At 39.3% G+C, this 110,691-nt stretch overlaps 3 protein-coding genes and 2 pseudogenes across 5 annotated transcripts in view; 4 read left to right on the forward strand and 1 right to left on the reverse strand.

Moving 5' to 3' along the window:
* Positions 1–7,123: 7,123 nt before the first annotated feature.
* On the reverse strand, positions 7,124–10,973 carry SOCS4 (suppressor of cytokine signaling 4). The gene has a single exon (XM_081104865.1). It carries the CDS (start codon positions 9,967–9,969, stop codon positions 8,644–8,646), a length of 1,326 nt encoding a protein of 441 aa, XP_080960991.1. The 5' UTR covers positions 9,970–10,973; the 3' UTR covers positions 7,124–8,643.
* Positions 10,974–14,268: 3,295 nt separating this feature from the next.
* Positions 14,269–14,733, forward strand: LOC308525259 (ubiquitin-conjugating enzyme E2 L3-like; the record flags this gene model as incomplete). Its single annotated transcript, XM_081100046.1, has 1 exon — positions 14,269–14,733. The coding sequence occupies one exon, from the start codon at positions 14,269–14,271 to the stop codon at positions 14,731–14,733; it is 465 nt and encodes a 154-aa protein (XP_080956172.1).
* A 20,810-nt stretch (positions 14,734–35,543) lies between these two features.
* Positions 35,544–93,076, forward strand: WDHD1 (WD repeat and HMG-box DNA binding protein 1). Its single transcript, XM_081104868.1, has 26 exons — positions 35,544–35,620; positions 35,837–35,929; positions 45,444–45,555; positions 47,862–48,013; positions 48,658–48,769; positions 48,942–48,992; positions 50,081–50,176; positions 53,686–53,778; positions 56,897–57,003; positions 58,210–58,351; positions 61,315–61,522; positions 63,887–64,074; positions 66,453–66,637; positions 67,270–67,511; positions 69,919–70,056; positions 71,800–71,956; positions 77,148–77,262; positions 77,913–78,044; positions 81,083–81,312; positions 81,425–81,543; positions 82,673–82,729; positions 83,498–83,541; positions 83,939–84,109; positions 87,314–87,444; positions 89,966–90,104; positions 92,332–93,076. The coding sequence occupies exons 2-26, from the start codon at positions 35,853–35,855 to the stop codon at positions 92,530–92,532; spliced, it is 3,399 nt and encodes a 1,132-aa protein (XP_080960994.1). The 5' UTR covers positions 35,544–35,620; positions 35,837–35,852; the 3' UTR covers positions 92,533–93,076.
* LOC308527214 (large ribosomal subunit protein eL20-like) lies at positions 72,765–74,645 on the forward strand (annotated as a pseudogene). The gene is made up of 2 exons: positions 72,765–72,769; positions 74,007–74,645. The product of its transcript is annotated as a large ribosomal subunit protein eL20-like (transcript).
* Positions 93,077–110,247: 17,171 nt separating the features above from the next.
* Positions 110,248–110,691, forward strand: part of LOC308516286 (keratin, type I cytoskeletal 18-like) — a 1,324-nt pseudogene continuing 880 nt past the window's right edge. The window contains exon 1 of the transcript in view: positions 110,248–110,691. This exon is cut by the window's right edge and continues 880 nt beyond it. The product of the transcript in view is annotated as a keratin, type I cytoskeletal 18-like (transcript).

Here is a 110,691-nt window from a genome sequence, read left to right on the forward strand (position 1 = left end):
CTCACACCTGTGGCTGCTGCACAAACATTAGCGTTGGATTCGATTAGGGGCTGCTGCCTCCACACCACTGGGGGTGTTATGTCCATGCACTTCATCGTGTTTCCAAAACCTACAGATCAAGTTAAACTATTTCTCGGCTTCAGAACACACTGGGCCCAGGCTGTCGGCTGAGGGATGGGTCTCTTCCTCCAGGAGAGAGGAGAACGCGCCGACATTCGCAGCTCCAATCGGGCTTCCGAGGCAAACTCCCTCTGAGCAGGAGGGTCGCAGACGCCAGCGGCCAGAAAAAAAAAGATTGTTTTTCCTGCGCAACGACCACGACTGGACAAAGAACTTCTGAAAGATTTCTGAAGACAATTTCGCCCAAAATAAGGGTTCCTTTTCCAAACAGGCCTTTAAGGTCACCCGGTGTGCGAGTATTTCTTTAGCGGTCATGCCGTACCATTTTTTTCCCCGGTCTGGTGAGTATGGTTTGATGCTTCGACATTAGAATTCTTATTTATGAGAAGCACTACTGTTGGTTCTCAAAAAGGAAAATGGTGCCGCTATTGATAAGCTACCATGCCTAATAAGCGCTCTTAAATCCTAAAAAGCAAAACTAATGATACAACTAATGGGCATGAAATAGCATGTACTTGCTGGCCACTCCTCTAGTGAGGAAGGCCGGGACGCGGTCGCACGGCGGGTACGCCTAAGCAAGGGTCAGAGACTCCTCCAAGAACCGATGCCGGCCCAGGTCTCCCCTTTATTATTAGGAATTAAATGAATGGGGGTGGGGGGCAGGGGCGCGCGGCCGGCGGCCCCGTAGGGCCACAGGAACAAAGGGCGCCCGGATAACCGGAGCGAACCGGCCTGGGAGCGGGTCGCGCCGCCCGGCGCGGCGTGGGGGAAGGGCCGCCCGCTCCCGCCCCGCCCCCACAGGCCAGGCCTGACGTCAAGCGCGGAGACACCCGTCGGGCGCGACCTCCCGTCTCCGACGCCTCCGCCGGGGCCCCAAGGAAGACGCCAGGAAAAATACGCTTAGCCCCGGAAGAGCGACTCCGGCACCTCCGGCACCTCCGGCACCGCGCCCGCCTCCCGCCTCCCGCTGGGGCGCGTTCCCTCGCCCCCTCCCCGACCCCTGTTAGCGCCGAAGCAGCCTCACCCGGCAGATCCGAGCCCGCAGCAAGGTCGAGGCGCAGCGGGGGGCCCGAGGACACCGAGAGCTGAGGAACCAGGCGCAGCCTTGACTCACAGCAGCGGCGACCACGACACCAGCGGCGGCGGCAGCACCAACAGCGCGCGGCTCCTCCTGACGCCGGAACAGGAAGCACCAGCGCCGCGCGCCCCGCCCCTGCGGGCGCCCCGCCCTCCCCTCGGGCGGGCCCGCGCGCGCCCCCCGCAGGCCCTCGGCGGCACTGCGGCCCGGCCGGGCCCTCTGGCGCGGCGGCTCCCCGCGCTCGCTCCCGGGCGGTCGGCTCTTTTCTCCCGGGAGCGGCTGGAAAGCTCCTCAGTTTCCGGAGTTCCGAGCACTCAGAGGAACGTGGCTAGTGACGTCCGGGCGGCCCGGCGGAAATTGCTCAATTGCTCCAGGAATGGCTCACGGGCAGGTTCTAGATTCCATCTACGCTGGGCGGTTTTTACAGCCCAGGAAGCGCGCTATGCGGCCCAACTGGGGGGCGCGAACCTTCTGGCCAAAACGCGAGCGCTAAAGGGACAATACCGGAATCTGCTGGCTAGTCATGATGCCGTAATTCCATGTGCAAACTAGGTACATATATTTTACATGGAAAAGGATGCTATATTCGTATAACGTTTTGCGTCCTTGTGTAAGCTGTTAAGTTGGGTCAATGGATGGACATTTTACTATAAACCTTAATTGATTGGTTTTAGAGAAGCATCAATTTGTTGTTCCACTTATTTATGCATTCATGGCTTGATTTTTGTATGTGCCCTGACCAGGGATCCAACCTATAACCTTGGCATAGCTGGAGGATGCTCCAGTCAGTAGAACTACCTGCCCAGGGCTACTATAAACTTCTTAAATGAAGATTTATCTCCAGATATGTGGCACTGCACGCATAATTCTCATACCAATAAATGAACTATAGAGGAACTTCAAATACCTAAGCCTGGGAAGGCAGATTTTTGGATAAGGGCAGTGGTCTATGAAGAATGATACCATTTGCCCTAACCGGTTTGGCTCAGTGGATAGAGCCTCGGCCTGCGGACTGAAGGGTCCCAGGTTCGATTCCCGTCAAGAGCATGTACCTTGGTGTGGGCACATCCCCAGTAGGGGGTGTCCAAGAGGCAGCTGATCGATGTTTCTATCCCTGTCCCTTCCTCTCTGTAAAAAAATATATTAAAAAAAAAAAAATGACACCATTAGTGTGAACGACCTAACCTGCCCTCATTGAAGGAGTGAAACAGCAGTCTTGTGGAGCCTAAGGAAGCCTGAAGCAATAACATAAAGTCTGTGGAAAGTGTTATCTTTAAAATTTTGTTTTATTCATGGTAGGCTCTTACAACCTTTGCTTGGAAACTAAATCGCCATCTAGTTATTTTAGAACTGTCCTAACTCTGCTCACCCAATCCAATCCTTCCATTTCTTTCATAGATGCCAGACCTATAATTTGCTATGAAGATTTCATCTCCCTTCAGTTTTATCCTTCATAGGTATTGCCCCACCCCGATAAATCTCTTGCACATTTAATCACATCGTGACATCCGACTTTGGAAGACCCAAACTGACACACCACAGACTGAAAGGAATGTATTATAAATTAGAAAATATGTAAGAATATAGATTTTAAAATTTCTTTTTCAGATTCTTAGTTTAATGTACGATGTAAGGACAATGTTTTAAAAGCAAAATACAAAGCCTTTGGATTTTATATATGAAGTTTTAATTAAGAAGAAACAAAAATTTATTCAAATCAATTTATTTGAAATCACATCCAAGAAGAAATCAACTTCAGGATTTGAAATAAAAATGGCAACAGTCTCCTTTTTGGATAAGGGGTGAATCATACAACCCTGATTGACAAGGGCACTAATAGCTTTGTGAAGTTACTAAAACTCTGTATATTCAAGTATATATCAAGTTCATACTTGGTTTATACAGAATTTGTCCAATTCTAGCAAAGTTAGCATACTATAAATAACCTTCCTTGAGTTTTACACTCTCTCAAGTCTGAAAGCTCAGATTTTATTATAACCACTGCAAAATGATTACAGGCATACCTTGGAGATATTGCAGGTTCAATTCCAGACTACTGCAATAAAATGAATATCGAAATGAAACAAAGGGGTTCCCAGTCATATAAAAGTTATGTTTACACTATATTGTATTAAGTGTACAATAGCATTAGGTCTAAAAAGTATATACCTTAATTAAAATATATTCTATTACTAGAAATGCTAACCATCAGCTGAGATTTGACAAAGATCACTGATCACAGATCACAACAAATACAATAATGAAAGTTTGAAATATTGAATTACCAAGATGTGATACACGAAATAAGCAAATACTGCTAGAAAAAAGATGCCAATAGACTTGCTTGACACAAGACTGTCACAAACCTTCAATTAAAAACCCCCCAAATCTGCAAAATGTAATGAAGCGAAGCACAATAAAATAAGGTATGCCTGTATCTTTACTTCCTGCAAATGTAATCAACTTTTAAAATAACTTGGGCAAACATCAATTTTACATAAACCTTAATTGCAAGTCTTCATCTAATTGCAGAATCTACACCATCAATTCAAAATGTATTATCTCTATTGTTATATCAAGCCAAGAAAATCTATTACAGACCAAGAGTGAATGTGAATCTGCAGGGTCCACTAAGGGGATACTTTGAAAATCTATTAACACATTAGCACTTAACAGCTGTACAGAAATTATTTTCAAGTATGCTCCAACGGTCACCTCTTTAACTGAACAATTCAGAAGTCAAGTGACAAGTATTATCTACATTTTATATGCCAGGAAATGAAGGCAAAGAAAGATTTAGGATTGAGTAATCTATTGAAAATTAAAAAAAAAAATTGTCTTTATTTGAAATCAGATTAATGTGCACCAAATCCCTTTCCATTGGGTTTTACCCATTAGAAACCAATGCATATCAAAAAAGTTACCTCCATTTTGTGCCCAATATCTTAATTTGTTAGAATAGTATAGACAGATTCTTGTAGTGTTGCTCATTTCTAGCAGGTCATTAAAAAAGTAAACCCTTTGCCCTAGCTAGTTTGGCTCAGTGGATAGAGCATTAGCCTGAGGACTGAAGGGTCCCTGGTTCAATTCCAGTCAAGAACATATGTCCAGGTTGCAGGCTGGGTCCCCAGTAGGGGGCGTGCAGGAGGAAGCTGATCAATGATTCTCATCATTGATGTTTCTCTCTCTCCCTCTCCCTCTCCCTTCATCTCTGAAGTCAATAAAAAAATATATTTTAAAAAAGTAAACCCTTTGTGCTTTCCGTTCATTCTTTAGAAATAAAAATGATTGTAAAACTGGTTATAAAACCAAAATTATAAAGATGTTTTTCCAAAGTAGAAATAATTTGCTTAAAACCTTTTATTCATTTGGGCACTATTTTAACACAGGCTATTTTAAATTTCAGCATTGTTTTCTTTGTGTTGTCTCCAGGAATCTTATAAGTCTACTTTCCTATAAAATTTGGTCTACCAAAATCAATACATAACTGATTTGACTAATTATAGCTTAAAATGACAATATATTTTAAATGAAAACTAAGCATATTATTCATGAGTTAGGTCTCAAGGTTTTGGTTTCAAAGGAAGGAAGCTCTCTACTATGTGGATCTGTAAAATGATCCAAACTTCAGAGACAGGAAGCTGATAACTTGATTTATCTTAATGGCTTTGGCTCTTGAATAAATGATAACAGTTTGTTCTTCTTATAAAAAGAAATGGAGCCCGGCCGGCATGGCTCAGTACTTGAGTGTAGACCTATGAACCAGGAGGTCACAGTTTGATTCCTAGTAGGGGCGCATGCCCGGGTTGCGTGCTTGATCCCATGTGGGGTGTGCAGGAGGCAACTGATCAATGACTCTCTCACCATTGATGTTTCTCTCTCTCCCTTCCACTCTGAAATCAATAAAAATATATTTTTAAAAAAGACTTAAAAAATGGAATTTATATAATGAGTCCTAATTGCCACATTTGTTCTACTTCTTAAAGGATTTCTAATTTCTAAGACATTCTTTTATTATTATTTATAAGAAGTCAAAACTAACTGAAAGCCATTCTTTGACCACAATTTGCCATCAGCTGAAATTCAGGAAAGAATACAGGACTGATTACCAAATCAATAAATCTAGCCACAGGCTAAAAGCTTCCTTTAATCTTCTTCCTGTTAAGTCTTCCTTTAAATTAAACCATTCCCATTGTGAATTATTTAAGTGAATGGTATGGTTATAAAAAGATCACACATGATTCTTCATACAAAAATACTCAAGAAACCTAAAAAAATCCATCACCATATTTTTGGAATTATAGTATGAACCAAGATGCTACAGCTTAAAGGGGAGTGGGTTAATGTCCTGAAAAGCTTCAGAGAGAAATAGAAAAGTCAAGTTTATTTCCTGATTTGTGCAGGATGATTCCCAAAGTGCAGTTAAGTGTGTGGTCCAGGCTAGCTATTAGCGATTAAGTAGTTCCCTTTCACCGTCAAGGCTTTCCCCTGAGGTAATGCCTAAATTCTTAAGTTTAATATTTTATCTTGTTTCTTTTAACCTCATCTTCTTTTAACAATAAGCGCTACACATTTCCACCATGATGGTTTCTCAACTCTAGAATTTACTTTTCAAATTGTCACAATGTCTTAGAGTTACAAAATTTGTATTTATTGGTATCTTCCCACATTGTTCCTCTCAAAACGTAACTCATTTTACTTATATATTCCATAATTGCATTTTAACATGAGTTTGTTTCTGAATATTGGATGCTCTTCCAAATATGTCCTCACAAAGAAACTGAGAAAGGGGTTTCCCTTTCTGAATTCAGGCCTCTTAAATTCATTTAAAAATTAAATTTATTATTACTCTTTTCATTTTCCTTTATGGTAAACAGTTTCCTTCCCAAGTATTTATATTTCTACTAGAGGCCTGGTGCATGAATTCATGCACAGGCGGGGTCCCTCAGCCTGGCCAGCCACCAGGGCCGATGGGGGGGCCAGCTGGGGGAGGGACCACGGGAGGTTGGCTGGGGGTGGGGAGGGAATGCGGGAGGTTGGCTGTAGGAGCGCACTGACCACCAAGGGGCAGCTCCTGTGTTGAGCATCTGCCCCTGGTGGTCAATGCGTGTCATAGCAACTAGTCAACCAGTCGTTCAGTTGCTTAGGCTTTTATATGTATAGATTTTCCAGGTTTCTTTTAACTGTAGCAAATATCAAAGAAAAATACAAACCATTTCAGAGTAAATGAGTCTGTTTCCTGCTCTCATTTATTAGATCATCTACTTCAAGGATATATATATATGGCAGTATAACAGCTATTAATACCTTGAAATTGAGAAAGCCAAAGAAAATATATCACAGTTTGACTATATGAAAAGCTACTTAGATTTTTGATTTTATATAAACACCAATTTTTGCCATTATAAAAGACAACATAATTATGCTTCATTTTTCTTTATAAAATTACCTTTTAACAGAATATTTGTTTTTGTCATCCCTTAGGTTTTTCTGTACTGATAAAAATTATTTTTAAAGAAAAATATTTAAAATAATTGTTTCATAGAAACAGAAAGTCTCATTATCAAGTTCTGATAAAAAATTATAATCATGGGTAGAGTCTTACCATACTATTAATTTTCTTTCACCAAAGATGAGTATTTAGGAATAGTAATATTGGTAAATAAGATAAGCTTCTCAGTGAACTACAAAAGTGCCACAATAAAGATGAGGTAGTATGAGACTTTTCTTTTGTAAAAGGAAAACAGCATCTTTATAAGAGATATTTATCCTGACATTGGTGTTGAAATCCTGAGCCTCATCTGCTAAGAGAGGTGCTATTCTAATAGCTACCCTTCACTGGAACCAAGACAATCTTGAGATCACCGAGAAAAAAGAATGGTAGAAGATAATGGGAACAGATTTTCTTGGTTTAATTTTGTGGTAATTGCTAAAAATTTATTTTAACACTATTATTGAAAAATGCTATATTTATATTAGCAGCAGAGCTGCAGGAAATAGAAATGATACTTCAACATAAAAGCAATGGTATTTAAGGAACATTTATTATAACTAAATTTTAGTAAAAATTTTTTCAACCCAGGTAGTTTCCTATTAGAGCTAAACCAGCATCAAGAAATTAATTACTATATGTCAACAGGTCATCAGAAGAAACAGTTGTCTAGAAGATTTATTATTCACTGATTCTTTTAAAAAGAGTGGATAGATAGGATATCACTTCATTTATCTTACATAGGAATAATGGTGTTTCTAAAAATGCTTTCCTGTTCTTGGGAAAGTAAATTTAAAATATTACACCTATTGCCTAGTACTGTTCAGTATGGCCTAAGCCATGTAGCTCTCAAAATGTTTTCCTTTTTTTGAAGTTACAATAAAGACATGTTAATTCTGAAGATAGGAATAATTTTTGAAACTTGAAGATTAAAAACAATATTAAGCTTTCTGAATACTAAGCTCTATGTTCACTTCTTGAATCTTTATTCAAGTTCAATTTAAAATAATGAAAACTTATTTAGGGACCAATGAAAATGCATGGCTGTTTACAAACTGTAGCATCTCCCCAAGTAACAGGCTGAGTTTCTATAAAAGAGCTAAGTAGAAGCAACAGTTCATAAGTAAATACAGAAAAAAAAAAACCCACAATTGTTTTTAGAACTTTAGTAACTACTAGCTACTAACAGTGTTATCATTATTTTTAAAGCTCCCAGTGAGAAAGGAACAATATTTATGTTCCAGGTTTTAAGAGAGACCTATTCAAGGATTAACAAATGACCATGCCACATTGTAGAATACATTCATCTCCAAAAATGTTATGTTCTCATTTGATTCTTACTGATGAGATTAATCAAATTTAGTAATCCTGCTTTAGTTAATATTTAAAATACTGTAAAAACACATCAAGTTGGATTTTAAGCTATGTTGTTACCTTTAACATCCCTATTAGTAAATTACAAGTCAATTACATTAGTATAGATTGTAAATTACAACACTCAGCTTTACTGAAGAATTTGAAAACAACTCTGGAAAGGGAGATGGGGAAACCGTATTTTATGTATAGGAATGCCAATGGCATAAGTTAACAAAGCATTTTACATCTAAGAAAGGACATAGGATTAAAGAAAATAATGAAATACAAATTATTAACTGTGTTTACAATGTTTACCAATTTTCAAATATCCCTGGATCATATGCAAATTACAATTAAGAAAAGAAAAAAAGTTAAGTATATACTCTATAGAATAAAAACAAAAACCACTTGGTCAAAAATACCCATTAACCCTTAGTGTGTAACTTTAAACAATTAGTGTATTGTAAGAAAAATAAACAGATCTGGAAGCAAAATTTAGGGCAGAGGTTTATTTCAGACTCTTAACTGCCCTTGTAGAAAAACTCAAAGTAGCATTAAGAAAAATAAGGTATTAAATTCCCATGTTCCTACCCTCTACCTAGCATTGTTGTTTTGGTGCATCAATCCTGAGTACTCTAACTTTTGATTTATAGTGATATTCCTTCAGATATAATTTCATAGAAGAAGGAATTGGAAGGGCATCAATGCCATCGTAAGTTGTACAGTTACAAATAACTGTTCTGCATATATGCTGTAGGGGAAAGGGGAAAGTCCGAATTAAGGGAGTGGATAAAAGTGGTTCAAAGAACATACAGGCACTTGGGTCCTTATAATGTTCTAGGAGCCCAGTAATATCAGGAGAATGGAAGACACAAGGATCATGTGCATCAAAGCTAAAGTTGTGATTCCACTGTTCAATCCTAGCATGAAGAGAACGACTATAGCGTCTGAAACTAACAGAGAATAAATAGTCTTCCTGTGCTGAGTCTCGAAGTAAAAAGGTACCCTCTGGTTTTCCTTCTAGGAGAGCTTCAGCTGCATACTTATCCATAACTCCCCAGTAACATGGATTGTTATTGATCTGAAGGAGGTCTGGTACAAGACAGTGGACATAATCAATCTGGGTGTGGTACTTAGGAGTTGTTCCCGACTGAAGGATTTCTTCATCCATTTCCCATTTGGGTTTGTTTCTTTTCCTGGAACTTGTGCAAAGTGTTATAATTTCATCATCTGAATCCATATCACTATCTTCTATACAATTATTTGAAACCAGGTTCATCAAAGAGCCAGCCATAGGACCACCTCTACATGAAGCATTGTTGGTGGTTATAACACAGGGCTGAACATTGGCATGTGAGAAACAGTTCACCTCTTCTTCCATGTTTCTTCTTTGTTTTAGTTGACCATCTCTCAATTCACTCTGAGACAAATCTGTGCTTATCAATTCATCTGGTTTGGGGTTTATAGGAGCAGTGTGTCGTTTAATAAAATGCCACCTAAAGGCTAAATCTGATCGAGGTGGGAAAGGACACTTATCTAACATGAGTTCACTGATATGAATTTTTCTTTTAGATGGAAGCCCCGAAGAGTGCCGACTACTACAATTCTTTATTGGGAAGCACTGCCCCACAGCATCTTGCAGTTTCTGTTTAAGAGATCGGCCTAAAAATCTATGCCCACAAGAATGATCTAAATCCAACTCGATGGATGAACAGCTGTGCTTTCTTTCTTGGCTCTGTAAAGGAACTTCAGTTTTCTCTATAACATTTACTGTTTCAGCATCTGAAAAACTTTCACTCTTTTTTGACCAAGATAACTTCTTTCCACTCCACACATAACCATCCTTTCTGTCAGCACTTCTACTCCGACTAGTTTTGGGTCTGACATCTACATCTTTACTATTACTTTCACTATTTTCTGCCATTTTAATAAGTTACCCAAAAATTCCAGTGTTATAAATACTGCTTTTTTAGTTTTTCTGGCAGGAAGTTTCTTCTGAGCACTTTCTGGATGTACCTAAGGGGAGAAAAAAAATCATTAATCATTTGTCATTCACATTAAATAGTTTACATCTTAAGACCCAATTAGACCCAAGATGAAAAAGCATAATTAGTACATGAAAAAGATGTCAAGCCTCCTGTTAGCCAAAACATATGCTCAAAATGCAAATAATTTCTAGTCTTGAGGTACATCTTATGCCAATCTCTTTTCCCCTTATTGTTTTTATTTCACAGCAGACCAGTGAATAAGTTGTAAGAGACACTGAGAAATCTGTGAGCTGGTGTTTGAAGTCCACTACCCTATATAGTTTCTTCACTTCCCTCACCTTGTTTTTATTCCTATTTATTGAAAATATGAAGTTTTAAGTTACAAAGAACTTACGAAATAATCACCACTGAACAGTACAAATGCCACATAGCATTCCCAATGCAGTAGTTTGTTGTTGTTTTTGGGGGAGTTTCCAATTTTTATTTGCAAAAGACACAAATAATAGCCATCATGTTTCAGATCACTCTGAGATACCAGTGTTATCAAATTCCAGCACCCCCCAAAATATTTTTTTAGCTATTTTTCTCACGGGAAATGTAGAATATCCACTGAAGTTTTAAAATGCAAAAAAAAAAAAAGAAAAAAAAAAAAACCAAAAGAAAAAAAAAAAGGAAGGGAGTTAGGAAGAAAAAGAGGGAGGGAAGAAAAGAAAAAGTAGAAAAGAGAAAAAGGAAGAAACAAGGGAGGGAGAGAGGAAGAGAAGGAGGAAGTCTGACACCTATTATGACTTCCTTGTTTCCTTGGGTTTCAGAGGCCCTGGTTTTAAGAAACACCTATTTAAGTCAGAGGAGTCTAAGTATCTTCTTAGAGTAAGATAGTTATTTTCCTTTTCAAAGAAGGACAGGCATATGCCCTTCTACAGAGCTTCTTAATCTATCCTTCTGATGGAAAAGGATTAAATATGTGCTGAAGAAATCTTCTAGCTCAGGCAAGCTCCTAACCACAGTCTTGGCCAAAGATGAATTTCTTTGGAGTTGGAGTGGTGGTATTTGGCATCAGTTGAATTTCAGCGTCTATCCACATTTTGGTGCCACAAGCTTTCAGGGAGGAGGTATCAGGCCAACTTGAGGCAAAATGAAGTTAATCACTATTCACCTTGACAAGGCTGTAATCTGCTTGAAGCCAGGGACTCTATATTCTATGTCATTTTTTTCTCGGATATCACTACAGAAGCTGGCACACAGTATAAATGGATTGATGATAATGTATTAAAAACCATGAAGTACTATAAACCACCTAATGAAAAAAACACATCAAATCAAGGTACCTATGGAAATGGGCAATGTACCATACACCCATTTACTAGTAGATGATTCATGTTTAATGTTCAAGTAAAGACTTTCACAACTGACAAAACTCTTGATAATCTCAATGCAGTTTTGTCAACTGATTTCAATAATTGGTCAACTTCACTATCAATCTAGGCAGTTTTTGGAAAATACAGAATCGGACAAAAATTTGGTATTTCACACACACACACACACACACGTATTCTTCTTGATAATTTTTTTTTAAATATATTTTATTGATTTTTTACAGAGAGGAAGGGAGAGAGATAGAGAGTTAGAAACATCGATGAGAGAGAAACATCGACCAGCTGCCTCCTGCACATCCCCCACCGGGGATATGCCCGCAACCCAGGTACATGCCCTTGACCGGAATCGAACCTGGGACCTTTCAGTCCGCAGGCTGACGCTCTATCCACTGAGCCAAACCGGTTTCAGCTCTTCTTGATAATTTTGACAAACAAGCAGATAAATTTCTATGGGGCAATGCCTTTACTAAGAAATTGGCTAGATATACTAAAATTTACAATGTAAAATATTGAATTTTATTAAGACTAATGCTAATGATTGGCCATAGATGAAATTTACTTAGTTATTCTTAGGTGGAATAAGATTTAAGTCCAGAATTGGAGGGAAGGGTTCTATAATTTCAAATGTTTTGAAATTAAAGTTGAATTTTGTGACTAAGAAAATCACATTCAACATTCTCATTATGATTAAGTTTCTGATTATGTCAGAGGAACATCAATAATCCCAGCAGTTAAGTAAATGTTTAGAGCCACTTGAATCCTTTTAAAGCAGTAGGGTTTGAACCAAGCATCTGCAGTGGCAAATGATTGTCACACGCTTAAAGTGTGAACTGATGACACAGATTTGGTATATAAAGTACTGCATTTCTAAACACTGAATAGCATCTAGTATTATACTTACTGTTTTGATTTAGTAAACTCATGGATATATAATCATTTAAAGTCCATAGGGGAAAATATTTAAAATCTAATTTTGAAAGAAACATCATCACTTACATCACAATCACCAAAATTACACTCAACAGTATGCTTTGGCTGTTCACAGACTAAATTCCACTAAACAAAAATAAACACGCAGAAGCAACAAAGAAAACTGAAGAAAATGAAGTCACTGATTAGAAGAGACACTTCTGTTACTGCCTAAGAGCTTACACTTTAATATATTTTTTAAGATAAAAAATAATAAAAAGAGTGCCATATAGATTTTTTTGTTAATATTACATAATTTCAAATTTTTAACTCAGCACAAGAATGTGGAAAACTTATCATTTAAGGTTTGAAATGCTTTTCTTTTTTTTTTTTTTTTTACTTACTAAAAAAGTACTAAAATAGCAGTTTATTAAGTAGATGACTATCTCTATTCCATTGGGTGTGAGTTCTATCTTGCCCCCTTGCTACCTCAAAATTGTGTCAGTTCTACATCACAGCTAAGCTTTCTAACCTCTATTCTTTATTTTATTTTTATTTTAGAGGAAGGGAGAGAGGCGGGGAAACAGTCAGTTGCCTCCCACATGGGCTCTATCAGGAATAGGACTTGCCACTTTTTGGTGTATGGGACCACCCTCTAACCAACTGAGTCACACCAGCCAGGGCTAACCTCTATTCGTGATAACATTTCCCACCTTTACCAACTTCAATTTTTCTCTGCCTTCAAACACAACCAAGTTTTCTATAAAATCTTTTACTGATTATAATGCTTCCTTTAGTTATAACTGCTGCTTTCCATTACTATATTTCTTTTTTTAAAAAAATATATTTTATTGATTTTTTTACAGAGAGGGAGGGAGAGGGATAGAGAGTTAGAAACATCGATGAGAGAGAAACATCGATCAGCCGCCTCCTGCACACTCCCCACTGGGGATGTACCTGCAACCAAGGTACATGCCCTTGACTGGAATCGAACCTGGGACCCTTGAGTTCGCAGGCCAATGCTCTATCCACTGAGCCAAACCGGCCAGGGCTATATTTCTTAATGAGTAGTGTAACTTGATTTCCCCTTGAAATGAAAGTAGCTGCCCCCCCCCATTATAAATGAGAAATAAAAACACAAATCTCATCTTCAATGAAATTGGAAGATATCTGCTACAGAACGTGTGCGTAGAGAACAGGGTGGAAAATGGGGAACTAGGTTGAAAATTTGCATGACAGCAATTAAATCTCTATGGTTCTTACTCCGCCACTTAGAGTAGATGAGACATTATTTGGAGAAACTGAACCAGAGAGGTGTGGGACTTTGGATATCAGACATAGCAAGGACAGAGGGGAGGCTTCGGACTAAAATCAGAATGAAAGTTCCCCGTTCCCTTAGCAGAAAGAAACAGAATGGCCAAAGCGAAAAGACCTACAGTGCTGCTATCTGGGAATACTCTAATAAAAAGCTGGAAGTCCAGCCAGACCTGCAGTGGACCTCCCCAGTCCACAAGCCCCGCCGACTCACACGCAGCTTTTCAGGCATTGTTGTGCTTCATTCACTCTAGAACATGAATGTTCACAGGTTATCAGTTTTGAAGAAAGCCTGTAACATAAACAACGGAGACTAAAGCATAAGGAACTTGGAGAAGACAGTAACCATAAAAGGAACAGAAAATAAAGTTGGTTTCTTCCAAATTAAGAGAAGATATTACACCTAAGAATGACTAAGAGAAGGTGCAGGACAATCAGAGAATAAGGGCTTGCAAATTAAAATCACGAATGCAGAAATAAAATACTCAATAGGAAAGTTAGAGGATGAGTTGAGAAAATATCAGAAAATCAGAAAATAGTGGTTAAGACAAGAAAGCTAAAATTAGACGATGAGAAAGCGCAGGGGCCTCAGCCGCCCGCAGTGCACCCTGGGAAAGCAACAGCATCAGACCCAAGATGGCAGCCAGCAGGAGGCTGATGAAGGAGCTTGAAGAAATCCGCAAATGTGGAATGAAAAACTTCTGTAACATCCAGGTTGACGAAGCTAATTTACTGACTTGGCAAGGGCTTATTGTTCCTGACAACCCTCCATATGATAAGGGGGCCTTCAGAATTGAAATCAGCTTTCCAGCGGAGTACCCATTCAAACCACCGACGATCACATTTAAAACAAAGATCTATCACCCCAACATCGATGAAAAGGGGCAGGTCTGCCTGCCAGTAATTAGTGCTGAAAACTGGAAGCCAGCAACCAAAACCGACCAAGTAATCCAGTCCCTCATTGCACTGGTGAACGACCCCCAGACCGAACACCCGCTTCGGGCTGACCTAGCTGAAGAATACTCTAAGGACCGTAAAAAATTCTGTAAGAATGCCGAAGAGTTTACAAAGAAATATGGAGAAAAGCGACCTGTGGACTAAAATCTGCCGCGACTGATTCCGGGGAGTGTGAGCAGAGGCCCTGAGCAGCGCATTCAGACACTCCGCCCAGCAGGACTCTGTGGGAAATGGACACGGGCCCCCACCTGGCGTTCGCTTGTGGCAGTTACTAACTTCCTACAGTTTTCTCAATCCAAAGTGGTCTAGGTAACCTGTAAAGAAAGGATTAAAATTTATTTAAGATGTTCTAGTTCTGCTTTCTTTGTTTAAAAATCACTGTTTTAATCTAAAAAAAAAATTAGAGGATCAATACAGACTTTTCATAGAAAATAACAAAACGTATGGGGAAAATTATCAAAGAAAATGTATTAGAAGAACATAAGCCTCTATAATGAAAGAGCCCACTGAGCACCCAGCAATGCTGGGGGGGTTGGGGGGGGGGGGGAAATACATGTAAAGTTACATTATTCTAAAATGTTAGAATCCTTAAAATAAGGAGATACTAAAGTCTTTCTATCTTATAGGTAACAATACTGTACTGTATACTTAAAAATTTGTTAAAGAGGATAAACCTCATGCTAAGTGTTTTTAACACAATAAAATAAAATAATAAGTAAATAACTAAATAAAAGTAGCCTCCTGCCCCAGTAAAGTCTTCATGAGGGAGAAAAGTCATAGTCAAAGGACTAAATAAAATGGCCTTTGGTTTCAGTACCCCAGAAGCTAGAGATTAGTTTCCAACCTTGAAGAGATAACCAGCCAAACAATCAAATATGAGGAGAAAATAAAAACATTTTCAGATGTGCAAAGTGTCAACAATTTTACCTCATATTGGATAATGTGCTCTTCTAAAATTACGGTGTAAATTCAAAACAAAGAAAGCAACACAGGACATAAGGTATTTAACATAGGAGAGAGGAAGGTATTCAGAGCTGCTAGAGAGCAAGTCATTCATATACACACACAAGGACAATAGGCTCCAAGGTGGAAAATCTTAAGTGAAAAAGTAGAATTGACTTGGAAAATTCAACTGAGAAGAAAGCAATAGAAAAAGAATTGGGTAATTACTGATTACAGAAAAATTAAAACATACAAGAAATAAAATAGAATTATCAAACATGGCTCAACAGTGAGCGATATTTATAGTCACCAACAATGTGATGTAACTGTAATAAAAGAATGGTAAGAGGAGACTAAAATAGAGGTAAATCCTCATGTATCATAAGAAGAACTCATCATAAGCTAATGTCTAATAATTGATGAATCAAGAAAGCAAAGTATAGCCCTGATCGGTTTGGCTCAGCGGATATAGCGTTGGCCTGCGGACTCAAGGGTCCCAGGTTTGATTCTGGCCAAGGGCATGTACCTTGGTTGCAGGCACATCCCCAGTGGGGAGTGTGCAGGAGGCAGCTGATCGATGTTCCTCTCTCATCGATGTTTCTAACTCTCTATCCCTCTCCCTTCCTCTCTGTAAAAAATCAATAAAATTTAAAAAAAGCAAAGTATAAACATATTTAGAAACACAAAGGTAATAATCAGAAAAACAGTTAAATAATTTGAAAGTAGATGCCTTTGGGATGGGCAGGAGAGAAGTGCAGTGTTCCTAACCTTATCTAAGCTTTTTAGCTTAATTTAATTTTTAAGCTAGGTGCATATGTCATTTTGATGAAATAAATTTAAAGTAATTCATACTCACTGTGAAAAACCCAAGGTAGACAAAATTGTAAAGAAAAATGTAGAAACTATCCATAATCTTACCATTCAGTAACAATTTTTAACATTTTCATTATCTCTATCCATGTATATGATAAGGATGCAGTTCTATAACACAGTGACAGCAGGCATTAAAAATATGGTTTGAGTCCAGTTTATTTTATATTAGCCATATGACCCTGACACCTTAGTTTCTTTGTAAAGAAGAGGTACTGATACTATTTACTTCACTGGGCTGCTGGGGATTAAATGAAATAATGTATATAAAGTACTCACCTCAGATTCTAAATGTGTTATGTATTCAATAAATGTTAACATATTTAAAGCATCTAAACCAGTTTTAGACTGATAATGAAGAAATAACAGAATATCTGTCTCTAGCCCAATGCAAACCATAGTTTATGATCAAATATAATTTTTGGAAGGATAACTAATTCTTCAAAGTAAAAAACAATCAATATACCAAATATTGAAACTCAATAGGCCATAAAGGTACAAAGCAATCTGACATTTTCTCCCAGATAACTATACATATTTACATGCTAACATTACAGGTTTACTTTGGCAAGGCTTACCAACTTGTATATAGTAGGTACCAATCAATCAATCATCTCTGGATTTCAGGTTAACCATTCTTACATGTGCTAGTGCTGCAGGTGTCCATAAAATAAAGTGAAAAATAACATTACCTTAAATTTTCCACACATTTACCTGTACTTAAAGAGTTAATGCACAGAAAATCTTTTATCTTTTTGCATCTAAGAATTATAGCCTTATATAAATTTTACAGGGCTATTATTTTGCTAGAAAACTGAGTTCATGCTTCAGAAGTCCTACCTTTTAAAATTGTTATGGCAAAAAGTGATTTGACAAGACATAGCATATCAATATATGGGCCAAAATATCACTTAATGTTGTAGTTTTCAAAATATGAATAACGTTTGTTTTCCATTTATATTTCTCTAAAAGTTAGAAAAATTAAAATTTATAAATATTGGATATATGATTTACAATGTTCCAATAACTCATTGTCAGATGGTGTGCTGTTTCTGAGGTAAGAGTTGGAGTTCCAAAAAGCTGAGGACTTGATTTCGCCCTCTCCATTTCTTTATTCAGTTTTCAGTGTACCACAACTGCTTGCATGTTGCTGAATAGATTTGTGGAATATATAATCTTAAATAAGATAATTTTTATAATACTTTGTAAATAAACATGATCATGGAAATTTTATAACACACAAGGTTTGCTAATTATCTCAGGGCAAAATATTTACATAAGTTTTGAATTTTTAAGACGAGTTATACAATTTTCTTTTACAAAATGACAAGTTCTAAATTTGATGAATTTTACTGGGATAACAGGTAGCTTTTAGAAGCTACTTAGCAGATCTATTAAGAAAGAAAGGCTAGCACAAGACTTTGAAGAGGACTCCCTCTAGTGACTGAGGAAGACCCAGAAACTTCCTGGCACCTGAGCCACATGGCTGTATTAGAAGCACCTGAGAGGCTGAGGTAATGCTGGTGGATAAACTTTGACAAGTATCAGCCAGGTTACTTTGGGAAAGTTGGTATGCAGCATTACCACTTAAAGAGGAACCAGAGCTTCGGCCCAACTGTCAACCGTGATAAACTGTGGAGCTTGGTCAGTGAACAGGCACAGGTAAATGCTGGCAAACCAAGACTGTAGCTGCTCCTATCATCGATGTGGTGAGATCAGACCACTACAGGTTCTGGGGAAGAGAAAGTTCTCAAAGCAGCCTGTTATCCTGAAGGCCAAATTCTTCAGTAGAAGAGCTGAGGAAAAGATTAAAGGTGTTGGGGGTGAGGAGGTGGGGAAGTGTGTCCTAGTAGCTTGAAGCCACACTAAAGGAAATTCATTAAGTGCTCACAAGTGCTTTTCAAAAAAGAAAAAAGAAAAAAAGGCAGAACAAAACAAAACTGATCACTTTATGGTACAGGAAACATTTTAACAATTACTGAGACAGTAACTGTTTTAAAAAACGTATGCTACAGAGATCATTTTAGAAAAACCTTTGTGTGAAGTATATATACAAAATGATAAAAGATGGCTTTACTACCATTTTTTATAGTACAGAAATAAAAAATACTTTGAAAGGTGCAGATAAATCAAAGATCTTTGTTGGTATCTGCAAAAAGCTTTTTTTTCTCTTTCTTTTGGTTTGGCTCAGTGGATAGAGCATTGGCCTGTGGGTCCTGGGTTTGATTCCAGTCAAGAGCACATATCTTGGTTGCAGGCTTGATCCCTAGCTCTGGTCAGGGTGTGCAGAAGGCAACCAATCGATGTGTCTCTCGCACATCAATATTTCTCTTTCTCTCTCTCTCTCTCTCTCTCTCTCTCTCTCTCTCTCTCTCTCTCACCCTTCCACTCTCTCTAAAAAGAATCACTTGGGAGAAAATTGCTTTGGCTCCTGATTCAGTAATTAATTCTTTATGAAGGCAGCTAAGTGACATTTCTCTGCAGAGTACACAGTGACATCTTTTAAAGACATTATTTCTTAATGAGCCAGAGGCAAATGTCTAAAGAGCAAGTTTACAGAAAAGCCTTTTTTGAAAAAGCAAGTTCCCAGATTTAGTAGCCATTTGATCTGTGGTACTAGCACCAACTGCAATGACAGTGATAATAAAATGAATACCCGACATGACCACTGTACTCTAATAAAAGATTTAAATAACATCTAATTAGTTATATTGAGGCCTGGAAGGTGATTTAAATTTAAGATTTCCATAGAAACTATTAAAAGTCCCATAATTAAAGGTTAAACTTTATTTAGAAAATTCACTTATATTCTCTATGATGTTGGGTAAGGGATTATTATTGTATATATTAGTTACTTATTGAACTAATAGATCTACAACGATAATGTACATCTAAGACCAAAATTCATGTTAATACTAAGTTAAAATAAATTCAATCCTATAAAGAATACTATATTACATAAAGAATTAATGAATAAATTCTGATTCTAATAGTAATGCAGTCTGGGAACTTTCTTACCAAATCTATGATTGCAAAGTTTACCTGCCATTATGTGCCTCAAACCTCCTTGAAAGCGCCTGGTCAGTCTGTGATATTTGAATTAGATTCTGTGGGTCACAATCCTATATAATAAAAGGGTAATATGCAAATTGACCCTAACAGCAGAATGACTGGGAATGACTGGTCACTGACACACACTGACCACCACAGGGCAGACGCTCAATGCAGGAGCTGCCCCCTGGTGGTCAGTGCGCTCCCACAGGGGGAACTCTGCTCAGCCACAAGCCAGGCTGATGGCTGCCAGTACAGCAGTGGTGGTGGGAGCCTCTCCTGCCTCCTCAGCAGCGCTAAGGATGTTAGACTGCAGCTTAGGCCTGCTCCTTGCTGGCAAGTGGACATCCCCTGAGGGCTCCCTGGCTGCCAGAGGGATATCTGACTGCCAGCTTAGGCCCGATCCCCCCTGGGAACGGGCCTAAGCCAGCAGGTGGACATCCCCCAAGGGGTCCGAGACTGTGAGAGTGCACAGGCTGGGCTGAGGGACCCCCTCGAATGCACAAATTTTTTGTGCACCAGGCCTCTAGTTGTTGATAATTGATTATAGTCTGACTAGAGGCCCAGTGCATGAAATTCATGTACTGGGGGTGGGGAGTCCCTCAGCCTGGCCTGCACCCTTGCAGTCTGGGAGTCCTTGGAGGATGTCTGACTGAGCCATCAGTTGGACACCCTTAGCACTGCCGCGGAGGTGGGAGAGGCCCCCGCCACTGCCACTGTGCTTGCTAGCCATGAGCGTGGCTTCCAATGGAGTGGCACTCCCCCTATGAGAGCGCTCTGACCACCAGGGGGCAGCTCCTGCGTTGATCGTCTGTTCCCTGGTGGTCAGTGCATGTCATAGCGACCCATTGTTCTGACGTTTGATTGATTTGCATATTAGGCTTTTATATATTTATACAGATATTTATGTTGGATTCTATGGAAACATTTAGGTTCCACAAATAGAATATACTGGATAGTAGGGAAAAAAATGAATTTCTTGGAATGATAGCGAAAAACTATGAAAAATGGGAATGGGTTTGTTCATGTGAGAAAAATGTCTTAACTAAAAATTATTTTCTGATTACAAAAACAATATAGGTTCATTTTCCAGTATTATTTTAAAGTATAGTTTACCCTTGAACAATGTGGGGATTACGGGAATTGACCCCCACAGAGCTAAAAATTTGTGTGTAACTTTTGGTTCCCCAAGAACTTAACTCCTAATAACCTACTGTTGACCAGCAGCCTTATAGATAACATAAACAGTCAATTAACACATTTTGTATATTATATGTACTATTCTATATAATAAAAGCCTAGGTGGTGTCACACAACATTGTCACAAGATGGCCGCCACGATGTCATCACAAGATGGCCGTCAGGGGAGGGCCGTTGGGGGAGGTTTGAGGCACATAATGGCAGGTAAACTTTGCAATCATAGATTTGGTAAGAAAGTTCCCAGAAGGCTGTTGGGGGGGGGGGGGCAGGCCTGCAAAGGAGGGCAGTAGGGGTGACCAGTCCGGCAGGGGAGGGCAGTTGACGGTGACCAGGCCTGCAGGGGAGGGCAGTTGGGAGCAATCAAGCCAGCAGGGGAGGGCAGTTAGGGGGATCAGGCCGGCAGGGGAGCGGTTAGGGGATGATCAAGATGGCAGGCAAAAGTGGTTAGGGGCAATCAGGCAGGCAGGTGAGTGGTTAGGAGCCAGCAGTCCTGGGCTGTGAGAGGGATGTCTGACTGCCGATTTAGGCTCGATTCCCGTGGGATTGGGCCTAAACCGGCAGTTGGACATCCCCCAAGGGGTCCCAAATTGGAGAGGGTGCAGGCCAGGCTGAGGGACAACCCCATCCCATGCATGAATTTCGTGTACTGGGCCTCTAGTCTATATATATAAAAGCCTAAGTGACTGTTACAACAAATGACTGGAATGACTGGTTGCTATGATGCACACTGACCACCAGGGGGCAGATACTCAATGCAGGAGCTGCCCCCAGCCCGCAGGCCCCGATCGCTGATAGGACCTGCCAGCCAATCTCCTGATCCCTACCCCCAGCCAGTAGGCCCTGATTTGCCTGATTGGGTCTGGGCCTCTGGACTGGGACTGGGAACTGGGGTGGGTGGCAGTGGACATGGCCCCTTTCCCCAGGGGGAACAAGGGCTGGCTCCCTCCTCGGAGCCAGTAGCCAACCTCCCAGGTCCCTCATCCCATCCCTCCCCAAGACCGGCAGGTTCTGATTGCCCGATCAGGGCTGGGCCCCAGGCTGGGACAGGGAACTGGGGGTGGGTGGTAGCAGATGCGGCCAGCAAGGGAAGGAGGAGGTGGAGAAGTGGGGAGTTGGGGAACCTGATTGGCCCTGATCACTGGCCAGGCCTAGGGACCTCACCCATACACGAATTTCGTGCACTGAGCCTCTAGTATAATATATAATATACTAGAGGCCCGGTGCACAAAAATTTGTGCACTTGGGGGTAGGGGGTCCCTCAGCCCGGCCTGTGCCCTCTCACAGTCTGGCACCCATCAGGGGTGACCACTTGCTGGCTTAGGCCTGCTCCCCAGGAGATTGGGCCTAAGATGGCAATCAGACATCCCTCTGGCAGCCCGGCAGCCCTCGGGGGATGTCCACTTGCCAGCAGGGAGCAGACCTAAGCTGCAGTCGGACATCCTTAGCACTGCTGAGGAGTCAGGAGAGGCTCCCACCACCACTGCTGTACTGGCAGCCATCAGCCTGGCTTGTGGCTGAGCAGAGCTCCTCCCATGTGAGAGCACCCTGACCACCAGAAGGCAGCTCCTGCATTGAGCGTCTGCCCCGTGGTGGTCAGTGTGTGTCATAGTGACCAGTCATTCCAAGTCGTTCTGCTCTTAGGGTCAATTTGCATATTACCCTTTTATTATATAGGATAGAGGCCTGGTGCACGGGTGGGGGCTGGCTCTTTTGCCCTGAAAGGTGTCCCGTATCAGGGTGGGGGTTCCGCTTGGGTGCCTCGCCAGCCTGGATGAGGGGATGATGGCTGTTTGCAGCTGGTCACACCCCGTTCAGGGTGGGGGTCCCCACTGGGGTGCCTGGCCAGTCTGGGTGAGGGGCTGAGGGCCGTTTTCAGGCTGGCGGGTGACTGAAGCTCCCAACCTCTCCTTTTTTTCTTTTTATTCTGGGATTTATTTACCTTCTATGGCTGTCACTGGAACTGAGAGTTAACTTTAGCTCTGAGGCTCGGCTCCAGCTCTGAGACCTCGGCTACTGAAAGCAGGTATCTGGGTTTGTTTGGGTTCTATAATTGAAACACTGTTACAGCTCCAGCTCTGAGGCCCGGCTGGCTGAAAGCAGGTTTCTGGGGTTTGTTTAGCTTCTATAATTGCAACATAGTTGCTTAGAGTACAACTCAGAGGCCGGCAGTGGCAGGCGGGGAACATTGGCTTCCTCCATCACTGGAGCAAGCAAGCCTCCTGTTCACTTCAGCTGCCAGGCTGCCGGCCGCCATCTTGGTTGGCAGTTAATTTGCATATCACCCTGATTAGCCAATAGGAAGCGTGTTGGAGGTATGGTTAATTACCATGTTTGTCTATTATTAGATAGGATGTGCCGGAAGCCAATTCTAGCATGTCATAACTTCAAGAGTTTCATCAAAAGGTTGATAGAACTTGTGAACTCAACAAGGGCTGAGTCACATATGTTGTCACCTGTTGGGAATGGCTAAAGGCATTTCTCCAAACCTGAAAAGGGATGATTGTTTGCTGCCAGACAGCTCAGGGCATCTTAATCTACATGTTATTGCCTCCAACTGGCCAAACACTGGAACAGCGGTAGGCTAATTCCCCCAATCTGACAATGGACTCTGTATATGAAACCCTGACCCTTTGAAGTGTATATCTCTACCTCGCCTCAGGACAATTTGTGTTAATAAAAAGCATGGGGTCCTGAGATGAGGAGATCTTAGTTCCTTTTAGCTAAGCTCCTCTGACCACCAAATGCCTTTCAAAATTATGCTTCGTCTCTGGACTCTTTATGGTTACACACACAGCCTTTCTCCAGATTGCTGAACCCTTCTTAATGCCGGAACAAGAACCCCAGTAGTATGTTATGGTGTTATGTATTAGTATACCATATATGTATTATCTATACTAATAAAAGCTTATGTGGTCATCACGCCCTTATGCCTTAACAATCCATCACCAGGAGGCTGTGTGTGCAGAGGGTGCACGTGGGTGGGTGGGGACCTGACGCTGTGTGCGAGGCAGGGAGACGATGCCAGGGGTCCCAAGGCTCCGTGTGGTGACGCCAGAGGCGGGTGCCGGCGGCTCCGTGCGGCGACTCTGGGGGCGGGACACCCGGCTCCTGCCTACCTCTTTGGGGCAATCCATCAAGGAGCCCTGGATAGGTGGGTGGGGCCTACCTCTTTGGGGAGATCGATTGTGGAGGTTCCACACTGTGAGAGGACACAGGCCAGGCTGGGGAACCCCCTCCCCACAAGTGCACGATTTTCGTGCACCGGGCCTCTAGTATACTATATTCTTGTAATAAAAATAAAGTAAGCTAGAGGAAGGAAAATGTTATTAAGAAAGTCATAAAGAACTCTGGCCAGGTATCTCAGTTGGTTAGAAAGTCATCCCAATATGCCAAGGTTGCAGATTTGATCTTGGGTCAGGGCACATACAAGAAGCAACTGCCCTAGCTAGTTTGACTCAGTGGATAGAGTGTTGACCTGTGGACCAATGGTCCTAGGTTTGATTCTAGTTAAGGGCACATACCTTGGTTGCAGGCTCCTCCCTGCCCTGGGCCCTGATTGGGGCTTGTGCAGGAGGCAACTGGTTGATGTGTTTCTCTCACATTGATGTTTCTCTCTGTCTTTCCCTCTCCCTAAAAATCAATGGAAAAATATCCCTGGGTGAGGAATAACAAACAAACAAAAAAGAAGCAACCAATGGATGCATCAGTAAGTAGAACAACAAATCAATGTTTCTCTTTCTCTCTCTCTCTCTCTCTCTCAAAGCAGTAAGTAAAATTTTTTTAAAAAGTCATAAGGAAGAGAAAATACATTTATAATACAGTGCTGTATTTATGGATACTGTTAAGTTTATGTCATCCACTTACAAAATGAATTGTCTGTCAGTACCGACGTCAATATGATCTTATATAATACAAAAAAACCCATAGATATTATATAAGTATTACTAATACCAGACATAAAAAAATGAAAAGATGTTAAAAGAAATTCATATTTATTTACAGATATAATGATTCATGCACTGACAATGAAGAAGCAGCAATATGATCGCTTTATGGTAGTCTTGTGTTAATTGATACCATTACTTCATGGTACCCTAGCCTATACACTAATGAATGAACTGTTATAAAATTTTTATGGCATATAATATTACAGTCATATTTATAATACAGTATTGGAAACATTGTTATGTATATTTTAAAACCACTTACTTGTGATGATAGGCTGATAAACAGTTTCTCCAATTGTAAGAGAGGCATGCTGTACAGTAATGTAATTATTGGAAGGCAAGTTATAAAGCAGTTAGAAAACTAACATATTATTAATTTCATGTTAAATATCATTCACCTATGTCTATGTAAGGACAGGCTACCCCCTTCACAATACAAGTTTTGCACATGATGTTCTACACAATGAATATTTAGGCAATGATGATGCATAAAAAACCCCTCAAACAATTCTAGCCACACAGTAGAGTTTCACATGCACACACAACAGATAAGTTTATTAACTGTACAACATGATGATTATTAATTATTAAGTGGAAGTGGAACATCTTAAAGATCTTCATCCTTGTCTTTAGGTTGAGTAGGAGGAAGAAGAGGAGGGGTTGGTCTTGCTGTCTCAGGGGTGGCTGAGGCAGAAATGGAGAAAGTGGAAGGGGAGACAAGAGAGGCAGGCACATTGAGTGTAAGTTTATGAAAATACATTGTAATTTCTGTCAGATATTACTACTTTTTCATTTCTCTAAAAATATTTCTATAAGGGACCAAACCTTCTTCCACCATTTGCTTTAGTTTCAGTGTCTGTATAATAGAAGGGTCCATGTCATAAAAAGAAGTCAAAAGCCACTTTGAATAATCAAAACCCTTCTTCCAGACTGTCTAATGTCATTTTGTTTTCTGGTGCTGTTTCTTCTACATCTTCTTCCTCATCATCTGGTTCTGGTTTGGAAACACTCACCTCCATCAAGTCATTTTCTATTAATTTCTCTGGTGTGGTGTCTATTAGCTCTGCATTAAAAATATGTTCAGGCAGATATTCTTTCTCCTCAATTACATTCTTAATGGCCTCTGGGAACTTGTCTGTCTCTTGGTTGGCAGAAGCTGCTTTTACTGTTGATATTTATTAAGCCAAATCTCTTTCTAAAATCATCAAACTATTCTTTGCAGGCATGAAGTTATCTAGCTTTAGATCCTTCACCTTCCTTTTGCTTTAAGTTGTTATATAATGACTTCTCTTTTTCTCCAATCATATTAGAGTCTATAAGTATGTCTTTCTTATTGCAATACTACATAAAAGCTGCATTTTCAATATAAGATAAAAAAGTATCTCACAAAAAGTGCAAGATTTTCATGCTTACTGGTGTAAGCAGCAGCTACAGCTTCAAAATTTTATTTTCTTTTTTTTACAATAGTCCTTACACTGGATTCATTTCTTTTGAAATGATAGGCAACCACAACTGCAGACCTCAACCTATGATACATATCAAGCAATTCAACTTTTTCTTTTAATGTCATGACTTTTCTCTGCTTCTTTGGAGCACTTCTAAGATCACTAGTGGCACTTCATATAGGTACCAAGTTGTGAAGGTTTATGGTATTGCACTAAATATGGTGAAAAATATCAAGAACCATGAGAGATCACTTTTTACTATGATACAGAATTTACTGGAGAGACAAACTTATCACAGTGGGATGATTAGCATCACACAGCCTTTTAAGCAATTATTCACAATTGAGCTCACCACAATAGCAACAGAATGTGGCTATGAAATTATATCAGTATGTACTGCAGTTAGTTTTATGCAGTTATGACTTAATACTGCATCTGTTTGCTTATATTTCTCCATTGTGAAGGGCATCATGTATAATCTGTAAATGTTTGTGAGTGAAAGTTTTAAATAATTTTAACTTTCTATAATAGATGTGTGTATATTTTATGGTAGTATAAGTTAAAATAGACTAGTATCTATATATATTTTATGCACTTATGACATCCTTAACTTTTTCTTAATTTTTCAATTCTTCTAGGGTATGTGGTTCATCTGTGAGTTCTTCCAAATTGTTACAAATCTCCAAAAAATTATCCAATATATTTATTGAAAAAAAATCCACATATAAGTAGACCTGTGCAGTTCAAACCTGTGTTGTTCAAGGGTCAACTGTGTCTCCTTTTTTCATGCTATCAGGGCCCATGGACATTAACTGGAGTTATTTTTGTTCATTTTTTATTTTATAGAGGAAGGGATAAGGGGGAGAGAGAGAGAGAAATATTTATTTGTTGTTCCATGGATTCACTAGTTGCTTCTTGTATGTGCCCTGACTAGGAATCAAATCCACAACCTTGATGTATTGAGATGATGCTCTAACCAACTGAACTATGCAGCCAAGGCAGGACTTAACTGGATTACAAAAATAAAAGGACTCGATTAGTATTACTGTGCCCTCCTTCTCTTCTCCCATTTTCTCACTTACTTTTCTAAAAGCAGTTTGCTTTTATGTAAGGTTCCAAGAGGTTCTTCAGTTAAGAAACCTGCTTAAGAGGACACTCAAAATGGTGGCGGAGTAAGTCGATGCTACACTAACACGTTTCCAGGACCAAACTGGAATTACAACTAAAATACAGAAAAACTATGCTGAATGCTAGCTGGAGAGAACCCTGATAACCAAGGACGGAAAGTGGAAATCACACAGAGACTGGTGGAAGGTGTGAAGGCACAAATGGGCTGAAGTTCTGGAGGTATATCTCAGTTGTGGGGACTTCCACCGAGAACTCTGAGGTCTAAACCCCAAGGTGGGCTCCCCAGCCCAGAGCACCAGAATTGAAAAAGGTACCCACATAACATCTGGCTGTGAAAAGCAGCAGGGTTGCTGTTTGCCAGTCAAAGACAGTCTCTTAAAGGTCCAACACACAAAATTTCATGTGCAGCCACTCACCTTGGACTCCAGCAGAGGGAGGAAAGAATGGACTGGAGCTGTGTGAACAGAAGCCAAGGATGGGGGTTCTGGGGTTAGACATCAGAAGGCAGATACCCTGATTTCCTGTGCTGAGTCATTCCCTCATGCTACAGAGGACATCTTTCTCCAGTGGACCTTTGTTATCCAGGTGGTTTTTGATTGGGAGTAAGGCAGTTGCCCCACCCTATTGGAAAACTCCTTGCCCCATCTGTGGAGTTTCTGAGGCCCATTATGAAACTGAGAATAACAATCAGCCTGCAGAAGGAAGCAATTACCCTATGCTGTTGGAAAACCTCTCACCCCACCCAGTGGCCGATAGCCTAAGGCTAATCAAAACTGAATACAATCAGACTGTAGGCAGAGGAGGATCTCTGGAGGCGTTGAGTCTTTGCCTGATCTCCTTCTGGGCCCAGGGCTAGGAAAAGCAGACCATGGTGTACATCTTGGTCCTTTCCAAAGGCACCCAGCCCCAGCAGAGGGAGCCACAAGCTGTGGATTGCTGATAGCTCCAAATAGGATACCCAGTGCCAGTCAGAAACAGCATACGACATTGACCTGTACTGCAGATTGGGAGGTGTAGCAGATCTACCCAATACAGAGTCACAAACCCAAATAGGCAGCCAAAATGGGGAGACAAAAAAACAAGCCCCAAACAAAAGAACAAGATAATTTTCCAGAAGAGCTAAATGAAATGGAGATAAAAAATTTATCAGACATAGTTCAAAATAATGATGCTCAACAGCATAAGAAAAGGTATAATAACTGTGAAAAATGACACAGCAGTAATAAAGGACACAGTGGAAGGAATACACAGCAGATTAGGGTAAGCCGAGGATAGGATCAGTGAATTAGAAGACAGGATAGAAAAAAAATCACTTAATCATATAACCAAAAAGGAAAAACAATAAAAAATCCAGACAGTTTAAGGGAGCTGTGGGACAACATAAACTGTAACAATATTTGCATTATAGGTGTGCCAGAAGGGGAAGAAAGTGAGCAAGGGATAGAGAATGTGTTTGAAGAAACAATGGCAGAAAACTTCCCTAACATAGTGAAGGAAATAGTCACACGAGTTCAGAAGGCACAGAGTCCCAAGCAAGAAGAACCTAAACAGGCCCAAGCCTAGACACATCATAATTAAAATGCCAAAAATTAAAGACAAAGAGAGATTCTTAAAGGCAGCAAGAGGAAGGCAATTTGTTACCTACAAAGGAGCTCCCATAAGGCTGTCAGTTGATTTTTCATCAGAAACCCTACAGGCCAGAAGGGAATGGCAACAAATATTCAAAGTAATGAAAAGCAAGGATCTGAAAACCAAAATTAGTATATCCAGCAAGGTTATCATTCAAAACAGATAGTGAATAAAGAGCTTCCCAGACAAAAAAAGGCTAAAGGAGTTTGTCACCATGAAGCACTGCAAGAAATGCTAAAGGGACTGCTGTAATGAGAAGAAATATATATAGAGAGAGAAACAAATGGGACTACATCAAATTAAAAAGCTTCTGCACAGCAAAAGAAACCATTAACACAATGAAAAGGGAGCACACTGTATAGAAGAACATACTTGGCAATGATACATCTGATAAAGGGTTAATATCTAAAATATATAAGGAACTCATTTAACTTAAAAAAAATGAAGACAAACAATCCAATTAAAAAATAGGCAAAGGACCTAAATCAGCAGTTCTCAACCTGTGGGTCACGACCCCTTTGGGGGTTGAACGACCCTTTCACAGGGGTCACCTAAGACCATCGGAAAACACATATATAATTACATATTGTTTTTGTGATTAATAACTATGCTTTAATTATGTTCAATTTGTAACAATGAAAATATATCCTGCATATCAGATATTTACATTATGATTCATAATAATAGCAAAATTACAATTATGAATAGCAATGAAAATAATTTTATGGTTGGGGGTCACCACAACATGAGGAACTGTATTAAAGGGTCGCGGCAATAGGAAGGTTGAGGACCACTGACCTAAATATAGACACTTCTCCAAAGGGGACATACAGATGGCCAAGAGACATATGAAAAATGCTCAAAGTCATTAGAGATGCAAATTAAAATGACAGTGAGGTATCACCTCACACCTGACAGAATGGCTAGCATCAACAAATAAACAAATGACAAGTGCTGGCAAGGATGTGGAGAAAAGGGAACCGTAGTACACTGCTGGTGGGGTGCAGCCATTATAGAAAATAGTATGGAGTTTCTTCAAAAAATCAAATATGGAACTCCCATTTGACCCAGTGATCCCACTTCTAGGAATATATCCTAAGAAACCCAAAACACCAATCAGAAGGAATGTATACACCCCTATGTTCATAGCAGCGCAATTTACAATAGCTAAGATCTAGAAACAGCCCAGTAGATGAGTGGATAAAACAGCTGTGGTACTTTACACCATGGAATACTACGCAGCAATAAAAAGCAGGATCTCTTACTCTTTGAGACAGCATGGAGGGACCTGGCAAGTATTATGCTAAACGAAATAAACCAGTCAGAGAAAGACAAGTATCACATGATGTCACTCATATGTGGACTCTAATGAACAAAATAGATCCAGAAACACAGAAGCATGGATCAGACTATAGAATCTCAGCAGGAAGGTGGAAGTGGGTGGGTGAGTAGAAATCAACCAAAGAACTTGTAGGCATGCATAACCCACGGACACAGATAATAGGGTGATGAAGGCCTAGGGCGGGGGGACCAGAGGTCAGGCTTATAAGGGGTAAATGGGAGAAAAAAGGGGTCATATGTAATATTTTCAGCAATAAAGATTTTAAAAAACATGAACATTAAAAAAATAAATAAAAGGAAACCTGCATAAGCAATGATTTTGGATATTTGGCTTACCATAATTTTTTTGGGGGGGGAATAAATTTTAAGGAAATATTTAACTTGGGCTATTAACATTATTGTACATTTCCTGAACATGGTAGCTAAAGATAAAGAGAAAAGTCTAGTAACCTGTAACTGAAAGAAGTTAATCTAGAGCAGCAATTTTCAACCAGTGTGCCATAAGAATATTTAAAACATGTAAAACCTGACTACTTAGTCAGGGGCACTGACTTTTTTACTAGTAACTTAAGATTGTTAAATTAAAAAAAATGACAACAGCCAACACAACAACAGCCATCCAGTGTGAATGAATCAAAATTATACCTGCCCTGGCCAGGTAGCTCAGTTGGTTAGAGCATCGTCCCGATAAGCCAAGGTTTCAGGTTTGATCCCTGGTCAGGGCACATACAAATATCAATTAATGAATGCATAGATGGGTAGAACAACAAATCAATGTCTCTTTTTCTCTCTCTAAGAAACAATCAATCAATCAATGCATCTATAAAAAAGGAAAAACACTATACAGTTGACACTTTAGTAACACATGTTTGAACTACATGGGTATACTTATATGTGGAATTTTTCCCCAATAAATACATACACTACTGTAAATGTATTTCTCTTCCTCATGATTTTAATATTATTTTCTTTATTGTAAGAATATATACATACATATAAAATACAAAATATATGTTAATAGGCAGCTTATGGGCAACAGTAGGTTAAGTTTTGGGAGAGTCAAAGTCATATTCAGAGTTTTGACCGACCATGAGGGCAGGGGGGATTGTGGCCTCTAAATCCTGAGTTGTTCAAGGGTCAACTGTAACTCAATTAGGCGGTCAAGGTAGACATTTTGGCGTGTTTTCTTGCAGTCTATTAAGAGCAATTTAGTTTAAAGACAAAATTTTAAAGTTTTTAAGCTCCATAAAAAATAATAACCTATAGTTTTTCACTATACTCTATTTAAAATGAAGCATGGTACAGGTGAAATAGCATGAGCTACTAAATCATCAAACACAAACTAAAATTAAAATTTTGTCACTTACTAGTCAACTGATTTTAAAAATCTCATTTAGCTTCAGTATCCCCTTGTAAAATCTGGATAATGTCAGCTGCTTCATGTTTTTACTGCCAGGATTAAAATGTACAAAAGCAGCACACATTGAGCTTAATGAAAATACGTATTAGCTGCTTTCTATTATTACTCATAACTTTTCATGTAGAAGCTAATTTCTAAAAATGAAAGGTGGAAAAGTAGCAAAATTAAGATTAAAAAAGGAAAGAGATTAAACAAAGGTTATTTATATATAAGGCTAGAAAATCTGCACAAAAACATACTTCAAAAAACTGAGGCTGAAGAGACTTCAGCATTTCTGAAATATCATAAAGCACTTTACTGGTATATTACTTCTGATAATAAACAAGCTATTTTTAAAAGTCTTAATATTTAAAAAATTTTAAAAATATTATGGATGTATATAAGTTTTGTAGTTTTTGCAAGCTAACTTAGTAACAGATGTCAACAGAAATAGAAGGCAAACTGCTTTTAAGTTATTATAGATTACTAGAGGCCTGGTGCATGAATTTGTGCATGGGTGGGGTCTGGCCGGCTGATCAGGCTGGGATGGCCAGGGGGAGAAGTGGGAGGTTGGCCGGGCTGCCCCACCTCTGATGGCGTGGGAGGGGCAATCAGGGGCAGGGCCAGGTGGGGGGAGGGGCCACGGACCCCCTGGTCTAACTCCCGGTAGAAGGGACAATTTGCATATTAGCCTTTTATTATATAAGGATTCTTTTCATTGCTTTATAATAATTACATATGCTTATATTTAAGCTTGGGAACAAGTTTTATGTATAACCTAGTGAAAGGTATCTCTAGACTTAAATAAAATTGCTTTAATGTCTTGGTATGCGTCACTAAATTCTAAGTTTTATGGCAATAGTTATGATATGGAGAGCAGTGTAGTAAGACTACCTTAGATCAGAAGGTAAAAGACCTGGTTTCTATTTGTAGCTCTGACATCTGGTAGGAGTGTGATCTTGAACAAATTATAAACTTTCTGAGTCTCAGTTTTTTTTCATCACTAAAACAGGGATTATATCTGTCTTGCTGTCATAAGGATCCAGTGTCAATATAACACAAGACTCAAATACTGGCTGCTTTTAGACAGCAGAGCTAAGTAGCTAGGAGCAGGACTTCTACTGTATTCCCTTTTATATCCTAGAAGGTTTGTACACATACAAGTATTATTTACCCCCAAAATAAATTTAAAAGGCTGGTGAGCCTGGCTGGTCTGGCTCGGTGGTTGAGTGTCGAGCTATGACTGATCAGGGCTCATGCCCAGGTTTCGGGTTCAATTCCCAGTGGGGGGCATGCAGGAGGCAGCCCATGGATCGATGATTCTTTCTTATCATTGATGTTTCTCTCTCTTCCTCCTCTCTCTGAAATCAATAAAAAACATATTAAAAAATAAATAAAAAAGACTGGTGAGTTTTAGGATACATTCAGATATATACAAATTTCTAAACTCCCTTCAATGTTTTTTCAATTATCGTTACACTCTCTTTCACAGGATCAATGACTTTTATATAAAGTACATATTTTGTTGAAAAGGTATATTTAAAACCCCTTCCATAAGGCAATACTAATATGCCTCTTGGATAAACTGACTCTAACACTGTGATATTATTATTTATGTAGGTAATACCACCATCAGTCAAATGGTAATATATTCATGTTTTCTCCTTCTATTGCCCTTGAGACCAATAATATTTGTGAGCCTAAGGGTACTATGAATGGTCACAACAGAACAGAGCTAACTAACTTCACTGCAATTGGATCTGACCTTGGCATCATTTTCAGTGAGTTCATTCAGCTACTCACTTCTGTGAGACATGCACTGTTAATGATAAACACATCCATTTGGAAAATTTTGATAGCTACATCAGTGACAGACAACTACATTGATTTCTTTTTAAAAAGCCATGTAATCTTAAATAACCAGAAATCTTGCTAACATTTAAGTTACACACATTTCATTACTGCACTATCATCTCATACGTATTTGAATGTCTGTTTTCCTCAGGAAGACCATGAACTCACTGAAGACATTAAAATTTGCAGGCATTTGACTGAAACAGAAACAGAATTGTAAAAACACACTAGCAAAAACAAGATTACATCTTTTAATATTTGAAAATTTTTACAGGATAATGACTTAAACCGACTCCATTTTAAACGAAACCATCAAATGCCCACTCAATACACATTAATAATAATTAGTTTTATACATCCATGAATATCTCCTATATATTTTAGCAGTTTGGTGGAGATAGGTATCATTTTCGTTTTGGGGATGAGAAACCTGACAATCTGGAGAAGTAAAGGAGCGTGTTCAGGGTTTAATCAAAATTAAAACCTAGGGCTGTTTGACTGTAAGGCACAAGCTCTTTTCATACATGTGAAATTTGTAAAGGAAAATTTGCCTTAGCCTATGAATCAAATGGCTTGATTGCTAAGCAAAGCGAAATGACAGAAGTGTGGACCGCATTCATATTTTTAAAGTCAAATGGTATCACAGACATTATAGTTAGGGCATTTCATAGCTATAATTCTTGTTCCAATTTCCAAATTCTTCTTATGCTGAGCTCTGAATAGTGCCCACACTGAAATCTCATCATGATTTATTCAGTATTGAGATGAACAATGTCGGAGTTCGGCTTGACCCCTACTGTCTATCCAATGATATTTACTTTGATAAAAAATAAAATTTTGTAAGTCAGTCTATCTAAAAAACTCAGATGGATTGTCTCAGGTACCTTTCACTGGGGAATTCGACACTAGGTTGGTTAATTTCCCACACATCCCAAGTTCTTTTTTCAGCTAATCACTCTTCCTCTTCATTCACACAGCAAACCCCAGTATCTAGCGAGCCTGTTTGGAGCCCCGGCTCTCAAAACAGCCCTTCACACACACAATGCCACCGCCGGCGGAACAATACCCCGGTTTGTCTTCACTCTGTGTGTGCCACCTTACCAAATGGAACGAGACAGAACAACAACAGGGAAATCTCTACAACAGAAAAACGTCTCACTTATGTCCTAAACCATGTATAACTGAGGCTGTGTGGGGGACCACACACACACACACACACACACACACACACACACACACTCTCTGTGAAGGTTTCATCAGAGACCGGTCTACTAATATGGAGAACGTGAAGACACAAGCAAAGCATCAACTCAATGACCAAGACCTTAGCAACGACTACAAGGACCGAAGTATTCAACAATATACTTTCGTTCTAGCTCTTCTTTTAGATCCAAATGCGCACTTCTGTGAACTTAAGTGGGGTCTGAACAGGGAAACCCAACTTTCTTCTTCAGGGATATATGTGGAGTCCCCCAGACTACGCGTTAATGTACTCGCCATACCTTCAGGGACCGAACACTGTGATTAAATGTTCCCTCCTTCTGATCTCTGTAAAAACGACCAGGTGAGGGTGCGAAGGATGCCAAGATCAAAGGCTCGAGAAAGGTCTTGCCTCCCTCTCTTCTAGAGAAGATGCCCAAAGATGCCATTCTCCAGCCGGGAGCCCGGGAAGGGCTGGACCCGTTCAGGGTCGCGGACGTGGTCGCACGCGAGAAGAGCCGGAAAGGTAGGCGCGGACCCCCATCCCCAAGGCCCGGCAGCAACCACCCTTCCCCCACTCACCGCTCCGAGCGCAGTTTCATTGGGGCTGTCCGAGTAGCAGCCGCCATCACCATCGCCATCAGTCTGGGTGCTCGCGGAGGTGGAGAAGGGAAGCCCAGCCACTCCTGCACCTCATGTAGGTCTCCCGAAGCGGTGGCCTTCCTGCGAGCTCCCACCTCTCGGCGCCCGGTTCCCGTCTCTTACGTCGCGGTCACCGCCTCCGTCTGCTCCCCAGACGCTGCCCCCACTTCCGTGTCGGGCTCCCTCCCCTTTCTTCCTCACTCCCCCGGCAGCCGGCTTTTTCCTCGCAGCTGACGTCACCAGCCCGCGACCTGGGGCCGGGATTAGCGCCGGGCGTGGGCGGGGCGGCGCAGGCGCAGTGGGGCGAGCGCGCCGAGCGCGGGAAGCGTCCGCGCGCCGGGGGTTGCCTGTCCTCTCTCCTGCCGCGGGGCTCAGGCGGCTTGGTGAGTCCTTCTCTCGCTACTCGCGCCGGAGAGAAGAGTGTCCTCTTCCAGGATTACTGTCTGACAGACCCTCCATTTGCTTTTTCTGTTTGTGCCACTCGGGTGGGGGAAGAGGGGCTGCCGGGAGCATGCCCGTGGGGAGGCTCACCCCCTTGTCCCCCAGCCCCCGGCTTTTTCGTCTTTAAAATAATACTATATGTGATAAAACATTTCCAGGGAGGCGAAGGAAAAGATGCCTGCCACACAGAAGCCGATGAGATACGGACATACAGAGGGACACACGGATGTCTGTTTTGACGATTCGGGGAGGTAAAGTACTTTGAGAAGCAAAAAAACAAAAAACAAAAACGTTTCAGGTGTAAATATTAGAACATTTATTCTTATGTGTTAGATAAGCAGTCAGCCTAACATGACTCGTACCAATATAGAGAAATAAGGTTGAAATATAAAGTGGCACACATATTTTCCTTAGAGTTATTCTATACGGACTGTCTTGGTAGTTGAAGGATATATAAAAAAAAAAGTTGATTAGTGTAAAATCTTGCTTCCAGGGGAGTTGGAAAGACGCGCGCTTTCCTCTGTGTTTCACCTCTGTTCAGTTCCTCACAGCATCCCACGGGCTATCCTGTCGGATTGGTAGGTGCCCACTTGTCAGATTCAGTGGCCCCTTCTATCTCTTTTGTATGTTATCCTCCCTTGGCTTTCGTAAGGCTGTTTCCTTTTTTGTTATTTTTAACTTTCTGATGGTTTTACCCCCACCCCCCCTAATTTATTTCCTCTGCTTAGTCCCTATGGTGATATTTTCCCAGGGTCATTCTGGTCCTACCCCCCACCTTCTTGTTTTAAATCTTCACCCAAGGATATGTTTTCATTGATTTTTAAAGCGAGAGGAAGGGAGGGAGGAAGAGAGTTGCGGAAAAGGGGGGTGGGGTGGGGATCAAACCCTCAACCTAGGTATGTGCCCTGACTGGAAATCTGACCTGCCACCTGCCACCATTTGGTGTAGGGAGGACCCCTCAACAGACTGAGCCGCCTGCCCAGGGCTGTCGTGGTCCCTTTTATCTTTCTAAATCCCGCTCCTATGCAGCCCTGTCTAATTCTGTGGCTTCCTCTGTCACGTCTGTGTTGATTTTTTTTCATTAAAAAAATGTGTTCATGGCTGTTCCACTGAGAGCTAGAGATACAGTCATGTTAACGAAGCACTGACTTCATTGACTTTAAGGTCCTTTCAGATAGACACCGAGCACAAATTAATCACATAAAATAAATGTACATTTAGAATTACACTCAGAAGTATGAAATAATATGTGCAATGATAAGCCTAACTGAAGGGGAGTTGATGTAGTTTGAAGAGGCAGGGAAGGCTTCTCTGAGGAAGTATTTCTTTTTATTTATTTAAATTGATATTTGAGAGCGAGAGAGAAACATTGATTTGTTGTTAGACTTATTTATGAATTCATTGGTTGATAATTATATGTGCCCTGACCGGGGATTGAAACTGCAACCTTGGTCTATCAGGGTGATGCTCTAACCCAGTGGTCGGCAACCTGCGGCTCGCGAGCCACATGCGGCTCTTTGGCCCCTTGAGTGTGACTCTTCCACAAAATACCAGTGCGCTTGAAACTTCGTGGCCCATGCGCAGAAGTCGGTTTTTGGCCTGGGCGAGTCTATTTCGAAGAAGTACTGTTGATATTTGGCTCTGCTGACTAATGAGTTTGCCGACCACTGCTCTAACCAACTGAACTACCTGGCCAGGGCATGAGGAAGTGTTTTTTGAGGCGAGATCTGAAGACTGAGTAGTAATTAAGAAGTATAAAGAGATAGGTGGTGGCAGTGGGTGGTGGTGTTGGCGTTCAAGGAAGAGGGAACACCATGTGTAAAGGCCCCGTGGGACTAGGGACTGTGGTATGCTCAAAGAACTGAGGGAAAGCTAGTGATGCTAAAATGTGGATAGTGATGCAGAGATTGACATGAGATGAATCCGTGAAGGTAGGCATCCTATCCAACGCCTTTTGGGCTTTATTAAGGAATCTTGACTTCATATGGTAGGAAGGTACTAAAGATTTGAAGCAGAGAGGAGATATGATCAGACTCTTTTGTTGTTGTTGTTATTGTTAATCCTCATTAGAGGATATTTTTCCATTGATTTTTAGAGAGAGTGGACAGAGAGAAACATCAATGTCAGAGGGACACATCGATTGGTTGGCTCCCTCATGAGTCCTGACCAGGGCCAGGGATCAAGCCTGCAACCAAGGTACAGGCTTTTGACCAGACTTGAATTTGGGACTCTTTAGTCTGTGTGCTGACGCTTTATCCACTGAGACAAACCGGCTAGGGCCAGACTCTTGTTTTTGAGAGGATGCATGGAAGAAAAGGAGTAGGAATGGATGCAGAGAGGCTATTAGAAGGTATCTGTCTTAGTCTGGTTCATGTAATGGAAGCTCAGACTAGAGTAAACATGGGTATGTAGAAAACAGGATACATTCAGAAAATCCTTAAAAAGTGAAATGAGCCCTAGCTGGTTTGGCTCCGTGGATAGAGCCTTGGCCTAGGGACTGAAGAGTACTGGGTTCGATTCCGGCCAAGGGCACATGCCTGGGTTGTGGACTCAATCTCCAGTAAGAGGCGTGCAGAAGGCATCTGATTGATGATTCTCTCTCATCATTGATGTTTCTATCTCTCCCTACCTCTCCCTTCCTCTCCGGAATCAATATATTTTAAAAGGTGAAATCAGCAGGATGGATGGATATTAAGGACAAAGAAGAGGGAAGTGTCTAGGATAACATCTGTGATTCTAGATGGGGAAGTAATGGTGCCATTCACAGATGTTTAAAAAGCTTGGAGAAAAGCATATTTCAGTGGTAGAATGGGGGTGGAGATTGAGTTTGCTTTTGGACATGATTTAGTGTAGGAAGGATGTCTTTGAGATACTCAGCGAGAGAAGTAGACAGCTGAGTAAATGGGTCTAAAGCTCAGAGAAGAAATGTGAACTGGAGATAGAAATCTACATCTTTAGCTGATGCCTTCTGGAATTCAGGACCGAGGTCTTGGCTGGAAATCTAAATGTGGGAGTTGCCAATATAGAGATGGTATGTAATGCTTTGAACTTGGATGGCATCACCTAGGGAAGGAATGAATGCAATTAAGAAAAAAGAATTAAGGGCTAAGCCCTGGAACAATTAAAAATATTTAGAGATCAAGAAGGGCTGGCAAGGAAAATAGAAAACCAAGATAGAAGAATGATTTCTAGAAGCCAAATGAAGTAAGCATATTGAGGAGGAAATACTAAACTATGTTAAATATTGCTGATGGGTCAAATTCAGGACTGAGAATTCACCATTAGCTTTAGTGAGGTGGAGGACATGGATGATCTTGAGCTTTTTTATGGAATGGTAAGAATGAAAACCTTGCCCTGGTCAGGTTGCTCAGTTGGTTAGAGTGCCATCCTGATACTCCAAGGTTGTAGGTTTGATCTCCCGTTAGGGCACATACAGGAAGCAACTAATGAATGCATAAATAAGTGAAACAACAAAATTGGTGTCTCTTTCTCTTTCCCTCTCTCCTTACCTCCTTTCTTCTTTCTCTCAAATCAATAAAAAAAAAAAAAGGAAGAAAAGAAAACCTTGTTGCAGTAGAATCAAGAGAATGGAAAGGGAAGACTTGGAGTTAGTGAGCCTGGCACTCAAAGAATGAGGATAATTGGGTAGGAATGTGGGGTCAGGAAAGATTTTTGTTTTGTTATAAAGTGAGAAAGATTACAGCATATATATGCGTGGAGATGATCCAATAGAGAGGGATAACTTGATTTCATAGCAGAAAGGGGGAAGATTGCTGGAGTGATGTCCTGATTAGGTGTGGGGCTAGTATATTGGGTACTAGAGGGAGAGATTGGCCAAATGTAGGAGGAGCATGATCAAATTCATGTGGAGGGAAGGGGCTTCTATAAAGGATGGGGAGAACATGTGGACAATTTCTATAGATTGCTTCTGTTTTCTCAGTGAATAGGACATGAAGTCATCATTTGAAAGTAGGGAGGAGGTGTAGGTTTGAAACAAGAGAAATAGATATGAGAGAGATAGTTAGAAGAGATGGAAAATTGAATGAACCAGGGAATATAGTGGGATTGCTGTGTAGCACTAAAGGCCTACTTCAGGTTAGTGATCATAAATTTAATTGAATGAACCAGGGAATATAGCGGGACATATAACTCGGTTATTTGTGTGGTTTTTTTTCAGCCTTACTTAGTTCTGCAAGTGCAAATTTTTTTAATAGGCAGAGAGTTGGATATAACCAAGGTTGGGATTTTGCCTGGTAAATATGACAAAGTCAAAGAGGGCCGAGTGCTTTGAGGGTGATGCAGAGGAGTGATTTTAGTAACAGACTATGGAATCTAAGCCAGTTTAGGAGGGATATGAGAACTTGAAAGGAGAGACAGTGACAAGGTAGTTTCATTAGATTGTAGGTCCTAATAGAATTAAAAAATTGTTGGAGTTAGGATATTAAGGGTGCCAGGTATAAAGATAAGTGATTAGGATGATTGAAGTTGAGATTGTGGAGCAGTTGCTATATTATATTGGTAAAGACAAAATCTAGTCTATCACTATGAGAGTGAGATGGGGCAGAGGGCAAGATCGAGTATCAGAAGGTTTCACCTATATGGATGTTGAAAACACTAAAAATAATGATAGTGATAGTGATAGGATGTTGAAAGCACTAAGAATAATGATAGGAATAGTGATAGGATAGAAAATAACAATGTGATAGGATGTTGAAAACACTAAGAATAATGATAGTGATAGTGATAGGATGTTGAAAGCACTAAGAATAATGATAGGAATAATGATAGGATAGAAAATAACAATGAATCTTGTGCTAAAAATTCTTAGGGAACTAGGGGGATTTCTCTTTAAGAATCTATAGGTGGCCCTAACCGGTTTGGCTCAGTGGATAGAGTGTCGGCCTGCAGACTGAAAGGTCCCAGGTTCGATTCCGGTCAAGGGCATGTACCTTGGTTGCGGGTGCATCCCCAGTAGGAGGTGTGCAGGGGGCAGCTAATCGATGTTTCTCTCTCATTGATGTTTCTAACTCTCTATCCCTCTCCCTTCCTCTCTGTAAAAAATCAATAAAATATATTTTAAAAAAAAAGAATCTATAGGTGGTCTGATGGCAGTTTCAAACTTTTAAAAAATTTCATTTTTAAAAAGAGGGTGTGGCAATACAATTCAAGTGGAAATGAATGAAATGCATGGAAGGCCTACCTCTAGGCCCCAGAGGGATGTAGAAAAGAAATCGGCCATCACTTAAGAGGGCTTAAAAGGAAGCAGTGTCCTTAGAGGAATGTTCAGAAAAAGAGCTAATAATATAGAAATTTTGCTGGTGCCTGACCATGAATCTCATGAGGCCCAATGGAAAGGTTAGGGAGGGGTGGTCTGATAGGGAACAATGTTGCTAGGTGAGGATAGAGAATCCAGATGGTGAGAAATGCCTTTGAAATCATTGCCTTTTCGTAGTTAAATGTGTGCTAAGGAAGATAAAGACATTAATAGAATTTGTCCTGGTTCTCAGAACCTTATAGGGGATTTCTTAATTTATCATCTAAATTAGGACACCTTTGAGAATGAGGATAAGGATTTCAAGAGAATTGCAATTAAAATGATAATATTTTGAATTGTTTATTGATTAGCAAATTATTATGTTTTGGTCTATAATATTTCTTTTCAAAAACTATTTCAAAACAATTTTTCTAAAAAACATTTGTGATATTTAACATTAAAAAAGTCTTTTATATTGATAATTTAACATTAAATATATAATCTAGCCCAGCAGGCATGGCTCAGTGGTTGAGCATTGACCTATGAACCAGGAGGTCCTGGTTCAGTTCCCTGTCAGGGCACATGCCCAGGTTGTGGGCTCAATCTGGAGTGTGGGGCATGCAAGAGGCAGCTGCTCAATGATTCTCTCTCATCATTGATGTTTCTCTCTCTCTCTTCCTCTCCATTCCTTTCTGAAATCAATAAAAAAATATTTTTAAAAATTTGACAAGTATGGCTTCTGTTTTGATTGGTATATTATCACAGCTTAATTGGGCGTAATTATGAATTATAATTCAAGTTCCAAGTACATTTCAGTTTTATAGATTAGTAAGAACATTGTTCTTACAGTATTGTGCTCTGTGAGAACGTATAGTCTTATTATAAAAAGTAAGAATTTTATCTTTAGCATTGAACTTTTCAAATGAAGTTTGATAGAATTCCTAATAATGTCAGGTGTTTCACTTTCAACATAATGAAGCTGTATTTTGTTTCCATAAACTGAAGGGAAAACTAAACCATTATTGGAATTAATCTAACTCATTTTCTGTTTCAAAACTTTGATGACATTGATGTAAAACCAATATCATTTAACTGTTTGAAAAGCTCTTTTACTAATGGAAACAGCACATTAACAGCTATCATTTCACTTTTCATACTTGCACTAGAAAACTTAGAATGAAAAATGAAAAAAATTGATTTAGAACAACGTGTTTTTTGTATGTGTGTTCTTAAAAAAATCCTCACTGGCAGATATTTTTTCACTGAAATTCAGACTGATTTTTTTCACTGATTTAAGTGGAAGGGGGGCGGGGGACAGAAATATCAAGGTAAGAGAGAGACATCGATTAGTTGCCTCCCGCACTTGTTCCTATTGGGCTAGGGATTGGACCTGCAACTGAGGTATGTGCCCTTGACCAGGAATAGAACCTGCCACCCTTCAGTCCATGGGCCGACACTAACCAAACCAGCTGGCTCTGGTCATTTGTCTTAATGCTGCATTGTCCAGTACAGTAGTTACTAGCTACTTGTAGCTATTTAGATTTATTTATTTATTGTTATTATTATTTAAATATATTTTATTGATTTTTTACAGAGAGGAAGGGAGAGAGATAGAGAGTTAGAAACATCAATGAGCGAGAAACATCGATCAGCCGCCTCCTGCACATCTCCCACTGGGGATGTGCCGGCAAGCCAGGCACATGCCCTTGACCGGAATCGAACCTGGGACCCTTCAGTCTGCAGGCCGACGCTCTATTCACTGAGCCAAACCAGTTTCGGCAAGATTTAAATTAATTAAAATTAACTAAATTAAAAATTCAGTTCCTCAGTTTCATTTCAATTGCTCAGTAGCCAGATGTAGACCATTTCCATCATCAGAAAGTTCTATTGGACAGCATAGTCATGATTGAAAAGATCATGACTTGTCCATCGTGATCATACTCACTGGGCAGCTACAGAACATGGTTTTCAGGCAGCCTGTGGACTTATGAAGTAAATGCTGGATGCTTCTTCAGGAGTTGTTTATCTTGTCATTCTAGGCCCCATGGTAAATGTCAACTAAGATTTTGTTCAAGTTACACTTTTTAAAAAAAAAAATATTTTATTGGTTTTTTACAGCGAGGAATGGAGAGGGATAGAGAGTTAGAAACATTAATGAGAGAGAAACATCGATCAGCTGCCTCTTGCACACTCCCTACTGGGGATATGCCCACAACCAAGGTACATACCCTTGACTGGAATCGAACCTGGGACCCTTGAGTCCGCAGGCTGATGCTCTATCCACTGAGCCAAACCGGTTAGGGCTCAAGTTACACTTTTATTGTCAAGTACTTGAGGAGCAGACAAATTAATATTTAATTTTTTATTAAACATGTACTTGAAGTATTTTTCTCCAGTTTATTGCTACTGAAAGTTCTTTGTTTTTGCAAAAATTAAAAAGTATAGCCAATAATAGAATTAGTATTTTTATTTCTACAGTAAATGACAAAAATACTGTAGGAAGAATGTTCAAACTACTGTAAAAGCTCTCCAAAAGACTACGTAACTGTTTGCTGCATGTATTTCTCTCTCTTTTTAAAATATATATATATATATATATATATATATATATGTTATTGATTTCAGAGAGGAAGGAAGAGGAAGAGAGATTTAGAAACATCAATGATGAGGGAGAATCATTGATCAACTGCCTCCTGCATGCCCCCTACTGGAGATTGAGCCTGCATCCCTGGCATGTGCCCTTGACTGGAATCGAACCCAGGACTCTTCAGTCCACAGGCTGATGCTCTATCCACTGTGCCAAACCAGCTAGGACCTTCATATATTTCTTGTTAATTCTCCTGTACTTTACTGTTATTTCCCACTGGTCCCACCAACTGGCATTTGCAACTTTGTATTATCTCTTGTGGCTGATAGACCAAATAGTTGGTAGAGACAGCAATAGGAAATGTTTCTCCCGTCACCACTGGGTACGGAAAAAAATCACTTTCCCTAAGGACTCATATTTGGCCTTACTTTGGTTTTTATCAGTTAACACCTGTTGTCCTTGAAAGGAGGTGTTAATTTGCATCAAGAAAGGAATGGAAAGGGGGAGATGAGTTATCCGTTATCTTTCAGATTTACCTATGTGTTAAATGGAGAACTCTATTCATTGCATTTGTTACATTACAAAACAGGATCATGACAAAAGCTGGAAGTGCAAAGAAGAGATCTGTCAAACTCACCCCAACCAATTTTGATGCAACTAATACTAATTAAGGATAAATGCTAAACCAGCTGGATGCATAACCAGGAATATTCTGGGGAAACATACTTATGGTCCTCTTATTTATTTCCTATAGAAGGGAGTCCAAGCTCCTCACTCTGGCATTAAGGTTATCCTAAATAGAATGATCCCAATCTACATTTTCTTTCTGTTTCTTGGACTGTCTGCTCTAGCGAAATTCCCACAAGCTTTACTAACTTCATACTTTGGTTCATGTGTTTTGTCTGTTTGAAACTGCTCTTTTCACCAATGTCAGCGTATCCTACTTGTCCTTTGACTTCCCAGTGTAAATACCACCCTTCTGATTTTCTAAGTGGAAATTAATCTTTTTCTTCTGAACATCCACAGTTCTTTTTATGGCTCTTCTTTGCCATTGTTCATATTATTTTTATATTTCATTGGCTTTTGTATGTGTAGATAGGACACATACTGGATGAATAAAAGCACTTGCAAGACAATATGTAAAATAAGATTTGAGAGCTATAGGTAGCCATTTGCATAATCAGTTTTGGATAATTGAACTCTTGCATCCATTTATTTATTCCACAAACATCAAAGTTCCTATATATCAGACTGCTTTGTGCTAAAGACACAATGGTTAGCACAGGAGACCTGGTCCCTGGTGTTACAGAGATTTACATACTCATCCTTCTTACATTATTACAAACTAGAGGCCCAGTGCACGAATTCATGCACTGGTGGGGTCCAGCCGGCCTGGCCCCAATTGGAGCAGATTGGGCGGGCCTGTTGGGAGGAGGAGATGGTGGGAGATTGGCCAGCCAGCCTGCCCCAACTGGGGCCTGATCAGAGCCGGGCTGGCTGTGGGGACGGGCCATGGGTGGTTGGCCAGCCAGCCCTGCCCATGATCAGGGTGGTGGGGGCTCATAGGGGGTGGGGCCTGCTGGGGGGAGGGGCTGTAGGAGGTTGGCCAGCTGGCCCCGCCCCCTGATCGGTGGGTTCACTGGCCACAGTGGGTGTCATAGCGACCAGTCATCCTGGCTTTTTATATATATAGATAAAGACTTACTAGTATGCCAAAGAAGAACTAAAGAGAACATTAAACTCACCTTTTACTTTACAGCATAGGAGGTTAGCAGTCTTTGTTATTGAGGCTTATGAATGTAAAATGAGAAAACATATTATCTAATATCTTGATATTATTTAAAGAAAACCACCTAAGTAGCATTCTAAAAAAATCGGACTGAAAACAGGGTGACTTTTTTTAATGAGTGTGTTTCCTTCACAGTTGTATTGTGACTTGTGGAAGTGATGGTGATGTGAGGATTTGGGAAGACTTGGATGATGATGATCCTAAGTCCATTAATGTTGGAGAAAAGGCATATTCATGTGCTTTGAAGGTATTAAAAACAATTACAGCAACTGATGTAAAATTGTACTGCCATGTGCCTTGACCAGGAATTTTTTTTCAAACTTTTACTAATTGACAGAGTACTGATAGTGATTTGGTTTCCCAGTAGATTTGTTAGAAAATGACTTCAGTTCTATATTCAGATCTTTCAGGTAAATGAGTACAGTTATATACTTTAATATTAATAGAGGGCTAGTTATCATGTTGTTAAAGAGTTGCCAATATTCTTCATTAGAGCTAAGGGTACTTAATCAGTACTCTACTTAGAAATCTGTCTGCAAGAAACACACAGCCAGGTTGCAAAATTCTTGTAGATGTGCACACGTGAATAGTTGGTGTATCTAGTTTTGCCAAAGAACACTTAGCATCATCAGAGTTGTCTTGAATTGGTTATAGTTTTTTTTTGATTCTCTTGTTTTCACATTTAGATTATTGTCAGCTTTGCTTCAACCTTATGAATTTATTGTGGATTGTTTAATTACTTACAGTAGTTATAATGTAGACATAAATAGTACTTTTCACTAGTTTTCCAGTAATTGAACTTGATAAATGTATAATTACAGTTCAAATTTGAAACATTTGTACTGCCATTTAAGCAGATGTATGCATTCTCCCAAATTTTGCTGTTTGGTAACATGTCATTGTTATCATCAAGTTCTCTTTCCATTGGAGTGGAAGCAGGTGCTATAGGTAGGCCAAGGGTCCTAAATGTGCAAATGTGGCTGAGACGTATTGCTATATGATAGAGGATATTTATTAACAAACTTGAATAGTTTGTTTCTCTTAGTGGTTATCATTTAATCACAATTAATAAATTGACCATATGGTTAATCAAAAATTCTATTGGGTTGGTAGGCTATGATTTAGTATGTTGGGACTTAATCTCTTTTTTTGAAAAGTAATCAAACTATAGTACTGGGGCAGATCCTTAACCTTTTATGACTTTTAGCTAAAAATTCTGCAAAACAGTGGTATCTGCTGATCATTTAGAAGCCTGAGATTTTTTGTGTACTTAGTTGTCTTCTTTTTTGTTAATCCTCACCTGGGGTATTTTTCCACTGATTTTTAGAGAGATTGGAAGGGAACGGGAGAGACAGAGAGAGAGAAACATCAATGTGAGAGAGACACATCGATTAGTTGCCTCCCACACATGCCCAGCAGGGATCGAGCCTGCAACTGAGGTACATTCCCTTGACTGGAATCGACCCACGACCCTTCAGTGCATAGACTGACACCATTGGGCACACCGACCAGGGCTAAAATATATTTTTATTGCTTTTAGAGAGGGTGAGGGAGAGAGAGGGAGAGGAAGAGAAACATCTAGAGCAGCAGTTCTCAACCTGTGGGTCGCGACCCCTTTGGGGGTCGAACGACCCTTTCACAGGGGTCACCTAAGACCACCGGAAAACACATATATAATTACATATTGTTTTTGTGATTAATCACTATGCTTTAATTATGTTCAATTTGTAACAATGAGAATACATCCTGCATCTCAGATATTTACATTACGATTCATAACAGTAGCAAAATTACAGTTATGAAGTAGCAACGGAAATATTTTTATGGTTGGGGGTCACCACAACATGAGGAACTGTATTAAAGGGTTGCGGCATTAGGAAGGTTGAGAACCACTGATTTAGAGAAACATCAGTATGAGAGAGAAATATTGATTGGCTGCCTCCCGCGCTAGCTACAACCTGGGATTGAACCCACAACCTGGGTATGTGCCCTGACCAAGAATTGCACTGGTGAACTTTCAGTACACAGGATGATTATCAACCAACTGAGCCACATTAGCTAGGGCTATTTAGTGTTTTTAAGAAGGTGCTGTGGATTCTGCATTTAGATTTTATCCTATTCCAGAAAGACATGTAATTATTTTAGTGTGGAAACTATAGTGTGACCCTTGTGGCTATATCTTCTAATGTGCTCATCCCTCACTCAGACTAGCTATGTTTTCTCTGAAAAGCTCTCCTATTTCCTTTTTTTTTCTTTAATGACACTTGGAAATCCATAAAAATACTAACTAAATATTTTTCTTAACCAGAAGTAAAAGAAAAATCAGAGGCTAAATGTTTGACTGGTGAAGTTTTCTAAAGGCAGCAAATAAATTTTTCTTGCTAATATACATTTCAGGAAAATTGTACACTGATAATTTTTTTTGACATGTGCTATATTTATAAGGTTTTTTGGTTTTGGTTGGTTTTATTTATTTTTTTAATATTTAAGTATGGAGAGATTCCCAATCAATTTGGATTTGTCTTGCCAATATTTCTTATATTTTTCTTTTAGAGTGGAAAATTGGTCACTGCAGTATCTAACAATACTATTCAAGTCCATACATTTCCCGAAGGAGTTCCAGATGGTATATTGACTCGCTTCACCACAAATGCAAATCATGTGGTCTTTAATAGTGATGGTACACAAATCGCTGCTGGATCTGGGTAAGACTTTGATATCAGAAAAGGAAATAATTCTGTTAAAACAGAATTGCCTCCTTCATTGCTTTCAGGGTAACATTTTCATGACTCTTTGTTCACTTAATTTTTGTATTAAAGTCTTTAGTAAAGGTTTTTGAGGGCAAACTTGTGCTTATGAATTGAAATATGTATATTGCTTTGCAGACAGTCTATTTGGTAAATGATGAAAAAGATTGGTAAAAGATGATAATTTGATAGAAGATTTTAAAAATTATTTCAGGTAGAACTGGGCCTGTACAGTCAGGATTTTTGTGGTTTCCCTTGAGGTTTATTTGTCATAGTAAAAATATGTAATTGGTGAGTTGCCAAGGTGGAGTAAAAGGTACAGCTCTTTTAAAAATGGTTGTGACTGTAATTAATTAGCAAATAATAGAAATCTAAAATGTAATTATGGAAGCCACTTATGAAGTATTTTAACATAATGGGAAATCTGGACTTGTGTTTTTAGCATCTTTATAGAGCAAAACTAAAAGGTCAGTCATTAAATCTGACAAGTTGCTTTAAAGAATTATGAAATTTCTTGTGATTTTGAAATATTTGGGTCATAGCTTTTAGGAGAGTCTTTTGTATTAGCATTTATTCATGTACTTTACTTTTATTGTTCATAGTGACTTTCTAGTCAAAGTTGTAGATGTGATGGATTGCAGCCAGCAGAAAACATTTCGAGGACATGAAGCCCCTGTTTTAAGTCTTTCCTTTGATCCTAAGGATGTCTTTCTGGTAATAATTTTCCTTCTCTCTTTTTGCATTTTTCTTTATTATGTTTAAAGTTGTAAGAGAATTAGAAATTTTCACCCAGTTGATAAAAGCCACTTTGATATATTAATTGAACCAGTTTCCATATACTATTATGGCTGTAACTACAGAAAAATCCATTGTTTTTTTCCTGCAGGCATCAGCTAGTTGTGATGGATCTGTCAGAGTGTGGCAGATTTCAGATCAGGTAAACTCATCAATTTGAATTTAAAACTTTTGCCCATTTCTGTAATATATTGAGTGTTATATATTGTATTATTTGGTCAAATTAATAATACTTTTTCTTTATAGTTTGTTTCTTTTGAGTAGCATTAGTAACTGTTATTGTGATCAAATTCCATAATCTAATGCAGAAGATCTAATGTCGAAGACTAATTGCTTTTTTACTCAATTACAGGAAAATTTCATTTTTAGGTTTTATAAATAAGGGAAATTCAGTCATTATTAATTAATTACAAACTAACTGCCATCTGTTGGAATCTAGATATTGGGATACAAAAATAAAATAAAGCATGGGCCACACTTAGTTGGATTCACATAACAACTATTCTAACCCAACCTGATAAAATATTTTTTGTTGTTGTTGTTTTTTTTTTTTTTTTGCTTGTGTTTTTGTTTGTTTGTTTGTTCTTGACAAAAGTTCTAAAGGAGGTGTGAAGAAAGTGCTCTCCAGATTGGCAAAGGAGACAGTTTATTCTTCCTGATCTATGAAGTTTATTTTTGTAGACACTTTAAGATTTTAATGTAATAGGTGTGTGTTTTTTTTGCGTGTGTATATGTATGTTTGTTCAATGAGTATAGTTTACTTATTTTACATAGGAAATGTTTCTTTAATTTAATTACTTAAAACTTGAGCGCCGAAACCGGTTTGGCTCAGTGGATAGAGCGTCGGCCTGCGGACTGAAGAGTCCCAGGTTCGATTCCAGTCAGGGGCATGTACCTTGGTTGCAGGCACATCCCCAGCAGGGAGTGTGCAGGAGGCGGCTGATCGATGTTTCTCTCTCATCGATGTTTCTAACTATCTCTCTCCCTTCCTCTCTGTAAAAAGTTAATAAAATATATTTTAAAAAAAAAACTTGAGCACTTTACACCTCTGAAAGACTTAAAGTAATGTAGATAAATCAAACATTGTCATAATTAGATGAAAGTGAACTAACTTGCCTTTTTTTCTGAGCTACATATCAATTTGAAGAATCCACCTATTAAATATATTCAGTTCTGCATATCTTTTGGGGAGAATTTTTATAAAGGGAAGTATTTTTTTTTTTTAATTAGACATGTGCTATTAGTTGGCCACTGCTACAAAAGGTCAGTGATGTGATAAATGCAAAATCAATCTGCAGACTTGCTTGGCAGCCAAAAAGTGGGAAGGTAAGTGACTCTAATTTTCAACCTTTTAAAAAAGTATTTGTTTCAGTTCTTATCAAGTTTGAATGTGAAAATAGTTTTTAAATCGTAACTATTTTATTTGAATTATAAATTTTTGAGCCCCAGGCCATCTAATTAATATTGAAATGCTATGAGAAACATTTCAGCCTTTTAAAGAATCTTTTTAGAGACTACATTTTGCATGAATGAATTACTTCTGTATTCTTTCATCCATGTTTAATGGAAACAGTCTTGTTACGTCCACTCTTACCATCAGTATTTAACATTTTGAAGATGTACTAGCAGATAGTTAGACACTAGAAAGCTATGGGAGGGTTTGGGTGGAGGAAGGAGAGTGCTCATCTGCAAATGAAATGCTTGCATATAAGGAAATTCCAAGAAAATGAACTGGGAAAATTAAGGGAGCTGTGAGCAAAATTAATATTCAAAAACAGTAACAGCCTGGCCAGTGTGGCTCAGTGGTTGAGCATTGACCTATGAACCAAGAGGTCACTAGTTCAATACCTGGTCAGGGCACATGCCCGGGTTGAGGACTTGATCCCTAGTCGGGGGCGTGCAGAAGACAGCGATTGATGTCTCTCATCAATTTTTCTAGCTTTCTATCCCTCTCCCTTCCTCTCTCTCTAAAATCAATAAAAACATTTTTTAAAAAACACAAACCAATAACAATCCTATATATAAATAATAGCCATTTAGAAAATACAGTGGGCAAAAATAAAACACTTATTTTCAAAAAACTTTTGTATCAAAAAAGATAAAATAACTAGGTATAATTTTATAAGAAATATGATGAGCTATATAAAGAGAACTTTAACATACTAGCAAGAGGACTCAAAGAAGACTTGTTAAATAGAAAAATATATCCTACTCTTAGAAAGGAAATTTTTTATATAAATAAAGATTTAATTCTTCTCTAATTTATTCTATAGTTTGGACAACATTAAAATATAAAATATCAGTAAGATTTTTGGGGAAATCAGATAATGCTAATTCTAAAATTCAAATGGAAAACTAAAGTCTTGAAAAATGATGGAGTCTAACCCAGTCCTATATAACATATTATGATGCTATAGGAGTTAAAAGTTTGCTACTGGGACTCTCATAGCCAGTTAGCCTGGAGGTCAAATCACCCCCACTATTGCCGACAACAATCAAGGCTTAACCACAACAAGACTTCGCACAAAGACCACTAGGGGGTGCACCAAGAAAAGATAAAAAAAATGCGGAGACAAAGAAACAGGACACAAATGTCAGAAATGGAAGATATAGAGCTCAAAACCACACTTTTAAGGTCTCTCAAGAACTGTCTAGAAGCTGCCGATAAACTTAGTAAGGCCCTCGAAAAGACTGGTGAGACCGCCGATAAATGTAGTGAGATCCTCAAGAAATCTAATGAGACCCTCGATGTTATGATAAAGAACCAACTAGAAATTAAGCATACACTGACTGAAATAAAGAATATTGTACAGACACCCAACAGCAGACCAGAGGAGCGCAAGAATCAAGTCAAAGATTCGAAATGCAATGAAGCAAAAAACACCCAAATGGTAAAGCAAAATGAAAAAAGAATCCGAAAATACGAAGATAGTGTAAGGAGCCTCTGGGACAGCTTCAAGTGTACCAACATCAGAATTATAGGGGTGCCAGAAGATGAGAGAGAGCAAGATATTGAAAACCTATTTGAAGAAATAATGACAGAAAACTTCCCCCACCTGGTGAAAGAAATAGACTTACAGGTCCAGGAAGCGCAGAGAACCCCAAACAAAAGGAATCCAAAGAGGACCACACCAAGACACATCATAATTAAAATGCCAAGAGCAAAAGACAAAGAGAGAATCTTAAAAGCAGCAAGAGAAAAACAGTTACGTACAAGGGAGTACCCATACGACTGTCAGCTAATTTCTCAACAGAAACTTTGCAGGCCAGAAGGGAATTGCAAGAAATATTCAAAGTGATGAATACCAAGAACCTACAACCAAGATTACTTTATCCAGCAAAGCTATCATTCAGAATTGAAGATCAGATAAAGAGCTTCACAGATAAGGAAAAGCTAAAGGAGTTCATCACCACCAAACCAGTATTATATGAAATGCTGAAAGGTATCCTTTAAGAAGAGGAAGAAGAAGAAAAAGGTAAAGATACAAATTATGAACAACAAACATGCATCTATCAACAAGTGAATCTAAGAATCAAGTGAACAAATAATCTGGTGATCATAATAGAATCAGGGACATAGAAAGGGAATGGACTGACTATTCTTGGGGGGGAAAGGGGTGTGGGAGATGCAGGAAGAGACTGGACAAAAATCGTGCACCTATGGATGAGGACAGTGGGTGGGGAGTGAGGGCAGAGGGTGGGGCGGGAACTGGGAGGAGAGGAGTTATGGGGGGAAAAAGAGGAACAAATGTAATAATCTGAAGAATAAAGATTTAATTAAAAAAAAAAAAAGTTTGCTACTGAATGACTAGATAGATACCTGTAAACAGAGAAATGGATCCAATATGTATGGAAATTTAGTGTATGGTAAAGGTGGAGAAAATGAGATTTAGTAACTGTATTGGCAAAGGGCATAAATATCAGGAGGTGAGAACCATTGAGGATGACCGACCATCTTGGTGAATCTGCTTTATTCTGTCAACTTTCCTGTATGTGTGAAATATTTCAGAAAAGACGATTAATAAATTTAATAATATAAAAAGTAAATCTTTTTGTATGATAAAAAATATTTCAGAGCCAAAGGACAAATGACAAACTGGGAAGTTTGAAACAGTATGACAGAGAGCTAACTTCATTAATATATAAAGAGTTCTTATAAATCAATAGGATCCAAATAGAAGGATGTGGGAATACCTTCCTAGTTGCTAGATGGGATGCTGCCCAATTCATGAGATTTATGAATCACTTAATAAAGTTAATTAGGTCTTCAAAAAAAAGACAAGGACATGAGCGGATAGAGTATAGAAAAGGTATACAGATGGCTTTTAAAATGTGATAATATATGCAACCTTTCATACTAAAGAGTACAAAATGAAGCTATAGTGATAGTCTATTTTTCACGTATGATATAATCAAAGATCAAAAGTAACATGAAAAGAGTATACCATTTTAAATTTCTTCTACTAGTCTATTTCTTTGGAAGAATAAATAGGAAGATACATTTCCTTTTCTTAAGATTTTCAAGTATTCTGGCTCTATTTCTTTTCTTCTAATAAATGAGATGAATTTTTAGATCCAAAGGCCTTAGATACCTTAAAAAGTAGTATTAAAAACTTAGTAACAAGCATTCTGTTTTTCAGTGCAAGCAGTGGAGTGACTATCACCCATTCTTTGCTTATCAAAATTTTAAGTAATTTTCTGAGTTTTGTTAGTTGCCAGTTAAAATACAGATTTGCTCTTATGTTGTGTAAGCTTGGGATGAATTTTCTGCCTTTTTTCTCTTTCAGTTTAATTTAATGTAAACTTTTGTTTAATCAGTTTATCTTTTCTAATAGTTACTAGCAGTTCCTGTGGAAAAATCTGTTAAGCTGTATAGAAGAGAAACTTGGAATAATCAGTTTGATCTTTCAGATAATTTCATCTCTCAGGTAGGTTTTGTAAGTGACACTTTCAATAGGCTAAAGGGAATATTTAATGCATACTTTGCCTAAATACAGTTGCAGTTAAATATTGTTAGAAATGGAGAATTCCAGTCTGTTGTGTATGTGTCCATCTTCTTCCCCTTAGCCTTTCTTCATTTAGCCAATAACTAGACAGTTTTTCCTTGAGAAATTTGATAAGAAAATCTTTTAATTTTTAAGAAGTCAAATTTAACCCGAACATAGTATTAGAAGACGTTATTCTCATATTAGCAGTATTTGACCTTTATTTTTAAATGAGTTGTACTGAGACTTGTGATCATAGACTCTACAATTTTATTTTTTATTTATTTTTTTTAAATTAAATCTTTATTGTTCAGATTACTACAGTTGTCCCTCTTTCCCCCCCATAGCACCCCTCCACTCAGTTTCCACCTCACCCTCTTCCCTTACCACCCCCCCCCCACTTTCCTCATCCATAGGTGTACGATTTTTTTTCCAGTCTCTTCCTGCACCCCCCACACCCCTTTCCCCCTGAGAATTGTCAGTCCACTCCCTTTCTATGCTCCTGATTCTATTATATTCCCCAGTTTATTCCGTTCATCAGATTATTCACTTGTTGATAGATATGTATTTCTTGTTCATAATTTTTATCTTTACTTTTTTCTTCTTCTTCCTCTTCTTAAAGAGTACCCTTCAGCATTTCATATAATACTGGTTTAATGGTGATGAACTCCTTTAGCTTTTCCTTATCTGTGAAGCTCTTTATCTGACCTTCAATTCTGAATGATAGCTTTGCTGGGTAAAGTAATCTTAGTTGTAGGTTCTTGCTATTCATCACTTTGAATATTTCTTGCCACTCCCTTCTGGCCTACATAGTTTCTGTTGAGAAATCAGCTGACAGTCATATGGGTACTCCCTTGTAGGTAACTGTTTTTCTCTTGCTGCTTTTAAGATTCTCTCTTTGTCTTTTGCTCTTGGCATTTTAATTATGATGTGTCTTGGTGTGGTCCTCTTTGGATTCCTTTTGTTTGGGGTTCTCTGTGCTTCCTGGACTTGTAAGTCTATTTCTTTGACCAGGTGGGGGAAGTTTTCTGTCATTATTTCTTCAAATAGGTTTTCAATATCTTTCTCTCTTCTGACACCCCTATAATTTGGATGTTGGTACGCTTGAAGTTGTCCCAGAGGCTCCTTACACTATCTTCATATTTTTGGAATCTTTATTCTTTTTGCTTTTCTGGTTGGGTGTTTTTTGCTTCTTCGTATTTCAAATCTTTGACTTGATTCTTGGGATCCTCTAGTCTGCTGTTGGATCTCTGTATAATAGTCTTTATTTTACTCAGTGTATGCTTAATTTCTAGTTGGTCCTTTTTCATATCCTTGAGGGTCTCACTAGATTTATTGAGGGTCTCACTAAATTTATCAGCGGTTTCTAGAAAATTCTTGAAAAACCTTATAACCGTGGTTTTGAACTCTATATCCAGTAGTTTGCTTTCCTCCATTTCTGTCATTTTTGACCTGTTTCTTTGTATCTGCATTTTGGCTGCTTCCCTGTGTTGATTGAGTGGCTTTCTGTGCTAGGTGACCTATAGGGCCTAGTGGCTCAGCCTCCCCAATTACTTGAGGTAGACACTCTTGGTGCACCCCTTTGTGGGCTTTGTGCACAGTGTTGTTGTAGTTAAGCCTTGATTGTTGTAGGTATCACATGGAGGAATTGACCTCCAGGCCAATTGGCTGTGAGAATCAGCTGTGTCTGCAGTGGGAGAACTTCTGTGCTGGAGACACCCTTCTGGGACAAGACTTGCTTCAGTGGGGCTTTGGTGCTCTGAGTCTGCCCTTTGAGTGTGTCCCTTATGGATCTGAGGAGTTGTAATCTGGATGGTCCCACTCTGACCACTGGGTACACTGGCTCTTGCATCTCTAAGGAGGTGCTAATTTAGCCTCTGCCTGAGGCTACCCAGCAGGAGCTATGGAGAGATCTGCAGATTCCTCTTCTTTGTTTGGGGTTTGGAGGTGCCCAGATGAGGCCCAGCTGTGAAGCAGTGCAAGCTGCTTTGGGACCTTGGGCCTTCTTTTGCATGTTCTGGGTTCTCTGACCCAGCTGCAGTTTGTTAGTTAATTTTAGATTGCAAAGGGTCAGGCCACTCATATGCAAAATCCTCTGTGCACAGCTTGGGTGGGGCAGGGTCTCAGGGAATCAACAGGGTGGAGCAAACAGATATGGCTGATCCTCAGCCCTGCCCTAAGAGGCCCTGGGACTCAGTGTCCTGCGTTAATCGCTGCAAGCACCTCTGAGAGAAAGCTGCCCTTGAGTTCCGCCTGATGCCAGACAGTCCAGTTTCTCCCCGTATGAGTCTGGGTCCCCAGAGACTCGCCCGGAACTGGAGTTCAGTGCAGTTGGGAGCCTGTGTCTCCCTCTTGATTGAAAAAGACAGCCGCGTCCTCAGTTGCCAGCCCTTTCCACGTGCGGCCCTCTGTACCTCTGCACTTTACTTCTGTACCTCCTCTGAGTCTCAGTGTGCTTTTCTGTTTCCTTCTAGTTGTAGAATTTCCACTCAGCCAGCCTTCCTGTAATTCTGGATGATGTCCGTTTTGTCTTTTAGTTGTATTTTTGAAGTGGTTGTGCGAGGCAGCAATTCAGATGTTTACCTATGCTGCCATCTTGGTTTCTCCTGACTCTACAATTTTAGAGCAGGAAAAGTTTTTGGTCTGTATTCTCTCTCTCTCTCTCACTCTCTCACACACCCATTTTGCAGTTAAGGGAACAGAGGCCCAGCAGTTGAGCAATGGCTTACTAAGGTTCACTTCACTTACTACTTCTCTTTATCTTGATAGTGACTGCTAACAGGAAACCTTGTGTTATCTCTCTTTCCAGAATAATAACATTTTTCTAGATTTTGTTTTTAAAATTGTGCCAGTATAATTTTCTCATGATAAATTAATAGCTGCTTATAATAGTTGAAATTGAAACTTACTGAAAAAGAAAGAAGTAAGCAAGCTTTGTCTTCAGACGTAATTAGAAGTTACCTGGAATATATTGAATAAGGTTTATAAAAATTAGAATTTTGTAAGGTAAGTATTTAGTTTCAAATTATACAAAATTGTCATTTATTGTTTTTCTTTATAGACCCTCAATGTAGTAACCTGGTCTCCTTGTGGGCAATATTTAGCTGCAGGGAGTATTAATGGTTCAATTATAGTTTGGAATGTGGAAACCAAAGATTGCATGGAAAGGTATGATTCAATGTATCTTTTTTCTCTTTCTTGCTTATTTTAATTAGACTTTTGTTTGTCTTATGAAACGTTTCAAATTTGTAATTATTAGATTGTCAAAATGCAAACAAAAACCTACTAGTACGTCAAAGGTCATTTAACCTTTTTATTTATTGACTAGAGGCCCGGTGCACGAAATTCGTGCACTCGGTGGGGGAGGAGTGGTTCCCTCAGCTCAGCCTGCGCCCTCTCATAGTCCGGGAGCCCCGCGATCGGTTGCTCCACAGAGGCAGGTCCCACCCACCTGCTGCAGTGCCACCGGCCAGGTAGCCTGGGTCTCCCTCTGCAGGGTGATCCATCGCGGGACTCCATGATGGATCACCCCAAAAAGGTAGGCCCTGCCCACCCGGCTGGGGCTCCACGATGGATTGCCCCAAAGAGGTAGGCCCCGTCCACCTGGCTGGGGCGCCACGATGGATTGCCCCCGCAGAGGGAGGCCCAGGCTACCTGCTGGAGCGTTGCCGTGGGGTAGCCTGATCCTCCCTCTGCGGGGGCAATCCATCGTGGATTGGGCCTCCCTCTTTGAGGCGATCATGGAGTCCGCCAATTGATTGCCCTGCTGGCCGGAGGCCTGGGCCTCCTCTACGGGGCCATCATGGGGCGATGGCCGGGCTCCCGACCAATCGCATCACACCTGCCTTGGCTGGCCTGGGGCCAGTGGGTGTCATAGCATGGTTGTCCGGCGGTCGTTCCGTTGTTCGGCTGTCTGGTCGATTTTCATATTACACTTTTTTTATTATTTATTGATTGTTTTGGCCCTGGCTGAGTATCTCAGTTGGTTAGTATCATCATGATACCCCAAGATTGTGGTTGTGTTCTCTAATCAGAATACATACAAGAATCAACCAGTGAATGCAAAAATAAGTGGAACAACAAATTGATGTTTCTCTCTAAAGTCAAAAAATATTTATTGATTGTTTTATTTGACCATTTTATTTTTTAAATATCATTTTTAAATTACAGTTGTCATTCAATATTATTTTATATTAGCTTTAGGTTTATAGCATAGTTTTAAGACAATTGTAATTTACAAACTGATTCCCCCGATAATTCAGCATCATATATAATTACTACCATTTAACCTTTTCTAACTAAAATTTACCTGTAGAAATGTATAGTTTATATTTTTCTTGACAGTGCCTTAAGAATTTACTTTTTAATTTTTAGGGTGAAACATGATAAAGGTTATGCAATTTGTGGCCTGGCCTGGCATCCTACTTGTGGTCAAATAGCTTATACTGATGCAGAAGGAAATCTAGGGCTCCTGGAGAATGTTTGTAACTCCAATGGAAAGATATCAAGCAGTAAGGTAATAAGTAATATGGGAGAACAGTTTCTTCAATGTCTTTCTGTGGTTATATAGATTTGGAAAGCATCACAAACTACATTACTTTCTTGGAAAATTACGTAACTATATTGGATACTCGGTAATGATTCTGTTACAAAGAAAACTGTTTAAACTTGTTTAACCTAATGTTTTCCAAATATATTTTACTAAGAAGCTGTTTTTTCCTCCATATAGTGCCTATTAATATCCCTTGACTTTCTAAGAAACACCTTTGTGAAATACTGTTTTCCTATCTAGGTATTTTCAGGATTGTTAGTTAAGTACTTTCCTGCTAAAAATTGTAAGTCATCTTCTGAGCCTTCAGTGTGTTATAATGTTTTTGCTAATGGAGCGTCTTTATCTTCAATTTGTAAAAAATGCATTATCTTTGAAGCACAATAAAATGAGGTATGCTTGTAAATGTTTCATAGGTAAAAATTAGGTTAATAATTGTAACTTAGTTTTAGCCTATAAACTTTTTCTGCTCTGAATTAGCCTTAAATTTTAGAGTTCCCCATATATCTCTTATGCTTAGCCATGCAGTCCTTTTGAAGGCTTGCTTTAAACAGTCCATCTTGAAAAATAAATAAATAAAAGAGAGAAAGGAAAAAGCAAGTCAGTCCACCTTGTTTTATACTTTCTTCCTTTTGTTCATTATTCTCCCTGCCTGGCAGATACACCCATTCATATTTCAAGTCTTGGTCTTCCAGTTGAAGATTGTAGACTTTATACATACACTTATTTCTGCTCTGATACCTGATACCTCAAACCCCCATTAAAACTATACTAAAGGAATTTTTAAAAATGCACAATCCATAAGGTTAAGGAAGACAGTTGAAGTGAAGATGGTAACTATTTTGGAAGCTGGAAAATAGAAGCATGATTGGAGACTACCTTTACCTTTTCAAAAAGTTGAATTGTAAGATGTCAGTTGAGGAAAACAGGTCTAGTTCAGCTTGCCTAGATGACTCCTCAAAGACTGAGAATTTTATAGCACTAGGTACTTCTAAAAGTAGGGCTGAAAACAAGCAAGTAGATTTCTCCAGTCTCAATATCAGTGTGCACAGCCTGGATAATTCCCCTCCCTCTCCCCCATACACATTCTGGTAGAATGCCAGAGATTTATTCTTTAGTAAAGGTAAAAATAGAGAAAGTCACCCTGACTGGGTAGCACAGTTTGTTAGAACATCATCCCAATATGCCAAGGTTATGGGTTCGATCCCCAGTCAGGGTACATATAAGAATCAACCAATGAATGCATAAATAAGTGGAACAACAAATTGATGCCTCTCTCTCAAGTCCTATATAATAAAAGGCTAATATGCAAATTGTCCCCTCAACCAGGAGTTTGACCAGGAGGCGGGACTGGCCAGCCAACCTCCCATGTACCCTCCCCCTGGCTGGCCTGGCCCAATTAGGGCAGGCCTGCCGGACCCCACCCATGCACGAATTTGTGCACTGGGCCTCTAGTTAATAATAATAATGATAATAATAATAATAAAAAGATTACTGATCTTATCTTTTTTAAAAAAAGAGAAAAGGTCTTTGGTCTAGGCATACTTACCAGTTTCGTGACATTAGATAAAGGGGGAATATTGTACTGAAAGGGATTAAGTAAAAGTGTATATGCTGAAATGTTGAAGTTCCCAGTTCACTTTTATACGTGGGTCCCAGAGCAATGTCAGCCAGTCTTATGCTTTTTAGGCAGGAGGTTTGGAATCTTAGGAAAATTTGTTCAAGAAAAAACCTAAAGAAAGAGAAGGTTCTTAACTCCAGGAAAAACAAAATGCTGTAAAAGAAAGGAAACAGGATCACAATATATTACATCTGTAAAATGAGAATAGGAGTAATACCAGCATCTAAAGCAGTGGTTCTCAACCTGTGGGTCGCGACCCCTTTGAGGGTCGAGTGACCCTTTCACAGGGGTCATCTAAGACCATCGGAAAACACATATATAATTACATATTGTTTTTGTGATTAATCACTATGCTTTAATTATGTTCAATTTGTAACAATGAAATTGGGGGTCACCACAACATGAGGAACTGTATTCAAGGGTCGCGGCATTAGGAAGCTTGAGAACCACTGTTATAGATCGATGTTCAACCAGAGCCACACAATCTGGGCCAGAATTTTAAACCAAACTATACGTCTCCATTGGCTTAACATTTCATTCACCCTATAGGAATAATTTGTGCTCTCTACAATGTACCTGCTTACTATTTCACTTTTTGTTTTTTACTTAAAAAAATTATTGATGTGAGCGAGAGAGACATCAATTTGTTGTTTCACTTATTTATGCATTTATTGGTTGATACTTGTATGTGCCCTCACTGGAGATGGAACAGGCAACCTTGGTGCATTGGCTTGATGCTCCAGCCAACTGAGCTACCCCACCAGGGCCACTATTTCACTTTTAAAGTGATCTCAAAAACTGTTTACATTCAGTACATGGTATGTTCGTATTCCTAGGAATCAATGATGAACTCTGTTGAATTTCTTGGCTTCCTTTGTTTTTCTATTTGTTCTATTTTGTTTACTTCTATATGCATCAAAAACCAAATAAACAAAACAAAACTAGCCTTAACTGAGGTAATTTAGAGTAAATATATCTTACCTAAGTAAATGAAAGAATGTCATAATTAGGGACTTGTAGGTGACTTCTTTTCTAGGGAATAACTTTTGGGGAATAAAACTTGCCTGGTATTTGGGTATATGCACACTCTATTCCACACTCCTGGCCCATTCATAGACTACAAGGCATTTAAGATAAGGACTAAGTCTTATATAAATGTAATCCTCATACATACACTTACTAATTAATTATTCTACCAGGGCATTGCTTAATAGAGTTTATAGATGCATATTAAAAGATTGCCTTTTGAGTAATTGAGCTTATCAAAATAGTTCACTAATATTTTCTAATTTGTATTCATTTGTTCAAGGTATCTAGCAGAGTGGAAAAAGATTACAATGATCTTTTTGATGGAGATGATACAAGTAATGCTAGTGATTTTTTAAATGACAATACGGTTGAGACCCCCTCTTTTTCAAAAGGGATTATAAATGATGATGAGGATGATGACATCATGCTGGCTTCTGGTCGTCCTAGACAGCGAAGTCATTTCCTAGAAGATGATGAAAACTCAGTTGGTATGAATTGACTTGTGGATGTGATGATCTATCCTGCTGATCTGAATTTTTATTAAAACTTTTATTTAAAGTCAATAAGCTAAGTTTTTGCCTTAGCAAATTAGAAAGAGAAAAGGAAATTAACCCCAAGCAAGCAAAAGAAAGGAAATAATAAAAAGCAGAATTCAGTGAAATTGTCAATAATAAACTATTTAAAAAGTCAATTAAGTGAAAAAGCTATTTCATTGAAAAGATCAATAAAACTGATAACTTTCTTTCCTGACTGATCAAGAAAGAAAGAGAAAACACAAATTACTGATATAAGTGCTGAAAAAGGGTTCATCACCATAGATCCTATAGATCTACACTATCCAAAAGGTAACCACTAGCCACATGTGGTTATTGAGCACTTGAAATGTGGCTAGTTTAAATTAAAAGATGATGTTAACTGTATAAGGCAACCAAATTTTCAAGAATAGTATGAAAAAAGAACAAAATATCTTAATCATTTTTTACATTAGTACATGCTAAAATTATATTTTAGATGCAACATATTATTAAAATTATCCATGTTTTTAATTTTTAAAGTATGGATACTAGAAAATTTAAAATTACGTATGTAGCTCACAGAATATAATAAGGATAATAGAATATTACTAGCAACTTTGCGCCCATAAATTCAACAAGTTAGATGAAGTGGACAAATTCTTTGAAAGATACAAACTCCCAAGTTAACTCAGGAAGAAATAGATAACCTGAATAGTACTGTATCTGTTAAAGAAATTGAGATTGTAATTAAAGCCCTTCAAATAAAATGCCTGTTGTAACAACTTACATACTAAAGTAACACATTTCAATGCTAACAAGTAAAATGCCAATGTACAGTGGTAAATTATGCTGCATTTAAATGTTATTGGGTTTATAGAACAGAATCATTTGAGAATGATTTGGTCTCAAGAGCTCCTTGTACTGCTATATATTGTTTTTGCTGGAAGTTTATGAAGAAAAATTAGTCCCACATACATATGTAGTTTGAAAAGGAAGAAGTATTTTAATAGCCTATTCAAATAAGTGTGGATATTCTTCTTTGCTGCTGCACCAAAAAACACATGAAAGCTTCTTAAATATTATTTGCAATGTGAAATCTGAAAATTTTTATTTTAAATTTATTGATTTTTGAGAGAGAGGGAGAGAGAAATATCAGTTTGTTGTTCCACTTATTTATGCATTCATTGGTTGCTTTTTGTATATGCCCTCACTGGAAATCGAACCCACAACCTTGGTGTATTGGGGCCATGCTCTAACCAACTGAGCTATTCAGCCAGGGCTTGAAAACTTTTCAATGAACTTTTTAACCCTGTTACATTAAAATCCATTGGTCTGCCTAGCTGGTTTGGATCAGTGGATAGAGAGTCGGCCTGCAGACTGAAGGATCTCGGTTTCAATTCTGGTCAGGGGCACATGCCTGGGTTGCAGGCTTGATCCCCAGTAGGGGGCATGCAGGAGGCAGCCAATCAGTGAGTCTCTCTCATCATTGATGTTTCTATCTCTCTCTCTCCCTCTCCCTCCCTCTCTGAAATGAATAAAAACAATAAAAATATTTTTTTAAAATCCATTGGTCTAACTTGAGCTTTGAATTGATCTTTTCCCATGTTTGACTTTGTAGCATATGCATAGGTAATTTGGTAAATACTGGTTCACTGAGGTTTTTGGACCTTCCTAATATGAAAGCATTATCCAAAATATATTTGTTAGTATCATCACCAATCTCAACAGAAGTTTTTAAATATTGGGAAGCAATCAAGCTCACGGTGCCACGGATACAAGTTTTCCACTATTTTGATTTTCGTTTGTAAGCTCAAATTTTATCATTGGCCACAAATTCTATCAGCTATTCATTTTCAAGAAAATGTTTGCCAAAGACCCAGGTCTGCATAACTATAGTTTATCTGACATTCTTTTAAGTAACAATGGTGTTTCATGAAAAAAATCAATTCAGCTTACAACTCAATTGCTGAAATGCTTTTATTTTTTGAGACAACCATTATATTTATGTACACTTTTTATTTTAACACAGAACATTTTTAAAAAATTTGTGCAGTGATCAAGATTTAATAAAATTATATTTTTGCTGTAATTGAGTGATGGCTAACAATGCATTGACCACTAATAGATTGGTGCTCCTGACTTGATTAATGCTAAGGCACCAGTAGTTTTACCCTCCAATGCTTTTGCACCATCACTGCAAATGTTAACAATGTGAAAGGCAAATAGCCTGTTGGAATTACTAAGTTTGACTGAAAAGCTTATTAGATTTAATCATGTTTTTCTTTTTCCAGGTCATTGGTATTTATGGTTCTCTAATTATAATCTTTTGTATTTTAGATATTACAATGCTAAAAACTGGTTCTAGTCTTCTGAAAGAGAAGGAGGGAGATGATCAAGCAGAAAGCATTTACAATCTACCACTTGTAACATCCCAAAGGCCATTATATGATGGGCCAATGCCAACTCCCCGGCAAAAGCCATTTCAGTCAGGTTCTACACCTTCGCATCTCACTCACAGATTCATGGTAAGCCTTGGATCTACACTTTTAAACAGTTTTTCTCACTTTTAAGCATTTTACCTCACTATTAATAATTAGTTTGGTAAAAAGTATTTTTAAGCTCTAACTGATTTGGCTTAGTGGATAGAACGTCGGCCTGTGGACTAAAGGGTCCCAGGTTCGATTCTGGTCAAGGGCATATGCCTTGGTTGTGGGCACATCCCCAGTGGGGTGTGTGCAGAAGGCAGCTGATTGACGTTTCTCTCTCATCGATGTTTCTAGCTCTCCCTCTCCCTTCCTCTGTGTAAAAAATAAATTATATATATATTTTAAAAAGTATTTTTAAAACGCTTGCTTTTTCAAAAATATTTTTAAAAAACTAGCCTGGAGCACTTTGGTTGATTTTAATTTTGTGGTTGATTTATTTTACGGTTAACTCACAGCCTTGGTCTTATTTCAACTTTATTTTTGAAAATTGTGTTAAAATTTTGCTCTGCAAAATGATATATAATGAACTTAATAGAGAGTGGTTGAGCAGCCTTAGTGCCGGCGTCCAACCCCAGCAGGTCCAGGGGTCCCCAAAGGTGTGGACGGAGTCGGCGAAGAAGGAACGACACAGAGGCAGCGTTCAGTTGATCAGCAGCCTAGCCAGGATCTCTAGCCAGCATCTCCAGCCAAGTTCTGGTCTGGATCTCCAGCCAAGTTCCGTTCAGGATCTCCAGCGAAGTTCTGGTCAGGATCTCCAGCCAGGTTCTGTGTCCATGTTCTCTTGCTAGGTTCTCCAGGTTCTCCAGCCAGGTTCTGTAGCCATGTTCCCTCGCTAGGTTCTCCAGCCAGGTTCTGTCCAGGTTCTCCAGCCAGGTTCAGTCACCAGGTTCTAGTCAGGCTCTCTTGCCATGTTCTAGCCAGGTTCTGTAGCCAGGTTCTGTAGCCAGGTTCTGTGGCCAGTTTCTGTCCAGGATCTTTTGCCATGTTCTCTCGCTAGGTTCTGTCTCTAGGTTCTGTGGCCAGTTTCTGTCCAGGATCTTTTGCCATGTTCTCTCCAGCGAAGTTCTTCTGTCTCTAGGTTCTGTGTAGGTTCTGTGTCTAGATTCTGTGTCTTGTTTTCTTGTTACATCTGTATTTATACCATTTGATTCCAATCCTATCAATCTCCATTCCAAAGGTTAGGGCATTTCTTATCTCCATTCCAGGGAGTAAAGATTATGTAGCTTAAGTATGATTGTTCGTAGTTAAAGTGATTAATTACCCGCCTGACACTTAGTTAAGGGGTTTTATTCCCTCCCTAATTTCAGGGGAAAATCCCTACCTGGGGAAACAACCTTTCTCAGAGAGGTGACCTTGGTTAAAACACATAGTGCCAAGAAGGTGAGCAAACATATTAAGAACAGTCTGCCATATATGCCAGGTCCCTTGAAACAGCAAGGATGGACCGGCTCCCGGCACCTTAGCATATCATTAGCATACTATATGCTTTGATTGATTGAACAGACGACTGGACACAGCATATTAGGCTTTTATTATATAGGATTATGTGATACATCTATGAAAAAGTGCTATCTGCCCCCTTCCCCTCTCCCTCCACCCCTCTGGAATGTAAGCTTCCCAGGATAAAGAGTTTTCTATTTTGTTTACTGATAGCACTTAGAACGGTGTCTTGCACAGTAGGCATTAAATATGTATTTCCTAAATGGATGAATGAATATTAGTTTTTTATCTTAAGTTTCAGAGCTAAAAATGTTTAATATTTCACTTTGTTCATTATTTGAGGTTTTCCACTGAGAACTTTGCTTGCTGTCCTTTTTGAAAGGTATAGGCCTGGCAGAAATTTATATGTAAATATTAAAGGTGATGTTTTATTTTAATAACACTGCATCAGTAATCATCAAGTAATAAATCTTAATTTTTGATTGTCAACTATTATTTATATAAAGTTATATTTGTGGTAAAGGAAAGAAAACACTAGAGCCTCTTAAGTCTATAGTGTACATCAGTGGAAGATAAGTTTCCAAAATTGATTTTTGTTGCTTTAAAATATACATATTTATTACTATAATATAAACCAGTTATTTGGAACAAAAAAAAAATGCTGTCATTTATAATGCTGTTTTTTAAATGACAGTAATGTAATTAAAAATATTAAATGAGAAATATTCTATTTCCTAGTAAATTTGTGTTTATATGTACTTTCTTCTCATGAAGATAGGAATAATTAGTTATTGTAGCTCTGATGTTTACTATTGTTATCTGAAACTATTTAGAGGTAGATGAGCTGTGGTTGCTCCTATAACTTAAACCTTGATGTAAATTGAATTATAATACTTGTTAATTTGTACTACTTCAGCCTACTGATTCTCAGAGTGTTGGTTTTTCTCAGACTTGTATCTAACCTTACATGTTTGTAGGTGTGGAACTCTATTGGAATCATTCGCTGCTATAATGATGAGCAAGACAATGCCATAGATGTGGAGTTCCATGATACCTCCATACACCATGCAACACACTTATCGAACACTTTGAATTATACAATAGCGGATCTTTCCCATGAAGCTATTTTGTTGGCATGTGAAAGCACTGATGAACTAGCAAGGTAATTTTGAGATTATTAGGAAGAATTTGTTACTGTTCAACTGTTAGATACAGTTGTTGAAATTCAATACAAAAAGTTAATAAAACAAAATTACACCTTTTATAGTGTGGCATTTCAGAATGAAGAGTTTAGTATAAATACCACCCCCCCCCCATAATACCCCAGAACATGTCTGTTTTTGCCTGATTATCCCCATGTTACATTCTCTAACTATCTGTCAAAGTGACATGACCTGATTTGTAATGCAAGACATATGGGGCTGGGGTTTTTTTTGTTTTGTTTTTTTACAAATGTAAATTTTTTAAAAATTTGGTTGTGATTTTTGTATGTATTTACAACCTAGGATCATACTTTGCAGATTTTAGCCTTCTTTTTTTGTTTTTCATTTAACATTATGTTGTATTTTCCTGTATGTTTAAATATTCTTCAATAACCTGACTCTTAATGGTTTTAGTATAGTTTAGTTTAAGTATATTTCATAATTACTTTCTTAAAGACATTTTCTGTACTCTGTGTATATAACAGAAAAATAAACTATGTATTTGGTTTTGTTTCTGGGTGTCATGATTAGTTATATATATAAAATACCTAATAGGAAAGTTTGATTGTTTCTGTCTTGTTTTCATTTTCAGCAAGCTTCACTGCCTGCACTTTAGTTCTTGGGATTCAAGCAAAGAGTGGATAGTGGACATGCCCCAGAATGAGGATATTGAAGCCATATGCCTTGGCCAGGGGTGGGCTGCCGCCGCCACGAGTGCCTTGCTCCTTCGATTGTTTTCTGTTGGAGGTGTCCAGAAAGAGATCTTCAGTCTTCCTGGGCCTGTGGTGTCAATGGCAGGACATGGAGAACAGCTTTTCATTGTTTTTCATAGAGGTAGATTTTTTTTTCAGTCTTTTAAAATTTTACCATAGCCTAAAGTAAATGGAAATCACTTGAGCTTTCTTCTTCTTCTTCTTTTTTTTTTTTTGGATTATATACCTCCTTTTGCATTTATTTTATTTATAGAAGAACTATATTCAGGAGAGAATTTCACGGAAGAGTTTGGTTAATTACTTCTATATCTTAAAAGAATTTTCAGAGTTTAAATGCCTCAAAAACTAAACTAATTCTAGTCTGATTGACCAAAACAGCTTTGAATGTGATTTTTTTTTTAAAGTTACTGCTTTCTTTTCCTCACCGCATAGTCTCTCTTCAGTCCCCACCACTGTGCTTAGACTGGATTATCAAGATTACCAATGATTTCTTTATGCTTGTTTTTTAAGAATAGTTCTATCAGAAATCCTTTCTTGTCTTGACTTCTGTGGCGTTACTCCCTTGATTTCTTTTTCCTCACTGATAGCTCTTTCAGTCTTGTACTGGCTCTTCTTCCTATACTGACCCCTGGAATGCTCTAGGACTTAGTCACAGTCCCTCTTCTTTAGTACTCTCTTTTTTTTTTCTTCCTAATACTCTTTACGTCAGAAACTTTAAGTCTTTTGACTGCTTAGCCGTGATAAGTACTACATTCTATATTGCTATTCTGAACATAGCAAATATAACGGAAATAAAAGTCTCATGGCCTTTTGATTTTATTTTTCTTTAAATGGTGGTTGCAACTCTAAAATTAATTTTATCACTCATAGGTAAAAAAAAAAAAATGCAGTTTGAGAAACTATCCTGGGGAATCTCATTATGACCCATGTCTTTAAATATATACATGAGTCTGTAACATCTAAATTAATATCACCAGCCTTGATCTCTTTTGTTTTCACACTTGCCCACTTGAAATCTCTATGTAGGTTTGATACACATCTCAAACTTAACTTGGTCATGATAAAACCTTTGATATATTTTTTCCCTCCAAACTTGCTTCTTATTTAGTTCACCCATCTTTCTTGGTACAGCATACTATCAATTCAGCTGCTCAAGCCAGGAATGTAAGCATTTTCCTTGATTCTTCTCTTCCCCTCATCCCCCAGATCAACTGTCAGTAAGATCTTATCATGTCAGCTCTTTGGAATAACACATTCCAAATTTGCCTCTTTATCTCCTTCACTAAAATCCAGTCCAACCCAGATGTAATCTCTCAGGCTGTTGCAGTAGCCTTCTAACCAGTCTTTCAGCTTCAAATCTTGCATTCCATAATTCATTCTCCACATAGCAGCCTGGGTAAGCTGTTAAAAACACGAACCTCTTGCCTTAGCTGGTTTTGCTCAGTAGATAGAGCATCAGCCTATGGACTGTAGGGTCCCAGGTTCGATTCCGGTCAAGAGCATGTTACCTCGGTTCCTGGCCTGGGCCCTGGTCGGAGTGTGTGCAAGAATCAACCAAACCGTGAGCGTCGGTGGAGCCCTCCCGCCGCGCCCTCCTCCCCCGGGCCCTGGCCCGCGCCAGCCCCGGCCCTGCCCCGCCGGGCCCTGCCCCCCCCCCCCCCAAAAAAAAAAAGAATCAACCAATCGATGTGTTTCTCTCACGTCGATATTTCTCTCTGTCTTTGCCTCTCTCTTCCAATCTCTCTAAAAATCAATGGAAAAATATCCTCTGGTGAGGATTAAAAAAAGAAAACAAAAACCCCTACAAACCTCTTCACTTAAATTCCTCTGATGACTTCCCTGTGCTTTTAGAGTAAAAATTAAATTTCTTATCACAGCTGACAGGGTCCTACATGATCTGATCTTTGCCGCCTCTTCAACCTCACCTCTTGCCACTTTTTCTGTTGTTACTCTTCTGGCCGTACTGGCTTCTTTGTGGGCTTCAAACTCACCAAGCTTTTTTCCACTTTAGGAACTTTTCATTAGGTGTCCTCTGTGTCAACTATGGAGCTCCTCTTCCTAACATTTGGATGGCTGGCTCCAACTTACAATTCATATCTCAGCTTAAATTTTACTTTCTCGGAGGCCACCTCTGACTTGCCAATCTAAAATAAATACTCCTTCTGGCACTCGGTATCACCGTATTACTTTAAATCTTTGGTAGCACTTAGCATTTTCTATTCTTTTGTTTGTTTGCTTTTTAAAGTTCATTTGCTTGTATTCTCCGACCTGAATATGAATTTCATGAGAACAGTGACTTTGTCTTGTTTATCATTGTAGCCCCAGTGCCTGGCACATAATAAGCTCTATGTAAATATTTCTTGAGTGAATGATTTACTACTTATAACCAAAGTAGTAGTCCATATAACATAGTATTCTGCCTCTACTACCTGAATGGTGCCTCATTTAATTGGCTTAGAATATGATTTAGACTGTATTATAGCTAAGTAACCTTTGATACCTGATTTATATTTATGTTTTTTTACTAGGAACAGGATTTGATGGGGATCAGTGCCTTGGCGTTCACTTGTTACAGATGGGGAAAAAGAAACAACAAATTTTGCATGGTGATCCTCTTCCTCTCACAAGGAAATCCTACCTTGTATGGGTTGGATTTTCAGCTGAAGGCAAGACAAATTCATTTATTTATATTAAAGAGATTTTACAAGAAGAAATTGTTTCATGGTTTTTTCCTAATTAGTTTCTTTTAGATAAATTGTTTAAATTTCTTTATTTCATTATGTTGGCAAAACTGGAAACTGAGATTGTTAGGCAAGGTAGCCATTGTTTCGGTACAAGGTCTCTTTTTGGTGAGCATTCTGATTAGAAAACTTATAAAGAGGAAATACATTTTTCTGAAAGTTTATTAACAGAACAAGGAGGAGATACAAATCAATGGTAAAGTTGTGGCTATCCAGCAGGTTCCACACAAAAATCAGGAATTTTCTATTGCTGTACTGTCTACTTTGGTAACCCCCAGCCACATGTGGCTACCGAACACTTGAAATGTGGCTAATCTGAATTAAGATGTGCTGTTAAGTGTAAAATACTCTCCGAATTTTGAAGACTTAGTTAAAAAGAGAACATAAAATTGTCTTATTAATAATTATTTTATATTGATTATATATTAAAATGATTATATTTTTGGTATCTTGGATCTAATAAAATATAAATTAAATTTAACTTCACTTTCCCCCCTTTTCTCATGTGGCACTAGGAAATTAAAAGTTATACTTGTGCCTCACATATTTCTGTTGGACAGTGCTGTTGTAAACTCATTTAGTAGTGGCTATGACAGATGATTTGAAGGATACTGATGATTACCTTATTTTAAGGAGCCTGTTAATCCTATTTCCTGGCTTAAATATTTCTATTATTGGAAATTCTTGCCCTTCAGTTACATCATTAGAAATCCCAGTCTTACCTTTTTCAACCATTTCTGGATGCATTTTCTGTTGGGATATTATTAGTCATTTATGCTTTAATAATGTGACCATTAATAACTTCTATTCATTTATCTTTTTTTCCAGTTACCAATAAGATCTAGACCAGGCGTGGGCAAACTACGGCCCGCGGGCCGGATCCGGCCCGTTTGAAATGAATAAAACTATTCAAAAAAAAGACCGTACCCTTTTATGTAATGATGTTTACTTTGAATTTATATTAGTTCACACAAACACTCCATCCATGCTTTTGTTCCGGCCCTCCGGTCCAGTTTAAGAACCCATTGTGGCCCTCGAGTCAAAAAGTTTGCCCACCCCTGATCTAGACTCTGAGGAAACTGCTGTTTGCGTAGTGGGAGGGCTGTGAAGTCAGAAAAGAAAAGGGGTAATTAGGGAACTTGCTGTGTACTCCCTGAGATGGGAGCAGACTAGGTGAGAAACTAGGATACTTACCTTGGAGTTGAGGGACAGAACAGTAATAAGCCCAAGAAAGAGAAAAATAAAGAAGTGTACTAAAGACAGATTCTCTATATCCATATCTTGTCTCAAGTTTTGGTATTTTTCCAAGTCGCTCTTAACCAAGGAAGCTTCAGATATAAGTTTAATTTATTTTTACTGAAATTGGCTTTTGAAAATATTGCTATGTTCCAGCAGATGGCATAGTTTTCATTGAAACTGTTAGTGTTTTCTCTTTATCTGAGTAAATTTCAGTCATATGTTAGGCTTTTTTTCCCTTTTCTTCTATTAGGTTTCACTCTATGTGGTTAATGAAATTTTATGAGAAAATAAACTTTGATTATTTGCCTTTTATTTTCTGTTCACTTTTGAATTAAAAGTTGAATCATTGGTATGTGTATTTAAAATAGCATTTATTTAAAAAATATGTAGCTATATCTCTAAGTGATTTGTTTTTCTATTGATGTATAGGTACCCCCTGTTTTGTGGATTCAGAAGGCATTGTTCGAATGCTTAACAGAGGGCTTGGGAATACGTGGACTCCTGTATGTAATACAAGAGAACACTGCAAAGGAAAATCTGATCACTACTGGGTGGTTGGTATCCATGAAAATCCCCAGCAACTGAGGTGGGCTATTAGAAAATGCTTTATAAAGTGTATTTTTATTTGTCTTTCCCCTTCATTCATTTATTTGCTTTCTGTATTCACTAAATTAGGGATTTGTTTATATTCCCTGTGAAGTTTTCAACTATTTGCTTGACTTGGAACTTACTGAGAAAAAAAAAAAAATTAAGTTTTTTAGTGTGACTATAACATCATTTCAGCCTGATAGAGAGGGGAGTTCTGGTTAGACATGCTACTATATCTTTTACCACCTCTAATTTTTAAATATGATTTAGAATTGGATGCATATAATGTAGCTGCTTTTTGAGATTTTTAGCTTAATTATTGCATTTGATGAGAGATTTAATAGTTTACTGCAGGTGTAAATTTTTCAGTCCATATAGCCCCCATTCAATATTGTGTTAAAGATTTCCCTCTTTTTTGACACCTGATATCTTCTTGGTGTAAGGTTGTCAATGATATGTAAGTACATGGTGAACAAAGAGGTTTCTGCTTTCATAGAGCTTATAGTTTGGGGAGACAGATAACAGAAACAACTAAATATTAATTACTACTTGGGATAAATGACATTAATTAATTTGAGCCAGACCCATGATAGAGAATAATAGAAGGGCACGTTTTAAGCGGAGTGATCACAAAAGACTTGTTTTTGTGTGTGTGTTTTTATGTTTTATTTTTTTATTCTTTATTGATTAAAGTATTACATATGTCTCCTTTTCCCCCCATTGACTTCTCCCCGGCCACTTCTACCCCCCAAGTGGAGGTAGCATTTAATATGAGACCTGGAGGCAAAGGAGTCTGTTACGGAAGAATGGGGTGAAAAGCAGTCTATTTAGAGCAAACAGCGTTTGCAAAGACCCTGAGGTCAGAAAAAACTTCATGTATTTGAGGAATTAAAAAGATCTAAATATGGCTAGCATATAAGAATCAAGGGGTGGTGGGGGGCATAAGTCCAAGATGATATCAGAAAGTTAGAATATGTTGCATTATAGTCCATGATAGAGAAGTTTGGATTTTATTTGAAGTATATTAGGAAGCCATTCCAGGATTTTATCCAGGGGAATGGTGTAATCTGATTTATGCTATAAAAAGGAATATATGATGGTAAATGTATTGGCAGGAGTAAGACTAGAAATAGGAAGACCAGTTTTCAATAAGGGGACTTATCCCTTCTAGGGATGTTTGGAAATGTTGGGTATTGTTTTTAGCTGTTACAATAATAGGGGTTACTCTGGCATTTATTTATTTATTTTTAAAATATATTTTATTGATTTTTTACAGAGAGGAAGAGAGAGGGATAGAGAGTTAGAAACATTGATGAGAGAGAAACATCGGTCAGCTGCCTCCTGCACACCCCCTACTGGGGATGTGCCCACAACCAAGGTACATGCCCTTGACCGGAATCGAACCTGGGACCTTTCAGTCCACAGGCCGATGCTCTATCCACTGAGCCAAACTGGTTAGGGCTACTCTGGCATTTAGAGAGCTGGGGCCAGGGTTGTTAAACCTCTCCTAGTGTGTAGGATGGTCCTTCTCAACTACAGATTATCCCAAATGCTTTCAGCGCCTTCTTTGAGAAACACTGAGGAAGGTGTTGTCCTCATCTAGCTGAGCTGAAACAATGGCTGGAACTAGTGTGGGGGCAGTGGAAATGATGAGAAGCAGATGCCAGAAAGAAACAGTAGAATTTGCTATTAGATTGGGGATTGGAAGTGAGAGAAGAATCAATAATGACATCCATATTTCTAGTTAAGAGCAACTAGATGGATAAGAGAGATGAAAGTGAATTTTCTCTTGGGTGTGTTAAGTTTGAAATGCAAAGTATCCAAAAGTGCTCTCAAGAAGGTGTTGGATATATAATTCAAATTCAGAGGAGAAATTTTGGCTGGAGATATAAATTTGGGAGTCATTAGAATATAGAAGGTATTTAAAGTCATAGTAATAAATTAGATGACTTAAAGAAAAAGGGAAAAAGGTATCAGAACCCAACCCTAAGAAATTCCAACATTTAGAGGTTAGTATTAGTAGGAACTTTTGCATGAAAAACAAAAAGGATTAGCCAGACAAGTAAGAAATCATCTGAAGAGGGTCATGTAATAGACACTCTTAAGTGGAGACTATTTCAAGAAAAAGGAGTAGTGAAGAGACACTTCCTTTTGTGGGTGGTGGCGAAGCAGAGTGAACGCCATGAGGCCTCGAGCACACTTCAAGAATACAAGGTGGTGGGGCGCTGCCTGCCCACCCCCAAGTGCCACACACCAACCCTCTACCGCATGCGCATTTTTGCACCTAGCCACGTTGTTGCCAAGTCCTGCTTCTGGTACTTTGTGTCTCAACTGAAGAAGATGAAGTCTTCAGGGGAATCATTTACTGTGGGCAGGTGTCCAAAAAAATCCCCCCTTTGGCATCTGGCTGTGCCACAGCTCCCGCAGTTGCACCCATAACATGTACCGGGAGTACCGGGACCTGACCTCCACAGCCGCCATTACCCAGTGCTATGGGGGACCAGCACCGTGTCCGTGCCCACTTAATCCAGATCATGAAGGTGGAGGAGATTGCAGCCAGCAAGGGTCGCCATCCAGCAGTCAAGCAGTTCCATGACTCTAAGATCAAGTTCCCGTTGCCGCACCAGGTCCTTCGTTGCCAGCACAAGCCACACTTCACCACCAAGAGGCCCAATACCTTCTTTTAGATGCAGGGCCTCTCTGTCCCTTGATCTGTCCAAATAAACTCTTTGGGGGGCGGGGGGAGTCAGTAGTGAGAATGGGAAATAAAAATGGCTGTCAAATATATATAAAAAGATGAATACCAATCAAAACCAAAAAGAGAATTCTCTTTTTACCTACCAAATTGGAAAAATATAAAAATTTGATAACATTTTTAGTGTTGGTGAGGCTGTGGTGAAATAATCACATTTATATGTTGCTGATGGAGTACACATTGTTTAAAATCCCCTTGGAAGGCAAACTGTCAAGAACTACCAGAATTAGAAATGCATATGCCCTTTGACCCAATAATTCTGCTTGTAGGATTTGTCCTACCGATACACTAATGCTTGATATTTAACATATGATCCATGGACAGCATCAGCAGTGTTAGAATTGCTGAATCTCCCATCAGACATACTGAATGAGAACCTGCATTTTAACAAGATCTTTAGGTGATTTGTGTGCACATTAAAGTTCAAGAAATACTGTTTTGAGCAAATGTGGGAAATGAAACATGTAGAAGATATCCTGCAGGGAAGGATACTTACTATTAGCAAAAGATTGGAAACCTAAATTTTCTTTAGAATAGAGAAATAAATTCTGTACATTTATATACTAGAGTACTATGTAATTTTTTAAAGGGTGAAGCAAATCATATTGTGATAGTGACATGTACCCAGAATATATAAAGAACTCTTACAGCTCAAAAAATGACAGTTAAAAAATAGGCAAAGGATTTTGAATAGATGTTTCTCCAAAAATATATATATATATATAAGCATATGAAAAGATATTCAGCATCATTAGTCATTAGGGAAATGCAAATCAACACCAAAGAGATACCACCTCACATACACTAGGATGCTATCATCCAAAAAAACAAGATAACAGGTGTTGGTGAGGATGCAGAGAAATTGGGATCCTCAACCATCACTGGGTGGGGATGTAAGATGGTAGATTTGGGCAGTTCCGAAAGGTTAAATGCGGAGTTATCATATGACCCAGTTGTTTCTCTCCTAGGTATATACCCAAGAGAATTGAAAACACATCCATACAAAAATTTATAATTGAATGTTCATCATAGATTCATTCATAATAGCTAAAAAGTGGGAATTCATAATAGCTAAAAATGCAAATGTCCATCAACTGAGGAATGTAAAAGTTAAATGTGGTATATCCAGACAGTGGAATATTATTGGGCTCAGTTGGTTTGTTGTCCCATACACCAGAAGGTGGCGGATTTGCTTCCCAGTTGGGTTGGGTTGCGCGTTTGATCCCCCATCTGGGTGCATACAAATGGCAACCAGTCATGTTCCTCTCTCTCTCCCTTTCTTCACTTCTCTCCCTCTCCCCATTCTCCTCTCTCTCTGAAATCAATGAAAAACATGTCCTTTTGGTAAGGATTTTATAAAGAAAGAAGAGGGAGGGAGGGAGGGAGGGAGGGAGGGAGGGAGGAAGGAAGGAAGGAAGGAAGGAAGGAAGGAAGGAAGGAAGGAAGGAAGGAAGGAAGGAAGGAAGGAAGGAAGGAAAAGGAGTTAAGGAAGGGATTATTTAATTGGGGTGATTCTAGATCACTTTTGTAATCTTTTGGCAATGAATTCAGTAAAGAGGGTGAGGTCGACAATGTAAGAAAGGTAGATGAATGAAAAAATGAAATCCTTAAAAAAAGTGACCTGTTGAAAATAGGAAAATAAGACATTTTAAGTTGTGAGAGGGAAGAAGATAGACAATTGCAGATAGATTTGACAGTTGAAGGGTGACGGGAATTCCTGTCTGATGGCTTCTGTTGTGTTGGCAGATTATGAAGCAATGTCCAGGATATTTTTTTTTTATTATTGCTTAAAGTATTACAAAGGGTATTACATATGTGTCCATTTTATCGCCCCGCCCTAGACAGTCCCCTAGCCTCCCCTATCCCCCAATGTCTTATGTCCACTGGTTATGCTTATATGCATGTATACAAGTCCTTTAGTTGATCTCTTACCCCCCTACCTCCTGCCCCCCAACCCTCCCCGGCCTTCCCGCTGCAGTTTGACAATCTGCTTGAGGCAGCTCTGCCTCTGTATCTATTCAGGATATTTTTTAAGGCAGTGATTAGCAATGTGGGAAGTTTGAGAAAACATGGTCTTAGAAAATGCAAATCAAACCTAGTAGAGAGCCATAGAGGAATTGTTGGCTAATATTTCTGTCTTACCTTTTCAGAATCTTCAAATATTCCATTATGGACATTTTTATTACCAACTGGAGTGTGTTTGTTATTTTTTGCATGTTATTCCCAGGAATCAAGTTACTTAGTAATTTGAATGAAAGAATTTACATTTTTATCTTAAGAGGTTAAGTTTTGAACCTATAAGGATTTTTACTGTTCCATCTAATGTTTATTCAAGCAAGAAGATTCATTTTGTTAATGAATGCCGTTATCTTAAAGAGGTATATTTAATTTAATATTACAGGTTTTTATGGTGAGACTTTTTCTTTACTGACAGGTGCATTCCTTGTAAAGGCTCTCGGTTTCCTCCCACCCTTCCACGCCCTGCTGTAGCCGTATTATCCTTTCAGCTTCCTTACTGTCAGGTTGCAACAGAGAAGGGACAGATGGAGGTACGTGGAAATCTTGACTTGACACTCTAAATTTGATATTGCACTGCCTATGACACAGCCATTTAAAAATGATCCTGATGACCAGTGTTGAGTATTCATTACTTTATAATTAGACAGATAGAGGTAGCAGAGAGGGAGGGGAATGCTTATGATCACCAGGGCACCTGATTGCCATCACTGCTGCCAAGGACTTTGTGAGGTAAGTGGGTAGTGTCCTCAGTGCCTCACTAGTGTAAGGCACTCACTGTCAAGGTCGGGCAAGTCCTGAGGGGGTGTGCCTCCATACATTTTTGTGCCATAGGCACCTGGCTTGATTCACCCTAGTCCTAGTCCTGCGTCATCAAAAGTCATTTGAAGTCTTGCAATTCTAAACAAGAAACAAATTGGCTTCTAAAAAACTAATTTACCAAATTCTCTTTGCATTAACTATTGTAGCTAGGAAACGGTTTAAAACATTCTATTTTCTCTACCCTCCTTTTCAGGATAGTATATAAAGTTAAGCCATAATATCACATTAATTAGAATTTGATGCTATACAGGTGAGTATTTCAGAAAATATTTTATTCAGAAGCTGATGTTAAGATAAATATTTAAACTTACCTGGTATTAAGTGGTAGTTGACTCTAAGCAATTTTTTTTCACTTTTACAGGAACAGTTTTGGCGTTCAGTTATGTTTCACAACCACCTTGATTATTTAGCTAAAAATGGTTATGAATATGAAGAGAACACTAAAAATCAAGCAATAAAAGAACAACAGGAACTTTTACTGAAAATGCTTGCAGTAAGTCAAATATACTGAAAAAAAAATGGAAGTTAAATATTTTTCTAAGTTTGAATCTCTTAAAGGTATGTGAATTAGCACTGAGTTCCACAGCCTAGAATTTTTAAGTTGTATCCAGTGGTGTTTTTCGCCCTTAAGAAAGTTCAGTTTTCCAGTGGACATTGCATTTAAAATATTTAAAACATTACCCTGTATCTAAGATTATAGGCAGTAATGAACTGTTCCGGTGCAACCTCCCTTTTTGCTTTTACCCACTGCACTGTTTTAACAGGTTCTGCAAGTGATTTCGATGCTTCATAATATTTGAGAATCAGGACCTCTAACTCTTGCTCTTATCCTGTACAACAATGTTTCTAGACTTTTAAACCTCCAAGGGTGGGCAGTCTTCAGAACTTTCATAAGGATTTTAGATATACCTATATTTTTTTGTCATCCTCTTACTGTGTATATCTATAGCCAGTGATCATATTTGGTGCCTGGGATACTTAAGTGCTTTTACTTTTGGAGATAAATTTGATTTATGGAGAGGAGTGTAATGTAATTTCTTCTCTGCTCAACTTGCACTGGGCTGTAAGCCCCTTGAGGGCAGGGGCCATGCCAGGTACTTAGTGGAATCTAATAGACAGTAGACCTTAGTATTTCTTGAGAGAGTAAATGGTCCAGACTTTTAATTTTAAAGTCGAGGGAAAAGAGTCATGAGGGGAAAGTGTTATCTAAGACTTCAGAGCTAATTGTAACTAAGGTCTCCAAAACATGGTATTCACTGTTCGCTATGCAACACAGCCTTGAATTTTAGTACTAAAGAAATTCAATTCGTTTATTGTAGCGTAAGTTTTGTTCCTTTTGTGAAGGAACAAAAGTGTCATTTGTGATCTAGGCACTAGTAACCTTTTTACTGTCTCTAACACTTTTAAGGAAACGTTTGATTTGTTTACCATTTAGTTTTATAGGAGCGTTTCCTCTGGAACAGTGTTTCTCAGGAGGATACTAGTAGCTTTGGGGACTGGTCTTTAACATTCTGGTCCCCTGTCAAATGCCTCTTCAACCTAGTTACTCTGAGAATCTTACAACAACAGGTCCTTAAATACCATCATTTCATTCAATGTCAATAAGTTATAACTGATGAGAAAAAAAATCAACTCCCGGCAAGGGCCGCTGACTATGTGGAGTTTGCATGTTCCCCATGTCTGGGGAAGGTATTCTCCAGGTACTCGGGTTTCCTCCCACATCCTAAAGATGTGCACGTGAGGTGGATAATGTGTCTACATTGTCCCATAGTGAGTATGGGTGTGTGGGTGAGTGCATCCTGTGATGGAAGGGCATTCTTTCAAGAGTGGATTCCCTCCTTGTGCCCTGAGCTATTGGGATAGGCTCTAGTCACCTGTGACCCTGAACTGGAATGGTGGGTTGGCAAATAATTATCTTACTCTTTTTTTTAAAGTTATTTGTTTAAAATATAATTTTATTGATTTCAGAGAGGAAGGAAGAGGAAGAGAGAAATAAAAACATCAAGATGAGACAGAATCATTGATCAGCTGCCTCCTGCATGTCCCCCACTGGGGATCGAGCCCGCAACCCGGGCATATGCCCTTGACCAGAATCGAACCTGGGACGGTTCAGTCACCAGGCCGACGCTCTATCCACCGAGTTAAACTGGCTAGGGCTATCTTACTCATTTTTATTAATCTTTCTTAAATATATGTATAACACACATTTATTTCAATGTTTAATATTAGAACTATTTTGGGAAGAAATAAGCAGTAAGAACTCAACTCTAGTTTATATCAGTTAGCCTATAGTAAAATTGGTTTGTTATATGTTCTTTTTAAAATATATATATTTTAATTGATTTCAGAGAGAGAAGAGGGAGAGAAACATCAATGATGAGAATCATTGATAGGCTACCTCCTGCATGCCCCCTATTGGGGATTAAGCCTGAAACCTGGGCATGTGCCCCAACCTGGAATCAAACTGTGACCTCCTGGTTCATAGGTTGATGCTCAACCACTGAACCACACCGGCTGGGCGATTTGTTATACATTATTTAGTTTAAAGTCGCAGTTTCTAGGAACCCATCAGCCATGTTAAATAAGGTCTTACGATACTCCCTTTTATTTCTAAATGCCCCCCTGAGACAGGGTATCACCCTGATTGAGAAGTACTGCTTATAGATAAGTGATACTAGAAAACTTGAGAAGAACTTGCAGGTGAATATCTGAAGTTTCTGTTTAATGAGTCAGACATGTGACGTCTAAGTAACAAAATAGTCCTTCTACCTTATGAATTCTGAGACCCTTAGTCGTCTTTGAAATATTAATTTTTCTCACATTGTACTTGAGTTGCCTCACTTTGAGTTGTCAAAATTAATGCCAAAAGAAAACTAGTCTATTTTCTAAGAGATTTTAAGTGAATGCCCTTTGTTTTATATTGTCAAATATAAAAAATAGAGCAAGGTGTAAAGGAAGTTGTTTGCTAATTTGGAGTTTGTGTAATTGTTTCTGGTAGTTTGAGATCATAGACAATCACCCTTTAAAACTATTGGGTAAACCTGCTACACCACCAAATTCATTTAGTAGTTTTGTGTGCCAATTCTAGGCAAAATAGTAACAAATAAATCATTTACAATTTATTCCTTCTTTGAATTTGCTACCCTATTTGGCAAGGGTGGGAAACAAATTTAGGAGAACCACGCTTGAATTTTAAATGAATCTCTTACTTTCCTTGCAATGAATAGCTTAAATTGATATGCCAATCTAAGCTACTATTGATTATAAAATGCACTATTGTTTTATTCATTTAAACCACTGAGACAGAAAAAAAATGGCTGCCAATTAAACTCTGACCTACCATGAATTGTAACACTTTCCAATTTCAGAGATGTTAAGATGTGTAAAAATGTGCATTTTAGAATCAATGAGATACGGTATCTAAAAAGCTCTTTTCTCAGTTTTACTAGTAGTTTCATTCCTTTATTTTTACTAGTAAAATGTTTAACATGATTTGATTTTTGGTTTTGTTTTGTTTTCCTTTGGGGCTAGCTTTCCTGTAAACTGGAGCGAGAATTTCGTTGTGTGGAACTTGCTGAACTGATGACTCAAAATGCTGTGAATTTAGCCATTAAATATGCTTCTCGTTCTCGGAGATTAATATTGGCCCAAAGACTTAGTGAATTGGCCGTAGAGAAGGCAGCAGAATTGGCAGCAACCCAGGTGGAAGAGGAGGAAGAGGAGGAAGAGGAAGGAGATTTCAGAAAACAGCTGAGTGCTGGGTAAGAAATATTCAGTTGTTTGAATTTTTTTATTTTATTTTATTTTTTTACCAATCTGAATATTAACTTGGTCTTTGCATATAGCTCTTTATTGAGTAATATTATCTTTTAGTTACAGTAATACTCCTACAGAGTGGAGCCAGCCAAGGCTCAGAAATCAAGTTGAAGAAGAAGCAGAAGACACTGGGGAAGCTGATGATACAGAAGAAACATCAGAAGTACCTAAGCATGGTAAGATACATTTTCAAGGCAATTTAAAGATAAGAAATATGTGCGGGGTTTTCCCTACTTCACTTAGCTAGGAAAATTGAATACAGTAGATCCCCCTTATCCATGGTTTTGCTTTTTGCAGTTGCAGTTACCCACAGTCAGCTGCGGTCTCAAATATTAAATGGAATATTCCAGAAATATACAGTTCATGAGCTTTAAATTGTGTCATTCCGAGTAGCATGATGAAATCTCGCACTGTGTGATCTATCCCACCTGGGATGTGAATTGGCCCTTTGTCCATTGTATTTACATTGTATACACTACCCACCTATTAGTCACTCATTTATTAAATCAACTGTGGTATTGAAGTGCTTGTGTTCATGTAACCCTCGTTTGACTTAATAATGGCCCCAAAGCACAAGAGTGATGCTGGCAATTAAGTTATGCTAAAGAGAAGCTATAAAGTTCTTCCTTTAAGTGAAAAGATAAAAGTTCTCAACTTTATAAGGAAAGAAAAAATTGTATGATGCTGAACTTAGTAAGATCTGTGGTAAAAAAGAAAAAGAAATTTGTGCTAGTTTTGCTGTCACACCTCAAAAGTGCAAAAGTTATGGCCATGGTGTGTGGTAAGGGCTTAGTTAAGATGTAGTAGAAGACGTGAACAGAAAATGTTCTGGCTAATGACAGCATGTTGTACTAGAAAGCATTGAGCCTTTAGAAGACTTCAGCAAGGATCCCAAGATGAGTGACCACATTCACATAACATATTACAGTATGTTGTTATAATTATTTTATCTTATTATTAGTTATTGTTGCTAATCTCTTACTGTGCCTAATTTATAAATTAAACTTTATCAGGTATGTACAGGATAAGGCAAAAGTAGGTTTACAGTTGCAAGTATGCAAAACAGAGTTTATTCTTTTATTATTTGTTAATTATTATATTATTTTCCATACAGAGAACTATAGACCTACTTTTGCCCACCCTGTATGTGCTATTATTGACTTCAGGCATCTACTAAGGGTCTTGGAACGTATCCCTCATAGATAAGGGGAGACTGCTGTACCCATACTTTTTTAAGACATCATGTTGATTGTAGAAGGTGACTTTATATTCCCATTTATATTGTATTATCTAATTATTCCATAGGACAGAACCCATTTTCCAAAAGTGCAAATTCCTCTGATGTACCAGCTGTTAAGTCAGGTAGGAAATATTTGTAATTTTGTAATATCACAACAATTTTGTAAGTAGTCTAAAGTGATACATCTACTCAAATATACTTTACCCTTTAGGGCTTTCTTTTTATGTTTTTATAGTTTGGTTTTTTTGTTGTTGAAAAGTATCCACCAGATTTGGCTACATAGAGTTTTATTGATTTCTTAGCAAGAACAGATTCTGTAGGGTGGTTAGGAGGGCTGGAAGCCATATTGTATTGGATGTTGGAATATATATGAGCAGTTAAGAAATGGAAATAGCCATGTAGATAGCTCTTGAGAAATTTGGCTGATGTGAGGAGGTGAGACAGAGTGGTGGCTGGAGGGGATGTGGGGTAGAGAGAGTTTGTATTTTGTTTGTTTAAGTTGGGAAACTTGAACAGCCAATAAAGAGGGAAAGGAAGTCTAAGATGGTGTCTCCATTATAGGACAAGTTTCGTGATAAAGCAGGAGGGCGTAAGATTGAAAGCACAAGGAGAGGAATTACTAATCTTAGTTAAAATAAGACACCATTCTTCCGTAGTAACAGGAGAAAAGGATAGATCTGCATGTATTGGGTTGGTATAGTTCCCATCTAAAAGCTTTTATTTTGTCTTGGAAATAGGAAGGAGGTCATATACAACTGTTAATACTTTTAAAGTTACAAAGTATATTTATTTTTATATAATACAGATTAAAATGTTTCATTTATTATTATAGAAGTCAGATGTCTTCTGTGTTTTATCACTATTAAGTGAAGGTTTCTTTCTTATGAAAGGTGCCGTTACCTCCAGTAACGCAGGACGAGTAAACCCCTTCAAGGTAAACTCTTTCCAGTAATATTTTCTATTTAAATACATTTCCATACAGAGAAATATTTCAAACCACCTGATGACCCTCCCCAGATTGGAGGCATTAAAGACTATAGCAGATATTTGTGAAAACAAAGACAAAAGCAGTACAGGTTCACACTTGGGCTATAAGGTATATTTTCTACATATCTTCTAAGTACCTATTGTTTTGAAATACTCCCTGCTTTTCTTGGGGATGTGATATTTGGGAATATGTGGATCAATCTTAATTTGGGTTGTACCAAATGCATTCAGTTCCAAAAATGAAACTACAATATAAACTTAACTGAAATTTTAAGGAAGAATAAATTTATTGGGATTCTTTTACTTCTTTAAACATAAAATGCTTATACAAGTTTGCTCTTTAGGTATCAACCAATTCCAAAGAGCCAGCCATTTCACTGAACTCAGGACGTTCTGCTAATATTTTAGACAATATGAACAAATCATATAAGAAATCTACTACACTTAATCGAGCTACAAATGATGAAAAGTCTCCAGTAATAAAGCCTCTAGTTCCAAAGCCAAAATCTAAGCAGGTACTGTTTCAACTATCCACATCTGCCGAAGGCACAGATCTGTTTGTCTTACTTTTTGTCTGTTTGTTCACTGTTTCAGGAGGCTCCAGTTGTTTATAACTGTTTTTCTTGCCATTTAATCATTTTTTATTTTTCAATTATGGTTGACATACAATATTATATTAATTTCAAGTGTACACCCCAGTAATTAGACATTATATAACTTACTAAGTGAGCATCCCGATAAATCTCACACCCATCTGACACCGTACGTAGCTATTAGAATATTATTGACTATATTCCCTATGCTACATTTTACATCCCCATGACTATTCTGTAACTACCAATTTGTATTTCTTAATCCCTTCACCTTTTCACCCATCCCTCTAATCCCTCTCTCATCTGGCAACTGCCAAAATGTTCTTTGTATCTGAAAGTATGTTTCTTTTCTGCTTGTTTGTTGATTTTATTTTTCATTCAATTGTTAATAGATATGTATTTATTGCTATTTTATTGCTCGTATTTTTTATCTTTTGTTGTTGTTGTTAATCCTCACCCAAGGATATTTTTCTGTGGGCACCGAAATCTTTGTGGCAGAGTGACAGTCAATTTGCATATTCCCTCTTTATTATATTTTAGAGAGAGTGGAAGGGAGGGGAGAGACAGAGAGAGAGAAACATGGATGTGGGAGAGACATTGGTTGCCTCCCACACGAGCCCTGACAAGAGTCAGGGAATTGAGCCTGCAACAGAGGTACATGCCCTTGATTGAAATTGAACCCGCAACCCTTCAGTCCACAGGCTGATACTCTATCCACTGAGCCAAACTGGGTAGAGCTATCTTTTTTTTTCTTAAAGAAGACCCTAATATTTCATACTAGTGGCCTGGTGCACGAAATTTGTGCACCATATAAGGGGATTAATTAGAGGAAATATTTTAATATTGCTATTTGCCCTTTCTCTATAATAGAAGTGTCAGAGATGAAAGAAAATTAGTAAAATGTATATGAAAATGTTCCTCTTTTCAGAGTCAGGGGCGCACCAGGGGACCCAGAGTCAAGTTCCTGCCCACCCACGTGCACCTCGAAATCGTGTGAGACCCAGACGCAGTCAGCCCCACCCCCATTGGGCTAGCTCCAAACCCGACCAGTCCCACCCTAGTCAAGCCCTGCTGGGCAGGGGGGCACAGCCTGAGGTCCCCCGTAAAGCCCTGACAGGTGGAGGGCGTGGCCTGAGGTCCCCCATCAATCCCCGTCGGGAGGGGGGCACAGCCTCAAATCCCCCGTCAAGCCCCGCTGGGCGGGGGGGGGGCGCAGCCTGAGGTCCCCCGGCCCAGCACTGGGGTGGGGGGAACACCTTGAGGTCCCCTGTCAATCCCTGCCAGGCGTGGGGCGCGCAGCCTCAGGTCCCTGCTGATTGCTCGTAAAGAGCCTTAACGAGCCGGGAACTCGGCCTCCACTGTGGGCACAGCCATCTTGTGTTATGGAAACCCCCCTCCCACCCTGCTGTGGGCGCCGCCATATTTTGTGGCTCTTATATAGGATAATACTAGTTTGGTGGTGATGAACTCCTTTAGCTTTTTCGTCTAGGAGGCTTTTTATCTGACTTTCAATTCTAAATGATAGCTTTGCTGGGTAGAGTAATTTTGGTTGGTTCTTGGTTTTCCTCACTGTGAATATATTGCAACACTTCCTTCTGGCTTACAAAGTTTCTGTTGAGAAATCAGCTGACAGGTGTATGGGAGCTCCCTTGTAGGTAACTCCCTCTTGCTGCTTTTAAGATTCTCTATTTGTCTTTAACCTTTGGCATTTTTTTTTTTAAATATATTTTATTGAGTTTTTACAGAGAGGAAAGGAGAGAGATAGAGAGTTAGAAACATCGATGAGAGAGAAACATCGACCAGCTGCCTCCTGCACACTCCCCACTGGGGATGTGCCTGCAACCAAGGTACATGCCCTTGACCGGAATCGAACCTGGGACCTTTCAGTCCACAGGCCGACGCTCTATCCACTGAGCCAATCCGGTTTCGGCGACCTTTGACATTTTAATTATGATGTCTTGGTGTGGGCCTCTTTGGGTTCATCTTGTTTGGGACTATACTTCCTGGACTTATATATGTCTGTTTCTTTCACCAGGTTAGAGAAGTTTTCTGTTATTATTTTTTCAAATAGGTTCTCAGTTTCTTGCTGCCTTCTCATTCCAGCAACTGGTATGCTTGAAGTTGTCCCAGAGGTTTCTTACTCTGTCTTTGTTTTTTTAAAATTCCTTTTTCTTTTTGCTATTCTGATTGGGTGGTTTTTGCTTCCTTATATTCCAATTCACTACTTTGATTCTCAGCTTCATCTACACTACTGTTGATTCCCTGTAAATTATTCTTCATTTCAGTAAGTGTGTCCTTCATTTCTGTGGGGCTTTTTTTATGTTTTTTATGTCCTTTTTCATATTGTTGAAGTTCTCACTAAGTTCCTTGAGCATCCTTATAACCATTTGTTTGAACTCCAATTTGCTTGCCTCTATTTCATTTAGTTCTTTTGCTGGAAATTTCTGCTCTGTTGTTTAAAATTGATTGCCTAGCAAGGGCAGAGGTTCTCAATTCTGGTTTTGCTTCAGAATCATTTTATATATATATATATTAATAATAAAAGTGTAATATGCTAATTAGACCAAATGACCTTCCATCGAAGCCCAGGCTGAGAGAGAAGCCTGGATCCCGGGTGCCTGCTGGCGGTTGGAGGAAAGCCTGGGTTTCAGGTGTCAGAGGGAAGCTGGTGCTGGCAGCCGGGGGAAGGAAAGCCTACTCTTACACGAATTTTGTGCATTGGGCCTCTAATATATATATCCAGACCTTGGGGATTCCGGCATCTATCTGTTTTTTTTTAATTTCCCACATTTTAATGACAACTGGTGTAGTACCTGGCTCTACTCCTTTCTTGTTCTGTATTCTGATTTTACCTCCCAGATTTCATTCTATATTTGTTATCAGTAAAATAGATCTATTATGTATCTTTTCCATCTCATATAATTTTATTCATTTAGAAAACATGGAATTTGAAAATGTGTGTGTGTGTGTGCGCGCGCGTGCATACTTATTCTTAATTGAGAACTTCAGGACTTACCATGTTGGTATAAGATTTCTAGATATTTTTCCACATTTTCCAAAGCTTGTTTGTAACATATAAAACCATACTAGATTTTGTTACAGTACTCATTATGTTTACTTTTACAGGCATCTGCAGTATCCTATTTCCAGAAAAGGACTTCCCAAGCTGATAAGACCGAGGAAGTGAAAGAAGAAAATCCTAAAAATTCGTCATCTGAAACCCCAGCTATGTGTCCTCAAAACACTGAAACCCAAAGGTCAGTACATAGAGAAATTTAGCCGAAACCGGTTTGGCTCAGTGGATAGAGCGTCAGCTTGCGGACTGAAAGGTTCCAGGTTCGATTCCGGTCAAGGGCATGTACCTGGGTTGCGGACACATCCCCAGTAGGAGATGTGCAGGAGGCAGCTGATCGATGTTTCTCTCTCATCAGTGTTTCTATCTCTCTCCCTTCCTCTCTGTAAAAAATCAATAAAATACATTTAAAAAAAAAAGAGAGAGAAATTTAGTATTCTCAAGATGCAGTCCCCCAATAAAAGGCATACAGAAGCGGCAATACAAAATTATACAGCTCTGTTATTTATTATTAGAAATCACACATTGACACTAGTAGTGGACATTCTGAATACTTATTCACTTTAAGAAAGTCACAAATACTGATTTATGTCTATTTACATTGCTTACTTTATAGTGAGTTCTTTTTATTTATTTATTTTTTTTAAATTTTACTGATTTTAGAGAGGGAGAGGGAGAGAGAGAAAAAAACACACATGGATTTGTTTTTCCACTTATTTATACATTCATTGGTTGATTGGTTGATTCTTGTATGTTATCTGACTGGGGATCAAAATTACAACCTTGGCATATCAGGACGATGCTCTAATCCAGTGGTTCTCAATCTTCCTAATGCTGCGACCCTTTAATACAGTTCCTCATATTGTGGTAACCCCCAACCATAAAATTATTTTCGTTGCTATTTCATAGCTAATTTTGCTACTGTTATGAATTGTAATGTAAATATCTGATGTGCTATATGTGTTTTCCGATGGTCGCGATCCACAGGTTGAGAACCGCAGTGACCCATTGAGCTACTTGGCCGCTGCCTATAATTAGTTCTTTTTTTAAAAAAATAGATTTTTATTGATTTCAGAGAAGGGAAAGAGGGACAGAGAGCTAGAAATAGCAATGATGAGAGAGAATCATTGATCAGCTGCCTCCTGCACACCCCCTACTGGGGATCAAGCCTGCAACCCTGGCATGTGCCCTGACTGGGAATTGAACACTGACTTCCTAGTTCAAGGGTTGATGCTCAGCTAATGAGTCACACCGGTGGGGCAGTTCTTTTTTTAACAGGTAATATAGTTACATGGAGAAACATGGTTGAAAGGTGTAACAAAGAATAAATCTTTTTCCTATCTACCCATTTCCTCTCTCTACAAATAGTCACTGCCACAAGTTTATTATATAGCCTTCCAGAATTAATCTATGCATGTACAAACACTTATATTGGTCTTTTTTTTTTTTTTTTACATTTTACAGAAATGGTAGCATACACATTGTTCTGTACATTACTGGTTTTCACTTAGCAGCTTTTGCAAGTCATTTCAGATTGTTACACAATATTTTGTTTTATCTTTTTATACTAGTTGAATGGATATATCATAATTTACTTAGTTCTCTAGGGGTAGAAAAAGGTCTTTTGCTAGTATAAATAGTACTGCAATGAATAACTATATGAATGTCATTTCTCACATAGACATATATCTACAGATTTCTGTATGGTTCAAGTTAATGTGCACTTGTAATTCTGATAGATATTGCCAAGTTGTTCTGCATTGATGTTTCATCATTTTATACACCCCAACAATATTGGAGTTCCTTTTTGTACACATCTTGTTTCTCCACCCTTGCAATACATTACCAAATTTCTTGATCTCTGTTATGCTAGAATTATTTAAGATGCATTGGTTAAAATGAAGAAGTCATCATTGTATTTTTACTAATAAGTGTCCCATTTAATCACTATCTTATGTTAATCAGTTTAATTCGAGGGGGAAGCTATGGTTTTTATTTTTCCTATTTTGCTCTGAATTCAGTTTAGATATTAAATAGTGAATATTTTAAGATTCAGTTTTTTTATACTAATAACTTTATATACAGAAAAAAGTACTAAATAAATATTAAATGTTTGCATTAAACCTTTACTAGTGAACTAAAAGCAATTGTGTCGGATGAACTCTAATAAAATCGACAAATGTGCTGTATCCATGTTTTACATGATGATACAAGAAAGGACCTACACTCCCAGATCAGTTGTGAGAGCCAGGATAAGAAGATGGCTAAGGAGCTTGAGGGAAATCCTAAAGATTGCAAATAGCTGGTTTGGGAAATGGAGAAAGAACCTACCAAGACTACATGGCGTAATTTTACTGGGCCAGAGAGGCCTAAGTGGGATTGGAGACCTTGAGCCTGTCAACATTGAAAAAGGGTTGAAAGTGCAGAATTCATGGTTGCTGCATGAATTATTCACACTTGGAAAGTACAAGTGTGAGTAATCCCTTTCAATGACCTTACAAAGAAATTTTCAGTTCATTATTCCTGCAGTCTCCAGGCAGTTTTAAGTAATATGTAATAAGAATATTAACAAGTGTAATTAATTGTCTCTCTTACTTTATACAGTGATGCAAAGAGTAGTGTTTGATTGCTAACCTGAAAAATCCTAAAGCACTTTAAAGTGTGTCTCAAATATAACATTTTCTTACATGATTATGCTCTTGTAGGCCAAAGAGTGGGTTCCAGATGTGGCTGGAAGAAAACAGAAGTAATATTTTGTCTGATAACCCTGACTTTTCAGATGAAGCAGACATAATAAAAGAAGGAATGCTTCGATTTAGAGTATTATCATCTGAAGAAAGGAAGGTAAGGATATTTTGCTGAGATTGAGATCTTAGTGAATTCACAAGTTTAAAAGATTCTTATAGAAAATACTTTTTTCTATTTTCGAAAATTGAATATACTTCAACAAACTTTGAATAGAAAGGAATTTAATAACTAAAATGTCAGCATGGAACTGACATTTGCATATATAGTAGTTATTACTTACTGCTAATGGTTAATTTGGGGGCAGGTATATTGTTTACATCTGTATAAGTTCCTGCATATTATAAGTTAGGGGAATGCCTCAAGAAAAAGTGCATTAGTTATAAATTAAAAGCAAATAAAATTAGTAAGAATGAAATTAATTCACATTTTTAGACTAGTACTTTAGGGCAAGCATGTCAAACTCAGGCTAACACAGGCCAAATAAACAAGGTTTAAGTTTATGTGGGCCACAAAAAAACAAAAGCTTCAATTTTCATAGAAATGTAGGTTTATTTCATTAGAGACCTGCCGAATACAAAGCACTGAAATAAATGAGCAATTGTTAACATAAAATAATAGAACATTTTAATAAAAATTAATATTTTTTCTTGAACATTAACCAGACACTGAATAACTGCACAAATTAATAAGTGTAACGCAAATAAACCGATTTTTCTTGTTTTCCAAAAGCGAAATATTTCCTGTTGTGCACATCAAACAAGTCAGTCCAAGACTAATGATGTGGCAATCAGCTGCTAAAATATTCACTTTAGTTTTAGTGGAGAGAAATGGTATGCCTGTGTATAAGGCGTTTAAAGGAAATGAATGCAACACGATTATAGTAATTAGTCATTAGTGAATGTTGTAGTTTGTTATTAATAATTACGTATAACAGGATATTGTAAAAATGAAGTTACGAAATTTTTATTAAAACATTTCTTACATACTGTTATATTGGCTGGGCTGCAGAAATACTCATTGTGGGTCACATGTGGCCTATGGGCCTTGAATTTGACATGCTTGTGTTAGGGTCTTGTAAGCAGAACTTTTATAAATGTTATTTACTTACACTGAGAATACTGCTTTTGGTGTCCTTTTCGAGCCTTTCACATGGAAATTAGAACAAGTTGCTTATACCTATTGCTCCTCACATAAATTTCTGCATGAGAAGGAAGGCTGGGAGCAGCTTTCTGTTGCAATGGGAAGGAATGTGTGTGGTGTGTCTATTAATCCTGGGACTTCACTTTCCCAGGGATGGCAGTGTGCATCATGGGCACCTGGGGACATAGATTCTTGCCTTGATAAACTTGGTTTATGAGTAAACATATTGCAAAATGAGGAAGCTAGAAACTGGTCTAACCAACTCGGGCCTTATTTAGAATCTTGTCAGCAACTTTGTGTTTCTCATTTTTTATAGGTGTTTATAAAAGGATAAAAATTCTAAAGAATTAGGTAAAATGGCTTCTGAAAGCAACTTGACAAAAGTTGTAACTGTTTTTGAATACTTGGAATTGTAATCAATATTTTTAAGATAAACCTTAAACATTTACATACATCCAGTTTGCTCATGTAAGAAATTCTGTAGCTCAAAGGGTCCCTTTTCTACAGTAAATAAGATGGGAAGAATATAAAGTAGTAGTAGGAGGAGGAACTATTACAAATTAAGAGAGATTTAAGAGACAGATGAAATGAGTCATATGGATAAAGAACAGAGTACTGATTGCCAGGAGGTGGGGCCTTGGTGAGGAGTCGGGGCAACGTGATGGATCCTTGTGATGACAGAACTGTTCTGTATCTTGAGTGTGGTAGTAAATACATGAACCTACAATAGAATTAAACACACACATCCAAGTAGAAGTAAAAGGGGGTTGCCGGTGTTCATATCCTGGTTGTGATATAGCAACTACAGTTTTTCAAGATTCTACTATTAGGGGAAACGGGGAAAAGGGTACATGGGATCTTTCTATATTATTTCCTATAACAGCATGTGGATCTACAATCTCAAAATGAAAAGTTGCGTTTTAAAAAGTATTTTGCAATTAATATGGTTAAATACAAGCTGAGTTTAGATTAATGTTATAGGGGTAGAATGTAAAATTTTTTAATGTGTTCTGCAATTAAGTAATAAGAAATTTCTTAATGAGAATTCTTAATGATTAGCTTAGCAATTCACATGCTAATTATGCTACTTTATAAACAGGAATCTTGGGAAAAATAAAAGTATGTTCTTCCTATTTCTTTGTTACTGAGTAAAAATCTTTTCTCCTCCCATATTTTTACAAAGGCGTGGACTGCCAAGGCCAAAGGTGGAACTGCAAGTGATGGAGCTGAAGCAAAGAAGCGAAAACATGTGGCTGACGAAAGTGAAGAAACTGAACACCAGGAAGAAAAAGCAAAGGAGAACCTCAATTTGCCTAAAAAGCAAAAACCTTTGGATCTTTCTACGAATCAGAAACTGTCAGCTTTTGCATTTAAGCAGGAATAGAGTAAGGAAGTGACCTTTGGAAAGTAATGGATTTTTTTAAATTTATCTTTGATGAATCTGGACTTTTAAAAAGTCTTTAGGAAACTCTATATTTTTTAAAGAGTTTAAAGACAATTGTTTGCCTTTATAAGATAATAGTAATTATACTGGTGGAGGTAGCAAGGGGATGTGTAAAAACTATCATTTCTACAGATTGCTCTGCCCCCCAAGTAGAGGGCCATTTAGAAGCTTTGTGGTTGTGGTCACTGACTTGAGGCCACTAGCATGTCCCAGTGTGTTTATCCTCAGAACCACCAAAGGCAAGGTGTTAATACCTGAGCATTGAAATACCTTGTAGGAATTTTCTCTTTTGGTTACCAGGGACTGTTCCCTGTCTATACTGCACCTAGGGGGCCATGGTTTTTAATATGGGCCCTAAACATGTAAATACTTTTGTAGATGAGATGTTTTGTTTGTTTTGGAAATTTCTTCATATGTGGCTTTTAATTATCTGCATAGCCTAGTTTTTTAAAAATAAAACTTTCACATTTTCATATTTAACTTGTTATGGCCTTAACATTGTATTTCCATGGGATAGAAATGTTTTTAAAAAACATATTTTATATTTATTGCCATCATTTCCTCCTCCAACCCCATCCTGCTATACATCATACACAGGAAAGCAAAGAATTGAAGGTAGTGTTTTGATAGTCTGCAACCAGCATGATGTGCTCCTGGTAAGGTACTCTGGTTATGAGCATCAGTGGTACTTTTCTGAGCAAGTTGGAAGCCTTGATAAGAGCGTAGTTAAAAAATTAGGGAAAATGTTTAATTTTTTTATTTTGAGAAACAAGACTTAATTATTTCATACTTTTTTTGTTATTATGCAGAGCTTAATATAAATATAGTCACTTAATGAGGGCAAGGTACAGGGGTGGGCATGGGTGAATAGTAGTAAAAGAAAATCAGGCGGTTCAAAATTAAGGATAGTTTTATAGGTTAGAAGGAACAAAATATGTTGAAAATTTAGATATACAGTAGTGGGGCCTTGACTTACGAGTTTAATTCGTTCCGAGACTGAGCCCATTAAGGAGCTCATTAACTCAAATTACTGTGTCAACTCAATGCAAAAAATCGGTCGAGAGACAGCTGGTATCTCAAAAAACTCGTTAGTCGCGACACTCGTAAGTCAAGGCCCCACTGTATAGGAGCCAAAGACTATTCCTTATCTCATGATGATTGAGGTTTGGAAGGAATACATTTCTGATTTTTTAAGTAGTATTGGGAGACATTATAGCTCAGTGGTTACACAGTTTTCAATGCCAGACTACCCAGGTTTGAAAAACCACTGCAATACCTACCAGCTGAATAACCTTGGGTAAATTTTGCCCTTGTCCACTCATCTATAAAATTTTCTGTCTATATATAAAAGGCTAATATGCAAAGTGTCCCCTCTGGAGTTCAACCTGGAGACCAGGAGTTCCATTGCTCACTGTGATGTGCGCTGACCACCAGGGGGCAGCGCAGAACGAAGGAAGGCCCTGGCCTGCAGCTGGAAGGCCCTGCTTGGCCCTGGTCACTGGCCAGGCCTAGGGACCCTACCCGTGCACGAATTTCAGGCACCTGGCCTCTAGTGGGTATAATAATAGTATCTACTTCATAGGATTGGTGTGAGAATTAAATGAGATAAAAGCACTTAGTTCTTGGCACATAGTAATGTTTAATATAAATGTCAGCTGTTATCTTGCTTTGTCATTTGGTTTGATGGTGAGTACGATTTGATTTCAAGATCCTGAAGTAAAGGTTTATTTATAATACTTTGGAAAGCATGTTTGTAGACATATATTTTTTGTTTTTATTTCCTCAACTTGCTTATTGTGCACAGTGTATAATACTTAAGGATATAATCCTTGAGTATTTTATTTCAGATCCATAGGAACCTGATAATACCAAGGATTTGCAAAAGGTTATTTTCATCCCCTACTTTATTTGGCTGAAGGGAGGTTTTTCTATTGACTTGGTTTAACTTACAAATCAGAACATTGAAATCAAGAAACCATTATTCTGATGCCTTTGCTGTATAAGATTAAACCTCTTTTAAAAAAAACAGTTTCAGGGAATTGGGGCTTAATGTAGGAAATGGAAATAATTTATTACCCACCATCATGATTTCAATAATTTTGCCTATTCTGAGCTTATTATGTACTGTAGAAATTTGTTATAGCTTAATTTTATCTGCCAGTAGCAAAAGCTTATCAAAGAGGAGATTATTTTATAGCTTCACACTCGTCAAAGGGGCATTATCTAATTATTCCAGAGAGCAAGTGAGTGAGCGCTGGATTATGCCTGCCAGCTCTGGTAATCTACAGCTTCTCCTATCAGTGCAGCAGCCTGTGGTGAGCCACTGCCACTAACATGGAACAGATCCCTTTAGACAAAAGGATGAGACCCATCCATGTAGAAAGCATCTTAATCAGTGGCTGGTTGTCTTGTGGACTTTTTTGTTTTCCAACTGCTTTATTATAGAAGGATATAATTTTCCCCTGGTTTTTTATTTTTAAACTAGTAGCCCGGTGCACAAATTAGTGCACATTGAAAGGAAATTAATTAGAAGAAATATTTTAGTATCACTATTGACCCTTTCTCTATAATAGAAGTGTCAACCAAATTCACAATCAACAATGACAGATGGAAACACATGCGTGCGATTGGCGCCAGCAAGAGCTTTATATATATATATATAAACTTGCTTAATTAGACCTGCTTTCTGATTTAGCTAAACTTTTTACAGCCCAGTGAAGCACCCCAACTTCTCTTTCAGGTAATTGTCAGCAACACAGCAGTAAATATCAACATGAAGCAGATTATTATTGTAGATCACACAGGGAGAACAAAGGGTGAAATATTTAACTGTAGCAGTGTTTGACTATATTCTGCGCAGTGAGAAAACTGAAGTCATTTTCAAGTTCCACCATTTCTTCTTTTCAGTCGGGTCAAGTTTCTAAACTTTCTAAATCTCCATTTTCTGGCTAATGAAAAGAAAATAGGATTCTACCGAGTCTTCTATCTACCTACTCCAGGACTTCTGTGAGGATCAAATGAGATGAGGCAAGTGAAAACACTTCACACACATTTGATTAAAGTGTAAAATGTTTACACCTGGCTATAAAGTCGTATTCCTGGGCTGAAGACACTCCAAGGAGGCTAGTCACTAGGGAGAGGAAGCCAGGCGTTACTACATGATGTCATTACCCATTGCCCACAGCGACCATTTCCAGGCTGGGCTGGGCTGTGGGCTGCATTTTGTGCCATGGGGTCTCGGCATTGTTGGCTGCAACTTGGTGGGCTGTCACTCCGGGATGGTGGCGGGGCCTATGTCTCACTTAGAGGAAGCCTAGTGTTGGTTTGTTGGTGCCTGGTCTGCAGTGCCGTTTCTTTGTAAATGGCCAGTGCATGTCACAGCAGCTCCTGCGTTGAGCGTCTGTCCCCTGGTGATCAGTGTGTGTCATAGTGACCAGTCGGATGGTCGGAGGGACACTTAGCATATTAGCCTTTTTTATATATAGACTAGTGCCCCAGTGCACGGATTTGTGCACATTGAAAGGAAATTAATTAGAAGGTGGCCAGCGGGGCGGGACTGGGTGAGATGGGCCGGACACGCCCTGGAGCCAACCTCCCATGGTCCCTCCCTGGCCGGCTGCACCTGGGGTAGCGCTGCGGCTCGAAGGGCATCTGCGGAGTAAGCGAGGTCCCTCTGGCAGGTGGGGTCCCTTGGCCGGGCCTACGGGGATTGGGCCAAAACCAGCTCTCCGTCATCCCTCTAGGGGTCCCGGATTGCAAGAAGGTGATTTGCGGGTGACAAACCCTGGAATTGAGTTCCCTCCTCTCTGCTTCCGAGGTGCATCATCCAAGAACCGCCACTGCCAAGTCACTGCAGCTCAGCAGCTCCTGCATTGAGCATCTACCCCCTGGTGGTCATTGCATGTCATAGCTACTGGTCGGATGGTCACTTAACCTTATATATATATAGATCTACAGCAAATTTCAGACAGTACAATGAATACAGGTATTCCCTTATCTAGATTGACTTATTGTTGACATTTTCCCATGTATGCTTTGTAAACAGGGTCTTTCTTGAACCATTTGAAATATGCGTGATGATACTTTACTCCTCAGTACTACATGTATCCCCTAGGAACACAGACAGTCCTTTACATGGATACTGTATCTTTTTGCCAAAGAAATTTAACACAATATTGTTGCCTAACATGTTTCATATTAAAATTTTCCCCAAAATGCCCTTTAGCTTTTATCCCCACCCCCAATGTAAGATCAGTCAAGAAGCACATACTTAATACAGGAAAGAATGAGGAAAAACATCATCCCCAATTCTAAGACACAGAGATAACCACTGTTAACATTTGGTGTATGTCAGGCTTTTTTCTGTGCATTCTGCCCTCCTCCGCGCCCCACGTATATGTGAGTCCAAATTCATACTCCATAGAGATGTTAAGAAAAGAGAACAGCTCGCCCTGGCTCGGTTGGGCATCATCCTATGCACCTAAGGGTTGCTGGTTCGATCCAGGTTGTGCGGTCAATCTCTAGTAGGGAGCATACAGGAAGCAGCCGATGATAGATGTTTCACGTTCACATTGATGTTTCTATCTCTTCCTCTTCTTTAAAAATCAATTTAAAAAATCTTAACAAAAAATAATCAAGCCTAAAATTTAAAGTGTGGCCTTTTTTCCTGGAGGTGTGCTTGTGGGTGATGCCAAGTTCTATATTCTGGGACTGAATGGTAAAGGGCAAAAACTGATAGAAGAGAAAATAAACATAGCCCAGATGGCGTGGCTCAGTGGTTGAGCGTTGACCCATGAGTCAGTAGGTCATGGTTCCATTCCCGGTCAGGGCACATGCCTGGTTTGCAGGCTTGATCCCCAGTGTGAGGTGTGCAGGAGCAGCCGATCAATAATTCTCAGCATTGATGTTTCTATCTCTCTCTCCCTTCCTCTCTGAAATCAATAAAAATATATTTTAAAAAAGAAGAGAAACATAATGGAATCACAAAGCCAAAAGTTTTTGGGTTTTTTTTGACACTAATACATTAGAAAAATACCTGGCAAGATTAATCATGATAAAAATACACAAATAAGTGATATTAAGGATGCCAAGGAATTTATTAACTACAAGTGGTACAGATCTTAAAAAGGTAAAAGGCTTATTATGATGGTCATAGTTATGTGTCAACAGGCTAGGCCTCCATTGCCAGTTATTCAGTCAATCACTAACCTGTGGATTGCTATGAAGGGATTTTATAGATTGTGTTAAAGTCCATAATCAATTGACTTTAGAGGTTATCCTAGGACAGTGGTCGGCAAATCGCGGCTCGCGAGCCACATGCGGCTCTTTGGCCCCTTGAGTGTGGCTCTTCCACAAAATACCACATGTGGGCGCGCACGTACAGTGTAATGGAAACTTCGTGGCCCATGCGCAGAAGTCGGTTTTTGGCCTGGGCGAGTCTATTTTGAAGAAGTGGCGTTAGAAGAAGTTGGGGGCGGGGGGGGGGGTTGGTCGGTCGGTCGGGCGATGGGAGACGCTGCGCAGGCGGGCCGCGGGATACCCAGCGCAGGGGAGGTACATTGTTTTGAGGTACACTGAGGTCGACCCCTTCCAACTCTCCCATCCACACTCGTCTATCTGAAACAAGTATACAAGATGGGAGAGTTGGAAGGGGTTGACCTCAGCGAACATACCTCAATCAGATTGAGGATGTTTTTAGCAAAGGCCAGTTTAGGAGTACCCTAATTAAGTTAATAACAATGTACCTACCTATATAGTTTAAGTTTAAAAAATTTGGCTCTCAAAAGAAATTTCAGTTGTTGTACTGTTGATATTTGGCTAATGAATTTGACTACTGAATTTGCCCATCAATGCCCTAGGTAATATGTGTGGGCCTGATTCAATCAGCTGAAAGCCCTTAAGAGCAGAACTGAGGCTTCCCTGAGGGAGAAGAAATTATATGCGTGGACAGCAGTTTCATCTCATGCCAGATTCCCAGCCTGCCCTTCCTGAATGTCATTGGTTTAGGGTTTTAGACTCATTGTCCAGCCTCCACAATTGTGTGTCAATTCCTTGTAATAAATCTTTTAATATATGTCTTCTACTAGTGCTGTTTCTTTGGTTGAACACTGACTAATTCAAGACTATTTAAAATAATTTCATGAGAGATTGGAAAATTTTCATGAGATGAACAAGTACTTACAAAAGCAGAGCTTATTAAAACACTCAGAACATTAAAAAGACTAAAATACTTAGGAATAAATTTAATGAATAAGTATAAAACTTAGACTTTGAACTACTACTCATGTTGAAAGACATAAAAGAAGACTTACATAAATGCAAAGACAGCTCATGTTTATGGATTGGGAAACAATATTGTTAAGATGGAAATACTCCCCAAATTGACCTACAGCTTCAATACAGTCCCTATCAAAATCCCAGCTGGCTTCTTTGCAGAAAATGACAAGCTGATCCTAAAATTCATATAGAAATTCAAGGGATCCAGAGTAGGCAAAACAATTTTGAAAAAGCACAAGTTGGAGGATTTTACACTTCCCAGTTTCAGAACTTACTATGAAATGATAATAATCAAGATAGTGAAGTACTGGCATGAGAAGAGACCTATAGATCAATGGGATGGAATTGAGAGTCCAGAAGTAAACTCACATTTACAGTCACCTGATTTTTGACAAGGTGGCCAGGACATTTCAATGGAGAAAGGTAGTCTTTTTGAAAAATGGTGCTGGGCTAACTAGATACATAAAAAAAAAAAGTAGACTCTTATATCATAACATATTAATCCCAAATGAATTAAGACCTAAATGTAAGAGCCAAACTATAAAAGTCTTAGAAGAAAACATAGGCATAAATCTTCGATCTTGGATTAAGCAATGGTTTCTTAGATATAACCAAAAGCACAGTCTAAAAAAACACTCCCAAAAACTAGATGAAGCCAACATCAAAATTAAAAAAGGTTGTGATTCAGAGAACACTAAGAAAAAAGACAACCCACACAGTGGGAAAAAAGTGTTTTTTGTATCTAGAACATGTAAATAACTCTTGCAACTCAATAGTAAAAGGACAAATAGCCCAATTTAAAAATGGGGGCAAAGGACTTAAATAAGCATTTCTCCAAAGAGGATATACAAATGGCCAAAAGCCACATGAAAAGATGGTTAATATCTCTAGTCATCAGGAAAATGCACATCAAAACCACGAAGAGGTAATCACTTTGCACCCACTAGGATGGCTATAATGCAAAAGATGGGCAATAAAAAATGTTGACAAGGATGTGGAAAAACCAGAACCCTTAGACATTGCTGGTCAGAATGTAAACTGGTGGTTAGGCAGCTCATCAAAATGTTGAACAGTTATCCTATGACCTAATGTTCCCATAACTAGGTGTGTAAACCCAAGAGTAATGAAAACAAGTCCCCACAAAAACCTGTACATGACTCTTCAGAGCACCATTATTTATAATAGCCAAAAAAGTAAAAACAGGCCGAATGTCCAAGTGATGAATTGATAAACAAAAGGTGGTGTACCCATACAATGGGATAGTATTTGGCAATGAAAAGAAATGAAGTATTGATACATGTTACAACATGGATGAACCATGAAAACATGCTAATCAAAAGAGGCCAATCACAAATGATTATCATCCTATCTAATAAAAGAGAAACATGGTAATTAGCTGTACCTCTGCTACCCTTCCCATTGGCTAATCAGGGCGATATGCAAATTAACTGCCAGCCAAGATGGCGGCCGGCAGCCAGGCAGCTGGAAGCAAACATGAGACTTGCTTGCTTCAGTGACTGAGGACTCCAACATTCCCCGCCTGCCGCTGCCGGCCTCTGAGCTTGCAGTTTGAAACATTGTTACAAATATAGAAGCTAAACAAAACCCCAGAAACCTGCTTTCAGCCAGCCAGGATCTCAGAGCTGGAGTTGAAACAGTGTTTCGATTATAGAACCCAAACAAACCAGATACCTGCTTTCAGCAGCCGAGGCCTCAGAGCTGGAGCCAAGCCTCAGAGCTAAAGCTGGCCCAGAATAAAAAAAAAGAAAAAGAAAAAAAGGAGCAGTTGGGAGCTTCAGTCACCCGCCAGCCTGAAAACAGCCCTCAGCCCCTCACCCAGACTGGCCAGGCACCCCAGTGGGGACCCCCACCCTGAAGGGTGTGTGACCAGCTGCAAACAGCCATCATCCCCTCACCTAGGCTGGCCAGGCACCCAAGCGGGACCCCCACCCTGACCCAGGACACCCTTCAGGGCAAACCAGCCAGCCCCCACCCGTGCACCAGGCCTCTATCCTATATAGTAAAAGGGTAATATGCCTCCCAGGACCAGGATCAGCGGAGCAGCGAGGCCTCCCGGCACCGGGATCAGTGTGACAGGGGGCAGCGCCCAAACCCCCTGATTGCCCTGTGGCTCTATGTGTGACAGGGGGCGGGGCCACAACCTCCCTATCCGCCCTGCTCTGTTCGTGACAGAAGAAGGCACCCCAACCCCCTGATCAGCCCTGCTCTGTGCCTGATAGGGTGGAGCTCCCCAACCCTCTGATCACCCTGCGGCTCTGTGCGTGACAGGGTGCGGCACCCCAACCCCCCTGATGGGCCCTGTTCTGTGAGTGACGGGGCAGCGCCCCAACCCCCTGATTGGCCCTGCTCTGTGCGTGACGGGGTGACGCCGCAACCTCCCCATCGACCCTGCCTTGAGTGTGACGGGGCGGTGCCCCAACCCCCCAACCCTGAGCGTGACTGAGGGTGGCATCGCAACCTCCCAATCCGCCCTTCTCTGTGCATGACCGGGGGTAGCACCCCAACTCCCCAATCAGCCCTGCTCTGAGCCCGACCAGGGACTGTAGTTAGGGATTGGGCCTGCCCTCTGCAACCCGGGAGCAGGCCTAAGCCAGCAGGTCGTTATCTCCCGAGGGGTCCCAGACTGCGAGAGGGCACAGGCTGGGCTGAGGGACCCCCCTTCCCCCCGAGTGCACAAATTTTTGTGCACCGGGCCTCTAGTATATAATAAAAGGCTAATATGCAAATAGACTGAACAGTGGAATGACTGGTCACTATGATGCATACTGACCACCTGGGGGCAAACCCTAAATGCAGGAACTGCCCCCTGGTGGTCAGTGCCCTCCCACAGGGGGAGTGCCGCTCAGCCAGAAGCTGGGCTCATGGCTGGTGAGTGCAGCAGTGGTGGCAGGAACCTCTCCCGCCTCCATAGCAGTGCTAAGGATGTCCGACTATAGGCTTAGGCCCGCTCCTTGCAGTAGGACATCCTGCAGGGAGCAGGCCTAAGCCATCAGTCAGACATCCCCGAGGGCTCTTGGATTCAAGAGGAAACAGGCTGGGCTGAGGGACACCCCTTCTTCCCCCCAAGTGCACTGGGCCTCTAGTATCTACACTAATAAAAGAGAAAAATGGTAATTGGCGTACGGCGATACCGTTTTCATTGGCTAATCAGGGCTATATGCAAATTAACTGCCAACTAAGATTGGCAGTTAACTGCCAACAAGATGGCGGCTAATTTGCATATGTAGGCACAATGCAGGGAGGTGAAAGGGAAAGCAGGAAGAAGCCCCCTGCCACTGACAGTGATCTGAAACCCAGGGGGGAGCTAAGAGCTGGGGGGCAGGGCAAAGGCGGCCCTAGGGAGATTCTCCAATTCCATGATTGGAGAATCAGGTGCCTTTGCCGCCCTGGCCAGTGATAGCAGGAAGTAGGGGTGGAGCCAGCGATGGGAGCTGGGCACAGTCGAAGCTGGCAGTCCCAGGAGCTAGGGGTCCCTTGCCTGGGCCTAAAGCGGAGCCCACGATCGCGGCGCCCCCCGCTGCCACTGCAGGTCCCCGCTGCCTGGGCCGGATGCCTAGGCCAGAGGCGTTAGGCCTGGGCAGGGGCGGAGCCTGCAACCGCGGGGAGCTGGGGGTCCCCTGCCCAGGCCTGACACCTCTGCCGGAGGCCTCAGGCCTGGTCAAGGGGCCGATCTGGTGATTGGTGATCGGAGGGTGATGAGGGTCAACTCCTCTGGCCGAGGCATCAGGCCTGGGTGGGGGGCGGAGCTGGGGATTGGGGGGATATGATGGTCCCCTTGCCCAGGCCTGAAGCCTGGGTCAGAGGCGTCAGGCTTGGGCGGGGGGTGGAGCAAGCGATCAGAGGGAGATGGGGGTCCCCTGCCCAGGCATGATTCCTGGGCCAGAGGCCTCAGGCCTGGGTGGGGGTCAGAGCCAGTGATCGGGGGGAGATGGGGGTCCCCTGTCCAAGCCTGACACCTCTGGTGGAGGCATCAGGCCTGGGCAAGGGGCCGATCAGGCGATCGGAGGGTGATGGGGGTCAACGCCTGAGGGCTCCCAGTATGTGAGAGGGGGCAGGCTGGGCTGAGGGACACTCTCCCCCCCACACACACACCCAGTGCACGAATTTCGTGCACCGGGCCCCTAGTATTATATGATTCCAACAATATGAAGTGTCCAGAATAGGCAAATCAATATTCCGAAAGTAGAGTGGTAGTTGCCTAGGACGAGGGGTTATCAGGAAAGGGTGAATGACTGCCAATGGGTTCAGGGTTGGGTTTTTTTTGGAATAATGAAATGTTTTGGAGTAAGATAGTGGTGATGATTGCACAACTTTGAATTTACTAAAACCACTAAGTTATACATGTTGTGGGTGAATGTATGGTATGTGAATTATGTCTCTGTAAAGTCATCCCAACTAAAAGAAATAGAAAATCTAATTTAAAAGTTAGTCTGTATTTAAAGTTATTCTAAAAAAGAAAACACCAGGCTAAATGAATTTGGAGTCAAGTAAAAATCCCAATTTTATACACATTATTGAAGACAGCAGCTGTCATAATCTCGATATCAGAACCTGACAGGGTTAGTTCAAGAAGGAAAATTATAAACCAGTCTTACTCATGAACATATGTGAAAACTCATAAGTAAAAATTTTAGCAGGACAGACCCAAGATTGCATTTAAAAAGGTACTATTTAGTTACTCCATTCACTTAATCCTAAAAATGCCATGTTTTAACATTAGAAAGTCAGTTAATGCTGATTAAAGGACAAAATTAGAGTGTTCTTGCATAAGAGCAGGTATCTTGTTCAAAGGGATTTGGGCCATTCTGTTTTTTCCTATCACTTTATGGAATTAACTTTGTATGTCACTAAGCCAGGGTGGGCAAACTTTTTGACTTGAGGGCCACAATGGGTTCTTAAACTGGACCGGAGGGCCGGAACAAAAGCATGGATGGAGTGTTTGCGTGAACTAATATAAATTCAAAGTAAACATCATTACGTAAAAGGGTACAGTTTTGTTTTTTTTAGTTTTATTCATTTCAAACGGGCCGGATCCGGCCCGCGGGCCGTAGTTTGCCCATGGCTGCACTAAGCCATACCACCCAAGGGCTCATAAATACACTGAAGTATTTTTTTTTTTACAGAAAGGTATTTTTTTTTAATTTATTGCTTAAAGTATTACAAAGGGTATTACATATGTGTCCATTTTATCCCCCCGCCCTAGACAGTCCCCTAGCCTCCCCTATCCCCCAATGTCTTATGTCCACTGGTTATGCTTATATGCATGCATACAAGTACTTTAGTTGATCTCTTACCCCCCTTCCTCCTGCCCCCCAACTCTCCCTGGCCTTCCCGCTGCAGTTTGACAATCTGTAGAAAGGTATTTTTATTGGAAGGATAATATAAGCATAAATTTAAACTACTGCAAAACTTGTTAAAAGGGAGTAACGCTATTTTCTTTTAATTATAAATAGTATTTCATATAATAGGCTTATGTCTTCTGTTTTCTCCTAGTATGGTTTTCTATTGGAATTTATGTGTCTCTCTATTGTAATTGTGGATACTTTATTCTCCACCAAGAAACCCAGATTTTTGGTGGGGTGAATGCCATAGTCGACATAGTGTGAGCTTTGGAGCTGGTTTATGTCGTGCCTCTACCACTGGAGCGGTGGCTCTGAGAACCCCTTCGTCTCTCTTGACTTTCTCTTCCCTGTGGTCCTTCTAATATAGGTGACAGTCATTTCCTGTTCATACCGTCTTTTCAGAGAACTGCATGGGCCACATCCCCAGGAGAGCCACATGTTCCCTGCCATCACTTCCCCAGGTGCACTACAAGTCCAGGGGTCCAGGCTCTTTCCCAGAACGTTGGAATTGGACAACAGAAGCAGAATCAGTTAGTCTGAGGAACTGAGCTGCATAGGCATGTAGAGGTAAGTGCTGTGGCCATGGCAGGGGAAAGCTAACGCTGTGGGGAAGCAGAGAAATGAATGAGCAAGAAAACCCGTCTAGTGAAAGTGGGGAAAATTAAAAACAGAAAAGTTGTCATGTCAACATCAGCCACTTCCATGGCTCTGCACAAATAAAATGTTTTGCCCAGGGTTGGAACTGGCCCTCACAGAGTTCCTCTTTGAAGACAGCTGGATGGGAGTTGATATCGATGGTTTTGCTAAAGAGGGAGGAGTATGAATGTGGTTCATTGAGATAGAGACTTTTCATGACATCATTTGACCCTTAAATTAAATGTTATAGCAGCTGATTAAAAATAGCTGGGTATGCCAACTATAATTTTTAAAAAACAGTAACTGGGTATATTTAGAATAAAGAACTCTTAAACTCAGTATTAAACAATAAAACAGATAGTCCAATTAGAAAATGAGCAAAACCCAGACATTTTACTAAAGATATACGGATGGCAAATTAACACATGGAAAGATGTTCAGTATTTTTTTCCCATTAAAGAAATGCAAATTGAACTCCAGTGAGATATCACTATATACCTATCATAGCAGTTAAAATGAAAAATAGTGATAACAAGTACAAGTGAGGGTGCAGAGAAACCAGATCACTGTTATTGCTGGGAATGTAAGATGGTACAGTCACTCCAAAAAATAGTTTGGCAGTTTTTTTAAAAAACTAAAACAAACTTGCCATATAACCAGCAGTTGCCCTCTTAGGCACTTATCCCAGATGAATAAAAATGTATTTTCACACAGGAACTTGTTGTACACGACTGGTCATGGCAGCCTTATTTTTAATAGCTCCAAACTGGAAACTACCCAAATGTCCCTCAATAGCTAAATGGTTAAACAGACTATGGCACATTTACACCATAGTGTACTACTTAGCAATAACAAGGAACAAACTTAATACACGCAACAATTTGGATTAACCTCAAGGAAGTTATCCTGAGTGAAAAAATCCAATCAAAAGGATGTTTTGATTCCATTCCACTGCATGGTTTTATTCATGTAATGTTCATGAAATAATACAGAGATGGGAAAAGATTAGTGGTTACCAGAGTTAAAGATGGGGAGGGGAATCAATATGACTGTAAAAGTGAGAAGAGCAAGTCTTGTGGATAGTGCAGTTGAGTATCTTGATTATGGTGGTGGTTTCATAAGGCTTTACAAGGGATAACATTGTATAGAACCACACACACACACACACACACACACACACACACACACACGTCTGTCTGTACTGGTAAAATCTGACTAAGTTGTATGGATTGTTCCAAGGTCCGTTTCTTGGTTTTGATATTCCACTATAGTTGTGTAAGATGTTAACACTGGGAAGCTGGGGGTAAAGAGGGTATCCTGCAACTGGCAATGAAAAACTCTAATGTGGCATTTACAGCTGATGGGAGAAAAGTTATATCCCTGACTTCCAACTGGGTTATAAGCTCTTCAAGAGCAGGCCTGTTTTTTGTTTGTTTTGGTTTGGTTTTCTTCCTTTTTTTTTTTTGGTTTTTGTTGCTGTTTTTGTCTTCAGAGCATGGCACAGTGCCTCTCCTAATCAAGATAATCAATATGCTTCTCTTGTTGACACAGATAAAGGATTCTGAGCCCACAGCTGGGTAATTTGAGTGACCTTTGTCAACATAGAAAGAGAAATACTCATCACCATTTTGAAATTATTTCATGATTAATGACCGAAAGAATACAGGGATAGTAAGAAAAACGTTTATTAGAAATGCTAACAAGAATTTAAACATAACAAACCTTCAAATAAATGTTGGTGCACAAACAATAAAAGAAAGATTAAAGAATACCATTACACATTTTTTTTTTTTAGCAAAACAAGATGGTCCAGGTTCTTGCCAAAAAATATTGAGTGATGATGTGCTTCCTGTTGAATGAGTAACAGGATAAAAAGTACCACATTTTCTTTTTATCCATAGAAATACATGGACCACTTATTGATTCTTGAGTCTGAGAAAATTCATCTACAATATCATCTAAAAACTCATAATCAGGTTTCATTTATATGAGTAATTCCATCCTCATTATTAGAGTCTAGAGTGTTGGCATCTGTCTCTTTGCATTTATCTTCTGATTCACCTAATAATTCTGAAACATCATCCTGTCAGTTTGGATGGATGGAAAATGAAAAATTCTGAATTCTTAACTTGTCCTATTAAACCTTAAAACAAACTATGAAAATAGTTTCTCAAGTCTTTTATTCCTTCTTGAAAAAGGATGCAATACTTTGGACAGTGCAATAAGAAAACTGAAGGATAACAGTGTGGGTTTTGTTTGTTTGTTTGTTTGTTTATTACCATTGCATCATCCTTTTAGGTGATTCAATTATTTTTTATTTTCTTATAATTTAATTATTCCTCTTTAAGACAAAGCTGGGGGGAAATGGAAGAATATGATAAGTGATGAAATGGCAAAGCATGAAATAGGAAAAATAAGATCAGTAGCTCCCATAATGTATCTTAGATAGATTTATAAACGTGTCAATGGAGCCACATGTTAATTACCAAGATAGAGTGATTTTTATCCTATTTTTAAATTAAATTTTCTCTTTGTTCTTAGACCTCTAAGAAAAAAATTAAAGTCACAAAATCATACACCTTACAAATAGTTAGAACTGCTCCAAAAAGAAAATTAACTAATATCAGGTCCAGTGGAGCCTGGAGGTATCCCACAAGTTAATGATGAGTTTATTACTAGTTTGTTTTGGATAACAAGGTTACAGAGACAGATGCTGTTGGTTGCCCACCTAACAGCCATTCCCCTTTATTTATTTATTTATTTATTTATTTGTTTGTTTGTTCATTCATTCATTCATTAAATATATTTTTATCGATTTCAGAGAGGAAGGGGGAGGGAGAGAGAGAAACATCAATGATGAGAGAAAATCATTGATTGGCTGCCTCCTGCACACCCCACACTGGGATTGAGCCCGAAACCCAGGCATGTGCCCTTGATCAGAATCGAACCTGGGATCCTTCAGTCCGCAGGCTGATGCTCTATCCACTGAGCCAAACCGGCTAGGGCTCCTCTTATTAATTAATTTAATAGAACCTTCATTTTGTTTTGTAAAAGCAACATGCTAATTGAAATTAGCCACTCTTAAAAAAAAAATTAGCCATGCTTCTTTGCTAGCAGCTGGTCCATGGGTGGCTGTGTTCTAGCCAATGAAATAAAGGAGAAATTTCCAGCATGAGGTGGGGTTGGGGATTTCTAGAAAGTGTTTTTCACTGACAAAGAGAAGTGAGGAGATGGTTTCTATCCCACTTTCCCTGTTGTGTTTAACACTTTATGCTTGAAGCTAAACAGCCATCTGTGTCTGAGAGTGCAGACACTGACAACATGTGAAGAATAAGGAGAAAGTTGAAGAGCCTGCATCCTTGATGACATTACTGAGTCCCGAACCATGCCTACAATATCACCACCCCATCACCAGCAGTGGAACAGTTAGCATCTGCATTGTGTAAGCCGTGGTTCCCAACCTTGGTTGCACCTGAGAATCATTTTCAATGCCTAGGCCACATCCCAGACCAATGAAAGCAGATCTCACCAGGTGGAAGCCAGGTTTCCCAGGCAATTCCAAAGTGCAGGAAATTTTGAGAACCATTGTTCAAGCCACTTTCAGTTGGGTATTCAGTTTCTAGCAGGAAAAAAAAAAGATGTTTTTTCTATGTAGTAGTTTCCGATTGAAAATACTTCTTTTCCGCCAGATAAAACTCATCTCCAAAAAATGGTGAAAAGATCAGAACCAGTTTGTTTTCTCATCAGCTTTGATTCACCCATCTGTGAAACATTCATAACACTGCAGTTAATTTCCACAAATACTTGGATGACTGGCTGGGACAACTGTACAGTAGCAGCTGTGATGCTAAAAATAAGAACACACCCAGAAAAATAAAGAAATATGGTTTTGTGCCGCTCTGCTGCGCTGTTCCATTCCCCTTGTCTTCATTGTATAGGGAGAGGTTCAATAAGAGCCACCCAGGATGTACCTCGGTGATATGCAGATTATTTTGAGCTACAGGCAACTGGACCCTGTGGATTCAAGAGAAAGTTAACTCTCTAGAGCAGCAGTTCTCAACCTGTGGGTTGCGACCCCTTTGGGGTCGCCTAAGACCATCGGAAAACACATATATAATTACATATTGTTTTGGTGATTAATCACTATGCTTTAATTATGTTCAATTTGTAACAATGAAAATACATCCTGCATATCAGATATTTACATTACAATTCATAACAGTAGCAAAATTACAGTTATGAAGTAGCAACAAAAATAATTTTATGGTTGGGGGTCACCACAACATGAGGAACTGTATTAAAGGGTCACGGCATTAGGAAGGTTGAGAACCACTGCTCTAGAGGTATGTGAGTTAGAAGCCTTGCTCATAATAGGGTGTTATCAGAGATAATCTATCTATAGGGCAGGGCAAACTACTAATCACTGAACGTGTGCTCTCCCTGCAATGACCTTCTGAAGCCTCAAGGTGCCTTACCTCATCCCTAGCTCAGAAAGTCACATCTACCTCATTTTCCCTTTCTGTCTCTGAACCTCTCATGAATGTGGAGTTTCTGACTCCCTGATGTAAGTGCAGGTTGCCATACATATGTATATATTAAATGTGGTTGTTTTCTCTTGCTAGCCTGTTTCATGTGTGTTTGATTACCAGTCCAGCCAAAAGAACCTTTAGGGTAGAGGAAACTTTCTTCCACCCCACAGTTGTAATTTCCAATTTGATTCTTTAATGCTGCTGTTTCTGGCAGAATGGTGGCTGTCAGTCTTACAGGCAGCAGTGTCTCTGAGTTTTCCAGGTGTAAAGTAATCAACCCCAGGGCACCAGGAGACTCCCCCTGAAGAATTGTCCCATCAAGATCATAAACATCTGTTATATCCCTCACATCTGAGTGCTTATTGTGAGGATAGCTGTAAAACACAAACTAGCAAAACAAGCACAGGGCATGGCAAATATTTTTATTGCTCTACTGTTCTAAGGCTTGTGCCTGAAACTTGTCAAGTTACTGAATTATTGATCACAAAGTTTTTCCCCTTTGCCTCTAGAGATCCCATTAAATAATAGGAAAAGAAATGAAAATAGAAGGCAAATAAATTCACAAAGTTGATAATGAAGTGAAAGGGGTGAGGGACATCCCATGCATGAGAGAATTTAATAAATTTAGGGGTGGGGGAAAGATGCCCAATGAAGCAAGGCAGGAAAACTGTAGTCTAGACCAGTTCATTTCTTAATTAGCCTAGAATCACCAAGAAATCTCATTGAACTGCAGAATATGATTCAGGAGGTTCAGGGTAGGCAAGAGGTTCTGCATCTACAAGCTCCCGGGTGATGCCATGGAGGCTGTTCCAGTCTTGCCCACACATTGAGTAAGAAGCAAGGGAGAAAAGATGAGGAGGGGCTGCAGCCCAGAAGAGGCACAGTCTGCCTTGTGGAACCTGACAGAGGCTTCAGGGCTGGGGCGAGATGTGGGGCTGGAGCCAAGGAAATTAAGTGCAAGTCTCTTTCGAGTGTTGGGACCTCCTTACCATGGAGTCCAGACAGGGGAGAGGAGAGAGCTAGTACTGTTGCTCCACAGTGCTGTGGGCTCAGGATTCCGGATCTCCACCAGTGTGCAGGCTGGCTGGGGGCCCAGGGGTCTGGCTGCAGGGATGGCTGGGTGTCTGGTGGGCATAGGGGACATCCAGTGAGAAGGAGACAATGCAATGCCTGAATGACCTCCTACTTGGAGAGGCCAAGGAGCCTGGAGGCTGATAATTGGAGACTGGGGAGCGACATATGGGAATACCTGGAGAAGAAGGGACCCCATGTCACAGGCTGGGAGCATTATTTCA

Source organism: Myotis nattereri (genome assembly GCF_964212035.1).
Source record: "Myotis nattereri genome assembly, chromosome: 1".
Taxonomy (NCBI): domain Eukaryota; kingdom Metazoa; phylum Chordata; class Mammalia; order Chiroptera; family Vespertilionidae; genus Myotis; species Myotis nattereri.

Bases quoted from the DNA above. Each gene is read 5' to 3' on its own strand.
- SOCS4 (XM_081104865.1), bottom strand. From the start codon at position 9,969: ATGGCAGAAAATAGTGAAAGTAATAGTAAAGATGTAGATGTCAGACCC.
- WDHD1 (XM_081104868.1), top strand. From the start codon at position 35,853: ATGCCTGCCACACAGAAGCCGATGAGATACGGACATACAGAGGGACAC. The intron at 77,263-77,912 runs GTACGTGGAAAT...TCACTTTTACAG, and splicing joins CAGAGAAGGGACAGATGGAG to GAACAGTTTTGGCGTTCAGT. The intron at 81,544-82,672 runs GTAAGATACATT...ATTATTCCATAG, and splicing joins ATCAGAAGTACCTAAGCATG to GACAGAACCCATTTTCCAAA.